This window comes from Populus alba, chromosome 3 (genome assembly GCF_005239225.2).
Source record: "Populus alba chromosome 3, ASM523922v2, whole genome shotgun sequence".
Taxonomy (NCBI): domain Eukaryota; kingdom Viridiplantae; phylum Streptophyta; class Magnoliopsida; order Malpighiales; family Salicaceae; genus Populus; species Populus alba.
The window spans coordinates 22,106,608-22,248,133 of NC_133286.1; the positions used below are offsets into that span (position 1 = coordinate 22,106,608).

A 141,526-nucleotide genomic window follows, 5' to 3' on the forward strand; every position below is an offset into this window, starting at 1 on the left:
GAGACCAGATAGAAAACCTACCCATGTTCACATAATGAATAGAACTTGTCCTTAGGTTGTATGTGCGATCGTTTTTTGCATAAGGACAAACTCTTCTTGAAGCATCTTGAACTCAAGACTTATGGGTGACACGTTGGTCGTTGCTCCGAAAATTTTCATTGTAGAGTTTGGGCAAAAATCACGATTTTTGTCCATCATACAAGAGTTACGACCATATTGTCACCTCTCGAAGGGTGCGTTCATCATATAGATTACATGTTCATACATTTATCATGCATGAACCGGGTCGAAACGTAGGTTCCCTGTACAAGTTTGTGCTGCACGAGATTGAAGAAAGATAATGGAAGTGAACAAAGGAGTCAGATATAGGTTCAGTATCAGATTAAGGTTGAGAGCATCAAGGGTGAAGTAGCGGGACTCAGATCTGCTCGAACAAGTGTTGAGCATCAAATGGAAAGAGAGTGTCTGCATAGTTTTCTGTGGGAACACTGCTTGTTCCTATCCCATTGAAGTTGTATCTCTCCTTTTCCGTCATGAACAATATCAACAATGCCTTCAATCATCAACTAATGACAATTCTGATTCTTGTTCAGTTGCACTGTTAAGTGTTCATCGCATCCACCTCATCTAATATAATCAAACGACCACTAGCCTCATGTTCATGGTGCATTAGTCTGCTTGGAAGCTGCCCTGATTATGAGCTCAATTTCATTTCAGCAGCACAAGATGCTGGTTTGAAAAACCATGATTAAACACTAAACTTCAATGTGGCAGAGCTCCCTCTATAAAAATTCTCTCATCAGTTTCAGCACGAAGACATCTTAGTAGGTTGAAGAGCCAGACCTGGTCTGAAAAAATACAAGCAGACATCAAACTTCAACAGAGCAGAACTCCCTCTATTGGTGCTTGTTTGATGCATCGTTCAAGAAGAATCGAAGAGGAAATAGAGGAGATTCATGTTCATCATTTTCTCCCATAAAAGAGATAAGGCATGATTCCACATGTCGGTAGTGGCGATACTACAAGTTTCTGGGCGCTGCCAAGATTACCAAGCTGTTGGAAAGTTTTCTGACAATCCTCAACCAACCACAACAATATTGGAAGATTGAAATGATGTTGTGAGGATTTGCCGAAGAATTGAACAAGCTATGAAGATGGGAAAGATTGAAGGATCTGCCATGGATTCCAGAACAATGATGAGAGGTGCATCAGAAGATGACTCTCGATTGAGAAACCTCAGTTACTTTGCCTAGTCAAGTCTCGCTCAAGCATCAATTGCTCAAGTGTCTTTGCCAAGATTGACATTCCTCTGCCACTTATGTTTGTCGGCCAACACCTGCCAGATTCTAGAATTTTTGCTTGACTCCGACAAATCCCATGCAACCACCAATTTCTAGGTGGTATAATCCAGATAAGAGATGTGATGTCATGGTGGGGTCCTCGACCATTTTAGTAAACAGATGCAAGAGTTTCAAGAGTCGAGCTTAATTTGCGAAAGATAATGTCATCAATCATTTTCAGAATGACAAGTGATTGGAATTGCTCGGCAAAACATAGATATTGCCAGAGAAGCTGATCCAAGAAGGAGTTAAGTTGTCAAGCATTTTTGTTATGGATTTTGCATTTTTGTTTTGATATCACATCTCATCCTTCAACGAAACATGCCTTGCTTTTGTCTTTTTGTTGTTTTGAAATCAACAGATGTTTAACATTTTATTTTGACAAAATGTTTTGATCAAACTCCAACATGCAATAAAGGTTAATCAAGTTGAAAGATTAAAAGTGTTTTGATTACAGAAATGACTCGATACTTGAAAATAACATGAGGTGACCAAACAATTTTGAACTCATACCCCCTGAAACTGAACCACACATCATATAGCTAAGTTTTAACAGTATGCATAATGACATGTAGTGGATTCGGTAGTTATGGACTCGTGAATCATGATTCTTACAAGTCCCAATCATTACACTGGATGAGGTCAAAATTTATCGGTTTTAACCGACCTTGCTTGAAATGAGAAAAGGCCATCTTTGATATCCCTTCACTTTCTAAAGATTATATCCCTTGCAGTCCCATTTTGAGCCTGGTAAAATATTTTCTTTCAAAAAAGAAACCCTGACTAGGATCACACCCCATACTGGGGGCAAATAAGAGATATTTTGGAGACATTGATATAATTAATGGATAAAGGGGGAAGGCTTAGAACAAAGGTCCAATGATTGAGAGAGAGAGCTAAAAGAAAACACATAGACTGGGGGCATATAAGAAAATTTTGAGGAAGGCTATGAAAAAAAAAAAGAATGAAAAAAAAGGAAGTTGAAATTGCCCTCACTTAAATACAAGTCAAAGATAAAGGAAGGAGAACGCCTATCAAGTCTATGAAGAGCAAAAGAAATTTCAATCAAGGAAATGTACAACAAAAGTCAATACCAGAAAAGACTAAGCTATAAACGTGACTTTTGGTGTCCATTATAAAGCTTTTGATGTTATCAGATGATTAAGGTTGGTTATTCATCAAGGAAAGGTGGATTTGCATTATAACTTATGTTAAGAAAAGTCTGGACTTTGAGGTTAACAAGGTTATATGTCGTTTCCTCTACAAAGACAACAATAGAAAACGAGTTGATGGATAATTGATGTTGATCCTAGGTCTTTGAAACCCTCAAACACCATTTGAGCCTGTGAAATGCCTTTCTTTCATAACCATGAACCATAGCCTGCATTACGTGCTTTTAAAAGCCCTTTTTAATCAAGCAAGAAATTTGAACCGATAAATGGCGCTCTCAAAACTTGAAGAGTTTTTCTATAAGAGTCGTGACTTCATAAATTAAGCTACTAGTTATTATGCATGCTGATAAAATAAATGCTAAGAAAAGAAACAACTTTTCTTAATAAAGCCTGAGCATCTTGTTTTTGAAATTCATAAAAATGTCACCTCATCACAGACCATCAAATGATATACCCAATATCAAGGATTCAAATTGATGCAAAGAACCATGGAAAAAGCCATTTTAATCCTACAACGGGTCGATTTCTGTTTTCAAAATACAAGACAATCAAAGGACTGTGTATTTCGAATAACGTGTGTTGGGTCTTTGATCAAAAAGCTTGATTTTCAAAAGATTTCCAAAAAAGGACATCTCTGATTTCATTTCAACAAACTAGACTTTGAATAGACATGATTTTTGAAATATGAGAGTTGATTCCAGAACAAGGAAGATTATCAAACACAGAAGAACATTGATTGAGTATGCAAAATCGTTGATAGAAATGACATTGAAGTCCTCGACACTCCTTGAAAAGTTGAGCAGCTTGGGGCAATACAGTGGACCTTAAGAAGGGAAACAAACAGTATCCAGATCAGCTGGGGGCAAAGAAAGAATCAGATGATGAGTCATCAAAGTCCCGGAAAGTTATGATTATCATCTGACAATGACAAAGGAAAACATCATTGAGTATAAACTGATGAACGAGCATTCATATCATTGTTGGGGCAATGTTGCTCAAAGACAATCCATGATTCAGTGAACTTCAGCAGCAATTGATGAGCAACGCTGCACTTGAAGGATATTTTCATATCTCCATCTTGGGTCACCCTCTGAAACATGGCTATGACTCCTGACAGATGTTATCGGGTGAGTGCATTTGAATGAACATCGAACATATGCACACCACCAAGACTGACTGTGGAACAATGATGCACTTGAAGGACAATCTTATATTGTCATCCTTTGAAACATGGTTATCGACAGACATTACCACACAACTGCATTGAATGAATGTCAGAAAGGCACCCACCCCGAAGACTGACTGTGTGGGACAATTTGTTTTGAAGCTAGATGAGCACTTCACCGCATGAGTATGGGTGATAGAAGTAGCATCATTGATGAGGCCGAGGCATTTCTTTTCACAATCTGATTAGAAGAGTTGAAAGGAGTCTATGAGAAGAGCACTGAGCATACAACCATGAGCCTTTGTACTGCAAGCTATGAGATGCATGATTGGATGACTGAATGAGTTCCAAGAAGGCTGATGATAACATGTACTTAAAGAGTACTGTTTCAAATAGAGGCAAGTTCATGACTGATTAACAATTGTGATGGGTATTGGCATGATGCACACAATCAATCAGAGGATAATTCTCAGAAGAAGCCAGGAGAAAATCCTTCATGATGAATCAAGCAGTACCACACTTGGGGGCAGGGTCAAGCTTGATGAACGATGCAAGCAGTAATTGTCGAAGACAGCCCAGGTTGGGCACTACATTTACAGCTGAGTGGATGGCTTGCACATGAATGAGTCAATGCATCAAAAGAGCAAGGAAAGCTTTGGAATGAAAACAAAGGCACCCTATGACGATGGAGCATCAAAGAGGGGGGGACCTATATTTCAAAACAGGTAAGGATGCATGCATGTCATCTAACCTAAAAAAAAAAAAAACAAAACAAAAAAACAAAAAAACAAAAAAAACAAAAAAAAAATTTGCATATATTTTTGAATTGTTACAGGAAAATCCTTAAGGAGGTCCAGCAAGATATTGGAAAAAGAAAGAAGCATGGTGGTGATGATAATAAAGAATCGGTTTCGATCATGGAATAAAAGGACGATGGGATGAACCCTAACATTAGGAAAATCCCAAAGAAATGACAAGATCAACCTTGCAATCGGGAAGCCTCGAGTTTTCAACCCTCGCAGTCAGGAAACACCGAGTTTTCAAATCCTATGATCGGGACTTATCAGGAAGCACCAAGTTTTCCAGCCCTTCTTCTATCATCCCCTCAGGACTTCACCAGGTAAGTCCTATTTTTCACACTTGTCATATCATATTTTTTCCATCTGGGTAGGTCGCCCATCATAACGAGACCGTTCATCATATTTTTTCCATCCGGGTTGGTCACCCATTACAATGAGACCACATTTCATATTTTTTCCATTTTTGGGTAGGTCACCCATTACAATGAGACCGCACTTCATATTCTTTCTATTTGGGTAGGTTGCCCATCACAACGAGACCGTTCATCATATTTTTTCCATCTGGGTAGGTCACCCATTATAATGAGACCCCACTTCATATTTTTTCCATTTTCGGGTAGGTCACCCATGACAATGAGACCGCACTTCATCATATTTTTTCCATCTGGGTAGGTCACCCATTACAATGAGACCACACTTCATCATATTTTTTCCATTTGGGTAGGTCACCCATTATAATGAGACCGCACATCACATTCTTTCTATTTGGGTAGGTCGCCCATCACAACGAGACCACCTTTTCATATTCTTTCAACATAGGGTTCGTCACCCGTACAATGAGACCAACGTAGGGTTCGTCACCCGTACAATGAGACCAACATCGGGTTCGTCACCCGTACAATGAGACCAACATAGGGTTCGTCACCCGTACAATGAGACCAGCTTTTTTATAGGGTTTGTCACCCGTACAATGAGACCAGCACTAGGGTTAGTCACCCGTACAATGAGACCAGAATGAGGTCGCCAGATGGGATCTCATGTAGCTTTGGTTAAAGGGAATCGCCAGATGGGATTTCAGGTTAACCGAGTTACACAGTTTAGTTCCAGTTGAATGAGGTCGCCAGATGGGATCTCATGTAGCTTTGGTTAAAGGGAATCGCCAGATGGGATTTCAGGTTAACCGGGTTACGCAATATTTTCGTTCCAGTTGAATGAGGTCGCCAGATGGGATCTCAGGTAAACCCAATGTGTGGGCAGGTCGCCCGTGAAAATAGACTATTGGGAGAGTGTGGGTCGGTCGCCCGTGAAAATAGACTAGGGTGAGTATGTGTGGGTCGGTCGCCCGTGAAAATAGACTTGAGTGAGTACGTGTGGGTCGGTCGCCCGTGAAAATAGACTTGAGTGAGTATGTGTGGGCAGGTCGCCCGTAAAAACATATCAGTGTGAGTGTGTGGGCAGGTCGCCCAAGATAATGAAATCATTTTCCTTTTGTTTTCTTTACAAAGCTTACTATGCAAAATTTTGAGGAGTTTTGCTTCGTAAGCATTGTAAAGAGGGGGCATCTGTTGCTACCCAATTTTTGACCCATGTTTTTGATATATTTTCAAAAAATCCAAAAATAGAGAAAAACAATGAAAATCCAAAAAATAGGTTTTTTTTAATATATTTTCATCATTTTAGCATTTTCAACGTCGTCTAAAAAAAGAATTTAAATTGTTAAAAGATTTTCAAACGTGTTCGATTTTTCACGCGTCATTTTTAAATCATTGATTTTCCGCATTTGAGTCGACGTTGATATTGCTCGTTTCAAAAAATACAAAAAAATAAGAAAAATCAAAATTTACAAAAAGAAAGAAGTTGAGGGACCAAGTTGAAAAACCTAGCAACATTTTTGCCTATAAATACTGGTCTTTAACTCAAACAAAAGGGGGGGCTAATTTTGGAAACACCAGAAAATTCAACAAAAAAACCCTAAACCACAAAAAACCCTAAAATCCATCCCTAACCAAAGGCAGCCGCCGGAGCCCCCCACCCTTTGGATTTTTTATTTTTCTTTTCTCCAGCCGCCGGCCAAGACTAAGGCTCCCCATTTTTTCCAAACAGCAGCCCCTCCCCGCTGGAACCTTTTTTGTTCACGCCGCCGCCTACTTCTCCTCTGCCAAAAGAGAAATCAGAGCAACCCTCTCCCGGTTTTGATTTTTTTCTTCACAGCCGTCTCCTCCCCACAGACCCGACCAACACCCACCGACCTCGTCCTCTTCAGCCACTGCCCCTCACTTCTCTTTCGGCCACCAAACAAAACCAAACAGCCACTTCCCTCAGTCCTCTTCCCGGCATCTGCTCTTTCTCCCCATTTTTCCAGCTCCACCTTTTCCTCTCAGCCAGGCTTCTCCGTCAGCGGCAGCGTCCCCCACGGACCCGGATCGGTCCGCCGCTGCTTCATCCTCTGCTCTTCAATCAGCCTCCAGCGGCGGTCGAGCAACCAGCAGCCCCAAGACAGCCTCTCCCTCTGCTGCGACCCAGAGCAGCCACCGCTGCCACCGACCGGAGTGAAGACCACACAGCAGCAACCCCAGCAGCGCCGTCCATAGATCGGCTGCCACCGCCACAGACACCGCCAGATCTGCCACCCGGAGCAGAGGAGAAGAAGACGGAACCCCTAACGAACTGACCCGGGAAGAAGATGATCTGAAGAAGGAGCAGATCGGAGAAAACAAAAAATTAAAAGCAGATCTAAAACAAAAAACTAAAATCAACTGCTTGCTGGGTTTGGGATTTGCTTTGCAGGTCACCGCCGGCGACGAAAGGATGATGGGGAGAAGTCGATCCAGACCCCCCTGTTGTTGTGTTTTTCTTGCGGCGGCGCGTGAACCCACGCGCCGCCAGTGACGGTGGCGCGTGGGGAGACGCGCCGCCACTGTTCCAGCTGATGCAGAAGTCCTTCCCTGCAATTTCTGGAGTTCTAGGGACTATTTTGTAATTTTTAAATTAATTAATGTAATTTTTATTTATTTATTTTGAATTTGAATTTGTATTTGTATTTTGTAAATATGGATGTAAAAGAAAAGAAAAGAAAAGAAAAGAAAAGAAAAAAAGAAAAAAAAAAAAAAAAAAAAGAAAAGAAATAAAAATAGTGAAAGTGAATGTCTGTGTTTGTATGTGTTTTATTTTTTATATATATTTATTTTATTTTTTAATGATAAAATTGCAGATATTAAAGAAGAATTTAATATTTTGATTGGATCACGGTTAAGAATTATTAACTTATACGTAAGTGATATTTCTCTTTTCCGATGAAAAGACAATTATTAAAACTTCTTTAACACGTCAAAACCATGAAGCAGCTTACCTCAGGTAGGGTGCGTTAGGGGTGCTAATACCTTCCCTAACCACAACCAGTCCCTTACCCGCGAATCTCTGACAAGACCAGTACATCCGGTTTCCTAGTAGCCCGAAATCAATTACTAGGTGGCGACTCCAACGAACCAAATTCAAACAAACAACAACAACGAGACTTAAATCGCCAGCCGATGCCGCGCGCCTGAAATTTTTTGGGGTGCGACAGAATGCCAACCCAATTTTTGACCCATGTTTTTGATATATTTTCAAAAAATCCAAAAATAGAGAAAAACAATGAAAATCCAAAAAATAGGTTTTTTTTAATATATTTTCATCATTTTAGCATTTTCAACGTCGTCTAAAAAAAGAATTTAAATTGTTAAAAGATTTTCAAACGTGTTCGATTTTTCACGCGTCATTTTTAAATCATTGATTTTCCGCATTTGAGTCGACGTTGATATTGCTCGTTTCAAAAAATACAAAAAAATAAGAAAAATCAAAATTTACAAAAAGAAAGAAGTTGAGGGACCAAGTTGAAAAACCTAGCAACATTTTTGCCTATAAATACTGGTCTTTAACTCAAACAAAAGGGGGGGCTAATTTTGGAAACACCAGAAAATTCAACAAAAAAACCCTAAACCACAAAAAACCCTAAAATCCATCCCTAACCAAAGGCAGCCGCCGGAGCCCCCCACCCTTTGGATTTTTTATTTTTCTTTTCTCCAGCCGCCGGCCAAGACTAAGGCTCCCTATTTTTTTCCAAACAGCAGCCCCTCCCCGCTGGAACCTTTTTTGTTCACGCCGCCGCCTACTTCTCCTCTGCCAAAAGAGAAATCAGAGCAACCCTCTCCCGGTTTTGATTTTTTTCTTCACAGCCGTCTCCTCCCCACAGACCCGACCAACACCCACCGACCTCGTCCTCTTCAGCCACTGCCCCTCACTTCTCTTTCGGCCACCAAACAAAACCAAACAGCCACTTCCCTCAGTCCTCTTCCCGGCATCTGCTCTTTCTCCCCATTTTTCCAGCTCCACCTTTTCCTCTCAGCCAGGCTTCTCCGTCAGCGGCAGCGTCCCCCACGGACCCGGATCGGTCCGCCGCTGCTTCATCCTCTGCTCTTCAATCAGCCTCCAGCGGCGGTCGAGCAACCAGCAGCCCCAAGACAGCCTCTCCCTCTGCTGCGACCCAGAGCAGCCACCGCTGCCACCGACCGGAGTGAAGACCACACAGCAGCAACCCCAGCAGCGCCGTCCATAGATCGGCTGCCACCGCCACAGACACCGCCAGATCTGCCACCCGGAGCAGAGGAGAAGAAGACGGAACCCCTAACGAACTGACCCGGGAAGAAGATGATCTGAAGAAGGAGCAGATCGGAGAAAACAAAAAATTAAAAGCAGATCTAAAACAAAAAACTAAAATCAACTGCTTGCTGGGTTTGGGATTTGCTTTGCAGGTCACCGCCGGCGACGAAAGGATGATGGGGAGAAGTCGATCCAGACCCCCCTGTTGTTGTGTTTTTCTTGCGGCGGCGCGTGAACCCACGCGCCGCCAGTGACGGTGGCGCGTGGGGAGACGCGCCGCCACTGTTCCAGCTGATGCAGAAGTCCTTCCCTGCAATTTCTGGAGTTCTAGGGACTATTTTGTAATTTTTAAATTAATTAATGTAATTTTTATTTATTTATTTTGAATTTGAATTTGTATTTGTATTTTGTAAATATGGATGTAAAAGAAAAGAAAAGAAAAAGAAAAGAAAAGAAAAAAAAAAAAAAAAAAAGAAAAGAAATAAAAATAGTGAAAGTGAATGTCTGTGTTTGTATGTGTTTTATTTTTTATATATATTTATTTTATTTTTTAATGATAAAATTGCAGATATTAAAGAAGAATTTAATATTTTGATTGGATCACGGTTAAGAATTATTAACTTATACGTAAGTGATATTTCTCTTTTCCGATGAAAAGACAATTATTAAAACTTCTTTAACACGTCAAAACCATGAAGCAGCTTACCTCAGGTAGGGTGCGTTAGGGGTGCTAATACCTTCCCTAACCACAACCAGTCCCTTACCCGCGAATCTCTGACAAGACCAGTACATCCGGTTTCCTAGTAGCCCGAAATCAATTACTAGGTGGCGACTCCAACGAACCAAATTCAAACAAACAACAACAACGAGACTTAAATCGCCAGCCGATGCCGCGCGCCTGAAATTTTTTGGGGTGCGACAATAACAATGCTAGGAAAGTTCAAGCAAACCCTATCATCTTTGATTAGCTCACGTGACCCACTCCAATCTCTGTTAGCAAGCTTTTCTGGTATCGCTAGATTCTTCTCATTAAGATTTTTTTTTTTTTATAATACTGATATATAGTGTTATTATTAGAGTTTTGGTATGTCTTTAAAATCTTTTTTCTTTCTTTTTTCTCTTTCCTCTCTCTTCAAATTAATTTTTTTATTGACCATTTGGTAATTTAAAAGAGGAACATGTGACATTTGCAACTCGTGAGTCGTAAATGTCATCCCCGACTCTCTCAACTTTGTTATTTTTTAAAAAATATTTTTTGCAATGTGTTTTTCTCCAATTTTTTTTAATTGTGCTAAAATAAAAGGAATGAAATAAAATAAAAACTCCTTTTTACACACACACACACACACACACACACATATATATATATATATATATATATATATATATATATATATATATATGATGTAAGTGTGGTATTTTTGTTTGATGATGAGTGATTTGGAATTTCCTGTGGAACAAAACAAATCAAATGAAAAGGTGTCAAGGACACGAAACTTGTCTTTGTGCAAATTAACCTGGTAAAGAAAGTAGGAGCATAATGATGAAAAAAAGCAACCCTAAGCTTCCCAAGTTGGCATTCAAGCAGCACCAAGATGTGGGAGCTAGAGAAGCACTTCCCACAGGAATGTCAAAATGGGACTCGGAGACTTCATAAAAAAGAAAAAAGAAAAAAGAAAAAAAAGATGAAGATATTCAGCGCTGTTTGTTGGCTCTTACAACTTGGGAGAGAATCTAACCTCTATTGTCTTCGGCCCCTTGATTACTATGAGAAATTAAGCAATTACCCCCATGTGCTCTGGTTATGCATGTTTTGCCTTCCACGTCAGCCAGACACCCACCAAGCACTTGGGGGAATCTTTGCCCTAAATTCCACTGCCCTATTCGATTCCTCCGTGCTATTCTTGGTACAGGCCATCATTTCTTTCCATATTATAAAGTGTAAAGTGCTTATGTACTATAATAGATCTGGAAGGTCATCAAATTAGATCTAGAAGATGATATTTTTATTGTTTTAATTATTTTTCATATTTAGTTTTGGATTCTTTTGATAAGGTTAGTTTTGATTTCTATATAAATAGTTGATCTGTTATTTATTTTTCATTGTATTATTGAATTTTAGACTTTTCATAAAAAACCAGAGTTTTTCCTCTATTTTTTTATAGTTTAAAATTGTAATCTTTGGATTTGATAACTCTAATTTCTATACACAACGTATATTGCTATCTTGTATATTGATTATAGAACCCAGTAGTGAATACCTGACGTTTTCATCCAATTAGGTTACTATCTTGTTCTTGGAAATCATAAAGTGGGGAACTAGGTGGATATATTAAGAAGAGAACACCGCACCATCCACTAACATTATTCTTACAATTATGTTTGATAAGTATATTGCTATCTGAATTTTTTATTTTTTAACCTTGAAATCACTTTAAAAACAAATATTAGCTTGAAAGGATTTTTGAATTCGAGTTGATTATAATTTTAGGACGGTTTTGGAGGTCTTGGATTAATTTAGCAAGTTTCCAAGATGTTTTAGATCCAAAATAAATTTTTTAGTGAAAAACAAGAACCTTGTTTTTCTAGTCTATACAATAAACAAAATCTAGAAAAGTATAGAAGATGTGTCATCTATTTTTTTATTATTAAAAAATAGGATAGACGACATGTATTCGTCCCATTAACTTAAAAAAACAAAATCAAGCTCGCATGTGGGCCCTTTTTTTATGGGCCACGCGCTTGACCTAGTTTACCAGGTCCATATCAACCTCTTTTTTTAAAATAATTTATTTTTTTATTAATGTTTTTTTTATATGTCTTTCTAAAATACTTTTAAAATTTATTTTTAATTAATACATCTTCTTTGCGATTTTTTTGGATTTTTAAATTTTTTTAAATAATAATTATTTTTTAATTATATTTAATGTGTTTAATTTTTTTTTTGAAGTTAACATGATTCATTTGTAATTATTTTTTATATATTTTATATAAATTAAATATATATTTTTTTTTATCTAATCTACTTCTAATTTCTAAAAGAGGTAGAGGACCTAGGCCCACAAGAATTAAAGATTGCAACCCACTCACACGACTCATGCAAAAAGAAAATCTTCTTCTCCAGCTTTTTTCTCGAAAGAATTTATGTGGAAATGATTTATTTTTCTTCAAATTTGACCTGTTCGACATTCTACAATCTCTGCAATGGATTGTCCCCACACCCCAGACATAGTTATAAAATATAGCTCCGCTCACTGGGTTAATTTAATAACTTGCTAACTTCAAATCTAATTTAAACAAAGTTTCATTTTCAATTAATGTTTTTTATTAATATGATGTTATTTCAGTTTTTTTAAAAAAAAACTAAAACAATATTTTTTTTTATTTTATTTTTTTAAGTGAAACAATGTCTTTTGGTTATTCTTAGAAAAAACAAAACAATGTAACTTTAATTAAAAATAAAATTTGATTGATTCCTCCATCTACAAGTTGATCTATTCAACACGTAACCCGAGCTATATATCAAATCTTATAACTATGCTGTAAAATAACAAAGTTTATTTAGCTTGTGTGTGTTTATTAAACTTCATTTATTACTTATTACTTTGGCCTCCTTTTCTTCTAGCAAAAATAATTTAGCTTGAGATATATCCTTTCCTTTTCTTGTTAGTGTTTATATTGTTAGATATTTTTTTGTTAGATAAATATTTATATTGTTAGATATTTTTTTTCTTTTTTTTTCTTTTATTTAACTGATGCTATAAGATATTAATTTAAGATCATATTTGATTAATGTTTTAGAAAAGAAGAGGCAAATACAGAAATGATAGAAACATGTTTAGATTGAAAGACAAACATAAAATTAAATTTGTTTTTAAGATAATTTTAAAATGAATTTTTATTATTTTGAAAAATATCCTCTCTATTTTAACTATTCTCAACTTCTTCTTCTTTTGTAATCAAATGCTAACTAATGATGTATAAAACACAGATATAGTAATTGCTCTTTTCCTTTTGAATCAAGTCGATTTACCATATACTCAAAATTTATTAATCATACACTAGCTAGAATGTAAATTTGAAAGTGTATATTGTCGAAGGAAAGAGTAGCTAAGAGAAATTAACAAATGAAATCAAATTTAATGGCTTGGAAGTGGGGGGTGTGGGCAAGGGCCAAAATTAACATAATAAGATATAATGTTTTACATGTAAATCATACTAACATATAAAAGCAAAATTAATATATAAAAGAAAATCTAACATTAAAAAAAATGAGATTATTAGTTCATACAAAAGAAAACTTAAATTGAATTAAAGATGGGTATATGCTCTTTAAAGAACTTAATTTGGCTAGAAAGATCGTTTTTAATTGTATATTGAACCTGGTGATATTAAGATATATGTGAGAAAAAATTGATAATTTTGACAGTTCTGCTAAAAACAAAACATAAAAAAATCTAAATATAATCGAAACAAACCCATAAAATATAACAAATTCATTAGAAAAAACGACATTCATTATAACAAGAAATAAAAAAAATTGTTAAAACTAGTAGATCTAGAAAAAAAAATAGCAAATTATATATATATATATAAACCTCATCAAATTCTTAACAAACATAAAAAACAAAAGATTTTAAATTTGGGTCACTAATTACCTTATTTTGATGAACAATGAATTAATTGACAACTTTATTTTAACCTTTTCGTATTACTTTTTTTTATTATAATTTTTGGTTAGGACTCTAGAGAAAGAAGATAAAGAAACAGTAAAGAAAAATAATTAAATTAAAAAGGGTATTTATCTTTTTTTCCAACTTACACGAAGAGATAATTTTAAATTAAAAAATAATTAATAAAATAATATTTTATTATTAGAAAACCATTACTTGTTATATTTAAATACTAAATAAAAAAATTCTAAAATATTTTGCTGGGATCGGACTCTGCTTGCCACCTCTTAGTTCCGCCCCACGTGTGGGGCAAGATTTGTACTTTGACTTAGGAAATATTTAGATATAGAAAAGCAAAAAAGCACATATGATGTTAACTAGTTAATCTTTATCTATTAATGATCTGAAGTCTTAACCTACCTTTTTGGGGAAGGTGAGCTACAGTTGTTAGTTACCAATTCCTTTCCTCTCGTTTTCTTAAATTCAAGCAACAGTGCTAAAAAATCCAAGCTTCTATGGAAACTGATTATGTGGACAGCTGACTCAATTATTATCTACTCGGTGGTGACTAATCATGCAACAAAGTCAAGATTTGTGCTACAAATTTCATAAAATAACCATAATTTATTTTGGTAAACCCTTAAGCTTTGCCATAATTTGAGCAGAATTATTTTTTTCGGTTGGAATCTTATGTCTGCAATGAGTTCAATTGTTTCCATATATATATATATATATATATGCTTTCATAATTCTGGTGTACATTGGTGTTTCTATGCTTCTATATATGTTGATTAATATAGGGATCAATTTAATTATGAGTATTAACAATCAAGGGCATTTTTCAATATAGCTTTCGTATATCAAAATTTTTTTATTTAATTTTGAGTTTTGAGTAAATTATTATAGAGAATGTTATCCTTTTGTTTTCTCCTTCATTATTTAGTGGAAGAGTTAAGCTCTAAACTGTGGATATCATACTCAAATTGTTAAATAATTCTGCCAAATGAGAAGTCATGTTCAAATGAGTCAAGCTTATATATAAGGAAGAAATTTATTGGATATACATGTAAGTTGTAAAGATATCACATTAAAAGTAACGAGAGAAGTAAAATGTTTATATATAAAATCCACTCATAATTCATTGCTTTATGCTTTCAAATTAAAGATTTATTTACAAAGCACACACCCAGTACAAAAACAAGAACCCATACATATCCTCGCCAGCACTTCTTCGCTGAAATCATATGTTACAGGTCCCTAGTGTTTTATACGACTCTCTTAATTAAAAAAAAATAGAAAATCACCAAATCATTCATGTTTTTTTTTTATCAAATTATGGAAGTAAATATAAAAAATTGATGGAATCCCACTGTTTGAAAAACATTTGACGAAATAGCACATTTTAATATTGTCACATTTCATAATAGCAATATTTAGTAAATGTCACATTTTTAAATCGTGATAAAGTGAAAATCCAATCATATGGCTTAACCGGTCGGTCGAGTGGATCCAGTTACATTAATCGTTCAATTGTTTCACATAAAAACTATAATTTTATGAACCTTTTCTTCCATATATATTTTATGAGTCAAAATATACGTATTTGTTCAATTTATAGGCTAAAAAAATAGACTCCAATTAAAATCTCAAAAACTTATTATCTAAACAACAGTTGTCCCTTGTTTTTTAATGTCAATGATATAGTCGATCTTGTGATAACGATTGATTTTGAGCAGTCAAGTGTAGATCTGCCCTTAATAAATATATTTATGGACTAGTAGGACATGTTTAGGCTTGCGAGGAGATCTGATCACACCAAATTCGAATAACATATCAAAATGGTCATTATTTTTTATCAAATGATTGGATTGCACTTAAATTTTTATTAGATTTTTTGGATGCCGTTTTTCTTATAGTAATCACTGAATCGCTGTTTGGACCGTCAAATCAAAAATTTCTCTAAGATCCCCTGATTTTAACAAATTTGAGATTTTTCTTGTTATTTTTTGAATTAGTTTGTTGGTTTCACTGACTATTACGAATTGATTGACCGCTTAAACTAGATGATAATATACTTTTATCTTGTTGTATTTTAAAAGCGATAAAATAAAAATATATTACTTCATTAAATTTTTTTCAAACTATGTTAATCCATCGATGTTGTACTAGTAATATCCTAATTGTACAATTTCTCCACCATTCAGATGCAAGTAAAAAAATGATCATTTTTTACAATAAAAGTAGAAGCTTTCAAATTTACAGTATGGACGAAACGTTGACAAAAAGCTCTCCCAAAATGATGGAGGGTGGTCCAATGCTATTGCAGCAGAACACGTATAGAAGGCGACCTTGTTCGCATCAATACTTGCACTGATTTTTAGTTTTTAGTTTTTGTTATTTATATTTTCTGGACCCTCAGATTTGCACATGCCAAGATATGGCTTGTCACGTGTAAAAGATATGCAATGAAAAAAATAATTAAAACTTTACATCAAAGACAAACACTTCTCTTATTATATAATCTTTGTGTCGTCAGTGGAAATAAAATAATATAAATTTTGAGATCATTGTGCTCCTACTCCACTCGAATTGAAGATTGTCTTCTAGTGATTTTTATGAATCCCAATGTTAAATTGTTTTTCTATTTTATTTTGAATCTTATGTACTTTTAAAAGAAACTTTATTTTGCTAATTTTTATATTTTAATTCGAGATATGAATATGTGAAATAAATGAACTAGCACGCAGAGAAAACCAATGGTTATGATTAAAACAAAGAAAGAAAACAAGGTCTAAAAGATGATGTAATGGCATACAAGCTGTGATTGGCCATGAACTACATAGAATAAAGAGTTTATTTTAGCAAACTTTTGGTACCACTTTAGACTTGATTTTCTCGATGGTATTCTTCTTTATGTTTACAAGGAACCGAACCCAAAATCAAGGTGCCATATTTTTGGAGGCCATTATCTCCCTGAAAAAGGTAAAAAGAAAGGTAGGTGAAGGGCTTACTTTTGTTTGATTAATATAACAATAAGGACACTCTAGACATGGTTGGTATAGGTGATATTGTGCAATATTTTTCTCACGATGATATAAATAATCATGTTCAGGAAGAATACTTTTGTCCAGAATTATTAAACTTCATTCATAAATTAACTCGATAAAAAATTTAAATTACAAGTCAAATAAATTAACTTGATTTATAAACTGACTCGACCTAGTCAATTCCTAAATTATTAGCGGTGAGTTTAAGTTTTTTATTATTTTTTTGTTTTTGCAATCATAATTAATGTCTCGCCCATAAATAAATAAATAAACAAACCCCATAAATTATAAAGAAAAATCCAACTCAATATGTTACACCTAAATGTGCATCAATAAAGTATAGTCCGTGTAATAAATAAATAAAATATATAGAGCATGGTACCCATCTTTTATTTTCTATAAAAATAAATTATTGAAGCTTTCTGCATATATTATATTCTCCCACGAAAAAAATAGAACTTGTCACTCTCCTATTTGTCAAAATCTAATCATATAGAACTCATATATCTAAGTATTGTTTTTCCATGTCTCCCATAGTGTTGGAGGGAATTTTATGTTTTTATACACAGTATTTGGTAGAAAAATCATACTAAAAAGTCCACTGTGTCCCTTTATTAATCATCACTTGTTTTTCTTAAAAGAAGAAGAAGAAGAAGATTTAGGGCAATTAAGACGAGGTTTGTAAAGGCAATATTGTCCGAAGGTTTCTTGGTGAAATACGATTTGGCAACTGAGATTTTTGTTGTTTTGTGATTTAGCTATATATCCCCCATCTGGTTTATATTATCATACTATATATTTAACAAATTCAAGCTTTTTTCACAGATTTTGTCCTCTATATCTTATTTATATAAATGTACCCTTACGCACGCATTCAAAGCAGAACATTTGGAAATTTCCAAAACTCTACAGACGACTACCGACACCTCAAGCCTTCACAAGCGTTGAAATTTGCAAGGCCTCGTTTGCCAAGAGACGCCATCTAACTTTCCAAAGTCGTGTCGTCTAACAGAAGTTAGCTTGGTTTTTGTATCATACAAAATAAGTAGACCCCTTGAAAGGTGAACGGAAATTCTTTTCATTAATAATATCGTATATAAAAAAAAAGGATTGAAGAAGAAGAAAAATCATCATGAAGAGGGACATGTACAATAATTTGGCATTTCATTTCAAATGTCTTTTATGTCATTTCTGTTACATTGAGTCACGAATTCATGAGACAAGCAGTACAAAAAATAATTTCTCATCATAAATGAAGGTACTTTATAGCTCCAAGAACTCAATGACAAAGTTCTAGGTGGGTGTTCTACTGTAAATTTAATAGGATATTGATAAGGATAAAAGATAATTATTTTATAATTTGATAATTAAAAAAAATAAAATAAGAGCATATATAAAAAATGCATATGAGCACAATATGAGCAGTTATAATAAACCACGTAATTTAAAAGGCAACGATAACTCTTATAATCATGAGATTATAAAAAAAAACTTAGAAAAATAAAAGTTATTAACAGTTAATACATATAAGATGAGATATTAAAATAAAAGTTAATATCGCTCAACTATATAAGACAAACGCAAAAAAGATGAAGGGATACAGAAAACTCAACAAAAACTCAAAATATTGCATTGTGGTTTTATCAAGTTCAAGTTCTCTGGCCTTTAAAGCTAAAAATAATAGGTGATAGCTTACATATGATAGAACAATATGTGATAATCCTGTAAATGAAAATTAAGTAAGTTTGTATTTTTTCTTGAATTAATAGGCTTGCAATTTCAATTTGATAAACCAAAAATACTAAAACAATGTTCTATTATCCAGAAGTTCTAATTTGTGAATGTAATCAGAGTTCTATAAATATAAATATTTTTTTTCTTAAGTTATTGAATTTGCTTTATAATTATTTGATTATCTTTTCAGTTGAATTGTTATTTTTATGAAGTAGATTTAATCATATTAATACTTGTGTAATTCTGTAATATAAATTTTAAATTGTGTAAATAGATTTAAGACTAAATCTAAGATTAAAATCAATTAACTTAGAACTCATGAGTTCAAAAAAGTTAACTTAAAAACTTAATCTATATCAAATGCTAGAATATTGATAATTAATTTTAAAGTTAGCAAAAATAATGATTTAATTTTATTTATATTTCATTTTATTTTTAATAATTCATTAATTTTTTATTGAATTTTTTTAGAACAATGCTAAATTTACTAAAATAATCAATCTTTTTTTTAAAAAAAAAAAAAAAAAAACAAGCTACGAAATCAACAGATTGATTACCTTTATAAAGGTCTGAATCTATAAAGATCAAGGGATGACGTGCACTTCCGAGTATTTCAATTAAAAATGAAAAGATAATGGATTTCACCCATAAGAGAATACATAACGGATTACTTCTAATGAATCGGACTTAACTTTAAGAGCATTGAGATTTTTTCCATAGCAATAGTAATATCATTACCATGGGAGTTTGTTTTTGTGTTTAAAATTGTAATAGTGTGTACTTTAAAAATGTATCTAGCTTGAAAAAACATTGAATAATTTTAACAAATTCAAAATAAAGAATAAAAAAAAGTATTTTCAAATAAAAAGACTTAATAAATAAAATTCCCGACACCATAGTGCGAAATACACACAATAGTGTCTAGCTTTGCGATCGTTTAGTAGGAAAACCAATAAAAGAAGTCACTATTTGATGGATAAAATTTTTTGAAAAGCGATTTTTTTAATTAAAATGTTTTTAATAAATCAAATGCCCTTACCCCAATATTACTAATTCCAGGGCCCAACTGGGACAGTACGGTAATTTTATCCCCTACCTACTCCCCCGTATAATAAAAATAATAAATTAATTTTAAGTAATGTAGTTCAACTGATCAGACCTTAATTTTATTTTTTAGAGATCACCAATTCGAGTCTAATCAACCTCTAGGCTATCGGAAACTTACATGATTGTTAACTTTAGAGTCCATGAGATTAGTTGAGATGCACGCAAGTTGGCTCAAACACTTACATTAATAAAAATAATAATAATAATAAACTAAATCTTATATTTTTGTTTTGCCTTTTTAAAAAAATATATATATATATATATATATATATATGTTTATTTTTTGCAAAATATGTTACAAGAAAATTAATGAATGTAAAATATTTATAATCAAAATTTTAATTTAATTTATTTATTAAAAAATATTTTTAATTCATAAATTTTTATAAAATATTTTGCAAACAAAGAATTCTTTCAATACATCGCTCACAACATCTTTTAACCATTCAGGTGGCCATTATTTCATTAACATGCCGCTACCAACGGCACTCTCATCCTCACTTTACAATCACAAAATTTTATTTACCACTATTTTTACATTAATATTTATTAAAAAAATTATATATAAAAAGATATTTTATATATAATGCAAAATAAATACCCTCTTGAAACATTTTATGATTTTTTAAAAAATCATCTCATATCTTAAAATATTTTATTTGTAACAAAACCCTACAAATATTTACATGACATTAATGTAACGCAGCCATTTTTTCTAATAAATAAACAAGAAGGGCATTAAGGTCCGAAAAATCGTTAGACTAATAGCGAATTTGACGGCCTAATCTCTATTCTTTTCCTGATTCTCATTTGCCATACTCATAGAAGAAGAAAGAAAATGGTTTTATAAATTAATTTTGTTTTCTTTAATATTTCAACCAAAAAAGATTCAGTCTCTCCCTTCACTCAATGGCATTGACACCACCTCCCCACCACCACCACCACCTTCACCCTTTTGAAGCATCTTAGAGAGGGTTTTGTGCTTGTCCTGTTCTTGTTCTGTTTTTGTTCTAGAAAGATAAGTTGTTCTTTTTTTGAGTGGCTTCTTTTTGTTGTTAATGCTATCTTCTTGAGTGAAGCTGGCTTAGTTTCATGGTAAGAAAAACGGCCTGTTTTCAGATTTGAAAACTGTTGTTTGTTGTGCTAAAATTCAAGCAGGATTTCATCTAGCTCGCTGTTCTTGCTCTGTTTTCCCTGTTTCAGTAGAGTTCACATGGATTTGCTTGGTTCTGTCTCCTGTTACTTCTCTTCAGCTTCTTTATTTGTGAGTCTTTGTCTTTGATCTGATTTGGAAGAAAATAAATAAGCCTTTCAGAAAGCAACTGAGCTGCCTTTCTTCTTAGAAACTTAATCAAGAAACAGGGGATTCAATGGAGTCAGATCTTCAACACCAGCATCATTTTCTTCATGGTCATAACCAGCACCAACAAGTTCATCAGAAACAAATGAATTCTGGGTTGACAAGATATCAGTCTGCACCAAGTTCATATTTTTCTAGTAATTTAGACAGAGACTTCTGTGAAGAGTTTCTCAATAGGCCAACAAGCCCTGAAACAGAACGAATTTTCGCGAGATTTTTAGCCAGTTCCGGTGGCAATACAGAGAATATACCAGGTTCAAATCTTTGTGAGATTAAGCAAGATTCTCCAGTAAAAGAATCAGTCTCACAAATTAACCAGCAACACCAGATGATGGCTTCAATGAATAATCATAGTAGTGATACAAGGCTGCATCAACATCAACATCAGCAGCACCAACAGGGCAATTACTCTGCCTCACAGGGTTTTTATCAAAGTCGATCAAAACCTCCATTACCAGATCATAATCCAGGTTCTGGTATGAATTATAGATCAACAAATTTAACGGGGTTGGAGAGGTTGCCTTCCATGAAGCCTAGCAGTGGAAACAATCCGAATCTAGTTCGACACAGTAGCTCACCAGCAGGGCTTTTCTCCAACATAAATATTGAATTTGAAAATGGTATGTTAAGTTTGTCTATTTATTTTGATACCCTTTCGTTTCAGTCATTAGAAAATTGAGAAAAATGATAAGAAAGTGTTTGATTTGATAAAAAAAAAATTAAGGCTTTGTGTTAGCTTGTGCTTTTTTAAGTAACCAATGAATAGAATGGAAGGACAGCAGAGAAATAATAGAAAGTGTAGAAAGTTGAAATTTTCTGTGTTATGAATGGACAGTTTCAGTTAAGTCAAGTGCTATTAGTTTTTTGATTAAATTCTTTTTCTGATAAGCAATCATTTGAACTAGCAAGTGGGAGTTAAAAAAATTTGAAATATCAACAGGACTTATTATTTTTAATACTCCAAGTTGTTTGATTCATGGTCTTGGAGTGAGTTTTCTGTTTCCTTCTTTGATGCCACTCAGTTTCTTGTTTTGAGTTTTGATTGACTAGAGTTATGAAAATGGGACAAAAATAATCTTAGGATATGGCAGGCTATGCTGTATTGAGAGGTATGGGAGATCTTGGAGCAGGTAATAGAGACACAACTTATTCTGCAGCTGGTAGGCCACCTTCATCTCCTGGGATAAGGAGTACAATTGCTGAAATGGGAAACAAGAACATGGGAGAAAATAGCCCAGACAGTGGTGGTTTTGGTGAAACTCCTGGCAATAATTATGATTACCCTATTGGATCATGGGATGATTCGGCTGTGATGTCTACTGGTTCAAAAAGACAGCTTACAGATGATGACAGAACACTTTCTGGTCTAAATTCATCGGGAACTCAGGTGCCACAGTTTTCTGTACTGGCATGAGTTAATTCTTCATCTAACTTAACGATTTGCATATGTTTTAGTTTATAGGATAATGGAATGGAGAACATGGATTCAAGTTTGATAAGATCACTTTTGCTTGAGATTTTTTGTTTTACCATAATTCTGGTTGTTTAGCAGAATGAAGAGGCAGGAAATCGCCCTCCAATGTTGGCTCATCACTTGAGCTTGCCAAAAACATCAGCAGAGATGTCCACCATTGAAAACTTTTTGCAATTTCAAGATTCTGTTCCTTGTAAGATCAGAGCCAAGCGTGGTTGTGCCACCCATCCAAGAAGCATTGCTGAGAGGGTAAAGTCTCTTTAGTGCATTTCTTGGTCATTATTTCTACTTTGAGCTAAGCATGGTTTTGGGATCTTTAATCTCTATAGTTAATACCAGCAATTTTCCCCTTAATCACCCTTTTTGGATTAATTCTTGATGTCCTTATAGATATGAATGATGTGTAGGTGAGAAGAACTAGAATTAGTGAACGAATGAGGAAACTCCAGGACCTTGTACCAAACATGGACAAGGTAGAATCTTTCACCAGCACTTCCTTTTTCTATATCTGTGCTAGTGTTGTTTAAGCTTAGATATTGCTTTGTTTCCCTATTTGCAGCAAACAAACACATCGGACATGCTGGATTTGGCTGTTGACTACATTAAAGACCTTCAAAGACAATTCAAGGTATGCTACAACAACGAATTTAAACCAAAACCCTCTAGTAAAACACCCACCTAAGGCCCTGTGAAGAAGTTCCATCTTATGTTCAAATAGCTCCTGTTTCATTCATGTTTCATGTTCTTTTTTCCAGGCACTTTCAGAGAATCGTGCAAGATGTACATGCTTAAAGAAGCAGCAGCCCTAGCTGAAAAAACCAAAGTAAGAATTGGTTTGTATGTACAGAACTAATAAGAATTTGCAAGACGAGAGATAAAGGCAATGCTAGGTTCTCTTTTGCACTGAAAAAGATGAAGATACAGCTTAGCCATAGGCTATTTATTATGTGGGGGTGGGGGAGTGAAGCTCAAGAGTGCATTTAAAGCTAACTGCAAGATTCATCCAACCTAAACACTATAATGGTTATAGATGAAGTGATAGAAAACCAGCTGCCATGCATGTTGTAACATATAGTTCTAGTCTTTGGAACTTAACCTAATTAAGAGAAATTTATGTGCTAAAAGAAAGAGATAGTCGTGGTGTTGCTGCTGCTTTTTATAAATTCCCCTCATCTCTTGTCTTGCTAAGAAGAAGATTATTAGCACTATACAAGTTTTTGTCTTGAAAATAAAGAGTGGTGCTAATGTTGCTATCAATGATTGCATCATTTCATATAAGTTGGAAGCAGGTGGGGACTACTTTCCTTCTATTGACGCCATTGATTGAAGAATTTGTGATCTAATTTAAGGCTCAATGGGATTAATCAAGCTCCACCACCCACCTTGCTTTGTCTTGTTGGGGTCAGCGCTACAGAATGCAGTGTGTTCTTTCCTCATATGTTCCTGATTTATCTTTGCTCTTTTGTCCCACTATATTCCCTTGTGAGAAGGGAAGGTCCAGGTTAAGTGTGTTTACTCCTTTTCTCCACCACCACTAGCTAGGGTTCCTAGTCTTCAATCACGAAGTGGACGGGGGACTCATTCTTCACCAAGCAACCAAGATAACCTTACAGTTCCTCTGTCATTTCCTAGATAACATCCATATTGCTCGAGGGAAACATTCGCTAGTGTTTGGTTACTGTCGAGATGAAGATATTAAAAATAAAAAAGACATGTTTCACGTCTGAAATTCATTTTAAAATTGTCTCATAAATCTGTTTTTTTATCTTAAAAAATTAAATCTTTTAACTAATGTGTCCTGTTACCACTAAACATAATTAGAGATAGATTTGGATTTTCTAAAAATGGAAGTGCATGGATCCAAATAGTATCCTTGATCTTATCTTTCTAGGAAACTAGCCATCATTGTTCATTGACAAAGATTTTCTATTCCTTTTCTTAGAAAAAGAATTTATTTCCCATATCTTTAGTCACGAGTCACCATACAATTTTGTTTGTGACAAGAATTGTCTTGAACGCGATGGTGTTGTCGTGTTTGCAAACGTCAAATCAGCTTGTTTAGCATTAATCTAGTGATTGAAACTAGAGAGAGGAACTTGTTGGTGGGTAGAGGAAAGTAATTATCAAGAACCAATTATTGATTTGTTACTTTCAATTATTTCATGCATCTTTTCAAGATTTTTCTTCGATTGTTTGTCCAGTAACGTGAACCACAAATAATTTTCTTCATTAAAAAGATAAGTAATCTTATTGAAGAAATATAATTCTAGCTTATGGAATCTTTCGACAAATGTGGCTTTGGACACATCTAAAAAGCATTAAAATAAATATAATTCTACCCACGAACTGTAACTTGGAGAAGAAAAAAAGGAGATAATTAAGTATTAATGCGTGTTTAAGGGTGCAAGGACAAACTCAAAGTTTATTTAAAAATATTCAAGAACCAGTGATAAAAAGACTTGCAGAAATAATTCATCAGTTGATGGAGGTATTATCCATGACCAGCTTTAAAAATTCATTATTTAGACGACAACAGAGGCGGCAACCTCTAGATAGAGTATGATGAAGATTTTTATGATCCTATTTATACTAAGATAGATAAGGGCTGTTGATTAAAAATCCATTTCACAGATGCTGGATTTGGCTGTTGACTATCAAGACAAGCTATGGCATGTTATGAAGAAAGTTGATCCGAGTAGCCTTCTCTGTGCTCAAGCTGCTGAGACTGGAAACTATTCGATCTTCAGCAGTCTGGGATAAGAGGAGGTTAACCAGTCAGAGCGTCCTCAACCTTGCAATGTCCTCAACCAAAATTGATGATTCTTATGTGCCAATATTAGTGAGTTTTCTGCCCTTGCCTTTCATTTTCTACACATTCCTTTATGAATCTTGACTTGAACTAAAGAAAAAGTGTTGATATAATCTTAGCTAACGGCAAGCAATGCAGTGCTGAGGCATGGAATCGTACTGCTGAAACGGGGAACAGAAACATGGGAGAATGGTGGTTCTCGTGAAGCTGTAGCAATGATCATTTTGCTGGTTTGTCCACTGGATAGTGGAAGTTTTCTGCGATGTCTGCTGGTGCCAATCAATGATCATCGCAAACTGAGGTAGATTTTCTTCTTTTTTCCTTATCAATGCCCGTCAGCTTCTTCTTCTTCTTTTTCTTCTTCTTTTCTGTAACACAATAGAATGAATTTCTTGTGTGAAAACTACAAGATGTTAGAAGTTTCTCCTTTTCTACATCTTTTAGTTTCGGGTGAGAAATTTACTCTGATTTCCCGATTGCAGCAAACAGTGCAATACGTAGCAGACTTGCTGAATTTTGCTGTTGATTACTTATTTTACCTTACAAGAGAAGTTGAGCAGCATATTGATCCCAGAACCCTGCTTTGTGCTCAAGCTGCTGAGACTAGAAATCCCTATGTCTTCATCTGGCCAGCATAAAAGGATCTCAGACAGAGTGATGGTCATTGCCAATCTTAACCAGACTTATCGGTGCTGTTGTTATGTTTGCTAGATTTGGAGAGAGATGAATTCAAGACATCACATTCTGATATTATTCTGTAGATCCCACAACTCGAGCCCTACCTGATTTTCTAACCCTTTTTTTTTATTTTATGGAGCTCCATTTATCATCAATATTACTAATATGATAAGTCTATTTTTATTTTATAGTTCATAAAGTATTGTTATAATTTTATACATGGATATGAACTTTAGACTCTATTTCATGGTTCTATGTTTCATAGATGAAATATAGTTTGTTTCTTAAGTTAAGATTTATTTTTTTAAAACTGAATTTAAAAAATTTGAATTAAAAATTCATTTTAATTTATAATTTAAAATCTCATGAACTCATTTTCAATCTCAAAAATTGATTGGCAATACAAAATCTTACTTTAAGGAAATTATATTTTGACAGTCAAACACACACCAATTCACCTATCTCTTACCATGCTTTAAGAAATATCCTTAAATTTCTCATATTCAAATTCAGAAAAAAACAAAACCCCAAGAGTCATCCTAGAAGAAGAAGAAGAAGAAGAAGAAGGACACGTGTCAAAAAACCAATTACTACAACCAGCGTTCAACATCCATAATTTAAATAAATAAATTCCCTCTCAAATCACAAAATTTGAATCCGTATCAAAAAAATATAGAAACAGATTCAATGCCCTCAAAATAAATTCCAACGTTCGAAAACCACGTACTCCCCTGCAATCACGCTCTTTTGTCTTCCTTTCTCTTCATGGAACAAGAAGAGCAAGCCGACTATACCACCCTCCGGGTCGGCTCCCCCACCGGCCCGGATCAAGAGGCTCAACCACCTTCATTTGTCACTCTCTCCCCATTCCCTCCAATCGCAACTCCCTCCTCCCGCCGCCGGCTCTCGAGCCAGTTCACTCCCAGCCGAACAGTCCCATTGGCGCGGCGGCTGGCTAGGGTGTCTTTGCAAGGGCGGCTTGTGGATGCTGAGGAAGCTAGCTCGGCTAAAGCCATTGGGTTGAGCGGGGAGGCGGGTGTGGCTTGGGAGCTGTTTAGTCCTGTTCAAAGGTTTCTGATAGTTGCTGTTATTGGGGTTGCTGTTTCTGAATCTAAGAAGAATAAGATCATTAATCAGCTCAAAAAGTCTGTGGAGCTTAGGGTTAGTGATTTTAACTTCATTTTATGAACGGGTTTGTTGTTTTTGGATTTTGGAAAGTGGGTTTGCTTAAAAAATGATTATTTTTTTTTAGTTTTTGAGTGTGAACTGGAGGTTTGGTGCTTGATTTTGTGTGAAAGGTAGGAACTTTGGAGGGTGTTTGGTGTTATTTTGATGGCTTAATTTGTTTTCTCTGATTTTAGTTAGGAGTGTTTGTTTGAATTAATGGCTTTGTTTATTAATTAGTTTTATTTGTAATGATGATTCCGAGGATCACAGGAGTTTAAAGATTCTGCTTTTGAAAGCAGTTACTTGAACTCTTGGGCTTTGGCATGATTGGAGTATTAAAAAGATATGGTTTAACGCTAGATTAGATTAATTAATTCTTAATGAGTGATCCCTTTGTAAATGCTGGTATTCTATTTTGATAGTTAAGACAGCATTAGACTCCAGATATCATGGTTGAAAACATTTTTGAATTTTGAATCCACTGGTATGAATGTTCATGTCTAGTGCACAGTTCCTTCTAACCCCATCCTTGTCCTTTTGCTCTCTATCGGTATTACCTTTTGTTTGAACGTGAGCAGGATTCAGATAAATTTAAAAGATGTAAAGAATGGATTGTAGGCTGTAGCCATGAGATCTGTCTGATTAAATGCTTCGTACGAAATGCTGGTTTCAGGATCAGGTGCTATCAAGCATGCAGGAGAAGCTGGATGATCTGTGTGATCAATTGAGCAGCATTAACAACCAGGCAGGAACCAAGGGCAATGCATCTTTCAACAACAACAAGAATTTAGAACCACCATGTAATGACGTTTTTGGTTGTGATAAAATTCAATTTGTTGACTGTGGTTGTTGGCATTGTGATCAACACCATGACCTGCTTGCTGGTTTGATGGTGAGAGTCATTTAATTAGATGCTAAGTTTGTATCTTTTGGTGTTTTGAGTAATTATAATCATAGAATCAGATTGTGTCTGCATGCTCAAATACGACATGTTGTTAATTTTGTATCAGGGGAACTCTGTTGTCAAAGTGTCTAAAGGTGATGAGGTGCTGCAGTACAAAATGCCTTTCATAAATGAGGTGGAACAAGAAGAGCGCCGCATGTCAGATTTGTCAGATTGGGCTTCAAGTGTTACATCTGCAGCAGAAATGCAGGTGATGGAAGATTCAGAATCAGTAGTTATTTCTTACAGATTTTTCACTTGGTAACATAATTTGCAAGATCAGATTACAACTGAAACCTGAATTTAGAAATAGTTTAGTGTCAATAACCCCGGAAATTGGTCTCAAGTCTGCATTTCAGTGACCTCATGCTTGTGCCTCTATAACAGATGAACACTTGCGCAATAGACCAGGACATGTTCAATCTAAAGAGAGAGTGTGAAGAGAAGGATGCCACCATTAAGGAGCTGAACAGTATTCTTCAAACAAATAATATGGCAGATTCTAAGGTATTTTGGACTCATGAGCAATATTTTTCAACTATGTTTTCTTTGCCTTTTCCAGTCACCATATTTCTATCTGATTTATTCTCCAACACAACTTTTTTCCCATGATAATAGAGAATAGCTGAGTTGGAAGACATCATACGCAGGAAGAACACGATGATCACAAGACTTAGGAAGGACATGATGGTATTAGAGCAGAAGGTAAGAAGTCAGTATTAGCAAAATTATTTGGAGAAGAGTTGGAACTCACTGAAACTTGATTTGAAAAGATGTACATGCTTTGTGACCTCTCATTTCTTTGAGGTTTTACAGGTGGTGCATCTTACAAGACTTGGGAGACCATCGTCCTCCTTATGTGTCTCAGACAGTTCGGAACTTCCTCTCATGGTGGATAACATAATCTATGATATGGATAGCACCACTAGCCCTTCCTCCTCTGATTCAGATTCCTCTCCTGCGAACCGACCACAAACTCCTGCTGCTCATATTCAGGTAACCCTTATCAGAATAGTACAATTGGTGTAACTTTCAAATTAAACTTCTATTCTATGAACTGGAAAACAAGTCCCTGTTGTTAAACTTCAGGAGACTCCTGTTCAGAGCAGTGAGCTTGGTTTGACAAAAAGCCAGAAATCAGCACCAGCAAAGGCCTCCAGTTCTGTGGTAGAACATCACAAAAAATCTAGATCAGAAAGTCCTCTCAAAGAAATATCAACAAATCAAAAGTCCATTGGACTCCCTTCTTCGAGGCCAAAGCAGTTGTCAGCTGAAATCAGGAAGGCTAGAAGGCGGACTCAAAGTGCAATTAAGGATGCATCTTCAAAGAAGAGATGGTTCTAGTAAGTAATGCACACCTGTCATAGTTTAACATATAAATGCAGTTTCAATTGTTACTTTCACTTGCTAATGGTGCTCGAACAAAGCTTGGGAGCCAAATCATTTTCTGTTTTCAAGTTTTCCAAAGACCTTTAAATTTGCTTTCCACGAAGTTGGCATAGAGTTTCATATCTCAGAATCTTAAAAATGAGGCGAAGTCAATAACTGACTCGTTGATGCTTAAAATGAAATCAAAACTTAATAACAATGACTTGAAAAATTGACCTGCTCTCAGTTGGAAACTTTGCTTTCTGTTATCAAGGTTTGACTCTTCGATTCTTTCAGGAGTTAACACTGTAAATCTCCACCCAAACAACATTGTAATTTTGCAAACATAAGCTAGATTCTGGGAATAAATACTGGAAATTTGATTCCATCAACTGTATAAACCCCTGTGAATAACAGATGTGTCATTATCACATTCAACAGGACCCTTTGAGGGAGATATTCTTTTACTCTTGTATAGATATATCCAATGCTTGTTGGTTGATATGTTGCTTATCTGAAAGCATATTCTGTCGTGAAACCTTATTTTTGCCGCCACTTCTTTGTAGGTTTATGCGGTAGATGTATGTAGATAAGGGTAACACAGGGCTGGCAATTGAAGAAAAATGCCTGTCTTTCAAACTCATTTGCAGGCAGATATACAACAGGCTAGTTGATATCAAGAACTGGAAGGGCCATGTTGCTATCATTATGATATGTTGTTTAAGTAATAGAATTTCTGTAGATGTCCAGACATAATATTTATTTCTAAAAATATCAGCTTTAGTTATATTTCTTCCTGTTAATGATTTTTTTTGGTAAAGGACATATTCATCCCCCAAATATCATCCAAGTCTCAATTTGGTCCCAGACAAAAATAAAATCAACTGGGACCCCCAAATCAATTGGACATTTTCCAAATAACCATCTCCTTAGAATCAGAAAAAAGGACCTGTTTGTCTTCCAATGATCTCATTATTTTTCACAAGTGTAGATGGTGGTGGTTAATTGGGTAATGTTTCATAAATAGGAGATCCAATTGGAAATTTTATTTTGTTCAAAGATCATTATAATCACCTACACCGTTTAGATTTAGCTATTTAGCAATACAATTTTCATTGTTTTTATTATCTTTAATAGTTATCGATCTAGAAAATCAACTTGATAACTCTTATGAATTGAGACCTGGCTTGATTTTGGCTAGGTTAGTTTTTGAACGGTCCAAAAAGATAACCTGGTTAAATCATGTATGAGGATCGGTCTTTTTTTTTCAAAACAATTTTGTTTTAGATAGTTTTTTTTTTTTTAAAAAAAAAACTATCTAAAACATAGAGTTGTTGGTCATCGGATCTTCTTTCAATCTCTAGGTCAATGCATGATTGTTGTGTCCAGTTTTCTATGTAAGTTTGATTTTTTTTTTTTCATTTATTATATTTTATCGGTCATTCATAAACTTTGTTAAAATTCAAGAATAAAAAATCTTAAGAGATATAACTTAATTGTTTAAATTTTAGATTTGCTTTCTAAAAATCATTAATTTGAGTTTTATAAATTTCAGGACTATTGAAAGCTTATTTAGTTATTAATTTTAGGGTTCATGAGATTAATTGAAATTCACACAAATTAACTTGAATATTCACTTTAATAATAAAAACAATTTAAGAATCAAAGCCCTTATAACCCAGCTTGCATATGTTTGAGAGTCATCGGACAATATTTGATAATGTAAGAGATGGCGAAGATATGATAAGAATTTAAAAACTAATTTATTTAAAATTAGAATAATTTGTTTTCTTAAAATATTTTCGATTGCAATTACTATTTATTTTATTTTTAATATTATATTGACTGAAAAATTAGCTAACAATTTATCTAACTTAAATTAACATAAGATTCTCAAGGTGTCAATAAATATTTATATATTAAATAAATATTTAATTTCTGAATATTATAAATACAAGACATACACATGATATCAAAGAAAACTATGAAGGTTGAAATTAAAAGGAAAAATAAGTAATTCAAATGAATAATAACCAAAAAAACCTGTAATACTTTTCATTCGATCTAACTTAAATGATGTTTAAAATTACATTTCAAATAGCATTTTAAAAAATTTTAAATTTTTTTTTTTATTTAAATTTTTTTTTTATGTTTTTATATTGTTTTGATATACTTGTAGTAATTTTTTTTAAAAAAATATTATTTTAATATATTTTTTAAAAATAAAATTTTAAAAAACAATTACTTAAATATATCATATTTAAGGCATGATGCCATGTAGTGCCTTTTGCTCTATATTTGGAATGTAATGCGAGGCAACCGTATTTCCTACAAAAACTTAGTTAGAGCTAAAATATACATGATCCCTGGACCATCCATTCAAGAAACCTCCATAGTTTGTCAGCCACAAAATCATAACCATATTTCCTCTCTTAGTAATGTGGTTATAGCTACTTTTGCCTCAATCTGACCCCTCCAACCTGTTCTAATATCAAAAGGAAACAATGCATGCAAAGTCCTGACGTGCCTAACTGCATATATCTCACCTCTCGTAGCCATACTTGAGCTGCTGTGCTTCTCTACATGGCTATGGCTTCGTGAGCCCATATGGTCGTTGCTTGCTTATGGTTTCAGCTTCTTTAATCCCGCACTGAATGTATATTTTTGGTGAGTGTTTCATTTAGCACCACAGGTAAATAACTAATCCAGTGAGAACTTAAGCTATTAAAGACAAACAATTGTGATTGCCAACGTTTTGAAGAAACAAAATTCTGCTATATTCAAGTTTTCTTCATGGCTGATCATTACAAGATAGGCTTCTCAGCTAGGGGCGGTGCTCCTCCACCTCTAGTCTCTCTTTCCCTATTTTCTCCGGTTTCTGCTCCCACCTCGCCCCGGCTCTCGAGCCAGTTCAAGCCAAGCCAAGCTGTTCCATCACCTCGGCGGTTGCCATGGGTGGACCCACAAGAACAGCTTGTGAATGAAGGGGATGCCAGCTCGGATATAGCCATTGGCATTGGCTTTAACCTGGAAGAAAATGTGGGTTCAGAGCTGTTTAGTCCAATTCAAAGGTTTCTCATTGTTGCTGCTCTTGGTCTTGCTGTTGCTGAGTCTAGAAAGAATAGGCTCATCAATCAGCTCAAAAAGTCTGTGGAGCTAAGGGTCAGAAATCTCATCATTGGCTTGCTTTATTAATTAGACTGTACTTAATGATTAATTATTCATGAATTTATTCTTGAGCGTTTAATCTTAATGATTGATCCTTTTGTTTCTTCCATCTTGCACTGTGATATTTAAGACAAAGATATATCATCAAAAAAAATTCTTCGGAATTTAATGGTCTGATCATTTCTGAATTTGAATAATTTCAGGATGAGGTTCTATCAAGCACGGAGCAAAAGCTTGATAATCTGTGTGATCAGATGGATGACATTAATAATCAGGAAGAAACTAAAGCAAACGATGCTTTTGGCTGCGACAGAATTGAATTTGTTGACGGTGGTTCCTGGCAATGTGATGAACACCAAGAACATGTAGCTGGTTTGGTGGTGAGAATCATTTTATGTTAGATACAGTAACTTTTTTGCCTACTTGGAGCTTCAGGGGTGATATTCAGACCATGATCAGTTTCTAGCATCTAAACACTAAAATTTTCCACATTTTCTACCAGGGGAACTCTGCTGTGAGAATGCCTAGAGGGGATGAGGTGCTGCATTGCAAAATCCCTTTCGGAAATGAGGAGGAACCAGAAGAGCAGAAAATGTCAGATTTTTCAGATTGGGGTTCAACTGGTTCTGCAGAAGAAATACAGGTAATGGATGATTCTGGCCCAGTAATTACATTTTCAAGATTTTTCATCTATAATAGCCTCATAAATTTGTTTTCCAAAGATTCAATATCATGAAGGACAGTCATGATTCTCCACAACATGAATCATACGATGGAAAAAGGCTCAGTTGCTCAGTTTCTCCACAACAGTCATAAATTTGTTTTCTTATAGTCAAATGCTATTAAATATATTGGGAGACACCCACGGCCGGATTGCTGTTGGAGTTAACAACTCACCGATATATGAAGTTTGCATTCCTTTTAACAGGAATTGTAAAGTCACACTTCCTTCTGTGGTGGAGAGGTTTATTTATATAGGAATGTACAGATATAATTATAGTAGGAAACTAACTATAGAAACAATCACCTAACTTTTCTGCTAAATTATTTCCTACAATCAAGGAGGATAACGTGATATGCTGCTTTCCTTATCACCTTTGAACTCATGTTCTGTCTCTATAATAGATGAACACCTTTGCAATAGACCAAGACATGTTCAATCTGAAGAAAGAGTGTGAACAAAAGGATGCCACCATAAAGGAGCTGAGCACCGATCTTCAATCATTTGCAGGTTCAAAGGTATTATTACTTCAATAAGTATGTTGCATTAGCCCTTTTCTTCTCACCATATCTAGGTCTGATTTATTTGAACACATCTTTTTTCCCCCCATGATAATAGAGATTTGCCGAATTGGAAGACATTATATGCAGGAAGAACACAATGATCAAAAGACTTGAGAGGAACATGGTGGTCTTAGAAGAAAAGGTGAGGATTCAGTGTTAGCAGGATTATTTATTTGGTAGTTAGGGAAGAGTTCTAGACAATTGCCAGAACTCATATAACTTTTTACAGGCGGAGCTTTCTCCGAGACTTCGGAGACCATCCCTTTCGTTATCTATCTCAGACAATTGGGAACTTCCTGTCATGGTGGATAACATACTCTATGACCTGGACAGTTCTTCCTCTTCTGATTCAGATTCCTCTCCTTCAAACCAACCACAACCTCCTCCTTTTACGGTTCAGGTGACCCTTAGCGCAGAATAGTATCAATAGCCTTGCTTTTCCAGTTCAGACTTCTCTCCTACGAAGTATAGACTGAAAAAACCTCCTGTTGTTAAAATTCAGGAGACTCCTGCTCAGAGTGATGTCCTCACTTTGACAACAACCCAGAAACCAGCTCAAGCGAAGGCTTCAAGGTTTTCGGTAGGGTTAACGGAACCAAAGGCAAAGTCTAGATCAGAAAGGCTTCAGACAGAAATACCAACAAAGCGAAGATCCATTGGAAACTCTTCTTCGAGACCAGAGCAGTTGTCAGCTGGAGAGGACATCAGGAAGATTAAAAGGAAAGGTAGAGAACTTCATGCAAAGTCTAGAGCAGAAAGTCCTCCTAAAGAAACATCAAGAAACCAAGAATCTTCTGGTCTTTCTCCTTCAAAGCCAAAGCAAATGTTAGCTGGAGGAGACGGCAGGAAGATAAGAAGGCAGACTCAAAGTTCATCCAAGGAGACAACTCCAAAGAAGAGATGGCTCTAGTAAGTAATGCACCCCTGCTATAGTATCAATCACGCTACTGTAACAGGCAGAAGTCGGCATGATGTTCCACATCTCAGAATGTCTGAAGTTCCATATCTCAAGAAAGCAACCAGAACCATGTAAAAAAGGCTTGAAATTGAGGGACTTTGCAGTGTTCCACCTCATAATGCCTGACCATTCATTTCTTGCAAGAATTAACATCTCAAAACTCCATGAATCAATTTACTGGTCTTGCAATAAGAACTATAAATTTGAATTCAAAAAATATGTCAATCCATATGTTTTGACTGATTAAAGCCTTGCAAGAAAACATATTTAGATTTTGTTCCATTCCCTTATTGCTGCTGCTACTTTTTTGTAGGTTTTTGGGTGGTTGATTCATGGAGAAAATGCAGTGAAGCAAGGCTGGAAACAAGAGTGAAATTGCCTCGTCTTTCAAACTCATTTACAGCTAGATATACGACAGACAGGCTAGTTCATGTATAGAACTGAATAGCCAAGTTGCTAATATTTATACACACACACACACACACATACTAATTAATACTAATACTAGAAATTAGTGTTAATTATGATAAGGGATTATACCATGTCAACAGCGGTCTGCTTCAAAAATAGTTTGTGAAGCCATTTTTAAATACCAACGTCAGTATCATCCCCTAATTTACTAAAACTATAGATGTGCTGTAAGCAACATGGGGATTTCCATAACTAAACTCCAAGATTAAGATAGACATCAAGAAAAAGTTTCTCTGTTTCTGTAATTAATTATTTCATGCTAATAATTAATTTCCTTTTCTTTTGATTGATAGTTAATGTGATTTATTTTATTTTTCTCTAGCAAAATATTTGAATTATGAAGTGGAAAAAACAAAGCAACAAGGCACCCACCCTAATTTTGGCAATTCAGTGATGTTCTTTTTTTTTATTATTATTATATATATATATATATAATAGATGGAAACTATAGACAATGATGGATTATTTTTATTTTTTGAAATAAAATGGATATCTGAGCTAGCTTGTATGTATCTCAATTAATTTCATAGATTTTAAAATTAACAATTATTTAAATTTTTAATAATCACTCTATTAATAAACACAGAATTCGAAATTGAAATTACAAGAAAAAAATAGTTATGGATCTCCACGGTGAAGGTGGATGCATAACCTTCTGTTCTATGGATATGGACATGTCTTCCAAGAGCATGCTGAAGGTTGCACACCTCGCCATGCTTGAGGAGAGCTTGAATATCTTAATTAATAAATAAAATGACGAGAGAGAGAGGCAGAGTGTATAAATAACATTTTTTTTTCTTTGGAATCTTAAGAAACTAGTAATAAAACCTACTATCTTTTATTAATAAAGTTTTAAACCACATAATATCTGTTGTCTTATATAAAAATACGTACCAAGTTGGTTGGAAAATATAATAAGGTGGTGAAAAAAATATGAATTTATTTCCTATCATACTAGTCAGCTATAATGAATGGTTATGATAGAAAGTTCTTGAACAAAATTCATTTTCTTTTCCACCTTGGAAGTATAGTCAAAACTTTTACCAAGGGACCATTTGCCTCTTGTATGATCCCATTGATGCTCATGCTTTGTGAATTTTAAGAAATAAATTGAAATGTTTGAAGTGTGATAATATTTATTTAAAATAAAACATTTAGAAATATATTAAAATAATTTTTTTTAAAATTTTATTTTTAATATTAGTATGTTAAAACAACTTGAAAATATAAAAATATAATTAAAAAAATAAAAAAAATCATAAAACATGGTTGCATTTTAATTCTAATCAGCCCCTAAATAGTCAATTATACAGGACTTTATAACTTTAATTATCATACATTTAGATGTTTTTGCTTGTAAAGTGAGGAGAAAATGCATCATCTTGACAAGATCCAGAAAGAAAATTTGATACAAGTCATAAAACACATTTGAAATTGTAATAGAGTTTGTTTTTTAAATTATTTTTTATTTTAAAATATATTAAAATAATATATTGTTTTTATTTTTTTAATTTATTTTTTAATATTAACATATTAAAAAAATATAAAAAAATACAAAATAATTGAAAGTAAAAAAATTCAAAAGTTTTCAAAATCATTGTTGGATCGCAAAAAAAAACAATATTGCCCATATGTAAAATAATTTTTAAATATTATTTAGTTATTGTGATAAAAAAAAATATAGAAATAATTAAAATAAAAAATATCTATTCTCATATTTTTTTTTTTTTTTAAGGATAGAAATTTTTTCTAAATTTATTTTATTATTGATGAAGACATTGTTTAGTATTGTGTTTTTAGTTATTTTTTTTTAATTTAGTTTAAAGTGTTTTCAATCAAAAAAAATTATTAGATATTTTTACATCCTTTTAGATAATTTTAATAATATAATATTAAAATTATTACAATATATTTTAAAAATATGAATTTAATATCCTTACAAAAATATTTTTAAAAAAACAATTTTAACCGCATTAACCTAAGTCATCAGCTTTTTCTTGCCGACGTCACACTGCGCGTGATTGTCGCTTGCAAGCTAGCAAATTAGTTATTATATAAGGAAAGTAATTCTCTCTTATATGTGATTGGTTCGTAGCCTCAGTCTCCAAAAGAGCGCGTGTATTGAATCTTACAATTTAGCCAATTATATTCTAAGCACCTTCTATTCGATGTCCAATAAAACTTCTGTGCATAGTGACGTCTTGCTTTCGTGGAGCCCACTTACATGGGAACCTAAGAATTATTATTTATTTGCCTGCTTCTTTTTTCTCCCCTCTCATTAAAAGCATTCTTTCGAAAACCGTACTGGCCAGCTGGTCTACCTGAAATCTAAGCTAATCAGGGGCTTGGATTGGTTCGTATTAACAAAAATTATATATATAAAAAATTTGATTCGTTTGAGTTAAAAACACACATGACTTTTTTTAATTCAAAATATATTATTTTAATAAAAAAATAAAAAAGTTAATTATTAATTATTAATTTAGTCTATTAAACTTAATTATAAATTTATTAACTTTTTTCTTGATTCCTTGCCTGCATATTCAAAATCTATTCTCAGTTGTTGCCCCATGCCACTAGATTCCTTGCCTGCATATTCAAAATGTAAGCATTATTTTGAGATTACATTAGCTATATTAAAATGGGACATATGATATAATACACATATAATATCAAAATATAAATATATTAGTAGTATATTAATCACCATCCAGGGCATTGTCATTTAACTCCAACTCAGTTTCATCTATTAAAGATTAAACTAGTTTAATCTATTAAATTCAAACTCAATTTAATCTATTAATTTAATGACTTAATTAATAATAAAAAAAATATAATTAATCCAGTTAAAAATTTTAGTTAGCTCAAGAGCTTGAGTTTACTCTTTAATGATCATGAATTTATATTTTTTTAGGGTTATTGAAGGTTTACATGATTATTAATTTCAGGACTCGTGAGATTAGTCAATGTATAAACAAATTAACCCAAACATTTATGTTAATATATAAAAAAAATCCAAGTAACCCAAATAAAAAATTTTAAAACTATATTTTGTTTCTTATACATGAAATATAATTGTGTAGCTTATCTTCCATCTATTATTACCATCAACGAGGGTAAAAAAAACTACCGACTTATCATGCTTAGGGCTATCTTTTTCAATTTCTTAGGAATGTTTTATTTTTAAGTTTTAAAAATATTTTTGAAAAAAATTTAATTTTTTTTTATTATTTTCAAATTATTTTAATGTACTGTTTTTAAAAATAATTTTTAAATATTAAAAAAATATTATTGTGATATATTTTTTAAAAATAACAACAGGCCCTGTCGGAGTAATATTTTGTAGGCGGGGGCATCAATCAATTAATTTCCATCACTTCTATTCCCATAGCTGGCACGATGTAACCAGGAATATAAAAAGCCTTGACCAGTGAATAGTGATCAATGACCACCTTATCTATAATTGACTAACAGCTCATGCTCGCCTAATGTATGTACTTCCCAGGCAAGAAATTTATGGGAAAAAAGAATTGAATTTTTTTTTATATTATGAATTATTTTAATAAATTTATATTAAAAATAAAATTTAAAAATAAAAAATAATATCTTAATATATTTTTAAATAAAAATATTAAAAAAAATAAATGCTACTATATACTAAACCAACTCTTAACCAAGATGTTATTAAATAATTTGCATTTTTTTTCTCTTAAAATTACTTTTATACTTGCCACTTTCATGTGTTTAATAATAGGATGAGTGATTTTTAAAATTATTTTTTAATAAAAAATATATTAAAATAATATTATTAAGTTTTTTTTATATTTTAAACATTAATATATTAAAACTATAAAAAATCACTTTAAAAAATTTTAATTTAATATTTTTTAAAGTGGAAAAAATTTTGAAAAGCTAAAGAAGCTTTTTGAAAGTCTAATTATTGGTAACATAATTATAAAAACAATTCAGCTCGATATATCTATCTGGAACTTGATCTACTTGGCCCCTAACTTAAATTAAGTTTAAGAAAATCGATGTGAGATTAACTTAATATATTGACTTGTAACCTGCTTGATACAATTAAAATCTTGTTTTGATTTTAAAAAAATCTTAAACTTTTTCCGATACATGAAATTTCTTTAGAAGTAATTGGAATAATACATGAAATTAAATAAAACTTATTCAACACACAAAACATGGTAATCAAGTTGGCTAATCCAAATTTGCCAATCTCCATTCTCCTGGAGTAAAAATAATTTCTCCAGCAATCGCATATTCTTCGACCAATTTTTATATATACCACTACATCAATATCCCCTCGAAATATAATATCAGACAGATCATTTACTTCTACTGATTCACCATTTTTTCCCCATATCCTCCATTGAATTCGAACACAAGAGACAAAAGACTTCCCTCTTGAATCAAGCTTCAGAGATGGTGACTTGAAATGGCAACGATCAAGATTCGAGACTCCTGTTACGTTGTAGCGATGATGCACTACACATCAATATTTCTAGTGCGCACCGTTTTAAGCAAATAACCATAAACTCTTTGAAATTTAGTTTCTTGCTTAACCAAACCAGTGTTATTAAATGTTGTTGTTCTACTTAAAAAAATAAAAATAAAAATGATAATATTTTAAATTAATTCATATAATCTGTATCCTGGGTTGTGAATGGAGCCGTGTTTTATAACAATAAATCAAACAAAAAAAAGAAGGGAATATTTTGACTTGGCCATCCTCCCTATTACACACACAAATTCACAAAACAGCCCTCGAAAAAAATCTAATATTATACAATACCATCACTATATAATCAACTCATAAACCCCACCGCCCCCTCTCCACATCATTTCTAACAACAATATTAAATCCCCCCACGTCTCTCTCTCTCCCCCTCCCCCTTTCTCTTCTAGATTCTGGAGCTAGAATCCGGAATCTATACATGATTCGTGTCCTTGTTTAGTTACAAGATTAACTCTTCTTAATCAACCAAGCAACGATCACCCTATAATCACCAAACCAGTAAGCTTCCCTCTCAAGAAAATCGTAAGCTGACCCGAAAAATGACCATGGACCGAAACTCGCCACCAGAAACACCAGGCAGGGACTCAAAATCAATTCTTGTTCTCTCAATAGAATGTCTAAAAGGGACTTCAAAAGCTGACGAATGGAAGGTAGACATGCTTCAAACAGGAGATATAGTAGAAGAAATTCTTATCGGATCCGGGTCGTCGTCGTCATCTTCATCCGGGTCTGGCGGGTTGACAAGATATAGCGCTCCATTCAAGAATGGAAAAAGTGGGGTTCAAAAGATACTTCATAACTCGTTCAAAAACAAAGAGACTTCGATTGTCGTTCGAGTTAGACGTGGTGGAGATGAGTTTGCTGAGTTGCATGCCTGTGTTGTGCCCGAGTCGGGTTACAAGAACAAGTATGTTTTGAGGTCTATTGCGGATCCGAATTATTCTGTCGGGTTCACAGATCGGTCTGAAGCCGAGTGCTTTGAATTACAAGGTGATTTCTTTAGTTTGTATCTTTGAAAAGTTTGATGTTTTCGAGTTTGTGTTCTGTGTTTTGTGTTGACTTTGACTTTTTTACGAGTACCATGTCTTTTTTAAGACAAGCATGCGGGGCGAGGGTTAATTTCCTGATTTTTATGTTCATTCGAAGCTTCCAGGGTTAATTAAGTTTCATTAACTCTTGCCTAAACTCATCCGAAAATACTCTTTATTGTCGAAAAAGCTAGAATACTAGAAGTATTATAATCAAGCTTAAGAGGGTGTTAGGAAGAGAATTTAGAAATATCAAGTAGCCTTAAACTTTTTGTACTCTATAGAATGTGTGAAATGTACCAAGTGGGGCAGAATTTGGTGGGCATTGACTAATGGGTCACATAATTTTCTCCTAATAGTTTTTTCTTTTGAGACAATCATTACTTTTAATTGTTTTCTAGATGTTCACAAAAAGACAGTGGATTTCATGTACAGAGTTATCTTCTTGACCCACTTGGCTTCATGAATTTTCCCCTTTTCTGTCTTGTCATTCTCAAGAATGTGCTTCTCATATCAATGCAGCAATCCTTTCATCCACTGTTGTCTCTAATTTGGGATGGTGAACATGACATGGTGACATTTGTTTTTGTGCAAATTGACTTAAATGGTGTTGGCCCGGCTTTGCTTTTTTTTTTTTTAGTTGCATTTGTTAGGTCACCTGTTTTTATCACATCATATTTGATTGATCATATTTCAACCTTTCAAAATAGAGGCTTGGTGTTTACACATGGGCTAGTGGCTATGGTTTTGGACTTTGTAGAGTTCAGATTCTACAAAAAACACTGACTGCCAAGAAGAATTCCTCCACTACAACTGATTGCATCCATACCATTGTTTGATGAATATTAGATTCAGTCTATAGGCATTTCACATTTTAAAGTTATTTAGCTTGTTAGTTTGAATCAGTTTGTATCTGATCTTATTTACAATTTTCCTTTTCTGGGGACTAGGATTTTGATGCTTCAATAACAGAGAACAGTGTTCTGCACTTGTAACATGGACTAGGGCTGTAATTGGCTTGCATTAGTTTGACTGTCATGGATCATGCTTGAATGTGAGGTGTGGCAAATGGGAAATTTAGTTTTAAGTTTTAAAATCACAATATTGGATGAAGAATGCCATCTTCTGTGTATCTCGTGTTGGTTTTTGCTCTATTTGATGTGCAATGCCCTCTTTGAGCCCCAAGTTCTGATTGAAAGTAACTGTGATATGTCACCATTTTCCAACCTTTAGCTGGAGCTAAAAGATCCCTTAATAATGCTTAAAACAACTGGCGTTTTCACTGTCTGACCTTGGCTCTCTGTGTCCTATGACTTTCTTATATATTTCCATGTCTTCACTAACCGAACATAACTGCATTCCTTCAATCCTGTCTCACAATGTAGTATGTGCAAATCCCAATCAATGGTTTGAATAATTTAACGTTGTCAAAATCTTAATGTGCATGTCACCTGTCACAGCCACTTGAAGTTCTAGTCTCTTACATGACTTTAGCTTGGGATCATTCTTGAGCCATTATCGTAGAAACTTGTTATTGGTTGCAGTTTCCTGCAGCTTTTAATGAGCAATTAATTCAGCTTCAAAAGTGTCAAGAAAATGCGATGGAATGCTTAAAACATCGGTGTACATTTCGAATCCATTTTACAGTAGATAGCTGATAGATCCAGGCAAATGAATCTCTGGTCAACAACAATATTAAATCTTTTGCACGTTTTGGTTTGGTGAACTAGAACTTAATTTGCAACTTGTCTTTTATGTTCTGCTACTGTTTCTATCTATGTGAAATGATTAGTTGCATTTTGCAGCTTCAAGAAGCTCCAGAATTGTTAGTGCATTACAGAGGGCTAAGCTTCAAGATGGATATGTGGGATATCCGTGGGAAAAGAGGATGCAGGAGTTGCTAGATGTTCCCAATTCAAGCAGCTTTCTTTCTTTACTCCTCCTTCCAAAAGCTTCAGATCCAGTTGCTTCTCGGTACAATGACTTGGAGGACACTCTTGCCAGGGCAAATGCGTGGCTGCACGCATCTCAGGCCGCTGGGGTTCCAATTGTTTTCATGAACATTCAAACTGAATCCCTGCTTACCAAGGTAACCACTCTAGCCTCAAGAAAGTTGGATTAGTTTACGTACTTGTAGTTTTTCAGATGCATATGCTAACTAATTTTCAGTTCAAATTCCATGGAAAACCTATTTCTACTTCAGCAGTGTTATCATAGAGATCCTTTGATTCATCATTAAAACTTGGTCCTTAAACTGTCGGCAATAATACTTACTGACTGTATCTTCTATGTTACAAGAAAGAAAACACGGCTACTTTCTACGATTCTGGCTATCTACTCTTGGCTCAAAATAATGAAATGTTTGCTTCTCATATATTTTGGACAGATATCTGGAGAGACAGCTTCTTCAACTGTGAATGCTGGTTCATTGTCTGATTTGTCCAATCTTGCTCATGTAAGCTTGTATGGTTTTGAGGATTATCATGGGGTTGATATCGGTGTAGTTAGAGCAGTCCGTCTCTGGTATGCACCTTTATGTGGAGAATTTGCAATTGAGGTCAAAATACAAGAAGATGATACAAAGCTCGGATTTGCCATTAGCCGCACAGAAGAGGTATTCCACCTAACTCTCCAGGCCACCAGTCACAATTGCTGTCTTTTTCGACGAGTAATATGTAGTTTTGAACAGTTTGCTTAGCTTTCGCTCTGTATCGACAGGGCTTTATCTTCATTTCCTCCGTTATGGATGGTGATGAAAGTGCACCCTCGACAAGGTCAGGGCTCAGCAATCTATACAAAGAAGCAAAAAGTGCATCAAGATTACTAGTTGTTTCAAGAGTGTCAAACGAGAAAGTCCTTCCCTGGATGGTTTCGTCAACAGGAGCAGTCCGGTGTTTTGACACTGTCTCGCTAAGCCAGAAACTTTCCTTGCACCGCCATGCCAAGGTGCCTATTCTCATTCATGTTTTCTTGTGGGACAGAACATTGCCATTACCAAGTGCAGGCAGTGCTAGGTTTAAGTCCGTCTCCCCTCCTCTTCTTGCATTCCCACCTGAAATTCAGTTGGCACACCAACTCAGTCAGAATCAAATACTGCCTCTGCCAGCTGATGTTCCGAATGATGCAGTGAACGAGGCTGAATTTAGGCTTGATCGAGACACCGCCGGAGAAGCGTCATTTCGGTTCCACGATTTTTCACCTCCAAACAATTGGGTATAATATTATTTTTCGTTGTGCTTCTTCCTTGACATTTCCTCGGTGATTTCTGTGTATAAAGAAAATATACAAGTCAAGAATTTCCTTTGATTTCATTTACATATATATATAGGCTTTGATTAGAAATTTCAGAATGAGGTAGTACAGTTGAGTGGAAGATTACTTGGACAATAAAATTTAAGTCATGTTTCTTTTTGGTTATACATGTCACATTCATTTTGATTTTGATATTAGTACGATAGCTTTAAACCTAATTTCATGGGTTGATTAAATGAGTTTTAGTTTGAACTATAAAAATTATTTACTCAACCAAACACTCAACAATTAATGTGACCAAACTTGGATAGGTTATCATTAAGAATTTTTTTTATAAAAAAACCATTATTATTTTAACAAAAAATGATTTATTTTTTTATTAGTTTAATCAAGTTTTATTGGTTTAATTAGATCACTAAAAATATGATAAAATCAATCAAATTAATATCTTGTCTAATTAAATTAAAATTAATTAAAATTTTGATCAAGAAAAAAGCTCTAAATCTCAAAATTCTCAAATCAACACGCTAACCTATGTTTTTTTTTATCATAACGGTTTAATAATTATAGTTTATCATATAGATTAATTCATGACGACATCCAGGTAAGTTCAATAGCAAATCAACGGTCCATATTTAATCTCCCAAAATCTCCAAAAAGGAAGCAAATTAAGCATTTTTATTGGTCACTCGACAGAGCACGCAGATGGCGATCCTCACCACGCTTCTCTAAATATTCACGATCGCGGATCCCTTCAAAATCCACGGTCCACAAAGTCTCCCCAAAGAGAAAAGGTAAGGAGCTCCAAAAGATGAAAAACGAGCCCGCCTAAAATAAGCAATCCTATTGGCCGCTTAACGTGCGCTCGGATCTCCATCACAACCGTCCTTTGGCTTCCCGATCAACGGCTCAAATCCCATTCCACTGTCTCCTTCCTTCCTCCATCACCTCTCCCCTTGCCTTATAAAAATCGTCAGAACCTCCTATCTCTACCCACCGCAAACACTCAAAACTCTAACTTTCCCTCGTTTCCCTAACATAAACCCGAAACCCCATTTTCCCAACTTACCTAGTTCAATGGCTCGTACAAAGCAAACAGCAAGAAAATCCACCGGAGGAAAAGCCCCAAGGAAGCAGCTAGCCACGAAGGCAGCCAGGAAGTCAGCTCCAGCCACCGGAGGAGTGAAGAAGCCCCACCGTTTCAGGCCAGGAACGGTGGCGTTGAGAGAGATCAGGAAGTACCAGAAGAGCACTGAGCTGTTGATAAGGAAACTGCCATTTCAAAGGCTGGTGAGGGAAATTGCCCAAGATTTCAAGACAGACTTGAGGTTCCAAAGCAGTGCCGTAGCAGCCCTTCAAGAGGCAGCAGAGGCATACCTTGTTGGGTTGTTTGAGGATACAAACTTGTGTGCTATTCATGCTAAGAGGGTCACCATTATGCCTAAAGATATCCAGCTAGCCCGTAGGATTAGAGGAGAGAGGGCTTAGTGAAGTTGGATCAGCAATATCTGCTGAGATCCCTTTCTTTTAGCAGATTGAGCATTTTGGGCTTGCTTCATTGTAAATCTTTTCAGGATTTAATGGGAAACTGCGTTGGCTACTTTGAATTTTAATCTTATCAGATACAGTAGTTATAATCAATGGATTAGCTAATTTGGGGTCAAGGTTGCAACCTGTTAATATGTTGATTAATAGACATGCTCAGAGATATTGTTATGTTCAGATCCTTCACCTTTGCCCCTCTGCGAACGCAGTCAAGTGTTCTATCTCAGGAAGGGGACTCCATTGAGTTTGATCCATTTTGATTCCTGTTGGGGGGTCAGATATAAAAGGGATTTTCTTCTTATGCATACTTTCTTTAATGCTTATGATTAACTGTGATTTTCTACCTAGAATTTAAAGGTTGATTTAAAAATCTGGTCATCCAAGGTCTAGCTTTATCTTCGGTGATCTTAATTCTAATTCAAATTGAGTTTAAAATTAAATTAGTTAAAGAGTTTATCTAGTTAAAATTTTAAATCTTAATCCAAATATATAGGGGGGGGGGTGTCAGATATAAATGGGATTTCTTTAATGCTTATGATTAATTGTAATTTTTTATCTTTAATTTAAAGATTGATTTGAAAAATCTGGTCATCCAAGGTCTAGAGTTTTCATTGCATAATCATGGGCCTTGGGTTTGGGGTGATAGATAGGCTTTGGCAAAACTCATTAATGGGCTGGGCTGCCCAGGCAAGTAAGTCCAAGAAATCTCCACAACGCGGGGAAAAAGCACCCGTTGCATGGCGGAGCAACCGTTGATTTCAGAACAATATTTCTTTGGTTTCTTAACTATGCAGTCTCTCCCTCTCCGCAGAAGCTAGAGAATTTTCAAGGCCTGTAATCTTGAAGACAGTCTCTTCACCATCCTACTCAGCCGCCCCATGTTAAGCGGCAACTCACAGAGGTATCCTACTGCAACTAATTTTTCTCCTTAGATGAAACGACTGGTTTGAATTTGAAAGATTTGATGTTTTGATATGCCAATATTTCCATTACTGGGTTTTAAGTGTTTCTTATCCAGGAACCAGAATTTGATAGCCTGGAATTCAACTATGTGATTGTTTTATGCTATATTTTGTGTTCTGATTGATATATCGGGCTGAAATGCATCAGTATAATCGATCGCTTTAGATGTGTGATATTGGTCCTTGGACTTAGTTCAAAGGCTTTCAAGAACTAGGATAGTTCACTCGAATGAAAGCATAAACATGAATGATTTTTCTAGTTGGATTATGCAGTGTTAAGTACAGACTTCAGAATGCCCTGATCCTTCAGAAAGCTATTTCTAATGCTAGCTTAACTTAAGCTTGTAGTAACTGGGATCTCTTGTAATTTCAGTTCTGTTTTCTATGATTCTTCTTATCTTTTTCAGTAGGGTTGAGATATCACTTGAGTTCCTTTTTTCTTCAATGAAAGATTTAAAGAAAAATTAGAAAGTGTTGTAATTTGTGATTTGCCGATGCTAAAACTAGCAATCATTGTGATCCGTAGAATGGAGATAGTTGGGGCATCAAGCGAGAAGATGAAGACAGGCGATCACGTTTCGATTGATATTTACAAGTTAGGGAAGACTATGAGAGAGGAGTTGGAGATCTTGCATCCTTCACTTGATGACTGTTGCATTTACAGAGTCCCTAAGCGGTTGCGAGTGTTAAATGAAAAAGCCTACACAGTACACACCACAAGTTGTCTCTATCGGCCCACTTCATCATGGCAGGGAAGAATTGAAAGAAATGGAAGAGTACAAAAGAAGGTATCTGAAAGATTTTCTTGCGTGGAGTGAATTAAGCTTGGAGGATTTGATTGGAGTTACTGAGATGGAAGAGACAAGGCTTCGTAATTGTTACGCGGAAGCAATTGAACTCAGTAGTGATGTTTTTGTGAATATGATGCTGCTAGATGCCGCCTTCATCATTATGACCATGCTGAAAAACTATTTTCTAGACTTCCAGAGCAGCAACGATCGTATTTTCAGTAGACCATTGATGATTCATGATATAAGGTTTGACATGATCTTGCTTGAAAATCAGCTTCCATTCTTTTCTCTTAATGACTTGCTTAAGCTATCCAAGCCTTATAAGGGATATTCCTTGATTGAATTTACCCATGGGTTCTTGAAAGGTGCATTGGGTTCATGGGTGACAGATGACATATTAAATGTTATCAATTCCTCAGAAGTGCAACATTTTGTAGACTTTCTAAGAATCTGTCAGCAGCCAACAAAGCTTCCTCAGCCAAGGAAACTCAAAACTCTAACCATGCCGAGTGCAGCAGAGCTCCGTCAAGCTGGAGTCAAATTTAAGCTGGGGAATCTATTTGACGTAAAATTCAATAAAAGTAGAGGGAGACTCGAAATTCCACGATTACTGGTAACTGACCAGACAGATCTTATTCAGAAATCTTCAGGCATTTGAGCAATGCAATTGCAGTGACAAATACGTGACTAACTAAATTACCATGATCAATTTGCTTTTCTATAGCACCAGGGACGTGGAAATACTTGTTCGGAAAGGAATTATAGAAAACTGGCTGCGTGATAATGACGCAGCATTAAGTGTTCTCCACAATCTTGACAAAGAAAATCTTATCTTCCTCGACAATTTCTACTTTTCTGAAATTGTTGAAGATCCGAATAAATACTGTAGAATGGAAGGCAAATATCTGTATAGCACAAATGGAAGGCAAGCTTGAAACAAAACTATTTCCGTAATCCATGGGCCATATTATCTGTAATCGCTGCTGCTATTCTCCTCGTGCTGATCACTGTGATACAAACTGTGTGCTCTATCATTCAAGTTGTTTAGGTCTACTATCTCAATTGTTCTGTGTGTACTTGTGCTAGCTATAGCTTCTTAAATTTACCTGCTGTATTTCTTGATGGCAAAACATTAACAATTTTTTTAATAAATTAACAAAAAAAGAAAAGAAAAAGAGGCGTCGCTATTTCACCGCAACAAAAAAGCTCTACATGATTGGTTTATAATAGAATATTCCATTATAATTGTAATGTCTTAAAGCCATTGTAGAAAATGCTTCCACCTTTGATGTATGCTTTATGCTTTATGCTCATTGCTTTATGCTATTACGATCCTTGATTTATGCTCATTGCTTTATGCTTCCACCTTTGATGCATTTGCTTTAGAATATATATTATATTCTAACCCTCCCAGTGCTTATATAATTACTCATAACATGATATTTTTAGAAACCCGGCTACATCATAAATATTATAGAATAAAGCTAATATTATCTAAGAGGATCCTTTGCCTGCCATTGGAGAAATAAAACATTTTGGAATGTATATAACATAATGTCTACCATTCTTCTTGGTACATCTCTTTGGACACTGGAGGCAGAGCAAAAGTTCTACTAAAACTGTCAGTTGTCGAGAGCTTTTAGGTATGTAAGTTTCTATCCAACAGGCTTTTTATGATTGACATTATGTTATTTTTTGTTCTAAATAATATTGTGTGAAAAATAATTTTCTCAAGAGAAAAGAATTATCAACATTATTTGCACATTTCTTTATCATACTTTTTTTGTCATGATAAAATATCATTTTTTCTAACGACAAACTCTTAGAATTCTTTTCACAAATATATATACAACTTATTAAGCAAATTTCATATAAAACAATATAAAATAATTATTTATTTTAATAATTAATTTATATCATTTGATACAAATTATGTGGAACAGACAAGGCACATTATTAATAATTTTAATTAAAGAAATTTTAATATATCACTTATGTGGGCCCATATATATATATATTTAAGGTTGATTTGTTGCTAGAGAAGGCAATCTTTTTTTAGTTTTGTAAATGCATGTGTTTTCTCTGTTGTTTTGTTCTAATACTTGCTATCATCTCAATTCTGTCACAGGATGGGAACATCAAGCACTGCTGATGAGCCGAGTCATCAAGTTTCGCTTGATATCGAGAAATTAGCCAAATCTGTGAAGGACGAGCTGGAAATCTCAAATCCTTTCTCCGACACATGTTGTATATATAAAGTTCCTGAGCGATTACGCGAGCTGAACGACAAAGCCTACACGCCTTGTGTAGTCTCCATAGGCCCAATTCACCATGGTAATGAGAAGCTAAAAGCCATGGAAGACCAAAAAAGAATGTACCTGAAAGAATTCATTGCCCATAGCGAGGTAAGTGGTTTTATTGAATTGATCAAGGAGAAGGAAACGAGATTGCGTCATTGCTATGCGGAGACCAATGGGTTTAGTAGCGAATACTTCATAAAAATGATATTAATGGATGCTGCCTTCGTCATTATGTATTTGCTGAAGTGCAAGTACACAGACTTCAGAGGAAGCAGAGACAGCATTTTCTATCCTCCATACAAGAGTGTAGATGTAAGGGTTGATATCTGTTTGCTTGAAAATCAGCTCCCGTTCTTCATCCTCGAGGAGTTGTGTGGACTATCCCCTATATTCGGCAATTCTCCAAAAGATACACTGATTGAGCTTACTCATTCGTTCTTTACAGTTGCATTCGACTCATGGGCAGTAGGGGACATTTTGGGGAGAGTAGATTTCTCCGAAGTCAAACATTTGGTTGAGTTTCTTTCAATTTATCAGCAGCCAACTAAACAGAACCCGAATGAGGAACTTGAGGTTCTAACCGCACCCAGTGTAAAGGAGCTCCACCAAGCGGGGGTCAAGTTTGTGTCGAGTTCAAGCAAAAATCTTCTTGACATAAAATTCGATAGAAATAAAGGGAGACTAGAAATTCCACGATTAAAGTTACAAGACAGAACAGAAATCATAATCAGGAATATGCAAGCCTTTGAGCAGTGCCATCGCCTGAAATATGATTATGTTGGTGACTATATCTTCTTGATGGGTATCTTTGTCGGGGCCAGTAAGGATGTGGAAATACTTGTTGAAAATCGTATTGTAGATAACTGGCTATCATCTTCTGAGGAAGTGGTAGAACTCTCTAACAATCTCCAGAAAGGAAATAGAGTGCGGCCAGATACTTTTCTCTTTAAAGGTCTCATTAAAGATCTGAATGCATTCTGCGAAAGGCCATGGAACAAGTGGAAGGCAAATTTAGAGCAAAATTACTTCAATACCCCATGGGCAGCAATCTCTGTCTCTGGAGCTGTTATTCTTCTCATCCTGACTGTCCTCCAATCCGTCTGCTCTATACTTCAAGTAGTTTAGCTTCTGTTTTCTTCCTTGAACTTTTCTTCTAAATGAAAAAGTTGTTTCAGTAGAAATTCCAATGAAGACTGTATAATTTGTTATGATTTTCTCTTAGAAACTGAAATTGTTTTATTCCATTCTATGCTTTTTGCTGGTATGAGATTTACTGAATTTTTTTATTTAAATCAATAAAAAATAATTTATAATTTAAAAACATATAATTTAAAAATAAATATAAATAAAATTATCTGAATAAACTCACGCTCTAAAAAATGTTATGCAAGACCTAACAAATCAACAATATTATTTTAAAATAAAGTTAACTTGTATAAAACAAAAAAAAAAAATACAGATAAATTGAAATAATATCTTGAAAAATCAAACACACACAAAACCATTTTAAAATTAGCATGCGAAACTAGTGATCTATATGATGAAATCAGGATAAATTCAAAGAAAATAAATTGAAGGTGATTACAAAACCAATATATATTTTTTTAAAAAAAAAAAACTAATATAAAACGATAAGATTACACAACAAATTAAATGTTAAAAAAAAATTAAAAAAAAATTGCACAAAAATATCTTAAAAAATAAAGATGAAAAAGCAACATTAATTAGAGGGGAAACAGCAAGAAAGTTCACTGGGGGAAAGCCCCAAGGAAGCAACTAGCCACGAAGGCAGCTCCAGCCACCGGAGGAGTGAAGAAGCCCCACCGTTTCGGGCCAGGAACAGTGGCGTTGAGAGAAATCAGGAAGTACCAGAAGAGCATTGAGCTGTTGATAAGGAAACTTCCATTTCAAAGGCTGGTGAGGGAAATAGCCCAAGATTTCAAGACAGATTTGAGGTTCCAAAGCAGCGCAGTGGCTGCCCTCCAAGAGGCGGCAGAGGCGTATCTTGTCGGGTTGTTTGAGGATACCAACTTGCGTGCTACTCATAATGTGTATTTGGTATTGTAGTAGTTGTTGTGGTTGTAATTTAAAAAAAATATTTTATAAAAGTATTTTTAGTCGAGGTTAAGTTGGAAAAATAGATGTTTGGTTAAAACTGTGATTAAAATTAAGGTTGGATAAAAAATAATTTAATGTGTTTCGTTAAAAATGCTTTTGAAATTGAGGTTATAAAATAATTTTAAAAAATATATATTAATATTTATGGTTTTTAATTTAAATATTGTAGAATTAACTATTGCTATTACATCATGAAATAAATCATACTTCATATAATTTTTTTTTATTGTTTCATTAAAATATCTACTATTCCATTATGTATAAAATTTATCCGACAGGAACTACAGTTTCCATGATTTTTTTGAGCTTGTAATAAAATTAGGTAAAATATTATCAGGAATGAAATTGAAATTACAGTACGAGTAAATTTAATTTACCTTAAACTATTTAAAAAAAACAAAAAAAATCACTACATTGGTTTTTCAAAAGAAAAGAAAAAAAAATACAATTAACTGCCCTGGCTTTAAAAATAATAATTAATTACACTGGTTTTTCAAAAAAAAAAAAATATTCACATAAACAGTACGACAATGTGTTTGAGCTTTTCCTCCTTCTCTGTGAAACTTCTATCATAGTATCAGAGCTCCCTTTTATTCATTGAATAATTCTTCAAGTTATTTCCTTCTCTGTTTACAATGGCTACTCAAACCAATTCAACAAACAATCCAAATTTTTCAAATCCAACTATGCCAACAAATTCAACCATTCTACACAGTAATGAATTTCAACTCATCACCATAAACACTTACAATCCAAAATTTTCAAATCCAACTATGCCAACAAATTCAACCATTCTCCACAGTAATGAATTTCAACTCATCACCATAAACACTTATGCTCAAGCCTCACTTAAACTCACCTCCAACAACTATATCTCTAGGAAACTTCAATTCCAAACTCTTTTTATTGGATACGGTCTTCTTGGCTATTGTCATAACTCAAATTTTGACTATTTTTATTTTAATTATTATTATTATTATTTTATTTATTGAAAAGGATACAAAATGATGATAAAAAAAATAATGATGATGAAAAACAAGTAAAATGAAATAAATGAAGAATGAATTAAAATTTGGGTTAAGGGCAACATGATTGAAAGTTTTGGGGTTTAATTAAACTTTGAAATTAATCTAATTAATCCAATCAAGGGTTTAATTGAAGAATTGATTAGTTTTGAGACTTAATTAAGCTTGGAATTAATTTAATTAATCCAATTAAGGGTTTAATTGGAGAATTGATAAGTTTTGAGACTTAATTAAGCTTGAAAATTAATCTAATTAATCCAATCAAGGGCTTAATTGGAGAATTGATAAGTTTTGAGACTTAATTAAGCTTGAAAATTAATTTAATTAATCCAATCAAGGGTTTAATTGGAGAATTGATAAGTTTTGATATTTAATTAAGCTTGAAATTAATTTAATTAATCCAATCAAGGTTTTAATTGGAGAATTGATAAGTTTTGAGATTTAATTAAGCTTGGAATTAATTTAATTAATTCAATCAAGGGTTTAATTGGAGAATTGATAAGCTTGGAGACTTAATTGAGATTGATATTAATTTAATTAATGAAATCAGGGGCTTAATTAAAAAATTATCAAACTATAGGGCTGATTCTGATCAAATTTGCAAGAAATTAAAACCCAAGGGATTAAATATTTATCACAATTGAAGGATAGAGCACACCGTTTGCATGATAGTGAGCACAAGGAGAACAGTAGCAGCAAAAACGGAGATGCCAGTCCATGGATTGTTGAAGTAAACCTGCTTCAAGTTTGCCTTCCACTTGTGCCTACGCTTTCTGCAATGTAAATTCAGCTCTCCGCAGAGACGCGAAAGAAAACTTTGTGAAGAGATAACATTTTCTATGATAAGATCGTGAAAAAGATTTGATATTGCTTCGTCATTGCTTAGCATATTTTTCAAATTCTCATTCTGAGCAAGTACTTCCACATCTTTGGTAGCCCTGACGAGGCAGCTGACGAAATTAAGTAATATAGTCATTTACGAAAGTGTCCCCGTACACATGATGGCATTGCTCAAAGGCCTGGAGATTTCTGAATAAGATTTCTATCACATCATCTATTTTTAGTTGTGGAATTTCTAGAATCCCATTACTGAATGTTATTTCTAACAGTAAACTTTTTTCTGTATTCTTAAACTTCACTCCGTTGCTGTGGGTGCGCTTAAGAAAGTAGTTTCTTTCGCTGGAAGATTCTGTTCCGTTGGCTGCTGACACTTTCTTAGGAAGTCAACGAAATGAAGGACTCCAGAGGAATCGATTTTTTTCCAACCCACAGGTAAGCTCAATAAGGGTACAATTCTCAGGATTGGCAGCTACACTGGATAGCTCAAGCAACTTCTGGAGGATGAAGAATGGAAGCTGATTCTCAAGCAAGGAAATATCAAATTACGCCATCTAACTTAAATGGACGATAGAAAATGTGGTCACTACGTCTGCTTTCATAAAACCCTCTCAAGTACTTGTAGTTCAGTAAGAACATAATAATGAAGACAGCATCCAGTAAGATCATTGTTGCGAAGTCTTTCCTACTAAGATCAATGGTTTCGGCATAACTATCACGTAATTCCGTTTCATTCTCCTTGTTAATGTTAATTAAATCCTACACACTTACCTTGCTCTGTTCAAGAAACTGCTGCAGGTACGTTATTTTGTGGTCTTCCATAGCTTTTAGATTCTCCACACCGTGGTGAATAGGGCCTATTGACTCTGTAGATGCAGCATGCCTGGGAGAAAGCCTTCTTGATCTTCAATTGCTCCCTCAAAGAATTGGCTATCTCGTTGATATCAAGTGAAACTTCATGGCTGTGATCCATTATCTGCTAGTCAGAACTTGATGTTCGACCAGTTTTCAAACTGGAATAATATATTAGTTATGAAAAACATACTTTGTAAACAAACTAGAATGCCAATTAAGAGAAGATACTATAACCTCAATATATAATTTTTATATAATTTTCTAACATAATATATTCTAAGTAAAAGATTTTTAAGCTTAATTCAAAATTTTATTAATTTTTATTATTTTATGTTTTATCAAATAAAATAAATTATATATTTATAATATTTGGCCCATGCTGAACTAACAGCTACATTACAATATATAGACTCACTATTTAGCATCTTATTATTTGGCCCATTTTGTTTAATGTCTACCTTTAAAAATGTGTGTAGAGATGTTACCCAATTTAAGATAAAGAGGGAAAAAAGAGAAGACAGCCGCCATATGAAACCACCCTAAAAAAGTACTTAAGTGTTTTGATAAGGGTAATAGTGATTATTTTTTGACGTAATTTTTATTTAAAAATATATTTAAATAATTTATTTTTTTTAAAAAATTAATTTTAATATTAGTATATTAAAATATTTAAAAAATTAATATTTTTTTTAAAATTTAATTTTACCAAACCCTGTTTGGAATGCAATACCAATAAGGAGTTTAGTATCACTAATAAATTGCGAAATAGCTAATAAGAAAAATCAGGAATTAATCGAAAACCTTATAACGATCGAAGTCAATGCATGTAGGATTACTCAAAACAATAAAAAATGTCAGTAGTTGAGCCTAGAAGAATAGCAAAAATCTAATTGTTTTAGAGTGATGAAGTGAGATGATTCAGCTTACTTTTGTGAGCTTTTGACTTGGTGACTTTCTTGGGACTGTTGTGAGGTTAATTTCGAAGAGCTTTGATGAAGGTGGTAATCTCAACCACCATCAAAAGGAAAGCAAACTATGGCTCAAAAATCGGTTGCTTCCATGGACTGCACTACTGTTGTTCTAGGCAGGCTGTTTGGGATTGCTGAATGGTGGTGATGGTGTTAGGTGCAGGGTTTTGGGTGAATTTTGATGGTGCTTGGAGGGTTTCCGGTGGAGGAAGCCAGTGGTTTGTGTGTTTTTTCAGGGATAAGGCCAGTGGCTTGTGGTGCTATATATTTTGCTCGAAGTGTGTATGGGTGATTTCCATGGAGGTTTTGATGGAGGAAAGTTCCTCACCTCTTCTTATTCTACACAAAATTCCTTGCCAACCTTTTCTGACTCAGTTATTTAAATTATATTATTTTTTAATATATTTTTTTAAGTGAAGATATTTTAAATTTTAAATTTATATAAATTTATATTATTTTATATTTAATTTTTATCAAATAAATAAAAATAATAAGATTCATCAAAATTTTGAGATGATATAAAAATATAAACAAAATTCAGAAATTTAAATTTTTAAGTAAAATACTATATATAATTTATATTATTTTTCAACCTAAATTCGCTGCATTTCCGCCCACTTATACTGTTGCCTTTTAATTGCTATCTTCGTGGAAAGAAAGGTGAAAAGTGCAACATTTTCCTGTGATGTGATATTGATTCAGAGATTTGTGGAAGATAAGGCACAAGACGAGAAAAGTTTGTGTGTGAGAAGTTGAAAAGTGCTACGTTTTCCTGTGATGCTATGTTTTACATGGAAATTCTGGTCTGAAATCGACATAGATTTTTATTCGAGTCCAATTATTCACATTACTTTAAGAAACTCTTTCTAAAACATCATTATCACGACAGTTTTCATGAATTAATTATGTATTTTGGTGAAGACTCGTGTCATTAAAGTCAGGTAGCATCCCCTCCATGTCAGCCAGTCAGTCAGGCAGTCCAGATGGCTGGCCGAGTTCGGCTCAATATATATTTAATAAAATAATGATATTAAAATATTATTTGTGATTTTTGAATTTTCAAAAAGGAATTTTAAAAATATTACTCTTTGCTTTGTGGAAAGTCATGCCAGAAAAACAAATCCTGCGGTCACAGTCCTCTACCCTGCCTAGAAGTAGGCTTTGTGGAAATTGGCACGATTTTTATGCAAACCTAAAGCTGTTTATACATGGAAATTCGAGTGTGAAATCGACAGGGATAGTGCAGATGAATGATGAATATACGAATCCAATGAGTCAATTGTATCACATGCGACCATGCATGCCCCACATGGATGGATGGATTTATATATTCATAAAAGTAGTCAAAATAATGATTTAAAATGAGCTTATTATAGTCTTTAAATATGCTAAAAAGTAGTTAATATTACTTTCACCTTTCCCCTCTTCGGATTACATTCATAGTTTTCCATTAGCTTACCGATCTACGGCTCAAATCCCATTTCACTGTCTCCTTCCTTCCTCCTTCACCTCTCGCCTTGCCCCTGTAAAAATCGCCAGAACCTTCTATCCCTACCCACCAAAAACTTGCAAATCTCTAACTTTCCCTCGTTTTCCCGAGAAACAAACAGAAACCCGAAAACCCAGTTTCCCAATTCAGTTATTTCAATGGCACAAAGCAAACAGCAAGAAAATCCACCGGAGGGAAAGCCCCAAGGAACAACTAGCCACGAAGGCAGCCAGCAAAACTTCTAAAACTGCGGTTGTTGAGAGCTTGTAAGTAGTTTAGTTTCTGTCCATGTGGCTTTTTATGATAGACATCATGTTTTTTTTATTCAAAATAATACTACATCAAAAATAAATTTTTAAGAGAAATTATCAAAATTATTTCCACTTTCTTTATCATATATTTTTTTAATGATAAAATATCAATTTTTTCTAAACACAAACTCTAAACACAAATATACAATTTATTAAGCAAATTTCGTATGAAACAGTATAAATTAATTAATTAATTAATATCATTTGATACAAATTATGTGGAACAAGGCACGTCGTTAATAATTTTAATTAAAGAAATTTAATACATTGCTTAATTAATTTGTATCACTCATGTGGTCCCATATATATATATATATATATTACAGATTAAATTGTTGCCAGTGAAGGCAAACTTAAGGCTGGAAGTTTCATCTATTTTTGGGTTTCGTAATTGAATTTGTTTTCTCTCTGATAACAATTTTTTTGATCTGCTTGTTTTGTTCTAATACTAGCTATCTTCTCAGTTCTGTCACAGCATGGAATCTGGTCGACCATCAAGCACTAATCATGAGCTGAGTCATCAAGTTTCGCTTGATATTGATAGATTAGCCCAATCCGTGACGGAAGAGCTGGAAATCTCAAATCCTTTCTCCGACACATGGTGTATATATAAAGTTCCTGAGCGATTACGCGAGCTGAACGAAAAGGCCTACACACCTCGATTAGTCTCTATAGGCCCAATTCACCATGGTAATGAGAAGCTAAAAGCCATGGAAGACCACAAAAGAATGTACCTGAAAGAATTCATTGCCAGGACCAAGGTAAGTGTGAAGGGTTTTATTGAATTGATCAAGGTGAAGGAAACAAGATTGCGTAATTGCTATGCGGAGACCAATGGGTTTAGTAGCGAATACTTCATAAAAATGATATTAATGGATGCTGCCTTCGTCATTATGTTTTTGCTGAAGTGGACTTGCACAGACTTCAGAGAAAGCAGAGACAGCATTTTCTATCCTCCATACAAGAGTGTAGATGTAAGGGTTGATATCTGTTTGCTTGAAAATCAGCTCCCGTTCTTCATCCTCGAGGAGTTGTGTGGCCTCTCCCCTATATTCGGCAATTCTCCAAAAGCTACACTGATTTGGCTTACTCATTGGTTCTTTTCAAATGAATGGGGTTCTTGGGCAGTAGGGGAATATTTGGGGAGAGTAGATTTCTCCGAAGTGAAACATTTGGTTGACTTTCTTACAATTTATCATCGGCCAACTGAACAGCAACAGTTTGGGGAACATGAGGTTCTAACCGCACCCAGTGTAAAGGAGCTCCACCAAGCGGGGGTCAAGTTTCTGTTGAGTTCAAGCAAACATCTTCTTGACATAAAATTCGATAGAAATAAAGGGAGACTAGAGTTCCCACGACTACAGTTAGATGACAGAACAGAAATCATAATCAGGAATATGCAAGCCTTTGAGCAGTGCCATGGCCTGAAACATGGTTATGTTGGTGACTATATCTTCTTGATGGGTCTCTTTGTCAGTGCCAGTAAGGATGTGGAAATGCTTGTTGAAAATCGTATTATAGAAAACTGGCTACCGTCTAATGAGGAAGTGGTACAACTCTTTTACAATCTCAACAAACAAAATAGTGTGTGGTCAGGTACTTTTCTCTTTAAAGGTCTCATTAAAGATCTGAATGCATTCTGCGAAAGGCCATGGAACAAATGGAAGGCAAATTTAAAGCAAAATTATTTCAATACCCCATGGGCAACAGTCTCTGTCTCAGGAGCTGTTATTCTTCTCATTCTGACTGTCATACAATCCGTCTGCTCTATACTTCAAGTAGTTTAGCTGGGTGCGGTTAATCCGCACGTTGCATTAATAGTACCCATAATCCTTGTTCTCTTCTTTGTTTTGTTCTTCTAAATGACAAAGTTGTTTCAGTAGAAATTCCAAGCAATGAAGACTGTATAATTTGTTCTGATTGTCTCTTGGAAACTGAAATTGTTTTATTCTGCTCTATACTTCAAGTAGTTCCGCCGGAACTCCAAACAAGTAGATCGCCCGAATTTCATTTACATTGAATATTTGCTTCGTTGTGGTAAGAATCAACTTGATCTACTCAACAGTCCTGATACTGCTGGATTGTCATCTTTGAATGTCACTTTCTCTGAAAGTAAATAACCTTAAAATTCAAATCTATTTTTATATGCTATTTAGTTCTTGTTCAAACAATTCTGCTCATAAGACACCTGCAGTCATTTTCTTCAGGTCTGTCTTATGCAGGTTTGCATGTCATTGTTCTATGCAAGACATGCTTGATGTTTAAGTTAACATCCTTGTTTTAATAAATGCAGTTTCTTTCATGTCTAGTTTTTTTCTTCAACATGGTTATTGTATGAATCAAACTGCAATCAATTTGTCGAAATGGTAAAATCACGGAGAAGGGACAGGAAACGGTCAGGGATGTTGAATGAAGAGCAGAATTGTTGCCAGATCGAGAATGGTTAATTTCCCACAGTAATTATATGGTTTGAGTTGACAAGAAGAGACTTGGGTTTCTAGATTTTTGTGAAAGGTAACCAGATGATCATTGTAAGCAGCAGGTATTTGAGGTGACCATTCTGACAGAGAAACAGCTGACACATTTTTGATGTCCCAGACACCAGTTGTATGACCAGCAAATAGATAAGGCCTAAGGTCCACAAAGTATTGCTTGAATTGAAAGCATACTGAGGCCTGTCATCTGAATTTCATGCACAAGAATTTGACCAGCAAATAATAATAATAATAAAGTAAAGCATTATGCTTGTGCTTCACTCCTGAAGCTGGAATTTGCAAACTTGAATCATTTATCGCTGCCTCAGCACCTTTTAAATACGTCCAGGTTGGTATTCTCAAACTTTCCAAATACAGAGATTAGAAACAATATAATGTAATATAACACCATCTATAAAACCTTCTAGTCTTAGTTCATAAGAACTACGTGTAGCAGAAACAAATTTGCTTTCCTGATAGCAATATTTTCAGCTTCGTTTGGGTTTCTTTGATGCCCATAGGACATTGAAACATACACTTAAAATTTTCAACCCAATAGTATTAAAGAATTATCTCAACCCAATAATTTAAGCAGGTTTCAAGATATTATTTATATTATTTTCTAATACACCCCCTCAAGTAAAAACTCCTTGCACTTGAAATTTGCACAAGTCCACATTACTTTATGTTTAATTTTTATCAAATAAATGAAGATGATGAGATTCGAACTCGTGACCATTTGGTCGTTCAGACTCTTATACAATATCAAAGAACCATCAAAACCCAATAACTTAAATTATTAAATAAAATTCTAAAATATAATTTATATTAATTTTTATCACCATGAACTGGTCTAGTTATACTTGGGTTAATGCTTTTTTTTATGGAAACAATTTCTTTCTTTTGCAAATAATTTGGCAAGCAGCTTCGCCGACGCCATGAACCAATGACCATATCAGGAATTCTTTGCGTGATGGGAAGCTCATGGAGTCTCTGTATACTCCTCCTGATTGGACTATGTTCTCTGGTTCAATCTATCATCTTTTTTTTTTTTTTCTTTTTCTCTCTCACTATATTTGTTTTTTTATTTTTAATTGTTTTTATTCTTAATAATTATATGAATAATGTTATAGAATTTTTTCATATGATTTTTTTTTTCCAAGTGTTTTGAGTATTATAAAGTATTGATTTATATTAATTTAATTATTTAATAGTTTTTTAATATAGATTTTTTTAAAAAATATTTTTAAATAATTACCGACAAAATTATACACGGTATTTTTCTGAGGGAAATACCGACGGAATAAATTTTATTTTTTTTTGCACGTCTTTTTCGTTAGTAAATTCATCGGTAATAATATTTTTCTTCCTTGATCTTTTCTTCTAAATGACATATTTGTTTCAGTAGAAATTCCAAGCAATGAAGACTGTATAATTTGTTCTGATTGTCTCTTTGAAACTGAAATTGTTTTATTCATGCCTTCCACGCGCATGCTTAACATGGGGTTTAAGGTCTTAGCGGCTGTTTTCTTTCATCTTAGATTATTGACAAAGGAAGAAAACGCACCTCCTTACTCACACACCTTGAGATTATTGTTTGCATTACCATAAATTAGGACTGAAAGGGAAAAGGAAGGGAAGAAAGAACCCTAAGTTGAAGATCAATCTAGATTTCTCTACAGCACCTCCTGTTTTTAGAATTCTCTCCACTATTTCCCAAGTGTAAGAGCGTGTTTGTGTGCGAGAGTGAGAAAAAGGAGACTTTAGGTGGTGTGTGTAAGTGACATACAAATTAGGGGGTGTCCTCGTATCTTGTTGTTAAATAAAACATAGTTTGTTTTATTAACTGAGTTTGGTTTGTTTGAAATTGTAGTTTGCAATAATTTTTGTTTTGAAAATATTTAAAAATAAATTTTTAACATCAGTATGTTAAAATTATTAGAAATATTAAAAAAAAAATTAAATGTATGTTTTTTTTTTATTTTTAAACAAAAAACACTTAAAAAAAAAACATAAAAACAAAAACAGAAATTATACCAAACACCTCAACGTTGCTATGAGATATTACCAAAAAAAAAAATGAAAAATAATATTACGAATCTTCGGAACAACACATCACAAATTGCTGTAAGGTTGCATTTAGAATTTGAGCAGAAGATTCAACAAAATCTTTTCATTTTCACTGCTGCAAGTTAACAAAAAAAAAAAAAAAAAACAACTTGCCGTGCAACACGGGCTAAGGATCTAGGATCTAAGGATCTAGTTATGCTCCATAACGTGACATGATTGTTTGCTTTATGCTATACTTCAAACAGGTTTATAATAGAATTAGCTATTTGACCGCATGAAATAAAATAAATTGATAACTGTATAAGATAATAAATGAAAAAAATATTATTAATAATATCTAAAAATAAAACTAGAAAAAACAAGGGCTAGGTATAAATTATGGCATTTAATATCACAAAATAATACATTTACGTGGTTGTGTTTATTGAATTTGTTTATTAAAAATATTTTTTATTAAATCAAATGATATTCAAAACAAGCACACATATTAAATTAATTAAATAAAATAAAAGTGAAAAATATCACGCAATGGTGCACATATTAGAAATATTATCTAAAAATAAATATTTTTTATTTTTTAAAATAAAGTTCTTCAATACAAAAGATAAAACAGAATAATCTTTTCAAAAATTAATTATGCACAATAGCATTAAAAAGCAATCTTTATTAGAAAAAAAGTTAAATAAGAAAAACAAATCATAAATGAGGGATGTTAATTAAATCATAAATTTAAAAATTATTTTTTTAAAAATATATTATAAAATGAAACCAGTAAAGAATAGCAATATATAAAAAAAGAAGCCTTGATGTTGTGGCTTAACTTGTTAAACTCGTGTTTCGAACCATGAACTCAATCGGGTTCAATAATTTTCTCTCCTTAAATTTATATCTAGCCTTAATAAAAAAAAAAGGGCCAAAGCCTAGACTTGCGGGCATTTGGGCCAGCACGCTCGGGTAACTACAATAAGGAGCCAAGGAGCACTGGCGGGCCCTTCAAGCCTAGGACCGTAGGCTTGGGCTTGATTTTATTATTTTAAAAGGAATGAATGATTTATTATTTGTCTTTTTTTAAAAAAAAAAAAAAAAACAAGCGACATGTCGCTTGCTAGGACAGACAATGTGTCATTTGCAAGTCTAGATTCTGGCTACTACATTGGTGTCTAGAAAATTAAGGCAGAGACACTTTGGGCCATAAAACTCAATTTTTCAGCCATTTCAACTCAAAAATACCTCATCAACACCCTTATAATACTAGAGAATCATTTTATCAATTTCAAATACCTAAAAAATAGCCCAAAAATCCAAAATCAAATAAAATTAGCTTTGGCTTTGTCGGTTTAAATCTGGTTTTTCATGCGATCTTAGGCCTCCAAACAACCAACCCGACATGATTGTTTGCTTTATGCTATACTTCAAACGAGGTTTATATAGAATATTGGTAAACTTGTAAAACACTGTAATTGTAATGCCTTAAAGCTATTGTAGAGAATGCTTCCACCCTTGATGCATTTGCTTTATCCTATACTTGAAACGAGGTTTGAGAATATTATATTCTAAGTTCTAACCCTTCTAGCGCTGAATATTCCTCAAAGAAAATGGCAGGAAAAATCAATAATTTTATGGCTTTTTATGGTTTTAACTACAAGTGCAAATCCATTTGATAGAACAGAGAGGTTCGTTAAATATTTCATGACATTTCTGCATCAATGTTAAATCCTTCATGAAGAGATTGATCTGGGTTTCGGTCTAGATATTGAATGTGCAGTTACCTCCGGAGTTAGCTTTACTCTCTCGGGTTATATAGCCTGATCTGCTGATCTTAATTTTGGAACTTACATTAAATAGGGAGAGTCTACCATTCTCGGTACATTTCTTGATCATACTTTTTTCTAATCATAAAATATCTTTTTATATTAAATCATTTAAAGATACCATTGATATTTCCTCCCTATCTTGCTTTCTCTGCTACATAATTAGCATAAATAAAATGCAATCAATTTTTGCTGTTTCAGTTTACTCATGTCATTAAAGAAGCTACATTTTCCCCCACTTACTGTTGCCTTATAATTTCTATCTTCTGCTTTTGGCGCTTTCTGGTGTGGTTAAAAGATCTGAACAAGTACTGCAGCAAGCGGAGAGACAAATGGAAGGCAACCTTAAAACAGAAGTATTTCCATAATCCTTGGACTACAATCTCTGTTGTAGCAGCTGGTTTTTTTCTCATACTCGCTTTAAAATCTTGTCCACATCAATGGTTTAAAATGTTCTTAATTTTGGATTCAAAGCATCAAGTTATAATATGTTGTGCATTTAATAAGAAAAACTCGATAGTTTGTAGACTACATTGATAATCAATTCATAGTTGGGGTACTCATTTGATGTTTGCCCAAAACTAATTATTCTTCAAAAAATTTCATGGAAAAAAATCTCTCTATGAATTTTCTGAATCGTTAATCAAAAGCCAGAGGCAATCATTTTCTTAGAAATACATGTTCATTGGTGATTTCCTAGTTCCTTAGTAAAAATGTCAAGGTCCCAGTTCATTGATCTGGTCTAAGATTGCTTCTGCATTGTTTTTTCGATTCTACTTTTTTTTTCATGCTGCTGATCTGAATGCGATTTGGTGTTTGATGAAATGCCAATACTTTCATAACCAACTGATATTGCTGCTCGTTCAAAGTCCCCTGAAGATCGACGGCGGATTGAATCCGTTGTTTTGTTGAACTTAAACTCAATCTAGAAGGTCAAGGTAGGCAACCACCCACCACCAGCCGTAGCCGCCAGCCGCCTTCACACCTGCAGCCGCCAGCCGCCTTCACACCTGAAGGTTGAATTTTCTTGTTTTGAATTCGTGTATAAATAGAGTGCTCAGCTTATGTTATATTGTGTGGAGAGAATAGAGAGAAACACTAGAAAGAGAAAGAAAGAGAGGGCGTGTATTGTTATTAAGCTTTTGTGTTAATTGTAAGCTTCTTGTTCTTGTAATAAAACTGTGTTTTATCCCCTCTGAGTGTTTCAAAGCCACCACCAGTGGTTTCTCCCACAAACAATTGGTATCAGAGCCCCGTTCGTCAGAAAACAAAAGTGTTTTGGGATATACCTGAATTTTCAAAGTTGTCAAACACAAGTTTTGATCATTCCACAGTGTAGAGCTCCTCCATACGAGCTCACTAGTGTAAAGAACAGCCTGATCGGAGTCCGCAGTGAGCCACACGCGCCGCCTGAAGATCCGGTGACTGTCGCCCACGCGCGCCAGAGGTTGAAGACGAGTGCCATCCACGCGCGCCATATATTGAGCTGTTTAAGCCGCCTAAGCCGAGCCTCCATCCCAGCCACGCCGAGCCACAAGCCGAGTCGTACCACCGAGCCGAGCCGAGCGTCAGCCGAGCCGCCAAGTCGCTCCGTACCGCGCCTCCAAAGCCGCTCCGTACGCGCGCCGAGCTGAGCCGTTTTCCCAGCCGCCAACGCGCCGACAGAATATTCCCTGGAATATTCCCGGTTCAACCCAGCGAACCGCCTCGCCGTATAGAATTGGTTTTTTGACCGGTTCACTCATTTTCTGACCCGATTTCTACAAAGTCAGACCAATTCCCTACTATTTGGACCATTCCGGATCGATCTACAGTGTCCGTTTGGCCAAATTCAGCTCCTAGAAGGTGATATAGTCATTAAAAGAGAAAAATGACTATAGAAAATACACAAACACTCATCCCGAAGCTGACCAAAGACAACTATGATAGTTGGTGCATAAGATTGAAGGCTTTCCTTGGTTCACAAGAGTGTTTGGATATTGTACAATATGGCTATGATGAACTAGAGTCTAAAGAAGAAGAAGATGCTCTACAAGAGGCATAGAAGCAAGCCCTGAAAGTCAACAGAAAGAAAGACAACAAAGCAAAGACCATCATCTATCAAGGTCTTGATGAAGATACATTCGAGATCATAGATTCCGCTGAAACATCAAAAGACATATGGGAGGCTCTCCAACAAAAATACAAAGGTGCTAACAGAATTAAGAAGATTCGTCTTCAATCTTTATGAGGTGAATTTGAGTTATTGCAAATGAAGTCCTCAGAGTCTATTTTTAACTATCACACAAGAATTATGGTGATAGTCAATCAGATGAGAAGAAATGGAGAAGCCATCATCGATTCTCGAATTACTAAGAAAATTTTGAGATCCCTAGATCCAAAATTTGATTTTGTTATTGTCGCTATTGAAGAGTCCAAAGAAGTGGACAAGTTGACAGTTGATGAACTTATGAGTTCTTTGCAAGCTCATGAGCAGAAGATTGTAAAGCGAAATGGAGATAAGGCCATTGAGCATGCCTTACAAGCAAAGCTGTCTCTCAAGGATAGATATGAGCAAGGGGAAACTTCAACAAGTGGATATACCACTCAAGCAGGAAGTCAACAATCCAGAGGAGGATTTTAGAGATTCCAAGGAAGAGGATCTTGGAATACAAGCTTCAAAGGAAGAGGTGGTAGAAACACCACCAGAGGAGGTTGAGGACAACATGCATTCACTCCTAGAGGAAGAGGAGGCGGTTACAATAACCGTGACAAGAGGAATATCCAATGTTATAGTTGCAATCAATTTGGGCACTATAGCACTGAATGCCGAAGGAAAGCTCCGTTAGAGATACGAGAGCAAGCCAACTATGCAGAGAAGGATGACAGAGAAGCAGCTGCATTGCTTGTCCAACAAGAACTTGGTGAGAAACAGGAGAATGTATGGTATCTAGATACTGGAGCTAGAAATCACATGTGCAGCTACCGAGAGTTATTTGGTGATCTAGATGAGACCAAACAAGGTCTAGTTACTTTTGGAGATACCTCAAAGGTTCCATTTAAAGGTAAAGGTAGCATCCCAATCAAGTTAAAGAATGGTGATTCCAGCTACATCGTCGATGTGTATTATGTCCCAGCCATAAAGCAGAACCTGATCAGCTTAGGTCAACTTATGGAGAGGGGTTATACTTTTTACCCGAAGAATTGTCATCTGACAATTAGAGACAACAATTAGAGATTAATTGCCTATGTGAAAATGTCCAAGAATAGGATGTTTCCTTTGAACATCCAGTATGATGCAACAAGGTGTTTGAGTGCCATCACCAACAGTGAAGAATGGCTTTGGCACCTGAGGCTTGGACATCTGAATTTCACAAGTTTGAAGATGCTAGCAAGCAAGAAGATGGTCAAAGGTTTGCCTCACATTGATCATCCAGATGAAGTCTGTGAGAGTTGTGTCCTCAGTAAACATCACAGATCCAGTTTTGCCAAAAAAGTCAACTGGAAAGCAAAGAGGCCACTGGAGTTAGTGCACACAGATGTGTGTGGCCCAATAATGCCTATGTCGACTGGAAAAAATAGGTACTTCCTCACTTTTATTGATGATTTTAGTAGAAAAACGTGGATATACTTTTTGAAGAGGAAGTCAGAAGTATTCAATTGTTTTAAAGATTTTAAAGCAATTGTGGAGAAGCAAAGTGACTATATGATCAGAACCGTAAGATCTGATCAAGGTGGAGAATATACAGCTAATGACTTTGAAGCCTTTTGTACACAACAAGGAATCAGACATCAGACAACACCAGTTTATACACCACAGCTGAATGGTGTAGCTGAGAGGAAGAATTGCATGATTCTTGACATGGCAAGAAGTCTGCTCAAAGCAAAGAAGTTGCCCAAGCAATACTGGGCTGAAGCTGTATCATGTGCAGTGTATCTATTAAATCGCTGCCCAACCAGAAGTTTGCAAGGTGTCATTCCAGAAGAAGCATGGAGTGGTCACAAACCAAGTGTTACTCATCTACGAGTCTTTGGTTGTGTGGCATATGCAAAGATCCCAGATGCAAGAAGGACAAAGCTCGATGATAAAAGCGAGAAATGCATCTTTGTCGGATATGGTGAAAGAAGGATGGGATACAAGCTGTATAATCCCATCACGAAGAAGGCAATTATGAGTAGAGATGTTATCTTTGAAGAAGATAAATCTTGGCAATGGAATGATGACCAAGAAGCAGTCAAATGGATCAACACTGATTTGATCCTTGAAGGTGAAGAAGTACCAACATTACTTGTAGAAGAATCAATTGTGCCAGCAGCTGAATTACAAAGTCCGGTATACAGATTCCCTGTATTCAACAATAGGAACACACCAGAAGCATCATCATCATCAACACCACCATCAGCATCCTCATCAGAAGGACCAAGAAGGATGAGAAATCTTGAAGAGCTGTACGATGCCACTCAAGTCATGGAAGATATAACTTTATTTTGTTTCTTTACAGATGGTGACCCATTAAGCTTCAATGAAGCTGTCATAGAAGAGAAATGGATTAAAGCAATGGATGAAGAAATACATGTCATTGAGAAGAATGATACCTGGAAGTTGACTTATCTACCTGAAAATAAGAAAGCAATAGGTGTCAAATGGGTCTACAAGACAAAGAAGAATGCAAAAGAAGAAGTGCAAAGATATAAAGCCAGATTAGTGGCTAAAGGCTACAAACAGAGAAAAGCCATTGAAGAGAGAAGAATTTATCAAACTAAAATTCATGCTTGGCATGATATCTCTCGATTGAGTTTAAAGGGGAGATTTGTTGAACCTAAACTCAATCTAGAAGGTCAAGGAAGGCAACCACCCACCACCAGCCGCAGCCGCTAGCCACCAGCCGCAGCCACCAACCGCATTCACACCTGTAGCCCCCAGCCGCCTTCACACTTGAAGGTTGAATTTTCTTGTTTTGAATTCATGTATAAATAGAGTGCTTAGCTTATGTTATATGGTGTGGAGAGAATTGAAAGAAACACTAGAAAGAGAATAGAGAGAGAGGGCGTGTATTGTTATTAAGCTTTTGTTAATTGTAGCTTCTTGTTTCTTGAAATAAAACTTTGTGTTTTATCCCGTTTGAGTGTTTCAAAGCCACCACCAGTGGTTTCTCCTATCAACATGTTTCAGCTGAGTTCCGCCGGAACTCCAAACAAGTAGATCGCCAGAATTTCATTTACATTGAATATTTGCTTCGTTGTGGTAAGACGCAACTTGATCAACTCAACAGTCCTGCTACTGCTGGATTGCCATCTTTGAATGTCACTTTCTCTGAAACTAAATAACCTTAAAATTCAAATCTATTTTTATATGCTATTTAGTTCTTGTTCAAACAATTCTGCTCATAAGACACCAGCAGTCATTTTCTTCAGGTCTGTCTTAAGCAGGTTTGCATATCATTGTTCTATGCAAGACATGCTTGATGTTTAAGTTAACATCTTTGTTTTAATAAATGTCAGTTTTCTTTCATGTCTAGTTTCTTTCTTTAACATGGTTATTGTATGAATCAAACTGCAATTAATTTGTCAAAAGAGTAAAATCACGGAGAAGGGACAGGAAACGGTCAGGGATGTTGAATGAAGAGCAGAATTGTTGCCAGATCGAGAATGGTTAATTTATTCCCACAGTAATTATATGGTTTGAGTTGATCAAGAAGAAGGTTGGGTTTCTAGATTTTTGTGAAAAGGTAACCAGATGATCATTGTAAGCAGCAGGTATTGGAGTTGACCATTCTGACAGAGAATCAGCTGACACATTTTTGATGTCCCAGACACCAGTTGTATTACTTGAATTGAAGCATACTCAGGCCTGTCATCTGAATTTCATGCACAAGAATTTGTCAGCTCCATTTTTCATTAGAGTACTTCACATATCAACACACAGAAGCATCTTTTAGGGGTTATCTCGTCTTATACCTTTGACTTTCTCCAGTCTTATACTGATGGGCGGCTTAAGGGTTAATTTGTCATCAGGGCTCCATAATCGTCTAGTGATCGATAAGAAATTACTTATATTCATTTAAAAAACAAAGAAGTTAATTGCTTTGAATGTAGAAGATGGAAAGAATGGGGCAATTGGGATTCAGTTGAATTGTTTTCCCTCTGTTTCTCATTTTTAAAGGAAAAAAGACACTAATAAAAATAATAATAATAATAATAAAGTAAAGCATTATGCTAGTGCTTCACACCTGAAGCTGGAATTTGCCAACTTGAATCATTAATTGCTGTTTTAAGTGTTATCCACAATCTTGACAAACAAAATCTCATCTTCCTCGACAATTTCTACTTTTCTGAAATTGTTGAAGATCTGAATAAATACTGGAAAGCGGAGGCACAAATGGAAGGCAAGCTTGAAACAAAATTAGTTCCGTAATCCATGGGCCATAATATCTGTAATCGCTGCTGCTATTCTCCTCATGCTCACTGTGATACAAACTGTGTGCTCTATCATTCAAGTTGTTTAAGTCTACTATCTAGTCATTGTTATCTTCTTAAATTTCTCAATTTTTTAGTAGTTTCCCCGCTGTATTTCTCGATGGCAAAGTATCAACAAAAATTTCAATAAAAAAAAAAAGAAAAAGAAAAGAGGCATGGCTATTTCACTGTGACAAAATTCATGTGAAAAAAAAATGATCCGACCTGCCGTGCAACACGGACCAAGGATCTAGTTATGCTGTACCTCAAACGAGGTTTATAATAGAATATTGTTAGCGTGTAAAACCATTATAATTGTAATGCCTTAAAAGCCATTGTAGAGAATGCTTCCACCTTTGATGCATTTGCTTTATCCTATACTTGAAACGAGGTTTAAGAATATATATATATATATATATATTCTTACCCTTCTCACTACACCATTAAATAGTTTTACCGATGGATTCATTCCGTCGATGTAAGACACACAATTCATCGGTAATATTTTTACTGACGGAATCCGTATGCCGGAATATTGATCGTCAGTAAATCCCATTTCCGTCGTTACTTTGATCGGTAAAAAAAAAACCCAAACACCAACGGTCTTACAAACGGGGGAAGCGCGCCTAAAAAAATAATTCTCGCGAGAACTTTACCAATGGACTTATTCCATTTGTATTTCCAACGGTAAATCACCGACAGACTGGCTGTCAGTGATGGTGGCATGGGCAATAAATATTTCAGAACTCTTTGTAAAATACGACGGATATATATGTCGGTGATATCAAGTTAAACACCGACAGAATATATCTGTCGGTGATTGTGACATGGGTGGTAATTTTTTTGAAACTCAGTAAAATACTGACAGCTAGGTTCCGTTTGTAAGGCCATCGATATTTATTTAAAAATATTTTTTTAAAATTATTTATTAATAGTAAAAAAAACTAATTAACCAAATAAAATTGTATTAAACATTAAAAATATAAAAATAATGTTAAATAATATTCATTACAAATTTAATGTGTTTCAAAAACAAAATTAAACTAGATTAACAGCGGAGCTGGATGAGGAGGAGGAGGAGGCTGGTTGTTCCCAGGACCGTACAGTAAAAAAAGAGTTGCACATGTATCATCACCCATCCTTGATCTAATGTCCATATGACCATTTGACAGAGTTGATCATCATCCGTCGAGAGTCATTCATATTGTTGTTCGAAGACCATGAACTCCTTAGACTGGGTGCTCGATACTGATGGAAAGCTCCCAACGGTTGAGACACTACCGACCGTCCACAAGTTTTCGGCCGTAATGGTGGAGAGCCCTTAGACCTGATTTTTATCGGGTTCACCAGACGATCCTATCTCCATCCACAAATCCATATCAAAATCTAGATGGGTCGAAAGATTGTCCCCATATCTCTCCCTCAACCGACCATTATAGATCTCCTAAAAATTTAGAATCATTATTTATTGATTCAGCAAAATGATGGATTGATAAAAAAAATAAAATGTCTTATAAATATATGCTTATGAATACAAATGATTTGATTGAGATTATCCCATAATCCCTGAAATATATATACTTGATTATTTTTTTTTAAAATATTTTATAGAGCTATTTAAGGTAAAGATATTTTTAATGAATAAATGAAATTTATAGTTTGATTTGTAAAATAGTTTACATCCTATATAGTATTTTACATATAATAAACATCCTTTAATAAAAAAAACATTGTAAAAGTTTATCTAAAAAGGGTTTATATAGAAAGGTTTAATCAAGAAATTAATATAGTAAAACTTTCACAAAACTTTTAAAGAAGTTTTGCATTAAAATTGGATCCTTTTGTTTTGGGGCCATCTCATACAAAATATATCTATGTCTCAAATCCAAAATCTTTCTAAAACATTATTATCACGACAGCTTTCATGAATTAATTATATATTTTGATGAAGACTCATGTCATTGAAGTCAGGTAGCATCCCCTCTACGTCAGGTGAATATAAACAAGACAACAAAAGAGAAGAGCCAGCTTGTAAACCTAAGGCCGTTTATGATAGCGAAGACTTCATAAGAATGATATTAATGGATGCTGCCTTCGTCATTTTGTTCTTGCTGAAGTACAATTGCAGTAACTTCAGAAGAAGCAGAGACAACATTTTCTATCCTCCATACAAGTGGTTTGATGTAAGGGTTGATATCTGTTTGCTTGAAAATCAGCTCCCGTTCTCCATCCTCGAGGAGTTGTGTGGACTATTTCGGCAATTCTCCAAAAGATACACTGATTGAGCTTACTCATTCGTTCTTTACAGTTGCTTTCGCCTCATGGGCAAAGTAGATTTCTCCGAAGTGAAACATTTGGTTGGCTTTCTTTCAATTTATCATCGGCCACCTGGACAGAACCCGAAAGAGGAACTTGAGGTTCTAACCGCACCCAGTGTAAAGGAGCTCCACCAAGCGGGGGTCAAGTTTGTGTTGAGTTCAAGCAAACATCTTCTTGACATAAAATTCGATAGAAATAAAGGGATACTAGAAATCCCACGATTACAGTTAGTTGACAACTCAGAAATCATAATCAGGAATTTGCAAGCCTTTGAGCAGTGCCATCGCCTGAAACATGGTTATGTTAGTGCCTATATCTTCTTGATGGGTGTCTTTCTCGGTGCCAGTAAGGATGTGGAAATACTTGTTGAAAATCGTATTGTAGAAAACTGGCTACTGTCTAATGAGGAAGTGGTAAAACTATTTTACAATCTCAACATAGGAAATTTACTGTCGCGAGATGATTTTCTCTTTAAAGGTGTCATTAAAGATCTGAATGCATTCTGCGAAAGGCCATGGAACAAGTGGAAGGCAACTTTAAAGCAAAATTATTTCAATACCCCATGGGCAGCACTCTCTATCTCAGGAGATGTTATTCTTCTCATTCTGACTGTCATACAATCCGTCTGCTCTATACTTCAAGTAGTTCTGCCGAAACTCCTAACAAGTAGATCGCCAGAATTTCATTTACATTTAATCCGGTCCTCACACCTTCTCACTAAGGTGTCTTCGCCTTTCATAGGCGGTCGCATCCTCCTTCAGCTAGAATGCTTTAAAATGGCTCTAAAATTCTCTACCACCATGTGAACTATTTGAGAGATCATTACCACTGATTACATAGAAAGAGAAAGTTGTGGTATACTCCTCGCAATCCTCCACCTCGATTTCTATGTTTGGAGCTTATACGCCTTTCTGTTTGATAACTCCACCTACACCAATTTTCTTTGGTGTCTTCGCCTTTCATCATAGGCGGTCGCCTTTTATCACAGGCATTTGCACCCCCTCAATTAGGTGCCTCTGCAACAGCTCATCTTTCCATCCTTGCATGCCTTGGAAAGGTCCTTGCCTATTGTCTTCACCAAGAGCACAAAAGACTTCCTGTTGTACATCCTTCACACAGTCTTTGCTCTAAGCTTCATCTGAGAACTCTTCTTCTCCTTGCACCTGTTGTCTCATTACAGTATCTTGTTGGCTCCTTCGGGTACTCCTGCACAATCTCTGTGTGCCCTCGTGCAATTTCTATTCTCTAGATTTTCTCTCTATTCCTTGCTTATGTTTGACAGCAGCTCATCCTGTCACAACACCTATCCAAGTCAAAATAGGGTGCCAATATTTATCCCCTTGTTGTAATTCTCTTCCATTATCAGGGTCTTCATCAATTCTCCCCTTGAGAAATCACAATCATCGAATCTAACTTCTTTGAAGAAATCACCACTCCATCAGATCCTTAATCATACATGTTGTAACCTATTTTTGGGTCCCCACAAAAAAAAAAAAAGCCAAAGGAGGTTAGAAAAATAACAGGAGGTAGAAGCGCTCAGAAAATGGTCAGAAAATTGGTCAAGGAGTATAAAAATACAAAGATTGAATTTTTGACAGTATATTCTTGAAGGATGAGGGCCCTGTTGAGAAGGAAAGTTTAAATTTTGAGGAGAAAATCCCAAATTTGGATGTTTATGGACTTAATTGGATTTTTAATTGGATTTATAGGGGATTTGATTGCAAGAAAAATTAATTTTTAAGTCAATTTGGGCTTTAATTAGAAGAAATTTAAGTTCTGGGGCCGAAATATATTTTTTAGGAATTTATTAGGTCCAATCAGGGGTTTAATTGCATAAATATTGAAGTTTAATGGCCAATTAGGGACTTAATTGAGAAAATCCGAAACCAGGGACCAATTTGGAAAAGGCGCATAAATAGGGGTGCTGTATTGGATTGATCCGGGGTCAAATTGAAGAAATTGAAAACTGGAGGATTAATTTGAAAATGGTGCAGGAAAATCAGGCGACACGTCGCCTGTTACTGTTCACTTTCTTCCTCGAAAAGCTGCCCTAGTGGCTGCTTTCCAAGCACGTTTTCCGGCTCGTCTGGCCTCCAACTCCGACAAACCGTTCACCAACATGTCCACATGAAACCCCTTTATCCCGGAGAAGGGTCCGGTCGGGTCGAAAAATTTAGAAACAGGTCCGTTTATTGGCCTGAAGTGGCCACCTCGGGCAGTCTGCAGCCTTGGATTGCCAAATTCGGCAGTTCAAGGTACACACTTTGAACCAGTGGCTTGGATTCCTCGGGTCGAATAAAGGGCTGAAAAATTATCCCTAATGTAGACAATGTTTCCCTCTTGCATTGCCTATAAATAGAATCTCTGTTGAAGACCTGAAGGGGGAGAAAAAGAAACACAAAGTCGGACGAAAACCAGCCATTACTGCCCAGTTTTCCTGCAACCAGCCTCTTCTTCTCTTTCCCTCTTCGCCGTTGGCCCTCATCAACCACCACCATCATCACTCATCTTCTCACCGTCATATCCACCTCCAGTAGCCATCAAAGCGTCACACACGGTGGTCTCACCATCTCTCTCTCTCCTCTGCAAATTTTTCTCCCCTGTCACCGAGGCAGCAGCAGCAGCAGTAGCCGCAGCAACCACCACGACCAGCAGCTTCTGCCTTTGCCGAAGACCGCCAGGACAGCAGCTCTCTCTTCAGTTACAACCGTGAGCTTTCCTTCACCTCTGCAGGACCTGTTTCGTTCTTTCTTCCAGCCGGGACCAGTGCACGCCGCCAGCCTCGCTGCCTTCAGCCACGCCGGCCTCCATCGCAGTACCACCAGCGACCGCCTTCTCCACGCCAGGTAAAGTCTTCTTCCCCCCTTGCACCTGTTCGTTGAAGAAGCTTCCCTCCTGCATGCATAATTGTGTTGCATGCAGGAGAAGGGGAGGGGAAAATTAATTCCCCTCCCGACCGTTATTTATAGTGGGCCAGACCGATTCTGGACCAGTCATGCATACTGGGCCAGGTCTTAAATGGGCCGATATTGGCCCATTCAGTTGGGCCGGCCCAGCCCACATAATATATATTATATTATATTATGTATTGTAATATATACATATTCTTTTAAAAAATATATTATGAAAAATCTTCAAAAAAATATTGTTGATTTGCTTGCATTTTTGTCAAAATGGCTTAATAATGGTTTGTATTTCTATACAGTAGAGATATAAATTCATTATTAAAATACCCGGTTTTTGTCAAAACATCAAAGATTTTCAAAATAAAAAATGTTTTTCCTTTAAAAAAAAATTCCAAAAGTCCTTAAAAATATTGTTGATTTTTCTTGCATATTTTTATTAGGGTGGATTAATATTGGTTTGTATTTTTATACCGTAAGAAACCCAGTATTAAAATAACCGATTTTCGTTAAAACATAAAAAAAAAAAATATTTTCCAAAAAAATGTTTTTTTTGTTTTAAAATATAGCCTAGTCTCTCCAATATATATATATATATATATATATATATATATATTATAACATCATATTTTTACACAACAAAGGAAATTTTCAAAACAATATATGTATTAGCATGCATTTTGACTTTAATAACCAGTTTATTCAAGCCATGAGAACTAGGCCAATATTTCAAAAATTCTAAAAAAATCTTTTTGTTTTCTTTTAGTATTTGGGATTACGAATTTATACGTAAAATGTATTCCTAATATTATTAATAAAGTTTTGGTATAGACGTTAGAACGGTTAGGATTTTACCCGATAAGATAAAGACCTTCTTACCGAGGAGGATTTTTCTTGAACCATAGACAGACCAACAACTAGAAGTACAATAACACCTTAGTTTTTATCAGACAATAAAACAATGCAGCTTACCTTAGGTAAGGCGTATTTGGGGTGCTAATACCTTCCCTTTACGCAACCAGTCCCTGTGCCCGATCTCTGTGACCAGTTAGGTTTCCTAGTGACCAAAATACTAGGTGGCGACTCCCATTCCATTTTCCACCAACAAAAGACAATATTTTCTTGTATCCCCATAGATATAGATAGATTTACATTGTAGATTAAGAAAATGGAAAAACATGTAATTTCGCCGCGACGCACACGTGCGACAGAATGACGACTCCACTGGTTTATTTGTATTTTCCTATGCTTATTTTTTATCTGATTTATTTGTAGACTAAGCTTTGTTTTTGTCTGATTTATTTGTATTTTCCTATGCTTATTTTTTATATGCCTTTCCTTTTATTTATTCGCGTATTTGTTTTTATTTTTACACGTATTTATTCATGCATTATATATAATTGTCTCATGCATCACTTGCTTTTATTTTGAGAAGCACACACAAGCCTTAAGTTAAGTGGGGAATTAGCGATTTACCCTAAGACTATTGGTCAGGGTTTAAATGCATGAAACACACAACTCATATCTGAGTGCCTGCTTGGTAATGGTGGGCATACGTGTCTTAACTGTTCCTTGCAACGCCCCCATACTGTCTTTACGAAGAACATCACTGGGCAGATATGAGACCCTTCAAGACTAGATAGAAAACCTACCCACTCTCACTTAATAAATAGAGCTTGTCTTTAGGTTATGTATCTTACTTTCATTTGCATCACGATTAATAATGTTAAATTCATCAACCCAGGTTTTGAGCTGAAATCATGACTAATTACCTCTCTTTCCAAGAATTTGGACAAGAGTCTGAGTTGGCTCAGATCGCCGAAGGGAAATGCCCAAGAATCGATGCTAGTGGGTTACCATGCATTACCAAGGTAAATCACATGGTAAACGACTTAGGGAAGTTATTGTCTATCATGGAATATGTTGACGAGACTCTGTTTGAAAGGCGATATGGGAGAATCGCACAAATAATGAGGTTGCCTGTACAAGCAGCGGCGATCAAAGCCCTTTTGAATTTTTGGGATCCCAGTTATCGGTGTTTTACCTTTGGAAACATCGATATGACACCAACCTTGGAAGAATATGAGAGAATCCTGGACTTTCCAAATGACAGCCACAGAATCTACCACCGACGCAGATTTGAAGACACAGCTTCGAAGGTAGTCAGTTTATTAGGCTTAGGAAAGATCAACCAATGTAGAGTCGCTGAAGGGGGTTTTAAATGGAAGGTCATTGAAGCCCGAATGAAGAAAAATTCCGAAGAAGGCAAGTTGGGAGATGAACGATATAGGTTGGTGGCTGACACGACCAAAAGCTTGATGTCTTCTCCCAAGTGCAGGAGTGTTGAAGTAATAAATAACCCGGCAAGACCGGGGTCGAACCACAAAGAGGTTAATTGTATAAATTATAAATAACAAGACAACAACAACAACAACAACAACAACAATAATAATTATTATACTCAGTACGTGGCGTTGTTATACCTGAGAATGATCTAAAGATCGGGTCACAGGTTTTCAGCTTATATACTGAGTTTATGAAAAGATCAAATATATATATTATATAATATAAATAGAATGTAAATAATAATAATAATAATAATAATAATAATAATGAAAGCAGAAGATGAAGAAATTAATAAGAACTTTGAGATGAAAGATTAACGTAAGGATTAAACAACGATAAAAACAAATGTCAAGGTTAGAGGATCCACTAATGGTATTTCAAACAAGTATAGTATAAACTCTTATTACTCAATTGGAAACCACACATAAGGGAGGTTCCAATCAGATTATAAATTTTTAACATGATTACATTAGTTATCTTATTCGAATAAAGCTAATACTTGTAAATGTTGGCAGGCATTCATGATTATAACTTATATTAACAACAAATCAAGTTCCTTTCATAGCTCAGTTGTCGGTTATACCATACAGTATGGGCTATGAAAGTGCCAAGTATTTGTTGTACCAAGTGTTATACAACATAAATCTAGATTAACCATTTAACAAGCAAAGTATTAAAAGTGAACAAGATAACAAATATAAAACATGTTAGTATCCAACGTTAAGGTCCATGTTAAGTTTATATTATACTTATTCTTACACCATTAGTATACCCTTTTCACCTTGACATAATTAACTTAGCTGAACATAATGAAAGAAAGAAACATAAATGAACAAGATAAGAACATAAATGAGAAAGAGGTTAACTAAGTAAAGGAAAGGAAATGAAGTGCATAAACTTGATATTAATGAAAGCAAGACATAAGCAATACAAAGAGAGAAAGCAAGAGCATGATCTTGATCTGGAAACCAAGATGCCTCAATACATGGTAAGTGCCTCCTTTTATAGGCCAAAATTTGGAACTATTGATTTGTTGACTAATTGATGAGTGGGTGGCCACATCTTGACTTGATAACAATCCTTATCTTCTTGTCTGAACAAGACGTCATTGCTAACATCATAATTTGCCCAGAATCCTCAAGAATGTTCTAGGAAATTGTCTCAGCTTTCCAACAAAAAAAAAATGAGGTCATTTGGACTTCTAGAACTCAAGATATGGGCTGCAGGACAACTTCGGACTTCTTCGTTGTTCCTATAATTTGGACTTGAAAACAGCCTTCTTTGATCTTGGTGTCCAAATGAAAGTTGTAGGCCTATGTTTTACCTTTCCATCCATATAAAATGGACCTAAATCTGAGATCTAGAGCTCTAGATATGATCCAATTACCGAGCAATGTTCCGGTTTGGACTGCACCGACATCTCTTTTCTAAGTTTGGCCATCTCTTTGTCCTTTAACTTTCAATGCTTAAACTCATCAATCAATCCTTTTATTTATGTGATAGTCCTGCATTTAAAATGAGCATTTACCATAAATTAAGGTATCTTATAATATCAAACTTGTTATTATAAAACATGTTTTCGTTAAGGAGTTATTGATACTTCAAGTGCAAAATGATGATATAAAACCTTGATAAACATGCACTTTTAAGTACTAATCAGTGGCCTTCGCCATCTTTGGACTAATATTGTTCCCTTCGGAAGCTGGGGTCATCAGTTTAGAAGCAACAAGTGTCTTCGTTGAATATGAGCATGACCGGATCAATCCTTCTTCAGCCATCTTGGGGGAAACCATGTTATCTCTCAATCACTGCCGAACGCATGGAAAAGGAGCTATGAGATGCTTCATCCCTATGTTGTACTTATGGATAATCAGTCATATCGAAACACCAAGAGACATCTTCAACAACTTTTGGTGGTTTGACTTGCGACCGTTAAAGATTACCATAGATGAGACTTGGAAGAATTGGGATGAAAAGACTTGGAGAGATAAGTATGCAGCCTTGCCAAGGAGCAACTTCAAGTGGAAAGCGTCGTGGATGAACAACACTATTTGCACAATGAGCTGTGGAAGTAAGATATGGGTTCCTTTGATTGGTGAAACCGGTTACATCAGCTATGCGCTCGCCCTTGTAACAAGGCAGTTAGGCGGAATGCAATATACACCAAGAACCCTGGGTTTAGCTGATTTCATCGGTTTATTCAAGCACCAGCCATTCATCAAAGAAATGGAGCTTATCCGACAGGATTGGGAAAGACCTTTGAAGGTGAAAAGGGAAGAAGGAAATAGTTTTGAAACCTCTTTCAGCCAGAACTATACAGTTTGGAGGAATGAAGATTTTTCTGAAGAGAAGGGTCTCTCTACACAAGAACAGTCGGAAGCAACGATAGAACCACAGAAAAGAAAAAGAATGGATAAGGAGGAAGATCTAAGAAAGCAGCTAGAGCAGTGTAGAATAGATCTCAGCAAAAGTAAGGGGCAACAACAACTATTAGAGAACCAGCTAGAGGAAGAAAATACAATGAGGGTTTTCTTGAATCAGCGGTTAGAAAAACAAGAGAAGCAGTTAATGTCTCTAAAGGAATGGAAGAAAAGGGCCAAGGTAGCTGAGGAGATAACAATGAGGGTCCAGGTTGAGTTAAGGAATCGAATAGCTGATTATGATGAGTTGGTCAAGAAGAATGGGATAGCAGAAAAAGAGTTGGCTAAGGTTAAGAGATCAACAAAAGGTGTGAATGTTGATAAGGAGATGATGGATTCTTTGAAGAAGGGAAGGAACCTTCTTTTAAAGAAAGTAGAAGATGAAAAGAAGAAGAATCGTCTAGCCAAGCTCGACATAGAAGAAGAAAGGAAGGTTAGAGCTCAATACATGGTGCAACTAGAGGAAGAGAGAAGTGCGAGAAGGGCCGCTGAGTCTGACATGAGAGATTACCAGAAGAGAGCTGAGTCTTCGAAAGGAAGGATGATGGCTTTATGATCAAAGATCGAGGTACAAGAAGAAGAGTTAAGGGAGTTGAGAAGCCACTACTTCGAGATGGAAGAGGAGATGAGTAAGGCTAAGCAAGAGCGTCAAGAATGCCAAGGCTACATGGATAGCTTTGCAGTTCAAATCAATTCCAAAATAGCCGAGCTGGATATTGAAAAGGAAGAGCTGCAGAGGGTAAGAGATAAGCTGACACGGTCTGAAGATATGGTTCGGGTGTTGGAAAGAAGTAATGAAGCCTTAGGAGCCAGCAATGAAACGATAATCGCAGATAACACCGTATTCCATGATAGGATAAGACATATGTCAAAATAGGTTGAGCACGTAGCCCGTTATGCGGAAAGGTTGCAACAGCAAGCCACCCAAGTTGGAAATGACGCTTCAAAGTATCAAGAATACATGGGGGCCATGGCCTGTTTTATTGGGGATTTAGCTAATAGGGGAAATGCCTTTTAGAGGTAGCAATGTATAAGAATCTTTTTTCCTTTATCGTTTTTTTTGTATAAGTCGCTTTCTTTTTATTTATAAGAAGTCTGTGACGTATTTCTCTTCTTAATGTGTTTTGGTAAGCCATTATGATAAGAACTTGGCAAACCCTCCTTTATGGTAATCGGGTCAACTCAGAAATCTTGCCTAAAGGATTACGAAAGTCATGAATCAGCTCATAAAATATATATACATTACATATGCATCGCATTTTCATCACGCATTTTGTTTATCACATGCATGCCAGATCGTGAAACATAGGTCCAACATCCAGAGTTCACCAAATCCGGTCCAGATCAAGAATGGAGAACGAAGAAAGAGCTCATTTGGAGTCACACTATCAGACCGAGTTAGAAGCCGTAAAAGGTGAAGTTGTTAGGTTGACCGACCTACTCGAGCAACCTCTAAGAACTAAGAATGGGGAGGGAACGTCAGCACAACCACCTGAAGGAGCGCCAGCAGCTCATATCCCTCAAGCATCCCAAAACCAGGGGGCAAACTAAGCCAACGAACAGCATTTGGTGCCTATCACCCCTATCCAGCCAACTCATCCTCCAATCACTGTTGACTTAACAACGGAAGGAACCTCGGATAATGGGTCTCCCAGTTTGATGGACCAGGACAAGCTGTGTGCTTTGGAAGAAAGATTAAGGGCAATTGAGGCTAATGACTGGTTTGACCCTATGTGAGCAGCTAAAGTATGTCTGGTACCAAACGTTATGGTGCCAAAGGATTTTAGGATACCCGATTTCATTAAGTACACTGGTTTAAACACACACCTTCGATCCTACTGCAACAAAATAGCAGAAGTAATTCGTGATGATAAATTGCTTATCTATTTCTTTCAAGATAAGAATAAAGTTTATCAACCCTAACAAGGCGCATTTTGAAATGAAAAAAAAATCATTATTCCTTCACTCTCTAAAGAGTTTATCAGTGGTAGTCCCTATTTGAGCCAAGATGAATTTCTTCTTTATGAAAACCCAGATCACACCCCACACTGGGGGCAATAAAAGATATTTCATGAAAAGTTTTACGGGATGAGAAATCATAGATTTGAAAAAGATAAGTTAAAGCCTTTGACAAAGGAATGACAAAGAAGGCATTGACAAGTCACACATTTTGAAAAAAGCTACTTGTAAAAAGTCGAACACTTCTTCTCAAAGATATGATAGGGAAACGTGAGAATAAAATCCAGCATACGACTCCAAAAGCAAGATCATGTTAAGAGAGAGTTTCATGAACTAGAAGAAGATGATGGGGCCTATGTTTCAAAACAAGGTATGAATACATGCATTGCATCTAATCATAAATCATTGCATGTATGTTTTCTGGATCGTTACAGGAGGAGATTTTAGTGCATTCCAACAAGATTATGGACGAAGAAAGAATCATTGAGTTGGTTCTAGAACAACAAGAAGAGAAGATAATGATTTTCAAAACCTGCCAGTAGGAAGAACGACATCGATAGCATTCGGTAAAAAAGAATTGCCAGATGGGATTCCAAGTTGTTTGAGATCGCCAGAAGGGATCTTGTGTTTCAATATTCATCAATGGAGGTCGCCAGAAGGGACCTCAAATTTCAGCTTTTGTATAAAAGGAATCCCCATATGGGATTCCAAGTTGTTTGGCTAAAGGAGATCACCAGAAGGGATCTCGTATTTCGATGAAGGTCGCCAGAAGGGACCTCATATTTTAGCTTTGGTTAAAAGGAATCGCCAGATGGGATTCCAAGTTATTTGAGATCGCCAGAAGGGATCTCGTATTTCGACATTCATTAAGGAAGGTCGCCAGAAGGGACCTCATATTGAAACCATTTCCTAGAAAAGCATGGAGTTTACTAAGAATTCTTCCCCCTGGGTAGGTCACCCATAAGAATGAGACCACTCTTCCTCTTTTCCACTTGGGTAGGTCACCCATCACAATGAGACCATCATTTTTTTTTTTGGTAGGTCACCCATTAGAATGAGACCATTCTCCATCTTTTTTTTACATGGGTAGGTCACCCATAATAATGAGGCCATTCTTCCCCCTGGGTAGGTCACCCATAAGAATGAGACTACTCTATCCCTTTTCCACTCGGGCAGGTCACCCATCATAATAAGACCACACACTCATTTTTGTATTTGGTTAAAGGAGATCGCTAGCTGGGATCTTAGGTTAAACCAACCACACATAGAGTTTAGTTTTGTTAAAAGGAATCGCCAGATGGGATTCCAAGTTGATGGGGATCGCCAGAAGGGATCTCGTATTTCGATATTGGTCAAAGGAGGTCGTCAGAAGGGACCTCATGTTTCAGCCTTGGTTAAAAGGAATCACCAGATGGGATTCCAAGTTTTTTTGGTTAAAGGAGATCACCATAAAGGATCTCGAGATGACTAACTTTTGATCATAGTTTTTAGGTTGAGGAGGATTGCTGTAAAGACAAAGTTTCAGAGCGATCAAGCTCCAACCAGATCAGTTTCAGGAGTTCAGTTTTGGTTTATCTTTATAAATCTTACTGCGCAAAACCCCTGCTCCGTAACCTTTATAAAGAGGGGGCATCTGTTGTAACCCATTTTCGGGTCCCCACAAAAATAAAAATAAAACAAATAGCCAAAAGAGGTTAGAAAAATAACAGGAGGCAGAAGCGTTCAGAAAATGGTCAGAAAATTGGTCAAGGAGTATAAAAATATAAAGATTGGATTTTTGACAGTATATTCTTGAAGGATGAGGGCCCTGTTTAGAAGGAAAATTTAAATTTTGAGGAGAAAAGCCCAAATTTGGATGTTTATGGACTTAATTGGATTTATAGGGGATTTGATTGTAAGAAAAATTGATTTTTAAGTCAATTTGGGCTTTAATTAGAAGAAATTTAAGTTCTGGGGCCGAAATATATTTTTTAGGAATTTATTAGGTCTAATCAGGGGTTTAATTGCATAAATATTGAAGTTTAATGGCCAATTAGGGACTTAATTGAGAAAATCCGAAACCAGGGACCAATTTGGAAAAGGCGCGTAAATAGGGGTGCTGTATTGGATTGATCTGGGGTCAAATTGAAGAAATTGAAAACTGGAGGATTAATTTGAAAATAGTGCAGGAAAATCAGGCGACACGTCGCCTGTTACTGTTCACTTTCTTCCTCGAAAAGCTGCCCTAGTGGCTGCTTTCCAGGCGCGTTTTCCACCTCGTTTGGCCTCCAAATCTGACAAACCGTTCACCAACATGTCCACCTGAAACCTCTTTATCCTGGAGAAGGGTCCGGTCGGGTCAAAAAATTTAGAAACGGGTCCGTTTATTGGCCTGAAGTGGCCACCTCGGGCAGTCTGCAGCCTTGGATTGCCAAATTCGGCAGTTTAAGGTACACACTTTGAACCAGTGGCTTGGATTCCTCGGTCGAATCAAGGGCTGAAAATTGTCCCCAATGTAGACAATGTTGCCCTCTTGCATCGCCTATAAATAGAATCTCTGTTGAACACCTGAAGGGGGAGAAAACAAAACACAAAGTCGAACGAAAACCAACCATTACTGCCCAGTTTTCCTGCAACCAGCCTCTTCTTCTCTTTCCCTCTCCGCTATTGGCCCTCATCAACCACCATCATCATCACTCATCTTCTCACCGTCATATCCACCTCCAGTAGCCATCAAAGCGTCACACACGGTGGTCTCACCATCTCTCTCTCTCCTCTGCAAATTTTTCTCCCTTGTCACCGAGGCAGCAGCAGCACGACTAGCAGCTTCTGCCTTTGCCGAAGACCGCCAGGACAGCAGCTTTCTCTTCAGTTGCTCCAACAGTTACAACCGTGAGCTTTCCTTCACCTTTGCAAGACCTGTTTCGTTCTTTCTTCCAGCCTCGTCGCCTTCAGCCACGCCGGCCTCCATCGTAGCACCACCAGCGACCGCCTTCTCCACGCCAAGTAAAGTCTTCTTCCCCCCTTGCACCTGTTTGTTGAAGAAGCTTCCCTCCTGCATGCATAATTGTGTTGCATGCAGGAGAAGGGGAGGGGAAAATTCCCCTCCCGACCGTTATTTATGTTGGGCCAGACCGATTCTGGCCTAGTCATGCATACTGGGCCAGGTCTGGCCCAGTTATAGATGAAAGCTTGGGCCGATATTGGCCCATTTAGTTGGGCCGACCCAGCCCACATAATATATATTATATTATATTATGTATTGTAATATATTATTATATATGTGTGTGTGTGTGTGTGTGTATACACGCAACTAGTCCCCGTGCCCGATCTCTGTGACCAGTTAGGGTTCCTAGTGACCAAAATACTAGGTGGCGACTCCCATTCCATTTTCCACCAACAAAAGACAATATTTTCTTGTATCCCCATAGATATAGATAGATTTACATTGTAGATTAAGAAAATGGAAAAAACATGTAATTTCGCCGCAACGCACACGTGCGACAATACATATATAATATAATAATATAATATAATTTATAATATATTAAGTGGGTTGGGCCGGCCCAACTAACTGGGCCGGACTCGGCCCAAAAGGGATTGGGCCGATCTCGGCCCAACAACTATCCTACCTTGGACTGGCCGGACCTGGCCCAGACCGTCGGGTTGAGCCAGAATCCCTCTGGCCCATCACACATATTTCTGGGCCAGAACCCGTCTAGCCCAGAGAAGAAGACAACAGAACGGGGGGGGATTATTCCCCCCCGCCTCCTGCATGCAGAACGATTCTGCATGCAGGAGAAAAAAACTTATGCAGATTTGAAAAAAATTGTGCAGGGGGAGGAAGCATACCTGGCACGGCGGAGGCGATGGCTTGCTGAGCGGCGGCTTTACTGGCGGTGCCGCGGTGGAGGCCGGGGGCGGTGCTGCTGTTTCAAACAGCGGAAGGTGAGATTACTGTTGTTTCTGCGTATGGCTTCCTCTTGTTTCGTTTTCGGCGGTTTCCTCCTTCTCAGTCTGGGTTTCCTAATGGTTCTTTTTGGTTCGGTTGTTTCTCTCTCCTTCTCTCGGGTTGCTTCTTTTGGTTCTCTCTCTCTCTCTCTCTCTTCTTTTCGTGTTCTCTCCTTCGGTTCTCCTTCTTTCTTCCTCTCGGGTCCTCTCTATTTATAGGAGAGAAAGGGCGTTGGGCCCTTTATTAATGCACCTTGGAGCGGGTTTCGCGGCGGCTGGTTGGCCACCACCCGCGACAACAAGGCGCCGCTCCCTTGCTTTCGGCAGGGCGAGCGGCCTGTCGGCCAGTAGCTTCGGCTTCGGTGGTCTCAAGGCGTGGGGCATTGGGTCATTCGTTGGGCTTGAGGCGAGAGAGGGAAAGGAAGATTTAAACAAAGCTCCCTTTCTTCTTCCCCTGCTGCACGTTCGGGGGGAAGAAGAAAAGGGAACAATGCCATTCAAAACGACACCGTTCGACCCTTCTCTTTTTCTTTTTTTTTTCTGTGAAACGGCGTCGTTTTGGAGAAAACACGCCGTTTCATTTAAATGTGGCACCAAAACGCGCCAAATATTCAAATCAGCCCTCAATTATCTTTTGTTCATTTCAATTGCATCCTTGCCAATTTCGGACCCCGCCCCCATAGTTGATCGCGTTTTTCACTTCGGTCCTTGGCCTCTGATTTATGCAATTGAGCCCTCAATTGATCAATAAACTTCCAAATTCTTCAATTAGGCCCCTGAACCGAATAATTGCAGCCCCTCCATTTACGCGCCTCTTCCAATTTGGTCCCTGGTTTCGGATTTTCTCAATTAAGTCCCTAATTGGCCATTAAACTTCAATATTTATGCAATCAAGCCCCTGATTTGACTTAATAAATTCCTAAAAATATATTTTGGCCCCAGAACTTAAATTTCTTCTAATTAAAGCCCAAATTGACTTAAAATCAATTTTTCTTGCACTCAAATCCTCTATAAATTCAATTAAAAATCCAATTAAGTCCATAAACCTCCAAATTTGGACTTTTCTCCTCAAAAATCAAATTTTCTTATCCACCAGGGCTTTTATCATTCAAGAATATATTGTAAAAAATCCAATCTTTGTATTTTAAACCTCCTTGACCAACTTTTCCGACCATCTTCTGAGCGCTTCTACCTGCTATTTTTTGGCTATTTATTTTTATTTTTGTGGGGACCCAAAAATGGGTTACAACATTTTGCATAGTAAGCTTTGTAAAGAAAAACTTGTCTTCCTAACTTGTTAAATCCACTCATCTAAAGACCTTACTCTCTTTTTCTTCTTTTTTCTTATCTCTTTCTCCTAGTTTTTTTTTCTCTCTCTTTTTTCGTTAACCTGAGATCCCATCTGGCGACCTCCTTTAACCAAAACCAAAGAATGTGTGTAACTCGATCAACCTGAGATCCCATCTGGCGATTCCCTTTAACCAAAGCCACCTGAGATCCCATCTGGCAACCTCATTCAATTGGAACTAAAAAATATGTGTAGCTCAGTCAACCTGAAATCCCATCTGACGATTCCCTTTAACCAAAGCTACATGAGATCCCATCTGGCGACCTCATTAAACCAAAATAAAAAAATATGTGCAGCTCGGTCAACCTGAAATCCCATCTGGCGATTCCCTTTAACCAAAGCCACCTGAGATCCCATCTGGCGACCTCATCAACTGGAACTAAAAAACTGTGTGTAGCTCGGTCAACCTGAAATCCCATCTGGTGATTCCCTATAACCAAAGCTACATGAGATCCCATATGGCGACCTCATCAAACCAAAAATAAAAAAATGTGTGTAACTCGATTAACCTGAAATCCCATCTAGCGATTCCCTTTAACCAAAGTTACATGAGATCCCATCTGGCGACCTCATTAAACCAAAAACAATAAAATGTGTGTAACTCGATTAACCTAAAATCCCATCTGGCGATTCCCTTTAACCAAAGCTACATGAGATCCCATCTGGCGACCTCATTAAACAAAAACTAAAAATATGTAAAAAGTGGTCTATTGTAATGGGTGACCTACCCATGTGAAAAGAATATGAAAAGTGGTCTTGTTGTGATGGGTGACCTACCTAGATGAAAAAAAATGTGAAAAACGGTCTCATTATGATGGGTGACCTACCCAGATGGAAAGAATGTGAAGTGCGGTCTCATTGTAATGGGTGACTTACCCAGATGAAAAAAATATGAAAAACGGTCTCATTGTGATGGGTGACCTACCCAGAAAAAATGTTGGCGAGGGCTCAAAGGTGCACTCGAAATGAGGTAGGTTAGAAAACGCACTACCCAAGAAGCGAGGGCTCAACGACGCACTCGAAATGAGGTAGGGTTAGAAAATGCACTACCCGAGATGATGGCTCAAAGGCACACACAAAAAGAGGTGAGGGCTCAAAGGCGCACTCGAAATGAGATAGTGTTAGAAAATACACTACCTAAGAGATGATGATAAAACACCGATCTGACAATGTTGAAAGCAATGCATTATGGTCAATATGCATGTATACTTACTTGAGAAAAATAGGCCCCCCTTTCTTCATGGTGTCTTTCTTTTCTCAAAAGTTGGAGTGTTGGCAGTGAACTTCAATGGCTTTTTCGCTCTTGCTTACTCGAGTCATCTCTTGTAATCTTGACCTCTAGAAAGGACTTGATATCATCATGGTTCTTTGTCCTCTGCCCTTTATCTCAAGGGTTGCCAATTTTGCTCAATATTTTCTTAGAATGGGAATCATGGAGCCAGCCCTATCGTATGTTTCTTTATTGCCCCCTAGCTAGATCATGCCCCTAAGTGTTCAATTCAGGTTTGGGGATGAGGCTATGTGAAGGAAGGTTTAACAAGGAGTTGTTTTCATGCAAAAATTTTGGAATTCCAAAGCTATTCCAGACACATAAATCATTTTGACATCGATTCAAAGCAAACTCATTATGAAGAAATTCAAGTGCTTCCTATAGAGAGGTTATCAGAAGTGATGAAAACCTTTTGTTTTGGATTTTGGTGAAAAATATGAAATGACATTTGGTTGGTCAAATATGGTTCAAATTTCAATTTGAGGGTTTCAAACATCCAGTCTTGATAGCATTCATTTTATTTGCATGAATAATGATTTGGTTCACATGAGAAAGCATTGCCTACCGATCCAGATTGCTTGCCTTTGATCAGAAAGGGCTTGATTAGGCACATAATGTAGGCTTGGGCTCTTTGTTATGAAGAAAATGATATTTGTAGGCTCAAAAGGTGTTTAAGGGATTTGAAGACTAAGGATCAGTTATGCTTATTTCTTGGCCTTTTGTCATTTGAATGTGTTTCCAAAATTGATCTATCGTGCCCCAAGTGTTTGGGCTTAGGCGTTTTCTCTTTGTTTTCATTTTCTTCATATAGTTTTGAGCATCATCATATTGTGTTTTTTTTTTCTATGCTCAAAACTTTTGGATCCTTTGGATTTTTCTTTATGCCCCCTAACTTTGTTTGGGCACCTTTGATGATTGAGAATTTTCTTTTATGCCCCCTAGTATTGCTTGGGCAGTTTTGATTGTTGAGGTTTTCTCTATGTCATCGCACTTGCCCCCAGTATAGGGTGTGATCCTAGCCAAGGTTATTTATCTAAAGAAAAACATTAGGCTCAAAAAGGGACTGCAAATGATATATTTAGCCTCGTGAAAAGATTATCAAAGATGACCTTTCTTCATTTCAAACTCATGCATTTAGGATTAGTAGGCCTTGCTTTCATGCGAGTATACAATGTGATTTCTCATTATTCATTCAAATAAAACTCAGCTTTTTGAGTCACTTCATGGGTTCTTTTTGTTTTTGTTTTTTTTTTAAGTTTTCTAGGTGTATGGTTACCTTTCTAAGGAATCACCTGAATTTCCAGAACTCGTTTGTTTTGGACAAACATCAACATGATTTCTGTTTTTGTACTAAACTTTGAATTCCTAAAAATCCTTGTGAACATGTGCGATCATGCATAGTTTTGGAAAAAAAGGGAAACACGCCCAAAGATTCTTGGTGTGATGGTTTCATGCTTAACGGTTATGCTCAATGTGTTATTTGCATGAAACAACAACAAAAAATGAAGGTATGTTATAAACACATGATCTTATTAACAAGAAAGGCTCATTTGACAAGGAAAGTGTTGTGGAATTTTGAGCCAAGTTATCAATAAAAAACTGGAACAGGTTGAAACAAAATCAAGAAGTTCTGCAAGCATGATCAAACAAAGGTATTTTTTTTTTTTTTTTTTGCAGAACAAGAATAGGCTCCATTATGCACCAGTAGTGTAATTCCCCTTCGGTCAACCTTCCCACAAAAGCTTTTGCAAAAATGCTGGATTGTGTTGAGGCATCTTGACCATGTTTGCCCCCAATTTCTTCGGGCAGAGTCATTGTTGGGTTTTGAATAAAGATGATAGGTCGGTTGGAAGGAACTTTCCCAGAGTTATTTTTCAGTATTTGCTCGAGTAAGCTAGCGGCGAGTCAAACTTGTCTTCAGAAACTCCAACTCTTCTTAAAAATGGACCTTTCATCGAACACACTCTTCATCTTTCGTGCTTTTTGCTCAAAGTCGGGTGTTGTAGACTCGTAGGGGACCTACTTTTCATCACAGTGCATGCATGGCAAATGTGTGAACATGTAATCTATATGATGAACTCGCCCTTCAAGGGGTGACAATATGGTCGTAACTCTTGTATGCTGGAACAAGAATCGTGATTTTTTCCCAAACTCTACAATGAAAATTTTCTGAGTGACGGCCATTGTGTTACCCACAAGTCTTGAGTTCAAGATGCTTCAAGAAAGGTTTGCCCTTATACAACTAACAATAGCACATATAACCTAAGGACATGTTCTATTCATTATGTGAACATGGGTAGGTTTTCTATCTGGTCTCAAAAGGATCTCATATCTGCCCAGTGACGTTCTTCGTAAAGACAGTATGGGGGCGTTGCAAGGAATAGTTAAGGCATGTATACCCACCATTACCAAGCAGGCACTCAGATATGAGTTGGGTGTGTCATGTATCTGAACCCTAACCAATAGTCTTAGGGCAGATCGCTAGTTCCCCACTTAACCTATAAGCTTGTGTGTGCTTTCAAAATTAAAACAAGTGATGCATGAAACAATTCTATAAAATGCATGGAAACAAATATTGAAATAATAAAAAAGAGAGATAAAATTGCAAAAACTTAAACACATCAAATACACAAAGCTTAGTCCAATATTGTCAGAAATAGTACCTTCCCCAGTGGAGTCGCCATTCTGTTTCACGTCAAAAAATCCACGCGGCATCGGCTGACGATTTTTTCTCGTTCATGCGTTGCTTTGATTGGTTCGTTGGAGTCACCATCTAGTAATTTATTAAAGGCTACTAGGAAACCGGATGTACTGGTCTTGTCAGAGATTCGCGGGTAATGGACTGGTTGTGGTTAGGGAAGGTATTAGCACCCCTAACGCACCCTACCTGAGGTAAGCTGCTTTGTGGCTTTGACGTGTTAAAGAAGTTTTAAAATTTTGTCTTTTCATCGGATATTAGAAATACAACTTATGTATAAGTTAATAATTCTGGACCGTGAGCAAATCAAAATATTAAATTCTTCTTTATTCTTTGCAATTTTATCATAAATAAAAACATCCATTAAAAAAAAAACATACAAACACACACATACAATTTCACTATATTTTCTTTTCTTTTCTTTTCCTTTTGCTTTTCTTTTTTTGCTTCCACATTTACAAAATACAAAAACTCAAAACTAAACAAATATTACATTAAAAAACAATTACATTAAACAATTCTGAAATTACAAAATAGCCATTCAAAAATCCATAACAATGCTGGGACCAGTTCTGTGAAGCATGAACAGTGGTGGCGCGTCTTCCCACGTGCCACCGTCACTGGCGGCGTGTGGTTTCACGTGCCGCCTCAAACAACGCCGGGAGATGGACAGATCTGGTCGACTATCTTCTTCTCTTCCCTTCCCTGTCGGCGGTGAGAGATAACGTCACCTGCAAAGCCAAGAAACGCAACAAAGCAGTTGTTTTTATTTTGTTTTTTTTTCTTCTCCGATCTGCTCTTTCTTCTCCTTCTCAAGTCTACTCTTTCTTCTCCTTCTCAGGATCAGCTTCTCCCTGGGTCAGTTTGTTAGGGGTTTTGTCTTCTTCTCCTCTGCTTCAAGTGCCAGATAGTGGACCTGTGGCGCTGCTGGCTGATAGTGGACCTGTGGCTGGATGTGGACGGCGCTGCTCGACCGAAGAAGGAGACCGTGGGTCTGAGGCAATGGGGAACAGCCCTGCCCGTTCTTTGGTCGGTGGAGATGAGGCTGTTATATGGCGCTGCTCGTGGTCGATTGCTCTGACCGCTGCTATTGGAGGCCGAACGAAGGCCATGGGTTTCTGGCAAAGGGAGGGAAGGCTTGTCCGGCTGAAGGTAGAAGAAAACCCAAATCCCAGGGGGCGGCTGTGTGATTTGTTTGTTTCTCAAGGTGAGGAAGGAGATGGGGCTACGGTATGGAGGCCAAGAAATTAAAAGGGAAGGCGATGGAGAGAGAAAAGGGATAGTGTGTGGCCGGGTGGTTTGGTTTCAAAAGGAAAAGGGGGGGCGGCCGACCTTTGTGATCAGGGAAAGGGAGGCTGCGGCCGCCCTTGTTTTCTCTTCAATTTTTTACCGGGGCTGTGAGCAGCTGCCCGAGTAGGGAGGCTGAAGGAGTGTGTTTTTTAGGGTTTTTGTGGTTTAGGGTTTTTTGTGGTTTTTTTTTTTTTTTTGCAAAATTGCCCTGACTTATACAAGTGTTGGAAGCTACTATTTATAGGCAAATATGTTGCTAGGTCTTCCAACTTGGTCCCTCAACTTCTTCTTTTTTTGTAAATTTTGATTTTTCTTATTTTTTTGTATTTTTTTTAAACGAGCAATATCAACGTCGACTTGATGAGGAAAATCAATTATTTTAAAAATTACACGTGAAAAGTCGAACGCATTCGAATGACCATTAAAAATTTAAATTCTTTTTTAGACGACGTTGAAAATGCTAATAATGGCGAAAATATATTAAAAAACATATTTTTTGGATTTTCGTTGTTTTTCTCTATTTTTGGATTTTTCTGAAAATTTATCAAAACATGGGTCAAAAATTGTATAGCAACACAGCTAATGAGTTTTAATCGGGTTCTGTCAAGAGTCTTTGATTTCCGCACGTTTCTGTTTCCTAGTAGGATTCATGCATTACGGGGTCTCTTCTCCAGCCTCCAGATTTGCATCACACGTTCTCTCTCACTTTGCTATCTCTCTTGGTGTCTATTTATAGGTAAGGATGATGCCACCAACTCTAGCTCATCTTCAATAATGGTGGTTGCTAAAGTTAATGGTTGGTGCCGTCCATTTGCTGCATATTAATGGCAACCAATCCAACAGTTTGAGTTGATCAAGAAGAAGGTTGGGTTTCAAGATTTTTGTGAAAAGGTAACCAGATGATCATTGTAAGCAGCAGGTATTGGAGTTGACCATTCTGACAGAGAATCAGCTGGCACATTTTTTATGTCCCAGACACCAGTTGTATGACCAGCAAATAGATAAGGCCTAAGGGCCATAAAGTATTGCTTGAATTGAAGCATACTCAGGCCTGTCATCTGAATTTCATGCACAAGAATTTGAACAGAAAATAATAATAATAATAATAATAAAGTAAAGCATTATGCTAGTGCTTCACACCTGAAGCTGGAATTTGCCAACTTGAATCATTAATTGCTGTTTTAAGTGTTATCCACAATCTTGACAAAGAAAATCTCATCTTCCTCGACAATTTCTACTTTTTTGAAATTGTTGAAGATCTCAATAAATACTGTAGAAAGCGGAGGCACAAATGGAAGTTAAGCTTGGAACAAAATTAGTTCCGTAATCCATGGGCCATAATATCTGTAATCGCTGGCGCTATTCTCCTCGTGCTCATTGTGATACAAATTGTGTGCTCTCTCATTCAAGTTGTTGAGGTCTGCTATCTAGTCATTGTTATCTTCTTAAATTTACCCGCTGTATTTCTCGATGGCAAAGTATCAACAAAAATTTCAATAAAAAAAATAGAAAGAAAAGAGGCATGGCTATTTCACTGTGACAAAATTCATGTGAAAAAAAATGATCCGACCTTCCATGCAACACGGACCAAGGATCTAGTTATGCTGCACTTCAAACGAGGTTTATAATAGAATATTGCTAGCGTGTAGAACCATTATAATTGTAATGCCTTAAAGCCATTGTAGAGAATGCTTCCACCTTTGATGCATTTGCTTTATAATATACTTGAAACGAGGTTTGAGAATATATATATATATATATTCCCACTATACCATTAAATAGTTTGACCAACGGATTCATTTCATCGATGTAAGACACACAATTTGTCGGTAACATTTTTACCGATGGAATCTGTCTGTCGGAATATTGATCGTTGCTAAATCCCATTTCCGTCGCTACTTCGGTTGGTAAAAAAAAACCCCAAATGCCAATGGTCTTACAAATGGGGAAGCGCGCCTAAAAAAATTTTCCCACAAGAACTTTATCAATGGACTTATTCCGTCTAAATATCCAATGGTAAATCACCGACATAATGGTCGTCAATGATTGTGGCATGAGTAGTAAATATTTCAGAACTCTTTGTAAAATACCGATGGATATATATGTCAATGATATCAACGGTAAACACCGACGAAATATATATGTTAGTGATTGTGGCATGGTTTTTAATTTTTTTGCAATTCTCGGTAAAATACTGACGGCTAGGTTTCGTTTGTAAGGCTGTCAGTATTTATTTAAAAATATTTTTAAAAAAATTATTTATTAATAGTAAAAAAAACTAATTAACCAAATAAAATTGTATTAAACATTAGAAATATAAAAAATAATGTTAAATAATATTCATCCAATATTCATTACAAATTTAATGTGTTTCAAAAACAAAATTAAACTAGATTAACGGCGGAGCTGGATGAGGAGGAGGAGGAGGCTGGTTGTTCTTAGGACTGTACGGCCAAAAAAGGGCTGCAAATGTATCATCACCCATCCTTGATCTAATGTCCATGACCATTTGATGGAGCTGATCATAATTCGTCGAGAGTCATTCATATTGTTCTTTATCATACGTTTTTTTGTAATGATAAATAATACTATCTATCATCTCGATTCAGTCACGGGATGGGAACTGGTGGAACATCAAGCATTAAAGATATTGAGAAATTAGCCAAATCTGTGAAGAAAGAGCTGGAAATCTCATATGCTTTCTCCGACACATGTTGTATATATGAAGTTCCTGAGCGATTACGCGAGCTGAACGAAAAGGCCCACACACCTCGATTAGTCTCCATAGGCCCAATTCACCATGGTAAAGGGAAGCTAAAAGCCATGGAAGACCACAAAAGAATTTACCTGCAAGAATTCATTGCCCGGAGCAAGGTAAGTGTAGAGGGTTTTATTGAATTTATTAAGGAGAATGAAACAAGATTGCGTAATTGCTATGCAGAAACCATTGAGTTTAGTAGCGAATACTTCATAAAAATGATATTAATGGATGCTGCCTTCGTCATTTTGTTCTTGCTGAAGTACAATTGCAGTAACTTCAGAAGAAGAAGAGACAGCATTTTCTATCCTCCATACAAGTGGTTTGATGTAAGGGTTGATATCTGTTTGCTTGAAAATCAGCTCCCGTTCTTCATCCTCGAGGAGTTGTATAGACTATCCACTATATTCGGCAATCCTCCAAAACCTACACTGGTTGAGCTTACTCATGGTTTCTTTACAGCTGAATTCAACTCATGGGCAGCAGGGGACATTTTGGGGAAAGTAGATTTCTCCGAAGTCAAACATTTGGTTGACTTTCTTACAATTTATCATCGGCCAACTGAACAGAAACAGTATGAGGAACCTGAGGTTATAACCGCACCCAGTATAAAGGAGCTCCAACAAGCGGGGGTCAAGTTTGTGTTGAGTTCAAGCAAACATCTTCTTGACATAAAATTCGATAGAAATAAAGGGACACTAGAAGTCCCACGATTACGGTTAGATGACAGAACAGAAATCATAATCAGGAATATGCAAGCCTTTGAGCAGTGCCATGGCATGAAATGTTGTTATGTTGGTGACTATGTCTTCTTGATGGGTCTCTTTCTCGGTGCCAGTAAGGATGTGGAAATACTTGTTGAAAATCGTATTATAGAAAACTGGCTACCATCTAAAGAGGAAGTGGTACAGCTCTTTTACAATCTCCAGAAAGAAAATTTAGTGTCGGCCGATGGTTTTCTCTTTAAAGGTCGCATTAAAGATCTGAATGCGTTCTGCAAGAAGCCATGGAACAAGTGGAAGGCAAATTTAAAGCAAAAGTATTTCAATACTGTTAGAAAACGTGCTTTGAACTGCTATTGGTGGAGTCATAAACATTGTTTAGTGGTTTGAATAATTCAAACCTGTTCCTTTACTTAGTGTCGCACGTCAAAAAATCCGCGCGGCGTTCGATGGTGATTTTTCATTTTGTTTTACTGATTTGGTTCTTTGGAATCGCCACCTATTATTTTGGTCACTAGGAACCCTAACTGGTCTTTCAGAGATTCTAAGGCAAGGGACTGGCTGCGTAAATGGAAGGTATTAGCACCCCTAGTACGCCCTACCTAAGGTAAGCTGCTTGGTGTTTGGTTTGCTCTATAATTGCTATGGTGTTGGTGTTTTCTAATCCCATGAATTTTCCTAGGTTTGATTCAAATAAAATTTATTTGGATAGAAATCCAAGGAGATTCCATGTGCTTTGAAAGCTCATCTTTCCCTTAGTATTTCAAGAGTTTGCGACTCGTAAATCGCAAGAAGGAGGGACAAAAAATTTAGAAATCTAAGTAAATTCAAAGCGCTTTTAAAAGCCTCCTTTTGCCTTAGTATTTCATACTTTCACGGCTCGTAAACCGTGAAGTAAAAAAATTGAAGTTTTGAAATGTCCTCGATTATAATCAAGGCTTCTTTCAAGGATGTGCGCGGATTTATTACTCCCAATAATATTTTAGATATTCATCCTTTAAGGATTTCTTTATCCCAACATTAGCGGTGAATAATAGATGAATTCCCCCCCCCCAAAATAAGATTTTTATAGTTTTTGGAATATTGGTCAATACCCTTTGGAGTTTTACAAACATGTTGTAAAATCGAGAAATGCAAGAAAATAATTTGTGTTTAAGAAATTTATGCGAAAACACATTTTCAAACTTCCAATATTTTTTTTTATATAAAAAGAACATTCAAAACATGTTAGAGTATTGGCCATATGCATGAAAACAAAACATTTTTTTTAAATAAACATTTTTTTTTGTTGACGAAAACCGGGTATTTTAATACCGGATTTGTATCTTTACAGTATAAAAATACAACCCAATATCCTGCAAAATTGGTAGAAAAAGATGCGAGAAAATCACATTTTTTTTAAAAAATGATTTTGAAATTTTTTTTTATTTTTATTTTATAAAATTATAATACACACACACACACACGTATGTGTGTGTGTGTGTGTGTGTGTATAATTCACGTCTTGCGTGAACAGTAGGACGTGAATTATATTTCATGCCTACTGTTCATGCAGTGAACAGTAGGTAAGGAGGAAGAAGAAGAAAAGGAGGAAGAAGAAGAAGAAAAGGAGGAAAGGAAGAGGGGCTCACTTGGCCGAAGGGGTTGTGGCTGCTGTGATGAGGTGGTTGCAGCGGTCGAGTTGGAGGAAGACGACGTTGGTTTCCTGTTGCAGAGAAAGAAGAAGAAGAAAAATCTGCAGAAATTGGGTGAAAATGCTGGTTTTTGGCTGACTTTGGACCCGAATGTTTTCTCTCTCAGATCATCAAATCCGACTCTATTTATAGGCTGTGGAAAAGGGCAATCTTGTCTACGTCGGGGAAAAATTTCAGCCCTTGATTCAGTTGGGAAGCATCTCAACCATTGGCTCAAAGTGTGCACCTCGAGCTGCCAAATTTGGCAGCTCAAGGCTGTGAACTGCCCGAGGTGGCCACTTTGAGCCACTCAATGGAGCCGCTTCTAAATTTTTCGACCTGACCGGACCATTCTCCGGGATAAAGGGATTTCATGTGGACATGTTGGTGCATGTTTTGTCGGATTTGGAGGCCACACGAGCCGGAAAATGCTCCTGGAAAGCAGCCACTCAGGCAACTTTTTGAGGAAGAAAGTGAACAGTAACAGGCGACGTGTCGCCTGGTTTCCCTGCACCGTTTTTTAAACTAGTCCTCCAGTTTTCAATTTCTTCAATTTGACCCCGGATCAATCCAATACAGCCCCCCTATTTACGCGCCTTTTCCAAATTGGTCCCTGGTTTCGGATTTTCTCAATTAAGTCCCTAATTGGTCATTAAACTTCAATATTTATGCAATTAAGCCCCTGATTTGGCTTAATAAATTCCTAAAAATTATAATTTTGGCCCCAGAACTTAAATTTTTTCTAATTAAAGCCCAAATTGACTTAAAAATCAATTTTTCTTGCACTCAAATCCTCTATAAATTCAATTAAAAATCCAATTAAGTCCATAAACATCCAAATTTGGACTTTTCTCCTCAAACTTCCAATTTCTTATCCATCATGGCTCTCATCATCCAAGAATATACTGTCAAAAAATCCATCCTTGTATTTTTAACCTCCTTGACTAATTTTCCGACCATTTTCCGAGGGCTTCTACCTCCTGTTATTTTTCTAACCTCCTTTGGCTTTTTTTTTTTTGTGGGGATCCAAAAATGGGTTACAACACTTAGCTTTCGGTTATTTCTTTTATCCATGATTGTGATCATGGTAGGACCATGATGTTAGTGGGTGGTTATTTATCAAGCTTTAAATTGTAATGCTTTAGACATAAATAGTATTCAGTTTTTCACTTTCTTCTTTGCTTATTCTGAAACAACAACAATTGGTATCAGAGCTATCTTCTTAAAGGGATTTGTGTGAGTTTGATACGTCATGGAAGCTGAAGCTAGTTTCTCATCAATTGTTCCACCAGTGTTTGATGGAGACAACTACCAGATTTGGGCAGTATGCATGGAGACATACTTGGATGCTTTGGATCTTTTGGAAGCAGTGGAAGAAGATTATGAAATCCCTACACTTCCTAACAATCCCACCATGGCATAGATCAAAGCGCATAAGGAGAAGAAAACAAAGAAATAAAAGGCAAAAGCCTGTTTGTTTGCTGCAGTCTCACCCACCATCTTTACTCGTATCATGTCTCTGAAGTCAGCAAAGGAGATATGGGATTATCTCAAGACTGAATACGAAGGAGATGAAAGGATCCGAGGGATGCAAGTGCTGAACTTGGTACGTGATTTTGAGTTGCAAAGGATGAAAAATATTGAATCCATCAAAGAGTATTATGACAGGTTGCTTAACATTGCTAGCCGAGTCAGATTACTTGGCTCAGTCTCTACCAGAATCAAGGATTGTCCAGAAAATTCTTGTAACAATTCCTGAAAAATTTGAGGCAACAATTACATCCTTAGAAAACACTAAGGATATGTCCAAAATCACTCTGTCAGAGATGTTGAATGCATTACAAGCACAGGAGCAAAGAAGGACTATGAGGCAGGAAGAAGATGTTGAGGGAGCCTTATTTGTCAAGCATAAAGAGAACAGATACTACAAAAAATATAAGGGTAAAAGCCAGCAAAGTTCAAATGGAGATTATAAGGCCAACAACAACAACAGGAGCAATACTGGAAACAAGAAGGGATCTTATCCTCCATGCCAGCATTGTAATAGAAAATCTCATCCACATTTCAAATGCTGGAGAAGACCAGATGCCAAGTGCAACAAATGCAACCAGATGGGGCATAAAGCTGTTATCTGTAAGAGCAAAAATCAACAACATGGTGAAGAGGCACAAATTGTTGATCAGGAGGAAGAAGATCAATTATTTGTGGCTACATGTTTCTTTGGCATTGAATCAAGTGAGAGTTGGCTTATTGACAGTGGTTTTACTAACCACATGACACATGACAAGGATCTATTCAGAGAACTAAGGAGCTCAAACACGTCAAAAGTTCGAATTGGAAATGGCGAGTACATAACTACGGAAGGAAAGGGAACAGTTGCAATTTCAACCTGTTCAGGTACAAAGTTCATTTTTGATGTGTTGTATGTTCCTAAAATTGATCAAAACTTGTTTAGCATTGGTCAACTAATTGAAAAGGGTTATAAAGTTGTGTTCGGAGACAAAAGTTGCTTGATTAAAGATGCAGATGGCAATGATATTTTCAAAGTAAAAATGAAAGGAAAAAACTTTGCTCTAAATCCATTGGAGGAGGAGCAAACTGCTTTTCCAATCAAAGAAAACATCACAGATGTTTGGCACAAGAGGCTCGGGCACTATCATCATAAGGGGCTGTTGCAGATGAAATCTAAGATGATGGCAAATGATCTTCCAGCACTTGATGATCACATTCCAAATTGCAAAGCATGTCAGTCTGGAAAGCAAAGCAGGAAACCATTTCCCAAAGCAACATGGAGAGCAACAAAGAAGCTGCAATTAATTCATACTGACATTGCAGGCCCACAAAAAACACCTTCTCTAAATGGCAGTCTCTATTATGCTGTTTTCATTGATGATTTCTCCCGTATGTGTTGGATTTTCTTTTTGAAGCACAAGTCAGAGGTGGCTCAAGTTTTCTAGAACTTTAAAGCCAGAGTTGAAAATGAGAGCGGCTGTAAAATTCAAATTCTCAGATCAGACAATGGCAAGGAGTACACCTCTAATTCATTCAACAGCTTTTGTGAGGAGGCAGGCATTCAACATCAATTAACTGCTCCATACACTCCACAACAAAATGGAGTTAGTGAGAGATGAAACAGATTCATCTTGGAGATGACAAGATGTATGTTGCATGAGAAGAATCTACCAAAGAAGTTCTGGGCAGAAGCAGCAAACACTCCTATTTTTCTGCAAAACCGACTTCTAACCAGAGCTGTAAAGGATCAAACACCATTTGAGGCATGGTATGGTTATAAACCATCTTTGAACTTCCTTCAAATTTTTGGATGTTTGTGCTTCACTTTTGTTCCACAGATCAAAAGAGATAAACTAGATGAAAGAGCACTTCCAGGCATCTTCATAGGCTACAACTTGGTTGCAAAAGCTTATAAAGTTTTCCAACCACAAACTGGAAATATTGTTATAAGCAGGGATGTGCACTTTATGGAGGATGAAGAGTGGAACTGGGATGATGCAAAGATGATGAATTCAACCCCGAAAGAGCCAAAGATCAACTTTTTTTGTTCGGATATAGAAGAAGAACACATAGATGACTGGCAGAATGTCATGACAGATGACACTCCCATCAGAGGCACAAGACTACTTTCTGATGTTTATCAAAGATGCAACATTGTTGTGTGTGAACTTGCAGATTTTGAAGAAGCCAAGATGGATCAAAATTGGATTGCTGCAATGAAGGAGGAATTGTTCATGATTGAAAGGAACAAAACATGGGAGTTGGTTGATCGACCTCAAAACATAAAGGTAATTGGAGTCAAGTGGGTGTAAAGAACCAAGCTTAATGCTGATGGCTCAATCAATAAGCATAAGGCTAGGCTCATGGTTAAAGGATATGCTCAAATATTCGGTGTGGATTACTCAGATACCTTCACACTAGTAGCCAGACTTGACACTATCAGGCTTTTACTTGCTGTTGCAGCTCAAGAAAATTGGAAGGTGTACCAGCTAGATGTCAAGTCAGCGTTCTTGAATAGTTTGTTGCAAGAGGAGATTTATGTAGAGCAACCAGAAGGCTACATAAAAGAAGGAGAAGAAGACAAAGTTTGTCTTCTTAAAAAGGCTCTCTACGGATTGAAGCAAGCTCCAAGATCTTGGTACAATAGAATTGATGAACATCTACAGAATTTGGGATTTGCTAAAAGCTTCTCTGAATCAACATTGTATGTCAAGCATAATGGAGCTAGCATTCTTATTATCTCACTATATGTTGATGATCTGCTTGTGACAGGAAACAACACAAGTTTTGTGGAGAAGTTTAAGCAAGAAATGATGGAGGTTTTTGAGATGACAGATCTCGGTTTGATGACTTTCTTTCTTGGAATGAAAATTATGCAGGATGAACATGAAGTCTTTATCTGTCAGAGGAAATACGCCAAGGAAATTCTAAAGAAGTTTCAACTTGAAGAATGCAAGGCAATGAGCACTCCTATGAACCAAAAGGAAAAGCTCTGTAAAGAAGATGGAACAGACAAGATTAATCAAGCACATTTTAGAAGTCTGGTTGGTTGCTTAATGTATCTCATAGCAACTCGACCTGACATTTTGAATGTTGTAAGTATCTTGTCTCGGTTTATGCATTGTGCAAGTGAATTGCATCTCAAGGCTGCAAAGAGGGTGATTAGATATGTCAAAGGCACATGTAATTTTGGCATTAAATTCACGAGGAGCAAAGAGTTCAAGCTGGTTGGTTTCTCAGACAGTGATTGGGGAGGCTCCATTGATGATTTAAGGAGCACTTCATGCTACTGTTTCACGCTTGGTTCTAGTGTTTTTTCATGGTGCTCGAAAAAACAAGAAACTGTAGCTCAATCCACTGCTGAAACAGAGTTTGTTGCTGCTACAGCTGCTGTTAATCAAGCTTTATGGCTGAAGAAAATTTTAATTGATCTTAACTTGGAGCAGAAGGAAAGCACTGAGATTCTTGTTGACAACCAAGCTGCTATTGCTATATCATATAATCCTGTATTTCATGGAAAAACTAAGCATTTCAACATTAAGTTGTTCTTTTTAAGGGAAGTACAAAAGCATGGAGCTATTGTTCTTGTCTATTGCAAAACAGAAGATCAGGCTGCATATATTTTCACCAAGCCTCTGCCAGTTAGCAAGTTTGAATTTCTGAGGGCATAACTTGGAGTTTGCAGTTACCAAAGCAAGGAGGAGTGTTAGAAAACGTGCTTTGAACTGCTATTGGTGGAGTCATAAACATTGTTTAGTGGTTTGAATAATTCAAACCTGTTCCTTTACTTAGCTTTCGGTTATTTCTTTTATCCATGATTGTGATCATGGTAGGACCATGATGTTAGTGGGTGGTTATTTATCAAGCTTTAAATTGTAATGCTTTAGATGTAAATAGTATTCAGTTTTTCACCTTAAAATATATTACTCTCATTTTCTACTTTACTTCACTGTCAGCAACTCTGTTTCTACTTTGTTTATTCTAAAACAACAACAAATACCCCATGGGCAGCAGTCTCTGTCTCAGGAGCTGTTTTTCTTCTCATTCTGACTGTCATGCAATCCGTCTGCTCTATGCTTCAAGTAGTTTAGCTTCTGGAAATTCCACGATTACTAGTAATTGACCAGACAGAGATCTTATTCAGAAATCTTCAGGCATTTGAGCAATGCAATTGCAGTGATAAATGTGACTAACTATATTACCATGATCAATTTGCTTGTCTGTAGCACCAGGGATGTGGAAATACTTGTTCGGAAAGGAATTATAGAAAACTAGCTGCGTGATAATGACGCCGTTTTAAGTGTTGTCCACAATCTTGACAAAGAAAATCTCATCTTCCTCGACAATTTCTACTTTTCTGAAATTGTTGAAGATCTGAATAAATACTGTAGAAAGCGGAGGCACAAATGGAAGGCAAGCTTGAAACAAAAGTAGTTCCGTAATCCATGGGCCATAATATCTGTAATCGCTGCTGCTATTCTCCTCATGCTCACTGTGATACAAACTGTGTGCTCTCTCATTCAAGTTGTTTAGGTCTGCTATCTCAATTGTTCTGTATGACTTCCGCACTGTGTGTACATGTACTTTACTGCCTAGTCATTGTATTAAAATTAATAAATAAAATACTTACTGTTACCTTTTAATTGCCGTCCTTGTGGAAAGAAAGTTGAAAAGTGCTGCATTTTCCTGTGATGTGATATTGTCTCATATAGATATGGTTGAAAAGTTGAAAAGTTGAAGAGCCGTCTTTTAATTGTCGTCTTTATGGAAAGAAAGTTTAATTGAATTTTCTCTGTTGATAAAACTCTTATCCATTAAAAATATATTGTTAAATTTTAATTTTTATATTTTTTAATCTTTTCAGCTAATTTTTAACCATTTTTAAATACTCTGACATTCTATTCACGCTGCTATTATTTTTTTGGATTTCTTCCAAATAATTATAATAATAATAATAATAATTATTATTATTATATGAAGACCCAAAAATAAATAAAAATAACTTTTATACAAGTCTTACATGAATTTTTTCAGGTTTCTAGCTTCTCTTTAATAATGGAGACCCTAGCTATGTTTTACATGGGAATTCTGGTCTCAAATCGACATGGATAGGGCAGATGAATATCCGAGTTCAATTATTCACATTGCTTTAAGAAACACTTTTTGAACATCATTATCACGACAGCTTTCATGAATTAAATATGTATTTTGGTGACGAATTATTTTCAAATAATTATTTAAATTTTAAATTATTAGATAAAAATATAAAATATATTATTTTTTAATATTCTTTCAACTAAATATCTTTTAAACTTTAAACTCTTACCTATTTAAATTATCTTATACTTATTTGTTATTAAATACATAGAAATATTAATATTTAAACTTGTGACTATTCTAATATTATATATAAAAAATTAATTTAATTCAAAATTTTAAATTATTAAATAAAATATAATTTATAATTTATATTATTTTACAACCCGTAAAAGTTGCCACATTTCCCCCACTTACTGTTTCCTTTTAATTGCTATTGATGTGGAATGAAAGTTGGAAAGTGCTCCATTTTCAAGGCTCTGTTTGTTTGCTAGAAAATAGTTTTTTTTAAAAAGTGAATTTCGACAAAGTATTTTATAATATTTTGTAGTGTAATGAAAAATAAGTTGGAAAATACTTTCCAGTGTTTAGTTATATCATGAAAAATGAGCTGGAAAATAACTTATTAATATTTTATTTTTCTCAAATTTATTAAAATAACGAGGAACAAATCTTACAAATTAAAAAGTTCAATGAGAATAAAATTGAAAAAAAAATATAATTTCATAAATTATCTCAAATAAAATAAATAATAATCAAAATAATAGAGATCAAATCTAAAAAATTAAAAAATTAAAAGATGAAGAAATTAAAATAATAATAACTAATATTTTATAAATTATTTCAAATAAAATAAGTAATAATTAAAAGAATGAGGACTAAATTTGATAGATAAAAAACTTTAATTAAAAAATGATAAGGAAAAATCAAATAGCAATTATAAAAATAAGGATCAAAGTTAATATAAAAATTAAATTCTAAGGGATGAAATTGAAAAATAAATATTCAAAACAAAATATATATATATATAGCAATCAAAATAAAATATATATAGCAATTCAAAAACAAAATATATAATCGAAAATCAGCTCCCGTTCTTCATCCTCGACGAGTTGTATAGACTATCCCCTATATTCGGCAATTCTCCAAAACCTACACTGATTGAGCTTACTCATAGGTTCTGTACAGATGCATTCGAATCATGGGCAGTAGGGGACGTTTTGGAGAGAGTAGATTTTCACAATCTCAAAACAGGAAATATGGTGTCCCCAGATGATTTTCTCTTTACAGGTCTCATTAAAGATCTGAATGAATTCTGCGAAAGGCCATGGAACAAGTGGAAGGCAAATTTAAAGCAAAATTATTTCAATACCCCATGGGCAGCAATCCCTGTCTCAGGAGCTGTTATTCTTCTCATTCTGACTATCGTACAATCAGTCTGCTCTATACTTGGAAGTAGTTTAGCTTCTGTTTTCTTCCTTGAACTTTTCTTGTAAATGAAAAGGTTGTTTCAGTAGAAATTCCAAGCAATGAAGACTGTTTAATTTGTTCTGATTGTCTCTTTGAAACTGAAACTGTTTTATTCTATGCCTTCCACGCGCATTTAAAGATACTTTTTTCTAATCATAAAATATCTTTTTATATTAAATCATTTAAAGATACCAAAAATATATGTTTCGTTTCGGTTTCCTACCCACAATCTAATGGATTATTTCAAGACTCAAAAAGAACTCAAATTTAAACTAGAAAAGTTATTTACTCAGTCAACTCTAATTGATTCAACAATTAATTTGACCAAATTTGGTTAAAGTCACCACATTTCCCCCACTTACAGTTGCCTTTTAATTGCTATCTATGTGGAATGAAAGTGGAAAGTGCTTACCAAAAAAAAAAAAAAAAAGTTGGAAAGTGCTCCATTTTCAAGTGGTGCAGAACTGTAGAAGATAAGGTACAAGAAGTGCACAGTTTGAGTGAGAAGTGAGAGGTGGTCCCCTTCTCATGAGAAATAATGGAGGTGGTCCCCTTTTATCAGATAAATAATAGAGGGCCAATCATAAAAAAAAAAAAAAAAAAAAAAAGTATTGGAAATGGTTTATTGGTATTGAAATAGAATATTGTAGAATCATTATTTATTGATTCAGCTAATTGATGGATCGATAAAAAAAAATAATTTTTTATAAATATATGCTTATGAATACAAATGATTTGATTGAGATTAATTGTCCCATAATCCCTGAAATATATATACTTGATTATTATTTTTAAAATATTTTATAGAACTATTTAAGGTAAAATTATTTTTAATGAATAAATGAAATGTATAGTTTGATTTGTAAAATAGTTTACATCCTATACAGTATTTTACATATAATAAACATTCTTTAATAAAAAAAAATATTGTAAAAGTTTATCTAAAAGTAAAAAGGGTTTAGAAAGGTTTAATCAAGAAATTAATATAGTAAAAGTTTTGACTTTTAAACAAGTTTTGCATTAAAATTGAATCCTTTTGTTTTGGGGCCATCTCATATAAAATATATCTATGTCTCAAATCCAAAATCTTTCTAAAACATTATTCACGAGAGCTTTCATGAATTAATTATATATTTTGGTGAAGACTCATGTCATTAAAGTCAGGTAGCATCCCCTCCACGTCATGTGAATATAAATACGACAACAAAAGAATCATTAGGTGATGGCTTAGTATTAAGAGTTTGAGATTAAGAGATTTGTTTTCTCTTGATCTCAGGTTCAAGTCCTGTGATTGCTTATTTGATGGCTATTGAAGACTTACATAATTGTTAATTTTAGGACCCGTGGGATTAATCGAGGTATACGCAAGCTGGCCCGGACACCCACATTAATCTAAAAAAAAATACAACAAAAGAGAAGGGACAGCTTGAAAACCTAAGGCTGTTTATACATGGAAATTCTAGTGTGAGATCGACAGAGATGGGGCAGATGAATATACGAATCCAATTATTCAATTGTATCACATGCGACCATGCATGCCCCACATGGATGGATGGATTTATATATTCATGATAATCAAAATAATGATTATGATGAGCTTATTATAGTCTTTAAATATGCTAAAAAGTAGTTAATATTACTTTCACCTTTCCCCTCTTCGGATTACATTCATAGTCTTCCATTAGCTTACCGATCAACGGCTCAAATCCCATTTAACTGTCTCCTTCACCTCTCGCCTTGCCCCTATAAAAATCGCCAGAACCTCCTATCCCTACCCATCAAAAACTTAAAATCTCTAGCTTTCCCTCGTTTTCTCGAGAAACAAACAGAAACCCGAAACCCCAGTTTACCAATTCATTTATTTCAATGGCACAAGGCAAACAGAAAGAAAATCCACCGGAGGGAAAGCCCTAAGGAACAACTAGCCACGAAGGCAGCCAGGAAAACATCTCTTAATTTGGACACGAGCTAAACTTCTAAAACTGCGGTTGTTGAGAGCTTGTAAGTAGTTTAAGTTTCTGTCCATTTGGCTTTTTATGATAGGCATCATGTTTTTTTTTTATTCAAAATACTACATGAAAAATAATTTTCTGAAGAGGAATTATCAAAATTATTTGCTCATTTCATTATCATTTTTTTTTGTAATGATAAAATATCAATTTTTTCTAAGCACAAATATACAACTTATTAAGCAAATTTTATACGAAACGATATAAATTAATTAATTGTTTTAATAATTAATTTCTATCATTTGATACAAATTATGCGGAACAAGGCACGTCGTTTATAATTTTAATTAAAGAAATTTAATACATCACTTAATTTGTATCACTCATGTGGTCCCATATATATATATATACAGGTTAAATTGTTGCTAGTGAAGGCAAACTTAAGGCTGGAAGTTTCATCTCTTTTTTGGGTTTCGTAATTGAATTTGTTTTCGCTGTGGTAACAATTTTTTTGATCTGCTTGTTTTGTTATAATAGTAGCTATCTTCTCAGTTCTGTCACATGGAATCTGGTGGACCATCAAGCACTAATCATGAGCTGAGTCATCAAGTTTCGCATGATATTGATAGATTAGCCCAATCCGTGACGGAAGAGCTGCAAATCTCAAATCCTTTCGCCGGCACATGTTGTATATTTAAAGTTCCTGAGCGATTACGCGAGCTGAACGAAAAGGCCTACACGCCTCGTGTAGTCTCCATAGGCCCAATTCACCATGGTAATGAGAAGCTAAAAGCCATGGAAGACCAAAAAAGAATGTACCTGAAAGAATTCATTGCCCATAGCGAGGTAAGTGGTTTTATTGAATTGATCAAGGAGAAGGAAACGAGATTGCGTCATTGCTATGCGGAGACCAATAGGTTTAGTAGCGAATACTTCATAAGAATGATATTAATGGATGCTGCCTTCGTCATTATGTTTTTGCTGAAGTACAAGTACATAGAATTCAGTGGTAGCAGAGACAGCATTTTCTATCCTCCAAACAAGAGGTCTGATGTAAAGGCTGATATCTGTTTGCTTGAAAATCAGCTCCCGTTCTTCATCCTCGAAGAGTTGTGTGGACTATCCCCTATATTCGGCAATTCTCCAAAAGCTACACTGATTGAGCTTACTCATAGGTTCTTTACAGTTGCATTCGACTCATGGGCAGTAGGGGACATTTTGGGGAAAGTATATTTCTCCGAAGTCAAACATTTGGTTGACTTTCTTTCAGTTTATCATCAGCCAACTAAACAGAACCCGACAGATAAACTTGAAGTATTACCCGTACCCAGTGTAAAGGAGCTCCACCAAGCGGGGGTCAAGTTTGTGTTGAGTTCAAGCAAACATCTTCTTGACATAAAATTCGATAGAAATAAAGGGAGACTAGAAATCCCACGATTAAAGTTAAAAGACAGAACAGAAATCATAATCAGGAATTTGCAAGCCTTTGAGCAGTGCCATCGCCTGAAATATGATTATGTTGGTGACTATATCTTCTTGATGGGTCGCTTTGTCAGGGCCAGTAAGGATGTGGAAATACTTGTTGAAAATCGTATTGTAGATAACTGGCTATCATCTTCTGAGGAAGTGGTAGAACTCTTTAACAATCTCAAGAAAGGAAATTTAGTGCGGCGACGTACTTTTCTCTTTAAAGGTCTCATTAAAGATCTGAATGCATTCTGCGAAAGGCCATGGAACAAGTGGAAGGCAAATTTAGAGCAAAATTATTTCAATACCCCATGGGCTGCAATCTCTGTCTCAGGAGCTGTTATTCTTCTCATTCTGACTGTCGTACAATCCGTCTGCTCTATACTTCAAGTAGTTTAGCTTCTGCAATTTCAATTCTTTCATACCGCATGTTGCATTAATTGTACCCATAATCCTTGTTCTCTTCTTTGTTTTGTTCTTCCAAATGAAGAAGTTGTTTCAGTATAAATTCCATGCAATGAAGAATTTATTAGATAATTATATAAATTATATTTTAAATCTTATTTAAGAGATTAAAATAATTTTAAATTGAGATGATATTTTTTGTTTACAAAAACAACTTCATCAACTTTTTGATTAATCACAATATCTCCTGATTTAGTGATTTCCATCTAAAAATGCTTGATGTGTACTGAATTATATAAAGGCCTTAAACTTTTCTTTTAATAAGTTAACAACAAGACAAACTTTCTGGTTAATCACTCAGATTAATTAGGTTATTCAATTTTAATTTATACTAGTAAATGAATTACTAAATTACTCAGGTTTGACTGACTCAAATCCTAATCCAATTTAAAAATAAACTTAGCTTATACTGGATTATAAATTAACGGCCGCCAACCCGGTTGGTTTTGATAAATTTGTAGCAAATCTTGCAAACTATAAAACAAAAACAAAAAACACAAAATCCATCACGTTCCAGCGCAAATAAAGCATTTCCACTGACTACTAACAAAGCACGCGGATCGCGATCCCGCTAACATTTCTCTAATCAGGATTTTGTGTTGAATAAATTAGTAATAAATATTTAACTCCAAAAAAAAAAAAAACCTTGTCAGTCATAGAATGTGTACAGTGGGCGACCCTAGCCCCACTGCCTTGAATTGTTTATACTTTTCAACTGCTATGTACCAATGGAAGGCAAGTAAAAGTATGCTTTTCCAAAATCATAGCTAGCTTTTCTCAAACGCTGAACAGAAACAAAGTCCTGGCGGCTCCCAAGAAAGAGGATAGTGATTGAAGCTATGTACCAAACGCTAAACAGGAACTTAATTCTGGTAAGGAAAACAAGAAAACCTGAAAAGTATTGAGAGACACTGTTCATACTGAAAGTATCAGTTCGGTGCTCTCGTTCTATATACATGTAACCGGACAGCATCTCCATGTGCAGTCCTGGTATATGTTTTTTTTTACTCATCCTGATTAGAGAAAACAATCAAGACCATGACATCAATATCCAAATCATCCCAATTTTCCTTCTTCTCCACAATAACTTTCTTGGTTTACAACCTGCTTGCTTGTGCTACCTTCATAACTTAGATTCCTGACATTAACAACCGTCGATTTCTTCAAAATCCGCGGCCCACAAATCTTCCCCAAAAGAAGAGGAGGGTCTCCAAATTTTAAAAGAGCCAAAAGGTTTAAAGAAATCTTTTTTAGTCGTGTTGAAAAGGAAAACTCATGAATCATTGATAATGGAGGGCCATCATTCAAAAGTACGGAAATCTTTTTTAGTGGTGTTGAAAAGAAAAACTCATGAAAATATTAATTTAAAAAAAATTAAATATTTTTAAAATATATAAAAAAACATCATCTTTGTAAATCTTTTCGACGCGGACTTTATCAAATTGATGTGGTTTCATTTCAGGGGCCCTAATGAAATAATAACAACACTGAATTTTCCTTATGCGTACATTTATGAGATATTTATTTTTCCTGCCAATCCATCAATTGGTTGAATCAATAAATAATTAAATATTCATGAGTTTTCCTTTCCAATCCCACTAAAAACGATTTCCAAACTTTTGAATGATGGGCCCTCCATTATTATTCATATCTCCATAGATCATAAAAGGGCCCCACATGGAAGGATGTATATATTCATAGTAGGGGTGTTCACGGTCCGGTTCGGTCCGGTTTTAACATAAAAATTCAACCGAACCGGAAAATACCATTTCTTGTTAATATAAACCGAACCGAACCGAAAACCGGTTCAAACCGAATCGATTTTGTTCGGTTCGGGTCGGTTTTTTAGCATTAGAAACCGGAATTAATTAAATAAAATAAAACTTGGCTGAATCACAATCACTAGACAAACTTGTCCGAATCACATTCAAAAAATCCTTGTTGAAAACTTTGAATCCAAGCTTTTCGGTTGAAATCAATTCAATCAAAATCACTGGATCTATCTTTAAGCCTTGTGCACAGACAAGAGGGAGAGAGGGAGGGGTAGGGCCACTGGAAAAGAGGAAGGGGGGAGAGAGAGCGGGGAGGGAGGGATGGGGTTGCTGGAAAGGGAAGGGGGAAAGGGGAGGGTGAGCAGCTCGAAAGGTTTTGGGAGGGAGAGAGAGTGGGGAGGGAGGGAGGGATGGGGTTGCTGGAAGGGGGAAAAGGGAAGGGGGAGGGTGAGTGGGGTGGAAAGGTTTTGGGGAAAAGGGAAGGTTTTGGGGAAAATTTATTTTGTTTTAGATTTAATTAAACCGGTTCGGTTTGGTCCGGTTCAATTGGTTTAAGCTTTTTAAAACCGGAACCGGACCGGACCGGGTGGTTTTTTAAAATTTTTAATCGGTTTATTCGGTTTTTTTTATCGGTTCGGTTTTTTCGGTTAATTTTTTCTCGGTTTTCTCGGTTTAATCGGTTGGTCGGTTTTTTTGAACACCCCTAATTCATAGAAGTAGTCAAAAGAATGATTAAGATGAGCTTATTATAGTCTTTAAATATGCTAAAAAGTAGTTAATGTTGCTTTCACCTTTTCCTTCTTCGGATTACATTTATAGTTTTCCATTAGCTTACCGATCAACGGCTCAAATCCCTTTTCACTGTCTCCTTCCTTCCTCCTTCACCTCTCGCCTTGCCCCTATAAAAATCGCCAGAACCTCCTATCCCTACCCATCAAAAACTTTAAAATCTCAAGCTTTCCCTCGTTTTCTCGAGAAACAAACAGAAACCCTAAACCCCAGTTTCCCAATTCATTTATTTCAATGGCACAAGGCAAACCGCAAGAAAATCCACCGGAGGGAAAGCCCTAAGAAACAACTAGCCACGAAGGCAGCCAGGATAACATCTCTTTGCACACGAGCTAAACTTCTAAAACTGCGGTTGTTGAGAGCTTATAAGTTTAAGTACATGTTTGTTTATTAGAAAGTAGTTTTCAAAAAATTATTTTTCAAATATTTTTGTGTTTGTTTGCCATTAAAAAAATTAGTTAATGAAAAACACTTTTCGGTCAACGGAAAACACTTTTCAGTAAAAAAAAATTTAACTTGGTTTTCAGAAAAGTGTTTTCCCTTTTAGCTGTGTTTGTTTTCCGGAAAGTGATTTCCAGAAAATCACTTTCCAAACTTTCCTGTGTTTGTTTGTCATTAGAAAAGTTGGTCAACGTAAAACACATTCCAGTTAAAGGAAAATTTTGCTTGGTTTTCAGGAAAGTGTTTTCCTAAAAAATTTAGAGAGAAACACTTTCTGGAAATTGTGAAAAATTTAGAAATGTCATTATTTGCTGATTATATCAAATTTGATCTTCAAATTTTTGATTGCTATATATGTTCTGTTTCCAATATTTATTTTTTAATTTCATCTCTTAAAATTTTATTTTTATATCAACTTTGGTCCTTATTTTTATAATTGTTATTTGCTTTTTCCTTATCATTTTTTTATTGAAATTTTTTATCTATAAAATTTGGTCCTCATTCTTTTGATTGTTAATTATTTTATTTGAAATAATTTATGAAATATTGATTATTATTATTTTAATTTCTTCATCTTTTATTTTAAAAAAAAAATTAGATTTGAACTCTATTATTTATTTTATTTGAGATAATTTATGAAATTATATTTTTTTTTCAATTTCATTTTCATTCAACTTTTTAATTTGTAAGATTTGTTCTCATTATTTTAATAAAATTGAGAAAAATAAAATATTAATAATTTATTTTTCAGCTCATTTTCCATAACATAACCAAACACTGGAAAGTGTTTTCCAACTTATTTTCCATTATACTATCAAATATCGGAAAATACTTTCTCGAAATTTACTTTTCTCGGAATTCACTTTCCAAAAGGAAACTACTTTCCAGCAAATAAACGGGGTTTTTTATGATAGGCATCATGTTTTTTTTATTCAAAATAATACTACATGAAAAATTATTTGCACATTTCTTTATCATTTTTTTTAATGATAAAATATCAATTTTTTCTAAACACAAATATACAATTTATTAAGCAAATTTCATATGAAACAATATAAGGTCATTAATTAATTTATATCATTTGATACAAATTATGTGGAACAAGGCACGTCGTTAATAATTTTAATTAAAGAAATTTAATACATCACTTAATTAATTTGTATCACTCATGTGGTCCCATATATATTAAATTGTTGCTAGTGAAGGCAAACTTAAGGCTGGAAGTTTCATCTCTTTTTTGGGTTTCGTAATTGAATTTGTTTTCTCAGTGGTAACAATTTTTTTGATCTGCTAGTTTTGTTCTAATACTAGCTATCATCTCAGTTCTGTCACAGGATGAAAACTGTTGGAATATCAAGCACTGATGATGAGCCGAGTCATCAAGTTTCGCTTGATATCGAGACATTAGCCAAATCTGTGAAGGCCGAGCTGGAAATCCTCATATGCTTTCTCCGACACGTGTTGTATATATAAAGTTCCGGAGCCATTGCGCGAGTTGAACGAAAAGGCCTACACACCTCGATTGGTCTTCATAGGCCCAATTCACCATGGTAAAGAGAAGCTAAAAGCCATGGAAGACCACAAAAGAATGTACCTGCAAGAATTCCATGCCCAGAGCGAGGTAAGTGTAGAGCGTTTTATTGAATTGATCAAGGAGAAGGAAACAAGATTGCGTAATTGCTATGCCGAAACCATTGAGTTTGATAGCGAAGACTTCATAAAAATGATATTAATGGATGCTGCCTTCGTCATTATGTTTTTGCTGAAGTACAGAGAACTCAGAGGAAGCAGAGACAGCATTTTCTATCCTCCATACAAGAGGTTTGATGTAAAGGCTGATATCTGTTTGCTTGAAAATCAGTTCCCGTTCTTCATCCTCGAGGAGTTGTCTAGACTATCCACTATATTCGGCAATCCTCCAAAACCTACACTGATTGAGCTTACTCATTCGTTCTTTACAGATGCATTCGCCTCATGGGCAGTAGGGAACATTTTGGGGAAAGTAGATTTCTCCCAAGTCAAACATTTGGTTGACTTTCTTTCAATTTATCATCAGCCAACTAAACAGAACCCGAAAGAGAAACACTACCAGAAATTCACTAAATACCAACGGACATACCGACGGAATTTTTTTTGTCGGTAATTTTCGGCCGAAATCACCGACGGAAAATATTCGTTGGTAATTAGGTCGGTAATTACCGACGGACATAGGCCGTCGGTAATTACCGACCGAATTACCGACCGAAAATTCAGAATTAATGAAAAAAGGGCGGGCAGTGGCGCGGGGGTTTTGGCGGGTGATTTTTCCGACGGAATTAAAAACTGGGGCCCGTACGCGTGATGGGACCTGTTCACCGTCAAACAATACCGACGGAATCACCGACGGATTTGGAATGCCAGATCCGTACCGGTGACGTGACCGGTGCACCGTTAAAAATACCGACGGAATCACCGAGGGATTTGAATAGCAGGTCCGTGCGGTGACGTGTCGATTGCCCGTCAGAATTACCGACGGTTTTTGCCGACGGATTAACCGACGGAATACAAACCGTCGGTAATTCCGTCGGCAAAAGTGAATATATGGCCACTCTGCCGATACTCTCCTCCCCCATTTCTCCTTCTTCTTCCTAATCCTAACCCTCCCCATCTGCAAAATAACCAGCCCCCCCTCGCCCCAAAACAAAAATCTTTCTCATCTCAGCACAACAAGTTCTATTTGTTTTGTGGTCACAGCATCCGTGTTCTGATTTACCGACGGATTTTATCATTTTTTGTAAGTAATTCTATCTTTTAAAATTTTAACATTTAAATGTTAATTTTATTGTTTTTTTAGTATATATATTATTTTTTTTTAGTAGATGTACATGTTTTATTGTTATTTCTCAAACAAACTTGTAGTATATGAATGTATAATTTTATACTTGTTATGGTTTGTTTTAGATTTTGTAAGATTGTATTTGTTTGAAAATTGTTAAAACTTAATTTGTAGAATTACCGAATTACATGTTGTGTTTTGAAATAATTAAGAGCTTGCTTAATTAATGGGTCCTTTTTATAGAGGTTCGATAGAAGTCATGGATGATCGTTCATTGATGTATCTAGATTCACCCCAAGGATTGCGGAGGATGGATTATTGTAACGGGGTTCAGGGTTTTATTAATTTCGCAACATCTATTCCCAGAAATTTTACTAGAGGCGGTATTAGGTGTCCATGCAGAAAGTGTCAAAATAAAAAATATCTGCATCCAGATGTTGTAATGATGCATCTTCTACACAAAGGGTTTGTGGAGGATTACGAGTGTTGGTATGCACATGGAGAGGTATTTGTTAGTAATAGGAGAATGGGAGAAACGGTGGTTGGGTCAACTTCTAGTGCTAGCAACGTGCATGAAGCGGCAAATGACAACACTAATCCTTACAGAAACATGGTTATGGATGCAATGGGAATGAATCAAGATAATGTCAATCAATGTCCAATCGTAGAAGAAGAACCTAATGCGAGATGAAGTCTTTCAAGTTTGTGAGTTGGTTGAACCATATCGAGTTGCTCCTTCGATTGAATTGGAAGAAAAATTCAAATTTTCGAGTTCTCGATGATAGTCTTGTTGATATTGACGGAGAGGAGTTGAATGTTGTTCTTAGCTCTAGCGGACAAGCAAATGTCGATGAAGAAGATGATATCCATATTGAAGATTGCGATGAAGATGATGACAATTCAATTGACGAGGAAGAAGAAGAAAATTCCGACTAATTATGAAAATGAAGCCCTATGTAAAAACATTTGTCTCATGTAATTTAGATTATTGATGATGTATTTTGTAAAACAAAATATTTACTGTTTAAGCAATGTGGTTATTGTGTTTATGTGATGGACAGTTTATCAGTTAAGTTTCTGCAGGAAGGTAAACAGGCAATACAAAGACAACCTTTCCTGCATCATGCAATCTTACCGACGGATAGTGATCCGTCGGTATCTCACAGAGAGTTCGAAATTAATTACGCGAAATGCCACCACCACCGACGACATTACCGACGGCTTCACCGACACATACACCGACGGATTCTAGTCCGTCGGTATCTCACAGAGAGTTCGAAAATATTTACAACAAAATGCCACAATCACCGATGACACATACACCGACGGATAATTATCCGTCGGTATCTCACAGAGAGTTCGAAAATATTTACAACAAAATGCCACAATCACCGACGTCCATACCGACGGATATTTATCCGTCGGTATCTCACAGAGAGTTCGAAAATATTTACAACAAAATGCCACAATCACCGACGTCCATACCGACGAATAATCATCCGTCGGTACCTCACAGAGAGTTCGAAAATATTTACAACAAATGCCACCAACACCTAATTACCAACGGAGTAGGTCCGTCGGTAATTTGTCGGTTACACATATTACCGACATAATTACCGACGGACCGCGCGTTTTCCAAAGTGCGTTAATTGCGCCTCTGAACTTGTCAGATTACCGACGGAATCACCGACGGACTACGAAAAATTTGGAGGGCTTTTAAAAATTCGGAGCGAAATTCGAAAAATACCGACGGAATTTTTACCTGTTACCGACGGAATTTTACCCTTTTACCGACGGAGGTGAAGTCCGTCGGTGATTCCGTCGGTAAAATTGACCTATAAGTTCCAGCCCCGCCGCTTCGCCTCATTTTTTCTTCTTCTCTCCGCCGCTTCGCTTCTCCTCCGTTTTTCACCTTAGATTTTTCATTTTTTTCACCTCAATCCTTAAACACTTTCACCTTTAATCTCTAGCAAGATTTGGTGTTGTAAATCTTCATTATATTAAAAGGTATGTGTTTTTTTTCTAATTTATTTTATTTTATTTTATTTTTAGTTGTTTTTATTTTTGTTGTGTTGGTGTTTTTTGTTGCAATGTAGATAAAGTTTTGAATTTGACACATTATTAAGGTATGTATATTTCGTTCCTTTTTTTTTTTAATTTTTTGAATATTTTTTGAATTTGTTGAATATTTATGAATTTAATTGTTGAATAATTGAATTTAATTGTTGAATTTATTGAATATTTTTTGTTGTTGTGTTGTTAGAATTGTTATTAGTTAATTTAACTTAGAATTAGTTAAAGTTGAATATTTGAATATTTTTTGAATTTGTTGAATATTTGTGAATTTAATTGTTGAATAATTGAATTTAATTGTTGAATTTATTGAATATTTTTTGTTGTTGTGTTGTTAGAATTGTTATTAGTTAATTTAACTTAGAATTAGTTAAAGTTGAACATTTGAATTTTTTTGAATAATTTTTGAATTTGTTGAATATTTGTGAATTTAATTGTTGAATTTATTGAATATTTTTTGTTGTTGTGTTGTTAGAATTGTTATTAGTTAATTTAACTTAGAATTAGTTAAAGTTGAATATTTGAATATTTTTTGAATAATTTTTGAATTTGTTGAATATTTGTGAATTTAATTGTTGAATTTATTGAATATTTTTTGTTGTTGTGTGTTGTTAGAATTGTTATTAGTTAATTTAACTTAGAATTAGTTAAAGTTGAATATTTGAATATTTTTTGAATAATTTTTGAATTTGTTGAATATTTGTGAATTTAATTGTTGAATTTATTGAATATTTTTTGTTGTTGTGTTGTTAGAATTGTTATTAGTTAATTTAACTTAGAATTAGTTAAAGTTGAATATTTGAATATTTTTTGAATTTTTTGAATTATAATTGTTAATGTTGAATTGTAATGATTAATTTGTTGAATTATAATTTGTTGAATTTATTGAATATATTTTTTGTCATATTTTGTATTGTTTTGAATTTATTGAATTGTAAGGATTAATAGTTGAATATGTTAGAATAATTAGTATAGATTGGTTCGATTGGTTGTGGCTATTGTTAATATTTGCAGGTTTGTGGATTTGGGTAGTATCCAGTATAGGGGAGGTGCTGCCGATTTTTTTTTAACTTTTGAATTTTATTATACAATTATTAATATAAAATTGTTTAGATGCGCAAAATGAAAACCAGAGCTGGTCGTCTAGTCGAATCAAGTTCGTCTAGCAGCGATGATGATGTTTTCTTATGTGCCTCTCAAGAAGAGGCACCTACACCACCTGCGCCGTCAACCGATGCTGCCTCTTCCAGCGATGTTTCACATCGCAGACGCGGCATGCCTTCGAAGCGGAATCAATTTACCCGCCAGTTCGAGGCACAGTGGAAGGACGATCTTTCAATGTAAGTTTGTTAATGTTTTAGTTTTTTTTATATAAAAAAAACAAATTTAAAACATAATTTATGAAGTAATCACAAATTAATTTCATTTCTTTTCAGGTTCACAAACATTGAGGCCGCCCAATTAATATCATCGGCATTTAAAGCGTCGATGGAGATTCCATTGTTTCAATGGAGTCAGATATCCAGACATCCTGAATGGATGCCTCAAATCAATGCATGGTTTCGTAGATTTGAGGTTCGTGTTAATATATAATTTTCAGCTTATTTCTAATAAATTCAAGTTATAATTGTAAATAATTTATTAACATTTTAAAAGATTATTTTTTTATATACAGCATCGATTCTGCTGGGACGATGAACATGGCAGTGTTGTGAGGAGGGTGTAGGAAAATCACGCAGCAATTAGGTAACATCGAAAACAATACGACTTTTTTTTATATAATTATTTATGTTTTGAAATGTAATTTTTTTCGTGCGTGAATTAGGTTGCGTGATTTTTGGTATGACGCCCAGAAAAAAGCAAAAACAACAGCGAGGGATAAGGGGTTACAAGGCTGGAACGATATTGCGGTTTGGAGGGATTTCAAACCAATATACATCCCGGAAGATATATGGCCGCACTATCTTCAGCACGTGACGTCTGAGCGGTTCACTCGACGCTCACAGTCCGGTGCCGGCAACCGGAATCGGCAAATTCATGGCTCGGTTACAACGCACACCGGCGGCTCCGTTCCGTTTGCTGCACATGCGAAACGGATGGTAAGATTAATTTAAATGAAATATATCGTTCAATTAATTTGTTGTTAATACATTTGTTTCATTATATATAGGCTACGTCTCTTGGACGTGAGCCGAGCCCTATGAAGCTGTTTGTGGAGACGCACGTGCGGAGTCATGACCGCCAAAAGGGGACGCAACAGTTCGTTGACAACCGTGCTCAACAGTTTGTGGTGTGTTTGTTCAACCATTTTATTTTATAAGTTATTATCATGTTTATTGAATTGAATATGATTATTTTTTTTTTTTCAGGAGACCTATAATAATCGGTTGAGGGAGAGATACGGGGATGATCCTTCGACCCATCCGGAATTCGATCCGGATTTGTAGATGGAGGCTGGATCGTCAGGTGGACCTGATAAAAATCGGGTTTACGGGCTCTCCAACACTACCGCTGCCAAGTTGCGGTCGACCGGTACTGCTTCAACCGGTGGGAGCTCCCAATCTGTATCGAGCTCCCAATCTAAGGAGTTTGTGGCCTTGCAGCAAAGGTGCGACCACCTATCAGAGGCGTACACACAACTCAAAGAAGAGCAAAGATTGGCGAACGAACAACACAGATTGGCGGACGAACAACGTAGAGCAGAGTCTGAACAACAAAGAGCGGCCTATGAAGAGCTTCGTCAAATGGTCATGAACATGACACAAGGTGGAACATGTGCGCCTAATCCTTTTTGGCCGCCTAACCCCCACCCTCCTCCTCCTCCTCCTCCTCCTCCACCTTTATATTAATTGTTTTTTTTTAAAACACATTCATTTTGTAATGAATATTATTTAACTTTGAGTTTTTGTTGCTTAATATAAATTTTATTTGCATAATTGGTTTGTATTACTATTAATTTATATTATTTTTTCTAAATAATTAAAAAAAAAAGTTACACAGGGATTTACCGACGGAAAAAATCCGTCGGCATTGGACACCCATCACCGACATATTCACCGACGGAAATAATCCGTCGGCATTGGACAGTGTCTGCGGTATTCCATCCCATCACCGACGGAAATAATCCATCGGTATAAAAATACCAACGAATTTACAGACGGATTTATTCGATCGGTATGAAATATCACCGACACTTTTGCCGACGGATATAGTCCGTCGGTATTTACATAACACCGACGGAAAATATTCCGTCGGTATATTCCAAGCGGGAAACTTTTTTTTTTGGCGCGCACGGTCCGTCGGTAAAAACGTCGGTAAATGTTTTTTTTGTATTACCGACCGATATAGCGACGGAATGTGGAATCACCGACAAAAGGTATTCCGACGGGAGTATTCCGTCGGTAATATAGTCGGTAAATACTTTACCGACGAACGTTCTATCACACACCGACGGAATATTTCCGTCGGTAAAACTGTGAAATCTTATAGTGAAACTCGAGGTTCTAACCGTACCCAGTGTAAAGGAGCTCCACCAAGCGGGGGTCAAGTTTGTGTTGAGTTCAAGCAAACATCTTCTTGACATAAAATTCGATAGAAATAAAGGGAGACTAGAAATCCCACTATTAAAGTTAGTTGACGAGTCAGAAATCATAATCAGGAATTTGCAAGCCTTTGAGCAGTGCCATGGCCTGGACAATGATTATGTTGGTGACTATATCTGTTTGATGGGTCTCTTTCTCCGTGCCAGTAAGGATGTGGAAATACTTGTTGAAAATCGTATTGTAGATAACTGGCTACTGTCTAATGAGGAAGTGGTAAAACTATTTTACAATCTCAACATAGAAAATCTACTGTCAAATCATTTTCTCTTTACAGGTCTCATTAAAGATCTGAAAGCATTTTGCGGAAGGCCATGGAACAAGTGGAAGGCAAATTTAAAGCAAGACTATTTCAATACCCCATGGGCAGCAATCTCTGTCTCAGGAGCTGTTATTCTTCTCATTCTGACTGTCATACAATCCGTCTGCTCTATACTTCAAGTTTTCTTCCTTGTACTTTTCTTCCTTGTACTTTTCTTCTAAATGACAAAGTTGTTTCAGTAGAAATTCCAAGCAATGAAGACTGTATAATTTGTTCTCATTGTCTCTTAGAAATTGAAACTGTTTTATTCTATTCTATGCTTTTTACAGGCATGCTTATCTTGAGATTTATTGAATTTATTTATTTAAATCAATAAAAAAAATTTTAATTTAAAAGCATGTCATAACCCAATTTTTGACCATTTTATTTTTAATTATTATTATTATTTTATTTACTGAAAAGGATAAAAAAAATTGATGAAAATAATAATAATAATAATAATGAAAAAACAAGTAAAATGAAATGAATGAAGAATGAATTAAAATTTGCATTAAGGGCAATATGATTGGAAGTTTTGGGGTTTAATTAAACTTTGAAATTAATCGAATTAAGCTTGGAATTAATTTATTTAATCCAATTAAGGGTTTAATTGGAGAATTGATAAGTTTTTAGACTTAATTAAGCTTGAAATTAATTTAATTCATCCAATCAAGGATTTAATTGGAGAATTAATAAGTTTTGAGACTTAATTAAGCTTGAAATTAATTTAATTAATCCAATTAAGGGTTTAATTGGAGAATTGATAAGTTTTGAGACTTAATTGGACTTGGATTTACTTAAATTAATGAAATCAGGGACTTAATTGACCAAATAGCAAAGTTTGGGGTTGATTGGGGGCACGATTGCAGCAGATCAAAGTCCAAGGACTAACTTGTAAAAGGTGCCAAAATGCAGTGGAAATTACAATTTAAACCAGGGGCTTAATTACAAGACTCGAAACTGCACGGGTCAAAATGTAAAATGGCCACATTTCACAGACAGCGCCGTTTCAAGAGACACTGTTCGTCTTCTTCAAAACCAGAAACGGACACTGCACGATCCTCAGTCCCTCATTATTTCTGCAAACGGTCGGTCACCTCATTATTTAGAGGTGACCGCATGGCATTCTCTGGCTATATAAAAGCTAGAGATAGGCCATGCACGAAGGGGGCAGAACCGAAAAGACCCAAGTGAAAGACAGAACCGAGGGGCTGAGAGGGAGAGACAAAAACAGAGCCACAAACGGCAGAAAAGAGGGAATCACAGAGCTGAGAGGGAGAGACAAAAACGGTGAGGCGCGCTAGCCAGCCAACACAGGAGCGCCAACCTCGTCTCCGGTTGCGCCACCCCTTTCCCCTCCGGACAGACATAATACAGAGACGAGAAGAGAGCCACGAGCAAACTTTCGTTCCTCTGTTTCTTCCCAAAGAAACAGAGGAAGCTAAAGAAAAAGAGTCACGAGCGGGGGGGAAAGGAGCAGAACCGAAAGAGAGGGAGAGGCTAAACCCGGACACAAAAAAAAAACCAGTGAAACGGAGAGAGACCACGAGCAGCGGAGGAAGAAAGCAGCTAGCCCACCAGTCCTCCATCACGTCTCCGTTTCTCTGCTTCCAGAGAGGAAGTAACACCGGGAAAACAACAAGACGCAAGAACAGAAACTATACAAAGGGGAGCAAGTTTTCTGCCCCTGTTTCTTCTCACAGAAACAGAGGCGTTCATGCCTCACGATCATGAGGCACGAACGCGTGAAGAAAGGCCATTCTCTGGCCACAGCAGAGGAATCATAGAACCGAAAGGGGCAGAACGGAGGATAGAAAGAAGAAAACAGAGAGCACGAAAAAGCCAGAGAAAAAGTATAGGAAACAGACCATGCACAACGTAAAAAGGGAGGAGAGAATAGAAGGATAAAGAAGACAGGGGAAGAGGATAAAGACCGAGAGAGGGAACATACAAAAAGGAATATAGGAGGGAAATAAAACGTGAGAGACAAGCAGATGGAGCAAGAGAAAATTTGAAAGCAGGAGCGTCTCCCTCAGCATTCTCGCGCGAATTATCTGCAAAAGAACCAGGTAAGTCTTTTGCTTTGTTCCCCTTGCTTTTCGTTAATTAATTATCGCCTTCTGTTTTTAAAATTAGCTGCTCATGCACGCGTGATTTGGTTCACGCGTGCTTCATGTGGCCCAGCCGGGTTACTGGCTTGGGCCAGTGACCAGGCTAGGCCGGCTGGGTCCCGCCCAGTCCAGTCCAGTCCTCATAGGCTGAGCTGGGTCCATGAGAAAAATAAAAAATGTGTATGCATAAATAAAAATAATGTAAATTTATTGGTTTATTCACTGACGCCAGAGTCAGGAATAAAAATACCGGTTTAAATTTATATTATTTTTATTCGTTGTATTTTATTTTATTTAGCTAGAAAAATAAAAAAAAATATGTGCATGCAAAAAAAAAAATTGTTTTTATTTATTTATTCACGGATGCTAGAGTAGGAAATAAAAAATATTGATCTTTTTTTTTCTTAGCTACGAATTTTTACCAACGCCAGAGTTGGAATTATTCGAGCTCGAATATTCACTAGCGCCAGAGTCAGGAATATTATAAACAAATCATCATAGCATAAACTAATAAACATTTAGGAATTTAAGACAAAATCAGCAATACAGTTTGCCTTAGGCAGAACGTTTAAGTGGTGATAATATCTTCCCTTTTAGGTAACCAATCCCGAGCCATAGAATCTCTGTTGACCAGTTAGGGTTTCTAGTGACCATAATACTAGGTGACGACTCCTTAAACAAGACCTTTTCCCCTAAAAGAACCAGATGCCAGAAATATGTTCTTTTTCCATAATTCAATAGAATTATTTTGTGGGTCGCCGCGATGTCGGGTGCGACAAAGCACATGATTTAAAAATAAATATAAATGAAATTGATTGAATAAACTCACTCCCTAAAAAATATTATGCAAGACCCAACAAATCAACAATATTATTTAAAAATAAATATTTTTATTTTAAAAAATAAAGTTAACTCGTATAAAATGAAAAAAAAAAATTTATAGATGAATTGGAATAATATCTTGAAAAATCAAACAAAAACAAAACAATTATAAAAATGACATGCAAAATCGGTGATCTACGTCATGAGATTAAGATAAATTCAAAGAAAATAAATTGAAGGTGATTACAAAATTAATATTAAAAAAAAAACTAAAATAGAACGATAAGATTACACGGCAAATTAAATGTTAAAAAAAATAATTACACAAAAATATAAAAAAATATATAAAAATGAAAAAGCAACATTAATTAGAGGGGAAACAGCATGAAAGTTCACTGGGGGGGAAGCCCCAAGGAAGCAGCTAGCCACGAAGGCAGCCAGGAAGTCAGCTCCAGCCACCGGAGGAGTGAAGAAGCACCACCGTTTCAGGCCAGGAACAGTGGCGTTGAGAGAAATCAGGAAGTACCAGAAGAGCACTGAGCTGTTGATAAGGAAACTTCCATTTCAAAGGCTGGTGAGGGAAATAGCCCAAGATTTCAAGACAGATTTGAGGTTCCAAAGCAGCGCAGTGGCTGCCCTTCAAGAGGCGGCAGAGGCGTATCTTGTCGGGTTGTTTGAGGATACCAACTTGCGTGCTATACATTATGTGTATTTGGTATTACAGTAGTAGTTATTGTGATTGTGATTTAAAAAAATATTATTTTATAAAATATATTTTTAGTTGAGATTTAGTTGGAAAAATAGATATTTGGTTAAAACTGTGGTTAAAATTGAGGTTGAATTAAAAATAGTTTAATGTGTTTCGTTAAGAATGCTTTTGAAATTGAAGTTATAAAATAATTTTAAAAAATATATATTAATATTTATAATTTATAATTTAAATATTGTAGATTTAACTATTGTTATTACATCATGAAATAAATCATACTTTATATAATTTTTTTTATTGTTTCATTAAATTATCTATAATTTCATTACATACAAAATTCATCTGACAAGAACTACAGTTTTCATTATTTTTTGAGCTTGTAATAAAATTAGATAAAATATTATCAGGAATAAAATTGAAATTACAGTACGAGTAAATTTAATTTACCTTAAACTATTTAAAAAAAAAAATTCACTACACTGATTTTTCTAAAAAAAAGAAAAAAAATACAATTAACTGCCCTAACTTAAAAAAAAAAAAAAACAATTAATTGCATTGGTTTTTTTTTTTAAAGGAAACTATTCACATGAACAAAACCTGCGGCACAATTATATTTTTTTTTGGGTCCTACCAACATTGAACCGTAATTTTTTTTTAACCAAACGTTTATATATGCGGAACAGCATCTTAGTATGTTGATTAATAGACATGCTCAGATCTGTATTGTTTTTACTATGTTATTTAATTGGTTGAATTTACTGGCTCAAGGAGGCTAATTTGTGATGTGGGGTGCTATCTTTATTGTTTTTACTATATTATTTTTTAAACTGTTAAGATATTATAGGTTTTGATGAGTTTCTTCTAGTTTAATGTGATGCATAACTTATATAAGGTTTAGTTTCTTTAAAAATTAATATTTTTTTTGTTGAGATTAATACCATAATTATATTGATTTTGTTTAATTCTTTATAGAGTTAATTTTAAAATCTTGAAAATAAAATAAATGAATTTAAAATTTTAACTCTCAATCCAAATGTTTTGGTTTTTAATTTGTTAAAAGTAATATAAATATGCCCTTTTCTTTGTCTTGACAAGACAAATGCACCCTTATGATTTCATAATAAAAAATGGAAAATTTAAAATTATTATCTTTATTTTTCAAAACAAAATCTAAAATCAAAATTTCATAATGGGCTGGGTTACCCAGGGAAGTTAGTCCAAGAAATCTCCACAAGGTGGGGAAAAACCACCCGTTGCATGGCAGAGCAACCGTTGACTTCAGTAGAATACTTCTTTGGTTTCTAAACTATGCAGTCTCTCCTCCTCTCTGCAAAAGCTAGAGAATTTTCAAGGTCTCCAGTCTTGAAGACAGTCTCTTCACCATCCTACTCAGCCGCCCCATGTTAAGCAGCAACTCACAAAGAGGTATCCTACTGCACCTAAATTTTCTCCTTAGATGAAACGATTGGTTTGAATTTGAAAGATTTGATGTTTTGATTTGTCAATGTTTCCATTACTGGGTTTTAAGTGTTTCTTAGCGAGGAACCAGAATTTGATGGCCTGGAACTCAACTATGTAATTGTTTTATGCTATAGTTTGTGTTCTGATTGATATATCGGTATGAAATACATCAGTATAATCGATCGCTTTAGATGTGTGATATTGGTCCTTGGACTTAGTTCAAAGGCTTTCAAGAACTAGGATAGTTCACTCGAATGAAAGCATAAACATGAATGATTTTTCTAGTTGGATTATGCACAGTGTTAAGTACAGACTTCAGAATGCCCTGATCCTTCAAAAAGCTATTTCCAATGCTAGCTTAACTTAAGCTTGTACTAACTGGGATCTCTTGTAATTTCAGTTATGTTCTCTATGATTCTTCTTATCTTTTTCAGTAGGGTTGAGCTAGCACTTGAGTTCCTTTTTTATTTCATGAAAGATTTAAAGAAAAATTTGAAAGTGTTGTAATTTGTGATTTGTTGATGCTAAAACTAGCAGTTATTGTGAGCCACATAATAGAGATGGTTGTTATAACGGAGAGGATTGAACAAGTTATTGAGTTAGATAAGATTGTTGATGACTCGACTAAGAGTAACGGTTTCACTGGAAAAAAAAAAACTGAGATTCACAATACTGGAGGTGGTGACAAAGGTAAGAGAAAAAACTACAAAGAACATCCACCCTTCCTGTAATTGACATCTGCACACCAGCTTCTAGAAATCAACTATCTTGAAAATAAAACTATGGGGTCATTAGACCAAGAATGATCTACACATGATCCCAATTAATTATTGAAAAGAGACCCCTATCGATGAGTTCATATAAGAAGAATGATTGAGAGATTCTAGAAAATTTCAATCAAAAATAGTTGGGTGTTTAGTCTTTTTCATGTATTACCTTGCTAGGAATCATAACTCAAGATGTTGGCATAAGATATTTGTTGTTAAACTTCTTTTCTAAAGTCTCAATAAAATAATAAGTTTGTCCTTCAATTGTGTATCTTTCTTTGATTTACATTGTCATAAATCTTAAAAGAAATTTCCTATAAGAACTAACAAATACACCTTTGCACCTTTACATGATCTCATATACTTAATTTATTTATTTTTATCAAAAACTTTTCCCCTAGTAGAATCTTGAAAAATCAAACTTGTTATTTCAAAAATGATTTGATATTTATTTACAAACAATATTTTGACATTGCAGAATAACAAGTGAATCAAACAACTCTTTTATTAAGGTGATTGAATCAAATAACTCTTTCATTGAGGTGATTGAATTCTCAACCAAAGTATATCAATAAAAATTTGAACTGTTACCCTTACATCATGACTATTGAGCCAAGTATTTTAAATATATGCATAAAGGTATGTAATTGATTTGTTGGTCGTAAACTCATGAAATGCCTTGCAAAGTCCAACCATTATGAGATTTAATTAGTATTTTATCTTTTATAAATCTTAATACTAGATAAGTTTTATTAGTTAGATAAGTTTTAAGTAGGAATCATTTTCTATAAATAAAGGACTTTGCTCACACTTTCCTAGGAAGTCAACGAAATGTAGGACTCTCGAGGAATTGATTATTTCCCAACTGTCCTCTTTTACCCAGTCAGACCATGGTTAAGCTCAGTAACTTCTTGAGCACATATCAAACATTACGTCAGCTAACTTAAATGGGCAATAGAAAATGTGGTAGTTGTAGTTCAGTAAAACCATAATAATGAAGACAGCATCCAGCAAGAATTTACATTTATATTTAAAAAGAAAGAAAATCTTTGCTATACTAATAATTTTCTTTGGGGTGTCTGCGAAGAGCTGAATTTACATTGCAGCAAGACTTGGCAAAAGTGGAAGGCAACCTTGAAGCAGGTTTATTTCAACAATCCATGGACTGGCATCTCTGTTGCTGCTGCTGCTTCTTTTCTCCTTATCCTTACTTTCATACAGACGGTGTGCTCTATCCTTCAATTGCGATAAATATTTAATCCCTTTGTATTTTCCTTTCTTTTTATGATTTCAGTGTACTTAAAATCCTAAGCAATGGCTGTTCCTTTCATTTCTTGTTTTCCTGATCATATTTCTGAATAAATTAATCTCCCTCCTAAGGCAATATAACTTGTTTTCCTGATCTTATTTCTGAACAAATTATTCTCCATCGGCAATATAACTAGGAGATTAATCTTTTAGAGATATTATTAAATAAGTTTTCAGGGATAATTTATTATTATTTTGTATTCGCAATTGAAATAGCCCAGATGACACAGATTTCTAGTTAGGTATAACCCACTTACGGATTTTATTCATGGCCAATCTGTTCATGGCCTAGAAATAAGTGGTCGAGTAATTCTCCGCTTCTTTTCTTCTAGTATATATATATATTTTTTCATAACATCATCAGATTTCATTAAAATGAAAAGAAAATGAACACGTCGTCATGGCCTATTTCCAGGAAAATATTTTTATTATTCTATCTATATATCAATATGTTTTATATTCATAATTTTTATTTATAATATTTTCTTATAAACATGTATATGGTTATATTTAATTAGATAGAAATGTTGTCGGCATCCTTGACAAAAGGCTCGAGCTTTCCCTGCAAAATGTTAACAATGTTAGTTTCCTCTATGTCGTCCGTGTCTTCAAATTTCAAAAATCTCATTATTCAAAAGCAGCTTTATCCATACAAAACAATTTTCCTTTTATTTTCTATTTAGTTTCTTTCTTTTTAATAATTAACATCATCAAATTTCATTAAGCTCAAGAAATTCAACACATCATCATAGACTGTATCCAGTACAAACTAGGAACATATTTTTGTTATTCTATCTTTTATATATAAATATATTTTATATTATTAATTTGAATTTGTAATATATTTTAATATGATTGAAAAATTATAATAATGATAGTGATACTTGAAAGATTTATGATGTTATAATTCGATTATTATTTTAAAATATATATTATAGAAATATTTAAGTTAAAAATATTTTTTAATGAATAAATTAACTTCATAGATTGATGGTCATGCATGGTGCTGGGTTTTCTCCTGGATCAGAGATTTGAGAGGCCGGAATACTGGACTTCTTACTCAAATGTACGCTATTCTGTCAAGAATGCAACTGGACAAAGAAGCAGAGGATCGGCTTGTCTGGAAAGCCAATAACACAGGAAGATACTCGGTTAAATCTCTATGTGGGCTTTTATCTCCTAGTTCTCCATTGAACACTGTCTTCTCCTTTAAGGGGATTTGGAGAGGTCTCGTCCCACCTAAAGTAGAGGTTTTTTGCTGGATGGCCATCATCAACAAAATCAACACCCGCAGCATGTTAGTTAAAAGAGGCATACTGGATATCTCAGCTGCAATCTGTCCGATCTGCTTGGCTGAGGAAGAAATGGTCGACCACCTTTTTATTCATTGCTACAAGCACTGGCTCATTTGGTCTAAAATCATCAATTGGTGGGGCTTAGCTTGGTGTTGTCCAAGGAACTTGGCAAATCTCTTCTCTCAGTGGGACTCTTTGGTTTATGGCAAATTTCAGAAAAAAGTATGGGTGATGGTGTTCTTTTCTGCGACATGGTCTATGTGGCTTCTTCGCAATGATGTAATATTTAAGCAGAAGATCCCAGATTATGATACTTTGTTCTTCCTTATTGTTACTCGGCTTTGCTTATGGTTAAAGGCTATTGAACCGGATTTTCCCTACTCCTCCTCAGATTTGCTTCGATCTGCTGAAGGTCTGGTTCGGTGGACTAATTCTCAAAAGTTGAGGATTGGTATTATGTGGTCTCCCCCTATGACGAATAGATTCAAATGGAATGTTGATGGATCCTCTATCGGAAAACCTGGCCCCTCCGGAATAGGTGGTGTTTTGCGGAATCATCATGGAATACTTTTAGGTATTTTTTCTATGCCGATTGGGATCTTAGACTCTAATGTAGCTGAGCTGAGAGCAGTAGTCAAAGCTATCGAATTGTCAGCCTCTAACTGCTTCTTACATCATAAACATATTATTATCGAATCTGATTCTGCCAATGTCATTAGCTGGATGAATAATTCTTATAATAGGCCTTGGATTCATCATAAACTCTTCTCTTCAGCTCAGAGGCTAGCTTCATGTTTTGATTCAATCACCTACTCTCATTCTTACCGGGAAAGCAATCACATGGCAGATCATCTCGCTAAACAAGGAGTGCACAGAATATCTGATTTTGTGGCTTGGCTATGACCCTCATAGATAATTTATCGGTACTTTGTTTAATCCAATGCAGATTATGTTGATTGGGGCATTCTTTTGGCTCCTATGCAGGAACCAGATGGTGGAAGGTTTTTATTGAGTTTGTAGGGTTTATGTTAAATAGGTTTGCTAGCTATTTCATCAAACTTTTTCTCTGTGTAATGATTGCATTGCACAATTTTGCATTACTTAATAATAACAGCTTCTTTCAAAAAATAGATTGATGTGTAAAATATTTTATATCTCATACAATATTCCATGTAAAATAAACATTTTTTTTTAATATGATTGAAGCATATTTTTATGGCTATATAAAATATTTTGTAGAACTACTTGGCAAGCACAAATTCATATTTTTAATAAGATTAATTAAAGCCACAGAACACCGCATGTGAGGGGCACTAGTTGGGATGTTAATATTTTATTTTATCCTATAAAAAAAAACCTTTGAGAAATCATGTAGCTTCGAATTTTTCCCACCATTGAATAAGGGCGTGGAAATTCTAGTGTGAAATCGACAGAGGTAGGGCAGATGAATATACGAATCCAATTATTCAATTGTAGCACATGCGACCATGCTAAAAAGTATAGAATATCGCAATTTTGTCAATACATAGAAACTCATAACGACATATTCTACGTCAAATTGCGATATTCCATGCTAAAAAGTATGGAATATCGCAATTTGTCCCACATGGAAGGATTTATATACTCATAATACTCAAAAGAATGGTTGAGACTATAGTCTTTAAATATGATAAAAAGCAGTTAATATTACTTAATTTCATGACCTTTCGATCCCCTCTTCGGATTACATTTATAGTTTTCCATTAGCTTACCGATTTCACTGTCTCCTTCCTTCCTCCTTCACCTCTCGCCTTGCCCCTATAAAAATCGCCAGAACCTCCTATCCCTACCCATCAAAAACTTTAAAATCTCTAGCTTTCCCTCGTTTTCTCGAGAAACAAACAGAAACCCGAAACTCAACAGCAAGAAAATCCACCGGAGGGAAAGCCCTAAGGAACAACTAGCCACGAAGGCAGCCAGGAAAACATCTCTTTGGACACGAGCTAAACTTCTAAAACTGCGGTTGTTGAGAGCTTGTAAGTAGTTTAAGTTTCTGTCCATTTGGCTTTTTATGATAGGCATCATGTTTTTTTTTATTCAAAATAATACTACATGAAAATTAATTTTCTGAAGAGGAATTATCAAAATTATTTGCTCATTTCATTATCATATTTTTTTTTCCTAATGATAAAATATCAATTTTTTCTAAACACAAATATACAACTTATTAAGCAAATTTTATACGAAACGATATAAATTAATTAATTGTTTTAATAATTAATTTATATCATTTGATACAAATTATGCGGAACAAGGCACGTCGTTAATAATTTTAATTAAAGAAATTTAATACATCACTTAATTTGTATCACTCATGTGGTTCCATATATATATATTACTGGTTAAATTGTTGCTAGTGAAGGCAAACTTAAGGCTGGAAGTTTCATCTCTTTTTTGGGTTTCGTAATTGAATTTGTTTTCTCTGTGGTAACAATTTTTTTGATCTGCTAGTTTTGTTATAATAGTAGCTATCTTCTCAGTTCTGTCACAGCATGGAATCTGGTGGACCATCAAGCACTAATCATGAGCTGAGTCATCAAGTTTCGCTTGATATTGATAGATTAGCCCTATCCGTGAAGAAAGAGCTGCAAATCTCAAATCCTTTCTCCGGCACATGTTGTATATTTAAAGTTCCTGAGCGATTACGCGAGCTGAACGAAAAGGCCTACACACCTCGTGTAGTCTCCATAGGCCCAATTCACCATGGTAATGAGAAGCTAAAAGCCATGGAAGACCACAAAAGAATGTACCTGCAAGAATTCATTGACCTGAGCGGGGTAAGTGTGGAGGCTTTTATTGAATTGATCAATGAGAATGAAACAAGATTGCGTAATTGCTATGCGGAGACCAATGGGTTTAGTAGCGAATACTTCATAAAAATGATATTAATGGATGCTGCCTTCGTCATTATGTATTTGCTGAAGTACAAGTACAGAGACTACAGAGGAAGCAGAGACAGCATTTTCTATCCTCCATACAAGAGTGTAGATGTAATGGATGATATCTGTTTGCTTGAAAATCAGCTCCCGTTCTTCATCCTCGAGGAGTTGTGTGGCCTATCCACTATATTCGGCATTTCTCCAAAAGATACACTGATTGAGCTTACTCATTCGTTCTTTACAGGTGCATTCGACTCATGGGCAGGAGGGGACATTTTGGGGAAAGTAGATTTCTTCGAAGTCAAACATTTGGTTGACTTTATTTCAATTTGTCATCAGCCAACTAAACAGAACCCGAAAGAGAAACTCGAAGTAGTAGCCGTACCCAGTGTAAAGGAGCTCCACCAAGCGGGGGTCAAGTTTGTGTTGAGTTCAAGCAAACATCTTCTTGACATAAAATTCGATAGAAACAAAGGGATACTAGAAATCCCACGATTACAGTTAATTGACCGCTCAGAAATCATAATCAGGAATATGCAAGCCTTTGAGCAGTGCCATGGCCTGAAATATCATTATGTTGGTGACTATATCTGTTTGATGGGTCTCTTTCTCCGTGCCAGTAAGGATGTGGAAATACTTGTTGAAAATCGTATTATAGATAACTGGCTACAGTCTAATGAGGAAGTGGTAAAACTATTTTACAATCTCAACATAAAAAATATAGTGTGGTCAGATGATTTTCTCTTTACAGGTCTCATTAAAGATCTGAATGCATTCTGCGAAAGGCCATGGAACAACTGGAAGGCAAATTTAAAGCAAGATTATTTAAATACCCCATGGGCAGCAATCTCTGTCTCAGGAGCTGTTATTCTTCTCATCCTGACCGTCCTACAATCCGTCTGCTCTATTCTTCAAGTAGTTTAGCTTCTGCAATTTCAATTCTTTCGTATGAATTAATTCGCATGTTGCATTAATTGTACCCATAATCCTTATTCTCTTCTTTGTTTTGTTCTTCCAAATGACGAAGAGGTTTCAGTATAAATTCCAGGCAATGAAGAGTATATTAGATAATTATATAAATTATATTTTAAAATCTCTCATTTAAAAAGTTAAAATAATTTTAAATTAAGATGATATATTTTTTTTAGAAACAACTTCATCAACTTTTTGATTAATCACAATATGTCCTGATTTCCATCTAAAAATGCTTGATGTATACTGAATTATGTAAAGGCCTTAAACTTCTCTTTTAATAAGTTAACAAGAAGACAAACTTTCTGGTTAATCACTCAGTTTAATTAGGTTAGTCAGATTTAATTTATATTAGTAAATGAATTACTAAATTACTTGGGTTTGACTGACTCAAATCCTAATCCAATTTAAAAATAAACTTAGCTTATACTGGATTATAAATTAACGGCTACTGAGTCAACCCGCCAACCCGGGTTTTGATACATTTGTAGCAAATCTTACAAACTATAAAACAAAAAAAAAACACAAAATCCATCACGTTCCCGCGCATATAAAGCATTTCCACTGACTACTAACAAAGCACGCGGATCGCGATCCCGCTAATATTTCTCCAGATATTCACAACCGTCGATTTCTTTAAAATCCGCGGCCCACAAATCTTCCCCAAAAGAAGAGGAGGGTCTCCAAATTTTAAAAGAGCCAAAAGGTTTAACAATCTGAGCCCGCCAGTCAGAAGAATCCTATTGGTCACATCACATCGCACACTGATCGCCAACTCCACCGTTCATAACTTTACAAATCAACGGTCTGAAATCTATTTCATTCTTTCCTTCTCCCGCTCACTTTCCCCTATAAAAATTGTAAGAACCTCGTATCTCTACGCATCAAAAACCTTCACTTTCCCTTGTTTTCTTGAGAAACAAGCAGAAACCCAAAATCCCAATTTCCCAATCCACTCATTTCAATGGCTCGCACAAAGCAAACAGCGAGAAAATCCACTGGAGGGAAAGCTCCAAGGAAGCAACTAGCCACGAAGGCAGCCAGGAAGTCAGCTCCAGCCACCGGAGGAGTGAAGAAGCCCCACCGTTTCAGGCCAGGAACAGTGGCGTTGAGAGAGATCAGGAAGTACCAGAAGAGCACTGAACTGTTGATAAGGAAACTTCCATTTCAAAGGCTGGTGAGGGAAATAGCCCAAGATTTCAAGACGGATTTGAGGTTCCAAAGCAGCGCAGTGGCTGCCCTTCAGGAGGCGGCAGAGGCATATCTTGTTGGGCTGTTTGAGGATACAAACTTGTGTGCTATTCATGCTAAGAGGGTCACCATTATGCCTAAGGATATCCAATTGGCCCGAAGGATTAGAGGAGAGAGGGCTTAATTGTAAAACCTTTCCAGATTAAATGAGAAATTGCATCTCTTAATTTGGATTCTACTTGATTTGTCTTTAAATCTCTCTCTAATCAATCTTGTTCCCAAATGGAAAGGATGGAGCATCTTATTGTAATTATTAAAAAAAAATGTAATATTAAATTTTTTATTCGAAGGAGATAAAACTTTGACAAGTAAGAGATGAAACTAAAAGAACTAATAGTGAAAATAAATAAAAATAAAATTAGATAAAAAAACTAGATTTGAATGAATTAAAAATAATAATAATAAAAAAAGAACTCAAAGGGTTGTCGTGCATGAAAGAATCATCCGTGGCATATGATGAAGGAAATGAAGGCATAAAAATAAGCCACGTATGCGATCATGGAAAGACAGCAAACTAGCAAATAACGCCACCATATCACTATCACCATGAAATGTATATTGACAAATTAATGGTCGTTGGAATTAATTTATTTGTCATTAGATGCAGTACTTATGTGTTTAGAAATATGATAATGGTTATTTTTTAAAATAATTTTTATTTAAAAATATATTAAAATAATATTTTATTTATTTATTTTGAATATTAATATATTAAAATGATTTAAAAATATAAAATAAATTAATTTGATTTTTTTAAAAAAACAAAAACCCAAGTTAGAACTCATTGCAAAACACTCTCCCTAATATTGCCAGCAATAAACATACGTACACTACATATGCATACATAGCAACAAGTTTTAGGTTATACAAGAAGAAGTAATTATATCTCAAATCTTTAGGATTTTCTACTAATTCGAGCCATAGCGCAATTTTAGAAAAAATATATGATCTTAAGCAAATTTTATACGAAATCTTAACATGTTCTAATGATTGACAAAGAAACGAGAAGACCTCAACTCAATAATCTTAAATCGATGTTAATTATTAAAAAACAAATAGAAATCAAAACCAATTCACTATGATACAAGTCAACCCTTTTTTTCTCCAAAAACCTTATCTTTTCAGCCATTTTTTTTCTAGAATTTAAATTAAAAATATTTGAACAAGAAATTTCAAATCTAATTACAGAAAGATTTTTGGAAGAAAACAATATGTTTCCACCACAATAATATCGCACATTTATATATAATCCCCTCCACATTTATGAATGGTCAAGAAACAATGTTAAGAGCTGGTGAATCGAAAAGGAAGAGAACATGCAGGCTTGAGAAGAAAGGCTAAAAATTAATTAAACATGGTCATCGATTTGTTTATCTTTTATCTAAAAATACATCAAATTGATGTATTTTTAAATTTATTAGATGTTTTTTCTATAGGGATATAAAAATCACTAAAATCACTTAAAAATAATCAAATCAATGAATCTTTTTATGTTAAGAAGAACTCAGCTGTATGTTATGGCGTTAATATCTGGCAACGATACTGCAATGGAGGAACTGGACAAACTTTATCACTCGAGCAATGTATTGATGGTATATTATAGAAGAAGGATCATGCTCTCCCTAGGCCTCACCTTAGATTAAAATATGCTGTAGCTATACGTGACGGATTCTTCACATTATGTATGGACCAAGCATTAATTAGTTGTTTAATTAATGGAAGAAAACACAAGCAAATTTGTCTGGATATTATTATGAACCTTTTAAAAAATAATTGATGCCTAATTCACGGGTTTGTGTATAGTCTACCCTCTACGTACCATGTAGGATTAGAATGATTCCTCAAATTATTGAATAGATATATTGTCTTCTAATTTGATATATCTTGATTTGATAAAAGGCGTAATTATGAGCTTGGGATTATACGACACAATAACAACAACAATCCTGATTGTTTTCTTATATATTTAGAGTTTCAAAATGATATCTTTATTTTTTTTTAACAAAAATTAAAATAATGTTATTTAATTAAAAAGAATTTTTTTTAAAAAATAAACAAATTGATAACCGAATTTTGATCGGGTCAGACTCCGATTAATTAGATCACCAAGTTAAATTGGTTTTTGAATTAAATCAACTAGGATTTTTTATTTTTATTTTTTTAACCAGTACCAATCTAGGCTCTCACATCTCAAGCTAATTTTAATTTTAAAATTTATTTTATAAATAAGCTAGTTTGAATTTTAAAATTTATTTTATAAATAAAACTAATTAATCATAAATATTTTGATTTTATAAGAAGATAGAGATTAGAGATAGAAGTTTTTAACCCATTAAACACAAATAGCATTGTAATTAATTTGGTTTAGTAGATTGGTGTTTTTGGTAAAATTTCTGAATTTTTTTGAAGTATTTTTTAAAAGTGTTTATGATTTTTTAAAAAATATTAAATTAATATTTTGAGGTTTTTTTATGTGTGTAATGTTTATATCAAAAATAAAAAAAAAATTAATTTTTTTTAATATATTTAAAACTAAAAAATATATTTAAAAAGATAATGTAATGCAATCCACAAACACCGCAACGCATCAGAATTGGAATCTACTTTTACGAAGACAGAACAAGCAATAGAGGACAAAAACAAAACAGTATACGAGGAAAGCAAGCAAAAAAATACATTACCTTTTTCTACTTTCACCGAGTATTACTCAACATTTTCGAATAATATTGTACCACACACAGTGATGGATTTTTGTGGTCATCTCATAATGAAAAAGAAAGCATGCTTCCTGCATATTGCTGTTCACGCACTTGATTGTATCCCTTTTATAATTTTCTTGTTTTATTTTTTCCTTTCGTATTTGAGATCTAACCCTAAAAAAGTTTGAAATCACCGATCGATTTATTGGATAAATTCTCCTATTACTTTTTCTTGTTTTTTTAATTAACATGGATGGGTGTTTAGATCGACTTATATATATCTCGGTTAATTTCATGGACTTTAAAGTTAATGACCATGTAAATCTTCAGTAACTCTGAGGTTTGTAAGACTCGAATTTATAATTTTGGAGGAGCAAACTCAAAACCTGATCAGTTGAGCTATACATTTCAAAGTTATTTTTTTTGTTTTTTTAATGTTTATTTAATTAGGTTTAAACTAAGATAGTTTACTTATTAAAAAGATAGCTTAAGATATATAAGCTGTGAATGTTTTATTCAAATCAACTAGAAATTAACTTAGTTTAAATTAGGTTTTGAATTCTAGATTTCAAGCATTAAATCACCCTCTTAGGAGTGAATTATGAGATTTAGGAGAGAGGCTGGCTACCCTCTTACGTGACTATATTATTTTTCTTTAAGTATAAGGTTGCCATTGCTTATATATAGACACACACACATATGTTCTTGATGCAAGAAAATGATAACTTGAACCCTAATCCATGCTCTTCAGAGTGAGTGATCCCTATGTGCTCGAACATGTCTTAACAGGGAGGAGCAAAGATCATCATATGCACCGTATACATAAGATATTACTATTAAAAGAAGATATATTTTACCTTTCTTTAGTAATGATAATGCATAGCTTTATACTATTTTTATTACATCTACCAAAATTAAATATTTTCTTAAACAATATTATTACGAACACTCTATTATATTGATATTCTTTTAGTACAAATAATTTATAATTTGACCTAATTAGTTCCTCAGAAATTAGATTAGCATCAACAAAGACTTGTAATTAACAAGAGACATAAACTTATTAATAAAACTAAAATTAACATCACACATGATTTTGTAAAACTTTTCAGAAACAAATTATTATTATTATTATTTATTTTGAGTTAAACTATAGGTAATTATAAGATTTTTTACATAATTGTTTGTACGTGTGTGTATATATATATATATATATATATTTTTTTTTTTTCCTAAACTAATTTGTTTTGATGCGACTTGCATGATTTTGATTGCAGACAAGAACAAAAATGGGGAGCCCGAATTGTCAGCAAAAAGGAATTGACTTGGACCATGAAGGCAAGACTCCAAAATCTTGACAAGGGCGGTGGACAAATTCTCAAGTAAATTAAATATTCCAGGCGAAGAATGTGCCTGACAAAACATGAGTGTACCGTGTCCAAATTAACGAGTAAAAATTCTTACTGCCTTCATTTTTTTTTCCTCTAAAAAGTTAAACTAGATTTTAAAAAATTTGTACTCAATAAATCTCATTTAAACTAGAGAAACGAAGGCATGGACTTATGGCGGTCTTGCTTAAACAAGAAGACACCTTTTTTGTTTGGGCATGTGGAGGTTGAAAAACCTTGCTAGCTTTTTGATGGGGTGGTTGGCTCACAAAAGTTAATTTCAATAATCTAAAGATTTTAATATTCAAAGTGGTTATGGGAAAGGAGAACTCAATATTAAATTATGCCACAATCCTACTTGGAATTCCATTTCCAAATAAACAAAGACACACACAAAACATAAAAAAAATCCCGTCAAGGTAAACTACTCTAGCAACCCTTTGATCTTTTCCAGAACACCCTTGATTCCCTGAGATATTACTGCTAGGTCCCTAGTTTCTCCTGCTGAAAATTGGGGATTTCATGTTTTGTGATGGGTGTTTTTGAGATTTGACAAGCAGTAGAGAGGGCTCATTTTGGTCCCCAAGGTGGCGCCACCATGCTTCACAAGAAGAGGGGCAAGAAGTGTTTGGAAGGTATTGGATATCTCTGTCCCCCACATGAGCCTGTGGCCAAAAACTCCATCTGGACAGCTCAGAACATTACATGTACTGAATTACCATAGTGCCATCAAGAGGAAAACAACCCTAGTGTTATTTGCTTATTATTTGTCATTGTCAAATTTAGCCTCATTTTGCTTTTGTAACTCTACAGGTTTTGCAAACAAAGGAAGGTAACAATACCAAATGATTTCCCTTTCAAGAAATGCTTCCCTCATTTTTCTTCAACAACACTCAATGGGTTGTTTTTTCCTCTGCCAAACTACATTATTGATCTATAAGGACTTGTCATGAAAGTGATTAAACCTGGAATGGTTGATAATTTGGTTTGGTACATCTTTCAGTTTGAAGTCTAGATTATAAATTGGATGCGTTAACTCAAGTTAATTAAAAAATATATTATTTTAATTTTTTTTTAAAATTAAACCAGGTTTTAATTAAATAAATCAGATTATATGTTAATTTACTAGATCGATCGAATCATACTAAGTCATTTTTTATTTGATTTAATTTGAAACATGGTTTGAACTAAATATCAAGTCACCAAATCATTGAATTGAGCTATTAGATCGAGTTTGATAACACTTTTTGTTATGCTAGATCCATGCATGATGATAATACATGATTCTTTGCATAGTATTATATCCATCCATCACCTACTTTTCTTTTTCTACAACAAAAACCATTCTTCTAAAATAATAGAATGAACAACAATCTTAAAATTATTAACGTCTTAGGAGAACAAAATTGAAATTCTCTCTCATAAATGCTTACAAAAGAGTACAATGTTTATTGTCTAATCAAAGTAGGTGTAAGACTCTAATCACATTCTAAGTAGACAAACAACTTGAATGATTAATTGCTATGATTGCTTTAAGTATAATAGCAATTTTGAAGCAAGAATTTGAAAAATACCAACACTTAAAACAACTTGTATATATGATAATGATAATTGTACTAAATGCAATCATCCTCATATTGGTATTAGTATCACCATTCATCACTCATAAGTAATTTTTTTTTTTTATCATAGAAAATCATGGGCATTTCTGTAAACTTACAAGACTACCCATGCCATGCCTACTTGTTGAGTAAAAACCACTACAACTTCCCATATCTCTAGCTTCTTCACATGCTCACATTCTATTTTGAACAAAGACAAAAGCACCTTGGATTTTAGATACCTTCCCTCCCCTATCTCTCCTGCTATATTTCTGGTTCTAACTTCATTAGGTACAATATCATCTGCATATCTGAAATCAAATCCAGCCATTAGACACTCAGTTCTGAAATCCCATTCTGTTCCCTTTCTATCTTCACAGAATTGGTCGAATTTTGTTCTTTTCTTTGGTTTATATGCTCTGTTTTTCATGGCTGCTGCTGTTCAAAGCTTACAAAACCATGACAACACCAACCAGGAAGTTGGTAGACAAGAAATACAAGCAGCCATTGCTAAAGCAGTGGAGCTTAGAGCTTTACAGCCGAGTGCAGCAGAGCTCCGTCAAGCTGGAGTCAAGTTTAAGCTGGGGTCGAGCAAGAACTATTTGACGTAAAATTCAATAAAAGTAGAGGGAGACTGGAAATTCCACGATTACTAGTAATTGACCAGACAGAGATCTTAT

At 35.3% G+C, this 141,526-nt stretch overlaps 12 protein-coding genes and 2 pseudogenes across 27 annotated transcripts; 13 read left to right on the forward strand and 1 right to left on the reverse strand.

Annotated features, from left to right (window-relative positions):
• Window positions 1-20,456: 20,456 nt before the first annotated feature.
• On the forward strand, window positions 20,457-26,187 carry LOC118028327 (transcription factor bHLH122). Of its 7 annotated transcripts, XR_012169381.1 has the most exons (11): window positions 20,461-20,940; window positions 21,020-21,656; window positions 22,128-22,423; window positions 22,586-22,759; window positions 22,918-22,983; window positions 23,070-23,138; window positions 23,266-23,333; window positions 23,790-25,067; window positions 25,142-25,349; window positions 25,439-25,620; window positions 25,802-26,187. XR_012169381.1 is itself a non-coding variant. In XM_035031891.2 (8 exons), exons 2-8 carry the CDS (start codon window positions 20,890-20,892, stop codon window positions 23,317-23,319), a joined length of 1,347 nt encoding a protein of 448 aa, XP_034887782.1. In that variant the 5' UTR covers window positions 20,462-20,771; window positions 20,880-20,889; the 3' UTR covers window positions 23,320-23,673. The 7 variants fall into 7 exon arrangements, 5 of the variants coding, with proteins under 5 accessions (XP_073264107.1, XP_034887782.1, XP_034887775.1 ...); XR_004684002.2 differs by lacking the exon at window positions 23,790-25,067; XM_035031891.2 differs by lacking the exons at window positions 23,790-25,067; window positions 25,142-25,349; window positions 25,439-25,620; window positions 25,802-26,187 and having other exon boundaries at window positions 20,462-20,771; window positions 20,880-20,940; window positions 23,266-23,673.
• Window positions 26,188-26,365: 178 nt separating this feature from the next.
• On the forward strand, window positions 26,366-30,264 carry LOC118028306 (uncharacterized). 3 transcript variants are annotated; one of them, XM_035031859.2, is made up of 8 exons: window positions 26,366-27,158; window positions 27,838-28,056; window positions 28,175-28,318; window positions 28,495-28,614; window positions 28,726-28,812; window positions 28,924-29,103; window positions 29,197-29,450; window positions 30,042-30,264. In XM_035031859.2, coding segments are annotated over exons 1-8 (1,401 nt in total). In that variant the 5' UTR covers window positions 26,366-26,762; the 3' UTR covers window positions 30,043-30,264. The 3 variants fall into 3 exon arrangements, with proteins under 3 accessions (XP_034887750.1, XP_034887768.1, XP_034887760.1); XM_035031877.2 differs by having other exon boundaries at window positions 29,212-29,450; XM_035031869.2 differs by lacking the exon at window positions 30,042-30,264 and having other exon boundaries at window positions 29,197-29,451.
• A 2,004-nt stretch (window positions 30,265-32,268) lies between these two features.
• LOC118028863 (uncharacterized) lies at window positions 32,269-34,848 on the forward strand. The gene is made up of 8 exons (XM_035032594.2): window positions 32,269-32,637; window positions 32,847-33,023; window positions 33,146-33,286; window positions 33,769-33,882; window positions 33,983-34,069; window positions 34,157-34,327; window positions 34,430-34,512; window positions 34,657-34,848. Exons 1-8 carry the CDS (start codon window positions 32,269-32,271, stop codon window positions 34,835-34,837), a joined length of 1,323 nt encoding a protein of 440 aa, XP_034888485.1. The 3' UTR covers window positions 34,838-34,848.
• Window positions 34,849-40,209: 5,361 nt separating this feature from the next.
• LOC118028641 (uncharacterized) lies at window positions 40,210-44,334 on the forward strand. Its single transcript, XM_035032323.2, has 4 exons — window positions 40,210-40,877; window positions 42,721-43,004; window positions 43,302-43,529; window positions 43,634-44,334. Exons 1-4 carry the CDS (start codon window positions 40,427-40,429, stop codon window positions 44,132-44,134), a joined length of 1,464 nt encoding a protein of 487 aa, XP_034888214.1. The 5' UTR covers window positions 40,210-40,426; the 3' UTR covers window positions 44,135-44,334.
• Window positions 44,335-45,136: 802 nt separating this feature from the next.
• Window positions 45,137-45,780, forward strand: LOC118028635 (histone H3.2). Its single transcript, XM_035032313.2, has one exon. The coding sequence runs from the start codon at window positions 45,245-45,247 to the stop codon at window positions 45,653-45,655; it is 411 nt and encodes a 136-aa protein (XP_034888204.1). The 5' UTR covers window positions 45,137-45,244; the 3' UTR covers window positions 45,656-45,780.
• A 147-nt stretch (window positions 45,781-45,927) lies between these two features.
• Window positions 45,928-48,758, forward strand: LOC118028610 (UPF0481 protein At3g47200-like; annotated as a pseudogene).
• An 836-nt stretch (window positions 48,759-49,594) lies between these two features.
• LOC118028854 (uncharacterized) lies at window positions 49,595-51,832 on the forward strand. The gene is made up of 2 exons (XM_035032582.1): window positions 49,595-50,881; window positions 51,494-51,832. The coding sequence occupies exons 1-2, from the start codon at window positions 49,595-49,597 to the stop codon at window positions 51,830-51,832; spliced, it is 1,626 nt and encodes a 541-aa protein (XP_034888473.1).
• Window positions 51,833-53,423: 1,591 nt separating this feature from the next.
• On the reverse strand, window positions 53,424-55,833 carry LOC118028846 (UPF0481 protein At3g47200-like; annotated as a pseudogene).
• Window positions 55,834-56,948: 1,115 nt separating this feature from the next.
• LOC118028573 (UPF0481 protein At3g47200-like) lies at window positions 56,949-59,286 on the forward strand. Of its 3 annotated transcripts, XM_073407932.1 has the most exons (3): window positions 56,950-57,323; window positions 57,833-58,696; window positions 58,760-59,286. In XM_073407932.1, exons 2-3 carry the CDS (start codon window positions 57,845-57,847, stop codon window positions 59,153-59,155), a joined length of 1,248 nt encoding a protein of 415 aa, XP_073264033.1. In that variant the 5' UTR covers window positions 56,950-57,323; window positions 57,833-57,844; the 3' UTR covers window positions 59,156-59,286. The 3 variants fall into 3 exon arrangements, with proteins under 3 accessions (XP_034888098.1, XP_073264033.1, XP_034888090.1); XM_035032207.2 differs by having other exon boundaries at window positions 56,949-57,323; window positions 57,821-59,286; XM_035032199.2 differs by having other exon boundaries at window positions 57,833-59,286.
• Window positions 59,287-72,239: 12,953 nt separating this feature from the next.
• LOC118028838 (UPF0481 protein At3g47200-like) lies at window positions 72,240-73,283 on the forward strand. The gene is made up of 2 exons (XM_035032563.1): window positions 72,240-72,379; window positions 72,467-73,283. Exons 1-2 carry the CDS (start codon window positions 72,240-72,242, stop codon window positions 73,281-73,283), a joined length of 957 nt encoding a protein of 318 aa, XP_034888454.1.
• A 21,974-nt stretch (window positions 73,284-95,257) lies between these two features.
• On the forward strand, window positions 95,258-96,511 carry LOC118028831 (UPF0481 protein At3g47200-like). The gene has a single exon (XM_035032549.1). The coding sequence runs from the start codon at window positions 95,258-95,260 to the stop codon at window positions 96,509-96,511; it is 1,254 nt and encodes a 417-aa protein (XP_034888440.1).
• Window positions 96,512-107,425: 10,914 nt separating this feature from the next.
• LOC118028586 (UPF0481 protein At3g47200-like) lies at window positions 107,426-109,797 on the forward strand. Of its 4 annotated transcripts, none has more exons than XR_012169379.1 (2): window positions 107,426-107,874; window positions 108,236-108,366. XR_012169379.1 is itself a non-coding variant. In XM_073407994.1 (2 exons), exon 2 carries the CDS (start codon window positions 108,384-108,386, stop codon window positions 109,686-109,688), a length of 1,305 nt encoding a protein of 434 aa, XP_073264095.1. In that variant the 5' UTR covers window positions 107,467-107,874; window positions 108,363-108,383; the 3' UTR covers window positions 109,689-109,797. The 4 variants fall into 4 exon arrangements, 3 of the variants coding, with proteins under 3 accessions (XP_073264095.1, XP_034888129.1, XP_034888111.1); XM_073407994.1 differs by having other exon boundaries at window positions 107,467-107,874; window positions 108,363-109,797; XM_035032238.2 differs by lacking the exon at window positions 108,236-108,366 and adding an exon at window positions 108,375-109,797 and having other exon boundaries at window positions 107,467-107,874.
• A 21,947-nt stretch (window positions 109,798-131,744) lies between these two features.
• LOC140954257 (UPF0481 protein At3g47200-like) lies at window positions 131,745-133,932 on the forward strand. Of its 3 annotated transcripts, none has more exons than XM_073408338.1 (2): window positions 131,745-132,032; window positions 132,525-133,932. In XM_073408338.1, the coding sequence occupies exon 2, from the start codon at window positions 132,549-132,551 to the stop codon at window positions 133,857-133,859; it is 1,311 nt and encodes a 436-aa protein (XP_073264439.1). In that variant the 5' UTR covers window positions 131,745-132,032; window positions 132,525-132,548; the 3' UTR covers window positions 133,860-133,932. The 3 variants fall into 3 exon arrangements, with proteins under 3 accessions (XP_073264439.1, XP_073264437.1, XP_073264438.1); XM_073408336.1 differs by having other exon boundaries at window positions 131,748-132,032; window positions 132,522-133,932; XM_073408337.1 differs by having other exon boundaries at window positions 131,748-132,032; window positions 132,537-133,932.
• An 843-nt stretch (window positions 133,933-134,775) lies between these two features.
• Window positions 134,776-135,441, forward strand: LOC118028621 (histone H3.2). The gene has a single exon (XM_035032300.2). It carries the CDS (start codon window positions 134,872-134,874, stop codon window positions 135,280-135,282), a length of 411 nt encoding a protein of 136 aa, XP_034888191.1. The 5' UTR covers window positions 134,776-134,871; the 3' UTR covers window positions 135,283-135,441.
• The last annotated feature ends 6,085 nt before the right edge of the window (window positions 135,442-141,526 follow it).

What these genes read in the sequence shown, in the direction of transcription:
- LOC118028327 (XM_035031884.2), top strand. Translation starts at nt 20,890, where the DNA reads ATGGATTTGCTTGGTTCTGTCTCCTGTTACTTCTCTTCAGCTTCTTTA. An exon ending in AAATATTGAATTTGAAAATG is followed by an intron (nt 21,657 to 22,127) that starts GTATGTTAAGTT and finishes AGGATATGGCAG; the next exon opens with GCTATGCTGTATTGAGAGGT. An exon ending in TTGTACCAAACATGGACAAG is followed by an intron (nt 22,984 to 23,069) that starts GTAGAATCTTTC and finishes CCCTATTTGCAG; the next exon opens with CAAACAAACACATCGGACAT.
- LOC118028306 (XM_035031859.2), top strand. Translation starts at nt 26,763, where the DNA reads ATGGAACAAGAAGAGCAAGCCGACTATACCACCCTCCGGGTCGGCTCC. An exon ending in CATCTGCAGCAGAAATGCAG is followed by an intron (nt 28,319 to 28,494) that starts GTGATGGAAGAT and finishes CCTCTATAACAG; the next exon opens with ATGAACACTTGCGCAATAGA. An exon ending in ATAATATGGCAGATTCTAAG is followed by an intron (nt 28,615 to 28,725) that starts GTATTTTGGACT and finishes CCATGATAATAG; the next exon opens with AGAATAGCTGAGTTGGAAGA.
- LOC118028863 (XM_035032594.2), top strand. Translation starts at nt 32,269, where the DNA reads ATGGCTGATCATTACAAGATAGGCTTCTCAGCTAGGGGCGGTGCTCCT. An exon ending in AACATGTAGCTGGTTTGGTG is followed by an intron (nt 33,024 to 33,145) that starts GTGAGAATCATT and finishes ATTTTCTACCAG; the next exon opens with GGGAACTCTGCTGTGAGAAT. An exon ending in CTCCTCCTTTTACGGTTCAG is followed by an intron (nt 34,328 to 34,429) that starts GTGACCCTTAGC and finishes GTTAAAATTCAG; the next exon opens with GAGACTCCTGCTCAGAGTGA.
- LOC118028641 (XM_035032323.2), top strand. Translation starts at nt 40,427, where the DNA reads ATGACCATGGACCGAAACTCGCCACCAGAAACACCAGGCAGGGACTCA. An exon ending in CGAGTGCTTTGAATTACAAG is followed by an intron (nt 40,878 to 42,720) that starts GTGATTTCTTTA and finishes TGCATTTTGCAG; the next exon opens with CTTCAAGAAGCTCCAGAATT. An exon ending in CCATTAGCCGCACAGAAGAG is followed by an intron (nt 43,530 to 43,633) that starts GTATTCCACCTA and finishes CTGTATCGACAG; the next exon opens with GGCTTTATCTTCATTTCCTC.
- LOC118028635 (XM_035032313.2), top strand. Translation starts at nt 45,245, where the DNA reads ATGGCTCGTACAAAGCAAACAGCAAGAAAATCCACCGGAGGAAAAGCC.
- LOC118028854 (XM_035032582.1), top strand. Translation starts at nt 49,595, where the DNA reads ATGGGAACATCAAGCACTGCTGATGAGCCGAGTCATCAAGTTTCGCTT. An exon ending in CCGTCTGCTCTATACTTCAA is followed by an intron (nt 50,882 to 51,493) that starts GTAGTTTAGCTT and finishes AACATTAATTAG; the next exon opens with AGGGGAAACAGCAAGAAAGT.
- LOC118028573 (XM_035032207.2), top strand. Translation starts at nt 57,845, where the DNA reads ATGGAATCTGGTCGACCATCAAGCACTAATCATGAGCTGAGTCATCAA.
- LOC118028838 (XM_035032563.1), top strand. Translation starts at nt 72,240, where the DNA reads ATGGATGCTGCCTTCGTCATTTTGTTCTTGCTGAAGTACAATTGCAGT. An exon ending in TTGCTTGAAAATCAGCTCCC is followed by an intron (nt 72,380 to 72,466) that starts GTTCTCCATCCT and finishes CGTTCTTTACAG; the next exon opens with TTGCTTTCGCCTCATGGGCA.
- LOC118028831 (XM_035032549.1), top strand. Translation starts at nt 95,258, where the DNA reads ATGGGAACTGGTGGAACATCAAGCATTAAAGATATTGAGAAATTAGCC.
- LOC118028586 (XM_073407994.1), top strand. Translation starts at nt 108,384, where the DNA reads ATGGAATCTGGTGGACCATCAAGCACTAATCATGAGCTGAGTCATCAA.
- LOC140954257 (XM_073408338.1), top strand. Translation starts at nt 132,549, where the DNA reads ATGGAATCTGGTGGACCATCAAGCACTAATCATGAGCTGAGTCATCAA.
- LOC118028621 (XM_035032300.2), top strand. Translation starts at nt 134,872, where the DNA reads ATGGCTCGCACAAAGCAAACAGCGAGAAAATCCACTGGAGGGAAAGCT.